Source organism: Falco rusticolus, chromosome 1, assembly GCF_015220075.1.
Source record: "Falco rusticolus isolate bFalRus1 chromosome 1, bFalRus1.pri, whole genome shotgun sequence".
In the NCBI taxonomy this organism is placed as follows: Eukaryota; Metazoa; Chordata; class Aves; order Falconiformes; family Falconidae; genus Falco; species Falco rusticolus.
Genome location: NC_051187.1, coordinates 101,577,478 through 101,720,690, shown reverse-complemented (window position 1 = coordinate 101,720,690; position 143,213 = coordinate 101,577,478). Strand labels below are relative to the sequence as shown.

General features: G+C 46.0%; 2 protein-coding genes across 7 annotated transcripts; one reads left to right on the top strand and one right to left on the bottom strand.

Annotated features, from left to right (window-relative positions):
* Positions 1-58,093: 58,093 nt before the first annotated feature.
* Positions 58,094-95,643, bottom strand: USO1 (USO1 vesicle transport factor). 5 transcript variants are annotated; one of them, XM_037391930.1, is made up of 26 exons: positions 95,511-95,643; positions 94,995-95,081; positions 94,811-94,875; positions 88,178-88,257; positions 85,977-85,988; positions 82,345-82,445; positions 80,213-80,315; positions 79,997-80,052; positions 79,245-79,365; positions 77,309-77,487; positions 76,384-76,524; positions 75,479-75,567; positions 74,622-74,776; positions 74,162-74,373; positions 72,737-72,757; positions 69,269-69,379; positions 68,475-68,593; positions 67,897-68,078; positions 66,820-66,941; positions 65,658-65,796; positions 64,184-64,347; positions 63,496-63,585; positions 62,641-62,727; positions 60,975-61,073; positions 60,283-60,498; positions 58,094-59,092 (listed from the first exon to the last, which is right to left on the bottom strand). In XM_037391930.1, the coding sequence occupies exons 1-26, from the start codon at positions 95,574-95,576 to the stop codon at positions 59,015-59,017; spliced, it is 2,895 nt and encodes a 964-aa protein (XP_037247827.1). In that variant the 5' UTR covers positions 95,577-95,643; the 3' UTR covers positions 58,094-59,014. The 5 variants fall into 5 exon arrangements, with proteins under 5 accessions (XP_037247827.1, XP_037247841.1, XP_037247831.1 ...); XM_037391944.1 differs by lacking the exon at positions 72,737-72,757; XM_037391934.1 differs by lacking the exon at positions 85,977-85,988.
* Positions 95,644-98,646: 3,003 nt separating this feature from the next.
* Positions 98,647-128,630, top strand: G3BP2 (G3BP stress granule assembly factor 2). 2 transcript variants are annotated; one of them, XM_037391911.1, is made up of 12 exons: positions 98,647-98,840; positions 106,755-106,873; positions 111,750-111,831; positions 112,892-113,065; positions 113,965-114,055; positions 114,973-115,075; positions 116,592-116,772; positions 117,746-117,844; positions 122,253-122,355; positions 124,451-124,579; positions 124,769-124,887; positions 125,655-128,630. In XM_037391911.1, the coding sequence occupies exons 2-12, from the start codon at positions 106,779-106,781 to the stop codon at positions 125,925-125,927; spliced, it is 1,449 nt and encodes a 482-aa protein (XP_037247808.1). In that variant the 5' UTR covers positions 98,647-98,840; positions 106,755-106,778; the 3' UTR covers positions 125,928-128,630. The 2 variants fall into 2 exon arrangements, with proteins under 2 accessions (XP_037247808.1, XP_037247819.1); XM_037391922.1 differs by lacking the exon at positions 117,746-117,844 and having other exon boundaries at positions 98,648-98,840.
* Positions 128,631-143,213: the final 14,583 nt, after the last annotated feature.

Genomic DNA, 143,213 nt, shown 5'->3' with positions numbered 1-143,213 from the left:
CAACACACTGAATGTAGACTTGTCTTTCAGCATCTGAGTGAAACTGCATCGAGTCCATTCATCTGACTGATGAGGCTTGTCCGCTACATCGAGCTGTTCAGGAGGAACAGGCAAGTGTATTATTAATGCATTGCAACCGTCCTTCACAAATCACCTGCATCTGAGTTGTGACGGAGATCTCTTCCCCCCATCCCATTTTCTTTTTCTGCTGTGGAAGAGAGCAGCATTAGTTTCCAACACTGCCTCAGACAAAGCCCTTGAGGGTCTTACAAGGTTTCCTTGTTTTCTGGCATGCTACTTCCTTCTCCTGTCTGGAAGACTGAGAGTTTTGCCCTGGGGCAAGCAACCTCCCTGTGCCCTCTCCTCGCTCTCTTACCACTTACTAAAGCCAGTCCCATCTCTGCAGACCCATGGGACAGTGATGGGCAGCAAGGGACAGAGAAGAGTTCATGTCACGAAGGAAAACCACATGTGTGTTTTGAGTGTTTGTTTAGTACTTCAGAAACTATAAACCACTCTGTGGGGGTGCTGGAAATACAGATAAATTACTCTATGAGTAATTTCACAGGCCATGATTGTTGGTTTTGGTGGATCTATGAGAGTCCTCTTCCGCACTAGAAGCCATGTCACCACAGTAGACAGCAGCTCTCCCCTGGGCTGGTTACTGGTCTCCTGTATCCTGGACCATTTTTGGTTCCAAAGAATGACCACATTAGTGCAGAAGCAGTGGTCAAGTGTTTATTAGTTTATGAGTCCAGGACCAAACATGTTATGGTGATGTGGTCACATGCTTTCCCAGTGATCAGCAGTACTTGAAATCAAAGTTACAGTGACGCACTAAGTTGAAAAATAAAGAAGGATCCAATGAACAAAAACTTGCAACATCCAGGAATAATTCTGGGGCTGAGCCCATCTTTTCAGGACAATATATTCCCACTGCTTGCTGACAACGCATGACTCTGCCAAACTTTCTGGTACCTTGAAATCTCCTTTCTGGAGAAAAATATCTCATCACATCCTAACACCTCATTATTGGCTCTTAACTATTGTGAAGCATAATTGCACCCTATGGCTGAAAGGCAAACAAAAGAAACCATCTCTTCAAGGCCAGAAGTAACACTGAAAACTTACATGTCACAGCAAATGGGATATACGTTGAAGAAAGGGAAAGGGGAAAGCAGGAGAAGAGTGAAGGGGTGGGGCGAAGAAAATAGAAACAATAACATAACAGTCACACCATTATGTTCACTAGACTTTGATGATCCTTCTTTAAATTATTTTAGGTAATTTTTGAAGCAGTTTATGCTTTCAGCATTCACTTCAGGCTGCGGCAGTGAGTTCCACAGGTAAATGATGCACAAGAAAATGAAAAAGAATTATGGCCCTACTGAGCCTATTCAGGCAGCAGCCTTGGAGCAAATCATTGTGTGGAAAAGCTCTTTTATAGAATCACAGCTACAGTCTAATAATTACAATTATTTTTTGCCTACGTCTTGTCTTACAGGAGGAAGTGAAAAAAACATTCCCTGATCACGTTTTCTGCTTCACTCCAGAGCTCCAGCATGTTCCCCTTCAGTCTTCTTTTCAAGTGAGAGAGGCCTAATCTGTTTATCTTCTCTGGCTGCTGCAGCCATTTTAAGTCCCTCGTCAACAGTATCACCTTAGACTTTCCTCGTTTTGAAGAAAAAAAAAAAAAAAGAGGTCATAGCAATGGGGTGACTAAGACAGCAAGTGAACTGAAGACGTTACCACACTATTGAAGTACACTGTGGCACAACTGTATTTTCTTAACGCCTAATATATCCTCTGGGGTTTTTTGGCCTCTACAGGACACTGTGTAGGAGGAGGAAGACTCATGCCGCATTCAGGCTGGACGTTTTTAGGAAGGTCTTTTTAGTTTTACTGCTGCAGTCTGATGAGAGTATAAAGAAGGAACAGGCAAAGCTTTTGGCAGCCTGGAGAACAGCGATGTCTAGGGACGGAGAGGATCCTGCTCTAGGAAGACATCTGACTGAGGTTCACAAAGGGAAGGAGCAAAAAACTAAACGAAGCCTCTTTGGTTTGGGCTAAGGTAGGGCTGAGCCCAAGAGCTCGAGTATGAATAAAAAGCTTGAGCATACCCCAGGCTCCTCCAGAGGCCTCAAGGCTGCCATCCCAAACTGTCCCATCTAGACTGCTGCTGCCAGAGCACCACTTGGGCCAGAGAGCGCTGTGGGATCTGGGACTGCCAGCAAATCTCTGGCTGTCGGGTCCACGCTCTGGCATGCCCTGGAGGGACCTGACACATACATGCTCTCACCTTTCCTGCAGCTGTAGGAACATGGGGAAGATGATCCCTTTCACACCACTCAATGCAGCTCTCTGCAGGGAGGTCAGTGCAAACATTTTTTCCAAGCATATAAAATACAAAAAGCCTGATATTTCCATTGCTAGAGGATTAGATAAGCTTAAGTAAATTGTCATGACCACCTTTTCTCCCAGGCTTGAAGTGTGTTTGAGATGCAATTTCCAGAGCAGTGGTGTCCTCTGAAATGGGCAGCCTGAGCAGAGTAGCTGCTGCTGCTCTGCTGCTTTCCATATAAGAACAGCTATTACTACAAATGCGCTGAATTCCTTTTGGCCTAAATCCTGGAGAGCTAAGAGGAGTGGCTGCCTTCCTCTTAAAAAATTCTTCTCCTTCCCCTGCCAAGTTTCTATTACACTACCCTTGTGCAAACGCCTCCTGAAAGTCAGTAATTAAAGTACGTGGTGTTGCGTGGGGATAAGTGAAGGCAGTTTCTGAGTAGTCTGCATTACAGAGTGCACAAAGGGGACGGACACAGTCAGAAGTCTCAAATTGCAAATTACATTGCATTTCTTGGCTTGGAAATTAAGTGTATTTGGTACGGAACTGCTAGGACAACAAGCGTCACACTCTTGCTTGCTGTTATATAGCACGGTGTAACTAAACCCTCAAATCCTCAGAAATCACAAGTAGATCCCTCAAAAGACTCTTAAGGTTGGTGTAAACTTGATGAGACATGGTGTTTTAGCCTACATATTTTGAACTGCATTTATTTGCTAATCATCTTTCAAGAATGCAAGGGTCAAGGATTTTAGTATCTTTCTGTAACCCTGTGGGCTGGAAAGGTAGTTCTTTTCCCTTTCTTTCTTTCTTTACAGTCAAGGGTGGGAATCTCATATAATTGCAGGAGTTGGAGCTGTAAAAGGGAAAGGTTGCTCTGGTCACTGTAGATGGTGATACTACAGATTATTTTCTGGGGAGTGCTGGACTAGGCCCTTCCTCAGCCTTGGAAACCCAAGGTGTTGATTCCTCTTCCCAGTTTTGTGTCACGAGACTTCTTTTTTGTGCTTGAAGCCTGGTTTTGCCACCCCTGAAACTGATGACAAGGTCAACCTGAGATCAGGGAAAGCAGCAACAGGCCCCAAGCTGGTAAGCAGACATTCCATTATGCAGTGTCTCAGTCTGTATTCATTAGCTTTGTCTGTCTTCTCTGTAAGCAATGACGTTTTTGGTTGTTTTTTTTTTTCCTGAGGACACAGCATCCCTTTAAGCTGCAACATTTGACATACTTTAAACAAGTATCATCACTGTCATCATGATGTGACCCTTTAGCCAAATACCCAAGACAACCATCAGTCTGGCTAGGGCTCCTTCTCTGGAATAAATGAAACTGCGGCTTCATCTCCATCCCAGGACTTCACCCTCTGGGAAGGACAGCTAAAACTTTCCTAGTCATTCAGACAGCTTTCCTGCTACTCCTTGCCCCTCCCCAGCCCCACAATATGAAGAGCCTGTTTTCAGTTCCTGGCTGCAGCAGCTGGATTTATTAAAAGCATGGGAAATTAATTTTGTCATTATAGCACCGGCTCAACACACTCTACAAAATGGGCAGACTGAGAAACTCAGAATAAAAAAAAGAGCCCGTGAGCTAGTTTCCAATTCAGACAGATGGACTGACCTGCAGTCTTGCAGAACAGAACATTTTTCCCTGTCCTGTTGATCAAACCCAAGCTTCCTCACTCAGCTTAAACCTTTTTTGTTTGTACAGCCAGAGTGACCTCTCAACCTGGGGCTTGCCTGCCCAATTTGTAAGCCCTTTAATAATGATATTCCATTATCCTACTTTACACATCAAAACGCACACAGGCTCCTCCCAAACAAGAGAACTTGGCAGATGAAACGTGGGTAAAAAGCAGAATTGTTTATACAAATGATGCTATCCAAGGGTATCATTTCTCTTTTTCCTCAGCAGAAGGAAAAGATGTCTTCCTCTCCAAATCTTACAGAAGCGCTGTTTGTAATTAATCACTGCAGTATTAGGTTTACCAGAACAGGATCCGTCTGTTGTGGATGTACCATTACCATGTGCTAAGGATGCAGCTGGCAAAGCCCCGCTGTGTCTCAGTGTCTCTCCAATACTACTTCAGGGATGGCCTGGAGAGTGAGGCTGCATCACGCTTTCCCCTGCTGTAACACTGTGTGTGGTTCTCTGCTCTGTGCTGTAGCCCTTTATAGCTGTCCTAGTCTTTGTCCAACTCTAAAGGTAACTCATGCTTTATGTGATTATGGAGCATCTGACACAAAGTCTCTAATTTGAGTTGAGGATTAGCTGTGTCTGTGGCAAATTCTTCGTGGTGGAAACAAAATAATCAGAATGTGTTCTGGCTTCTCTTAGAGATGATGGCTTCTAGTGTCATTTTGGAGCAAGTGGTAGGAAATGGCAGTGAATCTGTACACATCGCAGTCCCTCATAAGCCACAAATAACATATATTAAAGCTCCTTTGCATCGTGGGACTGAAGGAGGCGGGCGGGGGGCATGGTGATGCAGCCAAGGCATGCAGTAGACATGCCACACTACCCAGGGGTGGAAAGGATTGTCACTGCAAATACATGGGCTGTTCTGCACGGTCCTTCTTCATTATGTCTTGCCACTTCAGTTGATGCAGCTCATCATACTTGCCATAGTGAACCTATTAGCATCTTTCAGATCTATGTAAATTCCGGTGTTGATGAATTCAGCAGCTTCCTCTTGAAAACCTTTATTGGGTGACTTTCACACTGCCCCCACAGAGCCCTGTTCCTTGAAGTCAATGGGAGATCTGGGTGTGGTGAAAAGTCAAGATCAGACCTGTAAATTAGATGATAAAGAGAAGTGAATCAGTAGGAAATGCTTTTGGGGAACAACATATTCCTCTCCCATCAATTAAAAGCACAGGGGATGGCTCAGGAATAGCTTCCCTACAACATGTAAGAGACTGCATTTCAACAGCATAATAGTCTAAGAGAGATTTCTAACAGGTTGAGGATGTAAAAGCCCATGCTTGTGCTAAACGTATTTTTCAGGCCATCTAATAAAACCCTTTTCTGAAGAAGGATATGCAAATGTGTGTGGTTACTCCAAGGATGTGTTCAGATCTCTTGTATAGTATTAGCACATCCTGTGGCAGAGCTCAGTCCCCAGCAAATTGACATGCTGTGTGCTATGCCCCAAAAATGTTTGATGTGGCTATTCAGGCTTCAGGTGCTCAGCCCTAGGGAACATATTCTGCTGTGTCCAAATCTCGTAGGTGCTCTGAAAGCCTCCCTTATTCACTGACTCCTCCTGAAATATCCATAGCAGGTCACTGTGGAAAAGATGTGCCACTTCTGTCCTCTCCGTGGCTGAATTAATTTAATTAATACTATACCAGCTTTTTTCCTGACTTTCTTCTCCCTTCATTGTTTCATAAGCCAGTGGTACTTAGCCTGTTGTGGGTCAGAAGTCATCAAAAGGTTGCCTGTAACGTCATTGCAGATAAAATAAAAATGCATAAAAACATGCCCGTGCATGCAGAGAACCAAAGCGGAGAGCGGAAATAGTAAATGCATGTGCAGGTTTTCACCAACAGCAGTTGCAGCGTTCCTGGTGCTGTTTGCTCATGTGAGCTGTGCTGGCACAGGCTGATTCTTAGACTTCATCCCCAGAAGATGAGGTGGGCTTCCATTAAAAGACAGCTTGAGAAATGCTGCTGCCAGCACTGGACATCACCGTCACGATGTCTGCGCTCGTAGCATTTCCCGTGCTCCTCCCTCACCCCTGTTACCACAGCTCTGCTTCTGCCGCCACCCCCTCTTGGAGCATTCTGCATTGCTTATGGGGCAGTGTTTGTGGAGCCGAGTGCCTTTTTGTGAGCTGTTTCATCATGTTGCTTGAATCACGAACAACAGCAGGGCTAATAAAAGAACCTTTGAATGCTCTGCAGATGGAAGATGTCATACCGGGAAAATCAATCCGCAAATCTGCTCTTTGATGGAATCTAGCTGCAGGCAGATGCTTTCATGTATGGCAGCATCTTCCCAGACAGATTATTTCCTTGCTCACATTGTGTACAGTCGTGCAAATCCTGGGATAAGCAGCTTTGCACTGCAGCACTTCCATAAACACAACTAGAGTTCCTTTCTCATCCAGGCTGCTTCCCTTTGGGGCTGTTCTGGGATGGATGAGAGAGAAAACAGACTGGCAGTGACCGTCTGACTCAGTAAATCTAGTCCCAGGGTAAACATGTAATGATTCAACGGGGGATTGCAGGAGCGACCCATTCGGTGCCTGTGAGCTTCAGTCACCTCTCCCCCCAGCCCGCAGTGCAATACACGCTGAAGTAAATGCGATGATAGGTCAAATATCTAGCATGTCCAGTTGCTCAGAAGAAAAGGCTGAAAGTTGTTTTGTCAGCATTTCCATCTAGTTTCCTCAACATTTTTAAAGTTAAAAAAAAAAAGTACAGCCACCTCCATTGCTAGGAGTGAAACGATAAGGATCAGATAGGAGCTGTGTTCAGACAGCTGTGCAGAAACGGTCTGGAGTTCTCATCAGAAGACGAGACACATTGAAACATGTTGTGATACTTTCTTCTATTACTCATTATCACATTTGCACCTAGAAACAGCATGAAACTCCCAACAGGCCAAGTGTTACATGTGCCAACCTCCATAAGAGGTTTGTGTTTCTGTCCATAAGAGAGAAAAGGGCATCCTTTATACATGCATATCTTGTATCACACACTGAAACAATAATAAACCCAGCCTGTGAACTCATTACTTTTTTATGAGCCTACATTTTGGGCAGGAGCTTCTTTTTAGTGAAATTGTGTCTGGTATCTGTTTCCAACAGCTAAAACTAAAAATAGTACATTACCACCTAATCTAATCTAGCCTGACTCAGCTACTTTCTTTCAAGTTTATTTGTTTTTTATCTCGATGTTAATTGTTGAATATTAACAGCCTTCCACAAGAAGACTTCTAGGTAGCGCCAGTCCAGGGGAAACATGGGAAAATACAGTGCAATGTGAGGGTTTGTGAGCTGTGTTCATGAGGATTGAGTCTTGCCACGAAGATTGCCTCCTAGAGCACCTTCCCACCCCGTTTGCCTTTGCCACCCCCTCCCTTCCACCCATAGTTGTCCTAAACACACGTTGTGGCAACACAAAAAGGTGTTTATATGGGAAAGCAACACTGGGATAGTGCCGGTGTGCTCTGTCTCTGGTACAAAAAGCAAGCGGGTTTTGTCCTTTAAAAAAAAAAGGTTGTTTGCTTTTTTTTTAGCTTTTCTTATTTGAGTTCTCATGGTATGTTTTTCTCCCTGTGTTGCTGCCCACAGCCCTGGAAGCTGGTTTCCACCAGGAGGTGCCACCGTGCACTGCCCATCGACTGAGCCCTTGGCTCTGCTCCACGCCTGAAAGGGATTATTAAAGAAGAATGGGCAGAGTGAAATTCCACTCAAGCCGTTTTCTTTCAGCCGTCCCCAAATTCCCATGTAAGTGTTTCTAAAACTGAAACCAGATATTACTATTTGGCAGCACCAGCAGTGGGGCACAGCACTATATCTATATACAATAGTCTGTCCATCTTCATTACACAGTATTTCGGTGACTTCCTCATAACAATTTGGTCTCTTTATTGTTTTGCTGTTTGTTCTTCCAAAGTTCAGAAAGGTTATTTCATTTCAGATCTGAGAGTTAATGGCAGACAAAAGGAAGTGGGTGTGAAGCAGCTTATATGAGCACTGTGAAAACCTGGTGCCCTTTCTATTTATAGCTCTACTTGAACTTTCATTAATTTAGTTGCTATTTTGGTATGGCAAACATTCTGTCTCCCAGGGAAAGTAAGTTAGTGCAGGTGAGCAGGAGGGAGAGCACATTGCTTACGCAAACAAATATTTAATAGCCATTAAACCATTGCTGTTCCCAGAAAGCATATATGACCAAAGCGATACTGAAGTGAAGCTTGCCTTGCACAGTCATTTAGCTAATAAGCGGAACAATGTTTTGAGGTAAACCCAAACCTTTTTAATGACTTCATATCTTTTACTAAATTTTAAATCAAAGGAATTTTTAATATTTCTGTTCTCAGTGGAATAGGTTTGTCTGATAAAATTAATACCCTTGGTTACTTGTCCCGTGCTCTGCCTTCTGGTAGAGAGCTGGCTAACAAGCATTGAAAAGCTACAGGTGAGCTTTTTAGTCTTGGCTGAAGGGGTTTCCTTAGCTATTCGCTGCCTTACACTTTTCTGGTCAGCCCAGAGTCCAGATGGCTGAGGTCAGTGGGAAGGCGACCCACAGGTTGGGGTCAGCACACAGACCACTGAAGATTGCTGCTTAACTTATGACATGGAACAAGTTTAATTCCCATGGGTAGCACGAAGCAGAAAAGTATGGGTTTCCAGTGGCCCATAGCCTCTTCCTAAGAGAAGGGCCCGAACAACTTCATGCCTGGACGGTCCTACTGCATCGGGCCAGCAGCACACATGAGTGTGAGCTGGCTATCTTCAACTGACGCTGAGTGCTCAGCCCAAACTACCAGGCACCTATCTGCACCTGTTTAAGAGCAGTGTTTTTCTTGAAACAAATCTCTGAGTCATTGTTACCCAGAACTATGCTTTCGTAGCCTATGACACTTCTAAAAGTAAGGGATTGCCCCAGCACTGCTTGCTGGCGACAATGAGACTTCAGAAGAAGGGGATGGTTGGAAGTGGGTACTCCAGAGATAAGCTGTCAGCTGTAACTAGACGTCAACTGCATTGCCCTCATGTATGTTGTGGAAGGCGTGAGAAACTCTGCAAATCCCCTTTGCCAGCAGACATGAAATGATCTTAGAAGTACTGATGAAAGGGATTCAGTCTGTGTGAGACGGGCAAGGCAAGTGTCACTGACACAAGCTGTACCGTAGCCATACTGCGTATGACAGGTGCAGTCGCAATGCAGATGGGAAGGTCAGAGTTTTACAGCAGATGGGCTGGTACGGGTCTGGTCTCAGCCCAGTATCCTGTGAACTACATCATTAACTCATGGAAATCCATCTCTGTGCACCTATGATTTTCTCTGGCCAAAGCTCTAGCGTCTTTCAGAGGCTAAAATCTGTTTAAGACCAGCTCATTGAGCTAAGAGAAGGTGGATAATTTCAGGTGAAGGCTGAATCCTGCCTTTGCACTATGGCTGTGTACTGCGATTAATGATGATGCTGTCTGCAGAGTAGGTGGAGAGTTTGCTTGCTGGACCCGCTATGCCTAAGGATCTCCCTAACTGAGTGTGCTGGGACTCCCTGGCTGTACTACAGCCATACTTATAGTTAACACCTTCCTCCACATTGTCATTATTTAGTCATCGTAGTCATAATGTCTTAGATCATTACTTTACTCACTCACTAGCTTGAGCTAATTGATATTTTAAAGGAACCCAGAACTGTTTTGTTCCCAGCTCCTTTTCCCTTTTTTTATCCAGTAATAATTGCACCCACTAATACAGACCTTCTTGCATACGCAGATGCCTTCTCACTAAACATCTTTGTGGGCTTCACCTTACCTCTTGAAAAGGCAGGGCTTCCTTCACAGAAACAGTCTGGGCCGTTGGCTTCAATTGAAGCAATTCATGAAAGAAAATTCTGGATGTGTTCTGGTGTAGCCCATACTCCAAGGCCTTATGTGAAGCACATATGTGAGCAAGAAGGAAGGTCCATTGTGAATTTTGAGTGTTTGGCTTGACAGTCTCTACTGCAGAAATGCACGTGTCATCTCACTGGGGCTTGAGGCAAGCATTTCCAGACAACCATTTGCTAGTCTATACCGGGCCAGTCTGAACCCCACTGAATTTGGTGAGAAACCAAGAGACTTCGCATGTGTCACTTGCTGCGTTGACAAACTACAGATATATTTAGGGTGAGGACTTTAGACAGCCACATCCAGATACTCGAAGATCCTTTTCTTCCAGCAAGAATGAAGGGTCTTACTATCTTTGAGTGTCTAGCCCTTCTCCCACAATTTAGAGACACCCAGATGTGTTCTAATGTAACCTTATGTCTCAAGTCACAGGAGGCTCCTATATATTTTTTGTGCAACAGTTACTGTGGAGCTGTTGGAAAGGCTAAAAAAAAAAAAAAAAAGGAAAGAGGAGTAGAAGACTGCTTTCCTAATTCATCAGTTACTGTCTTTTCCTTGGAGCACAGAGAAGTCAGCAGAAAAATATGTGCCTTAGAAATTTCCTGGATGGGGAATGAAGGGTTTGATTCACTGCTAATAAAGAACACCAGGAGCTGCAAGCCAGCTTACTGATGGGGGGACTCCTTAGTGCTTTTGGAACAGGTACTCGCATCTGTCGCAAGCATCTTCCCTTGCTATGGGAGAGGCACCGCTTGCCGCGTTTTTCTCTCATCTAATCCTGCCTACTCATACTCACAGGCCTTTGTTTACCAAAGTTGCCTTTACAAGGTTAGATTAATCACTTTAATCAATGTTGTAGCCAGGCTAGGAACCCAATTGTAACACAAGGTGCACTGACTGCTGCTGAAGGTCTCCCTCTAGCTCAGGGGAAAATACGTACTTGAAATGTGAATGTGCACCCTGCAACCATTTAACTGTGGTCTTTATTTCAGCCCAGGTTTTGCAGGACGTGTGCTGTGCCTGTTGTATTAGCACCAGGCTGCTTGATTTCATACTCCTTCCAGAACTTCCCCAGGTGTCACTGGCATGAGGATTTAGTGCCCCCTTCACCCAGCACATCTCCCCAACTTCTACCCACCATCTATTTCATTGCATCTCGCTCTTGCAAAGTGGTCTCTGCACCCCAGCTGAGACAAGAAGGAATTCACATCAAGCAACTCCTGTCTCCCCTTCTACCTAACATGTAGGTTTGGGCTACAACTGCCAAAATCTGCTAGCCAGTGAATTAATCAACTGCTCTTGATGCATGTATTTCTTCTGGTTATAGATGCAAAATAAGAATTCTCGGCCCATTTCTGATAGATACTGAGGACACAGATACAAAATGGCATTCACTTCAAGCTCTTTGTTGCTTTATAAAAAAATGTTGCATATACTCAGTGATTTTATGACAGAGGAGCCTCTTTCTATTTAGTACAGGGAAGGTCACCCAGTCATTATATAGGAGATAATATAATGGATCCACTAGTCACAGCTTGAAGAAAACTGAGATCCCGTTACTTCGACCTCCCTCTAATTGCATGTGAGTTTATCTGAAGAAGTGGAAGGTCTTCCACCTCATGCAATAATAGAAGAGAGGATTTCACTAATCCTTTTCTGCAGTCGGTTTGCAGAAGCGAACAACTTCACAAGCGCGTTGTTCAACAAGCATCGCGCTTTCTCTCCATTCTGGGGTTAAGATCTGAGGGCAGAAGCAAACATGGAGAAGAGAGCTGTCCTGTGACTATAAACGAAGATGTGTGTATTGATACTGACATCTCCTATGGCTTGAGCAATCCTGGACGTGGGGCGAGGTCATTCACACTTTCATGTGCTAGCCAGCGAGTTGAATTCTCACACCCTTATCTATTATACTGGCTAAGGCGTCGCTCTGTTTTCTCTTCTATCTGCATAACCAGGTGTTGAGCAACTGGAATGTCATTCCAGAAATTCTGACTGGTTTGGGTGTGTGCTCCTTGCAGGAATTACTTCTGGGAATCGCTCAGGAGAGCCAAACAATATGGTTTCCAAAAATTATGTTACTGTACAGCATGCATTTAAGTGAATTGCATAATTTAGCCAAACATGATCCCTCCATTGCACAGTAGCAGACTTCCCCGCCTGCTATTTCAGAAGGTGACCCAGCTCCTAGGAGCTGTGTGCTATTTACATAGTTATAATGTTTATTTATATTGTTTATGTGCCAGCAAGGAATTAGGGTTTATTTAATATTTTCTGTTGTTTCAAAGTTGCAGCAGCCCTCTTCATCCTCCCACAGCCCCATGTCTTCATAATTCAGCCCCATCATTCATTTCACTTGGCTACCAGCAGGACACATTCCCAAATGGAACTGACACTGCAGGAGGCACAGATGTTGGGAGGGAGCAACCTTCAACACAGGCACACACTGCTTTCTATGGCTTTGGGCAAAACCCTGGCATCTAGAGCAGAAGACTGCATCATGGTAAGCAAGTGGGCACAGCACACAGTAACGATCAGTGAGCCAGGGAGCTGCCTTCCTGCTGAGCCCCGATCTCTCTGGGCACACAAGTCGGGGAACTCCTCGCCAAGGGCTGCCACAGGGCTGTCCTTGGCCAGAAACAGAGCACGGAATGAACTGCACATCCCTCCCAGGCACCACCGTGACATCAGGAGTCCCCCAGACTGGCCCAAGCAGGCAGAAGGTTGGGAGCAGCCTTGAGTGGCAAAGTCTGTTGTCTGTGTTGTTGCAGCATCACGGGGAGTTGCTCTGGCTTTACCTACATCACATCAGTGTCTGAAGCTTACATCTCACTCGCTCATCATCTGTACTGTTTATAAGCTGGCTGGCACTTTGGCTTTCACCTGAAGCAAATCAGCTCACTCTCCAGGTAGGAAAACTCACTCCCCAGAGTGAGAGCTGGTCACACAGAAGCTCCACCCTTACTGGTGGTGTGGCAGTGCTTGGCTGTTGGAGCAGCAAAGCCCAGAGTGAGAACAGCTGCCAGAAGGCACTGGATGTAGCTCAGAAAAGTATAATGCAGAATTCTGCCCTTTTTCTTCGCTTGATGCCTTCCCTTTGAAAGCTTTTTTTCCTGGGACTTCAGGGGAAGCCGGAGGATCTGACAAAGCAGACAGGTTAAGTGGAACTCAAAGGAAAGCAAAGCTGAAAACTCTTTGAGTGCCTGTCAGCAAATCCCAAGGGTCAGTTTGAGCACTGGCAGCTCAAGGGTCCAGACACGGAGAAGTGTCTCAAAGGGAATTTGAGACCCAACACACTTTTGCTGGCAGGGAGCAGGCAGTACAGAGCTGTTCACTGTTCAACACAACATGGAAACTAAGGGCTTAGTCTAGGCTGTACCTCCAGAGCTCCATCGGATGTTATCTGATGGCCCTAGGATACAGCTGGCATTATATTTTAAATATGATCCAAAGCTTGTTTATCTGAAGACTATCCAAGAGCATTTAAATGAGACTATGACAAAAGAAGAGAATCAGGGCCTTGAAGGGGGCATAGTCAATGTTCTTTCAGCAAGCCAATGTGATGAGACAGTGGCACTGAGTCATGAGAACTGACCAAATCTGCAGAATAGGAAAGAAATTCATTCTGTGCTTGTGTGCAGCACACCAGCCTTTAGCAATTTTTGTAAAGCTTGAGATTTCCATTTTGTTAGCATGGGTCTGCTTACGCTCGTTGCCAGGGCTCACATAAGCATGTGACTGTGCAGTTGCCCAGCCTCGATGGCTAGCTCGCTGCTTGCGTGGCTTTGGAGGGTCGCTCTGAATAGCTAGTCACATCATTGGGCCTACATCTCCCTTCACTCTCTCCCGCTTTGAATCTTGGTGCACAGGGCTCCCTAAAGGTTAAAGGACAATGTGCCGTCTTTGATGCTTGAGCTCCCTGTCAGTTAGGTTCAACAATAGGTGACCAAGGGCCTTCTGGAGATCTCCTGAGCTTTTGCACAGGGAAGGCAAGGACCACGTGAGCTCATACCTCCTTCCAGACCATGGTCAAGCATGCAGCATTGAAGTGGAGGACTATGCTAGAGTTAGTGGCATGACTTTGTGATAGCTTGAAATGTGGCCCCCTTCAGAGCATTTATAATCAAAGATAATTTGATTTTAAGCTGTAATGGTAAGGAAAGCGACTCATTTAAAAACTTTGACTAGCAAACATACTTCATATAGTTGGGATATGTTCTTAGCTTACTGTACAACCACATTTCAGCTGTGCATTATGCAACTGCTATTAGCATTAATGAGTTACAAGGCTAATGTACTGATACTGTTCCTAGAAACAGTCTGCCCGGGAATGCACTCTTTTGGACTAGTTAGGGCAGTTAGATGGAGCAGGGGCGACCTGTGTACTTTGATGCTTTATGGGATACCTGGATCCAAACCCAGACGTGAGTCTGGTCTTCAGCCATGAATTTCAAAAATGGAAAAAAAAAATATGTAAAAGCTGCTTCTGTCTAGGGTCAAATTTGGATTCTGATTAGGAACAGTCTCTCAAATGCTGATGAGTTTGATATCCAGCCTGTTGTGGATCTAGGGGACAAATTTAAAAACCACTATTTAAACCCTACTAATTGAAGAGCAAAATTACATTTACCCCTAGACCGTGAAGACAACCCGACATGGAAATCTCATTTAGTCCTTATTCTGAGTAAGATGAAAACAACTATCACTTGTTAACTTTTCTGGTACCGGTATACAGAAGTTAAACTTAGAAAAAGCCTCCAGCCTAAAAAGGAAGACCTACAAGGGCTGTGAGTGTAGCTTCACCCATCTCTAATAGATAGTGATGTCAAGAAATTGGCATTGGTTTCTAATGACTGGACTTCTTGCTTAGTTTTGAGATAGCATAGTAAACCCCAGTTTTCTGGGGCTGCCAGACATCAAACTGAGGTCTCATGTTTGTGTTGCCTCTCCAAAGGCTGCACTTGCTCTCACCAAGGACTATTTGCATGTCCAGACTAGGCAGTGGTGCAGCCAAGTACTCAGCTGCACAAACCGGTACTGATTTTGCTTGTGCAAAATGCAAACACCCTCCATTACCTGTAGAAAATCCTCACCGAGGCTTGAGATTTCTGATCTGCTTGGATGTGGCACTTCCTACCATGTGCCCTGGCAGCTGCACAGGTCTTCATTTGGAGCCTGGAGGGAGACAAGGGGGAAGATGGTAGTTTTAGTTGAAAGGCAAATGGATCAAAGGCAGGCGATTAGCATCAGAGCCTCTCATCGGGACAGGGTGTCTGAGTGCAGCCTTCCTCTGTATCGCACCCTAGAGACGGGTCACTCCTTTGTTTGCATGAAAGTGTCTCGGGTAAGGGGCAACCTGTGCTTGGGTCACACATCAAACAAGTGCAGGCAGGAGCCCAGACAGACCACGTGGCTGGGACCAGCAAGATGTGACTGGAGATTCCCAGGACGCTCTCGGCCAAACACGAGACCTGAAAGACTGGTGGGAGGCAGGTTACCAGAGAATAGAAGCTGGGGTTCTTGAGCACGTAAACAATAGAAACCACAAAACAGCCACACTTGCTCTGGAAAATGGCACCACACTTTTGGGGCCAAACAGCTGGCCAGATGCTCAGGCTTGAAAGGCAGTGACTCAAACGCAGTTCCAGCCTCCGATTCGCTGCCTCGTGCCTAAAAGCCACGACATCCTCAAAGCTGTGTCAGAGTGGTGTGGAGGAGAAAATTGCCCCATCGTATCTCTGTTGTCTGCTTTCATGTTGGAGATACTGCATGACAGGCTGCAGTGCTGAGCCTAACGCTGATCTGTGGATATAGATCAGGAAGAGCCTGGCTAAAGTAAACAATGATTCCAGAATAAACTGGGAACAAGGAAGAAGTCTGCAGACTTCATTCACACGTTCTCACGCTGTTTTGCAAGCCTGAGCAATCCTGTTCTCTGTAGCCAGACTGCAGAAGTGCATTTAGCTGTCTATACATAATTTGGTCTGTGGCACCCCAGGACCCTGTGCTACTTGGGGATGTTTGTAGGGATTTGAGGGCTGAGAGATAGCTGGGGGATTTCCTGAAGCATCAGAGCAAGCTAGGCACTCAGGGCTGAATGAAGGGCTGTCTGCTGCCTCAGTGGTATAGTAAGTGGTGCTTGGAGAAGACTCCCTGAGTATATCCACCACTTCTTGCCTATTCCCTTTGGGTCAGGGGAAACATCTTCAAAAAGCTGTGGCTTAAGCATGTCACCCCAGGCCTGCCTTTCTCTAATTATCTCCTTTAGGCTGCACAGGGATTATAACCTTTTCCAGGTAGAAATTTAGCCGTTATTATAAGCACGTAGACAGGGTGCTCTGGCGTTAGCCAAATTCTGCCACCATTGGTGTCACTGACAGCTCCACTTTAGGGGAGTCAGAGCTGGACCACTGCAAGCACGGAGGGAACCCTGCCCTTTATCAGCGTCTTTCCACCTAGCCCCTGTGCTTTCCTGGGATGCGGTGCCAGGGATCAGGCCAGCCTTTCAGCCGTTAGCTCTGCCAGTCCGTATACATTAGTGCGGTCCCCATAGTTCCGTAGTGTGTGCTTGGTACCCTAGCATTAGCCATCAGAAGAGGAGACATCAGGTCTCTTCTGACTGCTCTCAGTGGAAAGGTGGTAGGTTCACCCAGAGGGCAGTTCCTGTACCCTGTGCCAGATAACTACCCAAGAACAGTAGTCTGAACTCTGGGAAGATGAATGTCCCCAAAACAGAGATTGCTGTGTACACAGAGGAGGCTGTGGACTTCCCACAAGTAGTTTTCCTGAGTTCTGTAGCTTGTACAGTTTTACAAGGTACTCATTGTTCACAAATGTTTGGAAATATTCTTGTATTTGAATATTGCAAGGGAAAAAATAAGAGAGGGCACTAAATATAGAGGGAAGTCTTTTGTAGGACTTGGCAAGTACCTTCAGCTCCCACTTTGAATCTCCGCAGCCCTCCATGCTGGGTATGGCTGTGGGAAATATTCCCAGATCTGTATGCTTATGCATAGTCAGCATATACAGACTCACACGTGTATGCCCAGCTCCCATTGTCAGCAAAAAGAACATATGCTCAATATTGTCTTGGGATAGACGTGCTCCGAGGCACACGTCTCTGGTCTGAAGTAAGCTATCGTCACAAAAACCTGTCAAAGGAGAGTTTGACTTGTAGATCCCACAGGAAAACCTCCGTGTTCAGAAGGTTTCGTACACCCATCTAGTTACTGTTCAAAGGACTGGGAAAACCTTTGCTGTCTTCTGTTCTAAATTTTAGGGGAATATGATCTATTCATTATGGCAGTGCTAGTAAATAATGGCTTATTGGTGGCAGCCTCCAAACTTCTTAAAGCTGTGCAGAATATTTTTGTAAAATGCTAGGTGCAAAACCAGGCACCTAAAAGAAACCCAGGGCAAACCTTACTAAAAGCAACACGTTCCATACGAAAATTTAAAAAATCTTTCCTTGGACTGTGGACTAAGGACATTCTAGAAGGTGCTACCTCACATGGTCTTCACCAGCCATCCCACGTCCCTGTCTGTCTCCACCAGTTTTGATACCAAAGAGGGAAAGGCCTGTCTCAACTGTGGGTGCCTTTGCAACCCTTGTGACCAAAAAAGTCAAGAATAGTTGATACAGGGGGATTATCGTGGTTGCTTACCATGCTGCCACACATCTGTAAAATCATGGAACAGGATGCATATTCCCCACAGGATATGCTGATAAAAAGGTTGTGCACTTTGGTGATGCTCAGAGCTGACTGCAGCTGGCAGGGTTTTGCTTGTCTCAGGCGGCACTGTTCTGTGCTTTCAGGCCAGCGGGATGCCGTTTGAAGTCTAGAGGGAGGGTGGGAAAGCAGTCAATGTGTTTGTCCATAGACATCTTGTTTTCAAGCCACTTTTATGACAAGTCAGGTCTGTGGGTTTCTACGTCTGTGATCCAGCCCTGTTGTTCACACTAGTGGAGACATCAGAAAAATTTCACTGAAGATTGCCTGATGAGTAGCAGGAAAATCTTTCACAGTAAGGACACAGAAATGATGCCCAGGTCCTTTGTCATTTACATGCCTGTGTGCCTCTGGCCCAACTGAGTCAAGCACAACCTAAGATGCCAATCTCTTCACAATAAAACAACCTGATCCTACTCCTTCACAGACTGTTTTCCTGGTGTCTCCAGGAACACTTGCCAAACAAGACGTGATGCTGTATGGAAAGATCTGTGCCAAACTTAGACTGCTGCCTGCCTCTTGAAATAGCTTTCCACTGAAAATGTCCCATTTTCTGGCACCCAAGAAAGAAAAAACTCAGCAACCTACTCTCTCTGCTGTGTCAGAATTTGCAGGAATGCTGTGCAACAGCTTCCAACAAGGGGCATCCCTGCTCAGATGATCTCTCAGCCCAAGGCTACAGGGACAAGCCAATGGAGGTGATGAGGAAAGAAACAGCAAGCAGTCTGTACATCTGTGAGGGAGTTTGAGCAGAAGCAGTGTGGTTACTTACTATCCTCTTGCCCTGTTACATCGCCAGGTATCCCTCATATTCAGAGATATTTTAGTTTCCAGAAGAGTTTACTGCAGTGAGCTATTTATTAAAAAAAAGTCTAACCCTGCAAAAATACATACATGCACTGTCTATATATTCCAGCTCCTGCCTGCCAAGAAGTGCATCCTTTCCCTGTACAGACTGGAATGTGCCTTTTACAGTGGGACCAAGACCAGCCAGAAAGTGCAGGTAAGGTCATGGGAATGTCTCTTTTTAAGTCATAGAAAGCATGTATGATTCTCAAACAAGGTGCCTGCCCTTAAAACACATACACTTACACAACAAGGGGATGCTCCCCAGAGCCTAAAGCCATCCCTAAAACCATGTGTCTTCTGCTTTCTCAGGGCTGGAAGCGGGCACCCCTGACAGAGCCACAGAGCTGGTGGCTGCAGCAGACTTGATGGGAGTTGGTGTGGACAAAGCAGGGTCTGCTCTACCTTGCAGACAATGACACCACTCTGCGCACAGACGCACAGACAGCTCCCTTCCCAAGTTGTCCTCACTTGCTCCGACGGGCCCTCTTCTCGTGTGGTACAGACAGACTCAGTATGGTGTTTCCTAATCCAAGCAGCAGGAAATAAATCCACTACAATGGTCTGCGTCGTATATGCAGAGGAAAGAAGAAATCGCTGAGAGCAGAAAGAGGAAGAGGGGTTCTCCTGAAGTCCAGGTGCTGGGTGTTAACACAGTTGCTTTCTTCGTGCCCAGTTAGAGCCTGATGCTATGTACTGATTTCTATGCCAGTTTTACAGTCCTGGATGCAGTGTTAAAAACAAGTAGGGAAGGAAAATTTTTTTCCTTCTCTGAGGCACAGAGATGAAGCTTAAAAAATGCTTCCTATGACCGTTACCAAATAATCACAGAAAAGAAACACCCCCAGACTTATAGGGGAAAGAGATGGCTTTAGCAGAAAGTAAACCTCTCTCACGTTCTGTCCATCTTGGGTGCTAAGACACTGGCATACTTATCTCTCATTCCTTCTGCAGATTGGCTATGCATGCTCTACTCTCTAATTAGGCCCACTCCAGCTTTGTGGAGGAGGCGAGAGCTGCATATGCAAAACGTGCACACAACAAACGTGCGTCTGCTGTACTGCCATGTTCCAGTCCAGAAAGACAGCATTCACCTGCACACCTCTGTGTTCTTTGTGGAGCTCCTAGGATGTAAAAGCAACTCTCTGCCAAGTAAGGTGCTGCAAACAAAACGTGGTTAGCTGTGGGAGCTGGTTGCAGGGAAATTCAGGCTGCAGGTCCAAGGGATTCAGAGAAGGGGCCACACTGTGTAGCCCGCTGCATTATCTGGCTGACAATTCCTCCATCACTGCACTGGTGACAGCTGGGGGCCTTTTCTCAGACAAAATTTCTCAAAATACTAACTTTTCTTGACCTTGGCACACCAAACAAGCAACCCTTACTATGTGACCAGGTCAGCCACCCCAACCAGCATGGGACACAACCAGCATTTCCACAGTTATCAGTATGGATAACAAAAACCCCCTATGCCTGCGCAGGAAGGGTGTATAGCTACATTATCTTACATGAAGAAGGCTATGGCCAAGCTTTAAATGCAACAGCTGCTTGGCCAGCTGAGCACCCTGTTTGCATTCCATATGAAATCCTTGCACAGCTCCAGACACCGATGACCTGACCAATAATTAACAATGGAAATTTCATTCCTGCATGCCCTTGAATAACAGAGCAATTTAAAGGAGGTGTTTTTCTTAGCTTGTCAAACACCTGAGAGCATGTTGAAAAGCTGGTTAATTTGTATGGGTGCTGTGCTTGGGATGAACCTACCTACAACAAACGGAGCATCCCTCTCTCTGTTCCTCTGTCATAGGCCTCTGTGGGACATTGCATCCACCTTGCTTGGGTACAGTTTATAAAAGCTCCTACATGATTTAGGATTTCTGCACACAATTCAGCAGCCAAGCCCTATAGTGTGGATGCAGTCAGGGCTCAGAGATGCAGAGAGCCGATATACCTCACTGAGCTGACCAGCCTTGGAAAGCAATCCCAAGCATCCATGATTTTCAGAAGAAATCTTTCCAGATAAACTACTCCCTCAAAAACTGTCTGCTCAGACCCTGCTCTGTACAAGTGCTTAGCTCAGTCCCCATAGGGGAAAGTCCACTTTGCTGGCCACGTTGTGGGATTAAAGTAGCCCTTCCCATGGTGCCTGGCAATGCATTATGTCCGAACTGATGTGGACAGGAGTTGGATGCCAGGCATGCTAGTGTCACAGAGAAGCAGCAAGGGGAAAGGCAGAAATAAGACCTTTGTGTGTGAGGCCTTTATGTCCGTGTTATCCATGAGGCAGGCAAAAGGACAGCATAGCGCTTCTCCATCAGGCCTGGCGTGGAAAAAGAAAAAGTTCTCTTTTTTCCATCAGCTTCTCTTCAGAAAGCCTTGAGATACACAGATGGTGGGGCTTTTGGCCCAGGGATCTGACTGCACATAAAGGACACTCAAGGGCCTTCTGTACGAATGCTTCAACCCCGATCTGCTCGTACCACACCACGCTTGGTGCTGATGTGGACACAGCCAACCTGAATGATGCATGGCTGCACCCAGATGGACATGTTGGGGCTGTAAGGTGTGTGTTTCCTCAGGTAGTGGGTGATCAGGGAAATACCTGGGTTGTGAGAAAGTGTGCAAGGGCAGGTCTGTGGATTCTCCAGAACCAGCAATCACTGAAGAAGGAAACAAGCTAGAGGGATTAGCTCTGATGTTTGTGTTTTAACTGCACCTTCTCCTCCCAGGGCTAATAACTGACATAGAGATGAAGACAGTGTTACTGTGGCTGGAGCAGGCTGTGGAAGGTGAAAGATGACAGAGAAAGCAAGTCCCCACTTTTATCAAATCTCCCCTAGTAATCCTCATACCACAGCTGGCTCCCTTTGGAATAACTGCACTAAGAAGACCCTCCCTCTTCGTATGGGAGAATGGCAGCGGGACTCAGAGCAGCAGTTCCCAGCCTCGGGGATGTCAGCCTGAAGCAGGCAGTCTTGGTTGTTTCAGATGGGAGTCTGATAATGCGGAAGCAGGAGAGTCTGTCAGAAAGTGCAAGGGCCAGCAAATAGAGCTGGTAGGAGCTCACTGAGAAAGCTTGGGAACTCTTGTATCTGACATCACCCCTGTCATTAGTCCTCTTCTGTGGAACTGGGCAGGCCACTTAACCTCTCTGCAGACAAAATGAGTAGAGTAAAAGTCTCACCTTCTGGTCTTTTCTGGGCAGTGTGTTTTTTCTCACGGCCCACGAACTGCTCACAAAGCAAGTCACCAAAGCATTTAGTAAACACCTAATGATTTCCATACCTAACGCTCATCCTGCAGAGCCTATTCTGAGCTGCACCTTCAAATTTTGTGCTTTATGGTGGCAATACAGCGGTCCCAGGGAAGTCCTGCCAACCCCCCTACTTCAGGCAGCTTTTCACAGAAGTCTCTTCCCCAAACATTATCCATGCCTAAATTTATAGTCTGGTAGTATCAACACTTTGGGGCCCCAGCAAAAGCCCTTGCATAAACAAGCTAATCCCCTGTGACTAAGCAATCAGCTGCAATTTTACAGTGAAGGTGTTTTAAAGATTAAGACATGTTTGACTGTGGAATGAAAACAAGTGTCTCCTCGCTAGTGGACTTTAGCATTTATAGATCTGCATGCAGAAATTCTTTTGCTTTGCGTCTCTTGTTTTCGCTTTCATGGTAATAGCTGGGCATGAATTTGTGGGTTTCTTTGTTTGTTTTTAAAGGCAATGGATGGAGTTGGAAAAGGTTTTCTGTGCAGGAGCTCTGAGCCTATTGGTTTAGCTCTGAATAAGGCATCATAGAGTCAGAAACACGGGGAAACCCTGTTCTGGTAAGTCTGGTATGCATTCCTTCAAACTTCTTGGCATCTCTCCAAAGGCAATAGTGATTTATGTAAGGTATTGTGAGAGAATGACGGAAGCGTGAGTATAAATCTGCCTTTTGGTGAGAGGAGAAAATATGCTTGCTATTTCGTTCAAGCTTATTCAGGGGTAGAGAGAAGGGTAGGCAGGCATAATGCTGAGTAGTAAGGTAGGCGTTGCCAGTATCCACTAAGGAAACTGGGGTGGTTTCTCACATTAGTAATGGTTCTTCCTCTCATTTTCAGGTGAACAGTTAAAAAAAAATCAGCTTGACACTGCCTGAAACTTTTAAGAGCTTTGGGGAAAAGGTCCAGTATCATAGTTCAAAGCAAAACGACAATGCTTAGGAACACCTTGGGTTTGAAAGGATGCGAAGGCTGACGCTGGGGTTAGCCAGGCTGTTCTAGATGCAGCTGAACCTTGTAAAAAGGCTTCTGCCCTTGTCATTCAACACTTTCCCACCCAGGGGGAGGAGGTTGCCTCCCACCAAACTGATCCCTGGTGGCTCCAGGAGGAAGCAAGCTGAAAGCAGCAATTTCATTCACCAGCAGGAGCCTACCTCGCATCTTCTGTGGCCAGACCACACACACCCCTTTCTCGTTCTACCTTCCTTGAGGAACGAATATTGACTTGCATGGTGAAAGCATTCCCCTCTTCTCGTGTGCATGTGAGTTACATCCCACATAAAGCTCTGCTAGGTTCTGTTTACCCCCCAAACTGTCCCTTTCCCAAAACACAGCTCTCATAGGCTCCATTTTCTTCCCTGTAGTGAATTTCCCCCCCTCACCCCCGCCCAAGAAAAACTATACTTCTCCCTCTTCCTGCTTGCCATGTGGATGAGCAATGATTCTGCTGATCCAAACCTTCCAAAGTGCCAAACCCATTCTGATTGTCTTTTTAATTCTCATTGGTTGCACATAAAGATCCTTTGGAGTGTACTGGGGTCAGAGATGCTGGCAACACCTCCTGGGCTGTAAATCTCAGCCAACCCACAAGGTCACTTGTTGTCCAAGAGGTCCATTGTTCTGACCCTTTGTCACGAGGCTCTTCACACTCTGGGGTGAAGTTTCTCAGCTGGCTTTGTCCAGGCCCCGTGCTTTGTGCCAGGAGAGGGGCGCCTTTGCCCTCAGTGCTCAGCGATCCCCCAACACCTTCCATAGGGTGAGTACTCCTTGCAAAGCCAAGGTCAAGGCTGCCATCTACTGAGTCACCAGAGCTGCCTCTAGTGACACCTGAGAGTGCCTTTGAGGTTTCGAAGCAGGCAGGCAGGCAGGCACACCGTGGCACAGCGCTGTAGGGAAGGATCCTAGTCAGCGCAGGATTCAGCAGGACTCTTAGATCTGATTTTTTCATAAGCAGCATCAATCTCTTGCACTGTGATTATAGACACAATTTTTTTTGATAGAAGGACTTTGGTGTGAGTTTTCTTGATGCAGTCTTGCTTATTAAGGAAGAATCTTCTTCAAAACAACCCCAAGGATGTTACTCTGCGTTACCTGTTCATAATGTGGGGCTCCCACAGTAGCTATTAAAAACTGCTGCAGAGTGTTGTGCCCCAGATAAAACACTGGGGAAACCAGCTGCACGGTAAGTCAGGTAAACGCTCCTGAGCCTTAAATGCTGATGCTCTGACTAAAGTGATTTTTGACAACTTGAAAGGATCAGAAAAGAAGAGCTTTTTCCCCACTTCTCAGAATCGTGAGATTAAAAGCATTTGGTCCCCAAGAACTCTCGTGATCCCTGTCAGTATAACACACATACACAGGCATAGAGTAATTCCTGTGTCTTCAGCTCTCCCAAGTAAGTTTTTAACTCTGTGAGGAATTCATTCTACTTGAGAAGTGCCTCCTCAGAGCTGCATGCTGCCTGGTCTGGTTGTATGGATCGTTAATTGCATGGCTGCTGAAATCTGCAGATTTCCATTTCTGTCCCATGCATACTCACAGAACTTGATACGAGTCAGGTAAATGATACTGATCTCCTCACTTGGAGACTTCTTTGCCGGATGAGGCATCAGTCCCCTTGCACTTCTCACATCAAATTTTAACACTGAAGCAACCTTCTCTTTATTCTCAGACTCAGGTCTCTGTGTACATAAGGTGGGCTTTATTGTAGTCAGCTTCAACAGTCTGTAAGTTAGGCATCTCACACCTATCCTCCATTATAGCCAGTAGAAACATCTCCAGTGCATGATTCATCTGGATTGTTTTAAGTACCTCACTTTAAATTAATTTCTCTATAGAAATACCTTCTCCTTCACTGTCTGTCTCAAAACAGCTAACTGAAGTTTGGTACCTGTCCTCTCAGCGGGTAAATATGGGGTGGGTGAACACAGCATTAGTTTCTATAGGTAATTCAATACTTCAGAGCCCCCTGAAGTAGAAAAGACCGCAAGGGATAGACTGTATAGCAGTGGAGATTTAGCAACTGACGTCTTTAACAGGAGTGGTACTAGAGGCCAGATTTACTAGAATCATATTCTTAAAGCAATTAAGATCTGATTGTATAATGAATGAATTGGAGATCACCACAAAGCTGTGAGTTTCCCACCCTTGTTTCAAGTTGCAAGGACCTGGGATCATCTCATTTAAGCATCTGTTGCAAGTACAATTTATTGTGCCGTTGCTGGGAGGATTATGATAAGGGAACAAAGCTGCAGAGTTAATTAATTAATGGAAGTCAGTGGTGGGTGGGGAGCACTTCGAGGCTACGGGGTTCTCCGTACCTTTCACAGGGCTCTCGTTACCTTGGAATGTACTCACGGCTGCTGCCATGAGGTACGATCAACTTTGATCTGCAGTCACAGGCCTGCTTACAGCCAGTGGGTGTGTTAGCACTCATCTGTCGGGCTTGATGGAAGGAGCAATTAAAGCCCATTTATGTAGGAGATAGCCTCGAAACAAGAGAAGTCAACACCCCAAAAAATCACACGACATGGCCTGCGCAAAGCGAGGCTGCATGGGTGGCTGGCAGGGTCTTGCTCTTCAGCTTACGTTCACTGTGGGAAAATGTTTTGTTGCTGTTTGTATTAAGCGAACTTGTTGAGGAAAAAAATGTTTTCCTTGTTTTTTCCGATGCCTGTATTTAATCAGTAATTGAGTAAGCCCAGATAGCTTTTAGGTTTGGTTGAATGGAACTCTAGCCTGACTACCTGCTGACAGAGGCGAGGCTGAAGGGCTATGAGTGACAGCACTGAAAAGGCAATGATCAAACTTCAAACACATCACTTTATCAAAGCATGATTCAAGGCATCACTCAGCAAGCTGCTACAGACGTAAGTTATCAACTGAATACCAAGCACATTCCAATAACTGCCTCTGAAGTGAGGAGAGTACATTTCTTACTCAATATTGGTCAATATTACATCCTTCCCCTTTTGCATAGATATGAGAACTTTTTTTCTTAGCAGACATGGTAGGCCTGGGACTCTCTGCAAGTTCTGGGAATGAGCAAAAGCTTCTAACAAGAAGAGCTCCACATTTTTAAAATGTCTCTATTTGTTTAGAAAAAGAAACAATATTTGCAAAAGCTACGACAGTCCAGTGAGGAGTCTGGACTTTCAGAGACAAAGAGGAGCCATGGGAGCTGCTTCACTACATGTGCGTATGGACTGGTTTGTGCTGTCCTCTCCCTACAAGAGCAGTCTCCCCAGATTCAAACCTGAAGTGACGAGAGGGAACCATGGGCTGGAAATGCCCTTTGTTTCTCTGCGTGGATTATCATGCAGTGAGTCACCCTTGGAGGAGAAAGCAGCTGTCAAGGGCACAAGGGACGGACAGCCTGCTGGAAGCACAGCTCTGTCCTGACCTATGCTGCCCTGCACCCTGGCCGCTGCTGCCAGGGGACTTGCTCGTGAAGGCCACCCTTACACACCTTTTTCCCCTCTTCAGAGAGAAAGCTGCCTAAAGCTCATGTGCCAAAGTGCTTTGCGATACAGGAACCTTATGTTACTCAGTGAAGCCACAGAAGGCCTGCCACAGTGCTGCATCACAGTGCAGTATCTTTAGCTTATTTTCTGAAGGAAATGAGTCTTGGCTATTGTCAATGCATGTCTCTCTTAGTCCCTCTCTAACAACAAGTCAAATTCAGACACACATCAGGGATCTCAAGAGTATGATGTTCATGTCTGTGTCATGAATACAGCTCACTGGAGAAAGAACAAAATCCCTCCACCAAGTAGAAACCGCCAGTGCAAGCTCACCTCAAAAAGCTTGCAAGCTCCAGCTCTAGACACCAGTCTGGAGGAAACCTGGGACCATCAGTCCCTGGGGAGCAAGTCCTTTAAACAGGCAACACAGGGACAGACAGAAAAGTGAAGATAAGAAAACTGTAGGAAAAAGCCTTTCTAAAGCTCAAGCCCATCCTTCCTTTGTTCTTGCTCTGATCACAGTGTTTATGCAAATAATTTGATAAGCCTTAAGAAGTTGAACCGGTTGGCTGTTGACTTAAGCAGTTGTCAGCTCACTGGCTGAGGGCACCCACTGGTCCAGCAGGATGAAAGGTCAGCGTGAAGCTATAGTCTAGCTTAACACTCCTGACCCATGATCTGTGCAACACAAATGAGAGAGAAAGTCAACAGAACTTTTCCCATCACCTTTCTCTCTGACACCAAGCCACTGTTTTATTTACAAGGCTCAGGCAGCTCATTGGCCACAAAGCACGGTTGAAAGTGGTCAAAAGAGCATTCAACTACAGCTATACGTTATAGACCACATCAAGCATGTAAAAAATAAATGACTGGGCCTCATAACCTTGATACTGCGTAGAAACCGTATTATTCTCACAAAAATATGTATTACAGACACTTTCTCATTTGCCAACTGATTTCTCAGCTCGTTGGATGCACTGAAATCATGTTTTCAATTTTTTTGTCCACAGCCATGAGGGACGGAAACCTGTTTTAAGGAAAAAAACCTGAGATTCCTGCCTCATTCAGAAATCCCCATCTTCTGGGGTCTTAAGGAGCACTCAAAATATTGCCAAACTAGCCAGAACTGTCAATTCTTAGTCTAGTATGTCAGAGAAGTTTGCATGGATTGTACATACATATAGTTATGCTTATGCCAAGCATTTTGTCTCCCAGCCTGCTTGAAATTTACTGATGCCTGGAATAAAGTTGTCTGCTCATCTCAGAGAAGCAGCTGCAAACATGGCCAGCGAGTCCTGGGCATGTGAAGTGGGCTGAACGCCAGCTGAGCAGCCCATGTGGCTGGGGATCTCATTCACTCAAATCACAAGTGAAGGGCAGGGACAGTGAGCTGCAAGGGTCCTGGACAATTGTTTAGCAAATACATTTTACTTAATCCTATTAAAACATGCAGCCTTACATATCTCACCAGCGGTTGTCTCCCTCCTCCACCCAGGGTCCAGTTGCCTTTAAACAGCAGACAAGATTCAAAATAAGATGTGTAGGGAAAACATACCCTTCCTTTCACTAAATGGTATAAATGGGACTCTGTGGAGAGGTCACAAATCCAGTTGTGCATCCCTTCAAGAGCTTCTCTAGGGGAGATACATTTTCTGGATCAAGGCCCTGTCTGTTCTCCTTCTCTTCCTAATTTATGAATACCAGAAAGCAACAGCATCCTAGCTATGCATTTGGTGGGCGTAAAAGAATGACTTATTAGCTTAATGGAGAGTTATCTGGGCAATAAATGCATGAATAAGAATATGTGACAGTGAGTCACCAATTGATTGTATGCCTGGGTGGAACAGATGCAGGTACCGTTTTGCTAGGGATTGGTGTAGAGCAGGGTTCAAGACAGGTTCAGGGAGGATAGGATGCTTTTTTTATAGCTTAACTAAAGACCTGTAGCTGTAAGATACAGTTGCCAAGTTTCTCTAGATTCACTTCACTAGCAGCATCACCCAAATAGGATGAGTCTTGCTGGATGCAAAGGTCTCGGAGCTGCTTAGATAGGTTTCCCCTGCAGGAGCCATCTGCAGGATCTCACAAAGAAAGCGCAGTCTTGTCCAAAGCGTGTCCAAAAGGGGAACTAACTCTGAGTATCAGCAGGCTGATTTGGTGCAAGTTGTGCGGACGTACTGAACCACTGGACAATCCCGCACAAGCCCTGCACGTTGCTACACTCAGATCACCTCAGGCTGAGCAGCAAACCCACCTGGGGCCGATGAGGCTGTAGGTGGCAGGCTGCCATGCGGAGGGGCTGCAGCCCCCCGTGTACCACCCCACAAGCTGAGGAAGTGACCGTTGTGCCCCCACGCCATGGCAGACTCTCCAGTTTGCTCGTGGCCCCCATTGCACTTGCGCTCCTGATTGCCAGCTGGTGAATGTGCTCCGAGCTTCTCCTTGCCCGTTTGCCTGCGTCCTTAGTCCGTTCAGCCCTCCTGATGGTCTCCCGAAACAAATGTAAACAAGAGGCCTCCGAATCCTTCCCTCCCTACCCAACAGACAGCAGCAGTTCAGTCTCCCACATGTATGCCGGTCACCCACAGCACACAGGACAGCTGCATGAAGGGAGACAAGCTGATAGGAAACGCCTCAACTGGACTTATTCCTTGGAGGCAAGGAGCCCCTCTTGTCAAAGCAGATCCTGGGGCTGCATACCCAACTTGTCAGGAAGGCTGGTGCCAGCGTCCTTCCAGATGTCCCCCTGCCATGCTGGTTTTGATGAAGCACAGCATGTGGCAGGACTGCTTTGAGGAAAGTGTTTGAGGTGACACCTGGCACCTCCCTGTGAGCTGAGTGTGGAGAAAGCTGCGAGAGCAGCATAGGCTTGTACAACTCTCATCAGACCCTCTGTGTCCAACCCTGCCCAGTGTCTACAGCCCCTCTCACATGTCAGCCAGCTGGTTGCATGATCTTCAAAGCCTGACATGAGGCTGAGCTTGGTCATGTTTTGGTGTTGCTATAAGCCTGTCAGGGCTTGTGGCCTCAGCTGATGCTGGCAGGTGGCCTTGGGCGTTCCAAAGCTGTGTCCCTCATGCCTGTGCCACCGCTGTACCTAAAACCTGTACGGGGTCCCATAGCTGTGAGGATGCATGTGCTCCCTGAAACTCTGGGCAGGGATCTTCATCTGGGGGCTTACTGCTGACATTTTGCTTCAGAAGGAACTTTTGTGACTCATCTTGGGTAAGTGGTAGCTCTGCATCACAGCCTAGGGCTTTTGGTTTTGATGCCTGTTATGAGGAGGAGGTTTGGGGAGGAGGATTGTGCATGCCTGCCGAGATACCTCAATCTAAATGTTCAGCAGTCATGAGATCCTAAGTCACTAGCTGCTTTTTAAAGCTCTGGCCTGGAATTTCTGATGGATGGTAGATGCCACAGAGTGATCATGTGATCAAGTGAATCCTCCCAGTATATGAGGGAGTTACAAAACTTCATTGGCACCATTACACAACAAACAATTGCAGCTGGTTTGGGGAGAAGAGTCTCCACCCTGAAGTATGGTCCATACCACTGCTCTGCTCACGTTTTTCCAGGGACTGAACTGGATTTGCAGGTGCTGGTGAAGTTGCTTTATGTGAGGCTGTACAGTAGGCAGGGGCTGCAGCTGACCCGGCTCAGTCTGTGGGTCTTCTGATAACCATGAAACAGGGTGACCAGGCCTGGTGATGCAAAGGAGGATGTAGGACTTTGCTTCTGTATGGTCACGTGATGTTTCTTGCCTCAGGCTTAATGCTGACTTCTACGAACTCATGTGTGGCCAGTACCAGTGGAGCTGTGGTGTCATCTACAGTAGTGCTGTTAGTCCAGAATCACTGTGCTCCCCACATTAAGCCCATATCATTTATGGAGATCCATCCCATCATTCTCATCGGTGCAGTGACATCTTCTTAGAGGATGATCTTCCCCCAGCAAGCTGAGCCCAAACCCCCAGCCCACCTGAATCCCAGCAGGGAGTGAACAGGCAGCACAACGCACATGTGACTCCAAGCACTGGTGTTTGATGTGGCTCACTGCCCCAGGGCCAGCCAAATTCCCACCCGCCACGGCACTCGGGGTAACAGGACAAACAAGCAGTACCGACATGACAGCGCTGCCAGGTGTTTTGACACTAATGAGTTGGGGGAGTTCACAACGGAATAACAAACAAACAGCACCAATGGCAAAAATACTTTCCTGCTCTGTCTAACAACTCTGCAAAAGCCAACAGCCGATCAGTCCGCGGTGCCACACACGTATTAGGACTAGGTAATTGAATGAAATCATACGGCCTCGTGATGACAAGGCACAGAAGTCTATAGGGCATATTGCCCAACCCTCTTAGCGTCTTTCTATATCTGGAGTGGCTACTCCTCTAGGAGAGAACTGCCAAGGGTATCTAGCAAGGAAATAGCCAAAGTAATACGATTTCTTGGAGCAAATACCTTCAATCAGACCTCAGAATTTGGTTCGACATTTACATACATCAATGCTGTGTGTGTAAATTGTGGCATTAGTGTAAATATATGATGAGTAAACTTTACTGTCTGATATTTTTTCCCCCTGTGCCACATCTGTGCAACACCCAGTGAGGTCAGGGAGCTCTTTAGCACATTCCACATCCACCTTGCCAATTCATACAGTCTCAGAAACTCATAGGATTTGATGAAGCTGAGCTTAAAGAGTTTGGAAATCCTTTCTGAAAAAAAAACAAACAACCAGGCCACAATAGCCTGTAAAATTTGACACTTTTGCTTATCAGAGACTTAAATCTAGTTCTTTGTGCTGGTTTTGTATTCACCTTATATCTAAAAGAAAATACACATAGCAAAAATGCAAATACTTCATATCTACAAAGCCAACAGTCAGCGAAGGTGAAACAGTTAGTGGCTGTTCCAGTGCTTTCCATATGGCAGTGCTATAAACAGCATTTAGTCTCGGGATGAAAGCAGCCACCAACAAGAAACTCAGAAGTAACAATATCAATTAATTTAAAATAAGCTTCTCATTGTTCCCTGGAATTGTATGCCTCAAAGCTTTGTAAATGTGGTACTGATTTAGAGTTTTGTGTGTAAGGTAATCTTCACTTTCAGCGGTGCAGTTCTCCTCTCTAGGGTTGATTTTCTAGCTCTTTATATCTGTCTTCTATAACAGACCCTAGTCCCCTTTGTTTGGCAGATCATGAGCAAATTGACTGTAAGGTGCTTGGTCCATGAAAAACAAAAAAAGACATGGAATGCACTCTTTTTTTTAATTATTTAGAAAGTTTTCTTTCTTTTTTTTTTCTTTTTTTTTTTTTAACTTGTCTTGTTATGTACCACAACAAACATTGTGATTTGTCACTGTAGGATCTTGTTCTTTCCTCAAAGAAACAGTGATAACATCAGTAGGCTGCTAGGGAACAACATCATTTGATGTCTGCCACTGGGCTGGTTTGCGTGTAAAGGTACAGTCTAGCTCTTCTGAGGTCAAGACAGAAATTCCCGCTCATCTCCATGAGGATCAGACCAGTGTTGCTAAAATGGTTGAGGGTTTTGGGTTTTTTTTCAAAAGACCAGGATCCAGGAACATTTAATGTGAATCACGATCAGTGCATGGGCAAGTCATTTGTGCACACAAATGCAAATCAGACATGTGATGGTTGTGGTAATTATGGGTTCAAATCCAGCTGCCATGAAAGTGGGCATTTTCCACTCAGCTTAAGACTTCCCGTGTGATTTAACTTGAGTCCAACAGACAGAGTCCTGTCCACAAGCCCAGTTCATTCACCTCTCGGCCTTTTCTCGTGTGCCACAGAGAAGCCAGGAGTAAACTACTGGGGCAGTGCATGCCTACCAAACAGCTGAGTAACTTCTGTGGCACCTGTGGACACTGGCATTTACAGCCAAAAGTCATTTGGGAAAAAGGATGTGCACCTAGAAGAGCAGTTAATCCAGCTACTAGTACGGCAAGGAGAAAGGCAGAGGCCATGTGCCACCACCGTCCATTTGAAGGAGAAAAGGGAGACTGGGATGACTGAGAAGCGTACTGTCACCCTGGCTTTGAGCTGGCACATCTCTCAGAGAACTGATCTTAGCTGCCAAGGGCTCGAGCTTGCCACAGGCCACTGTCACCTGTGCCCTGAGATGGAGAGGACAGGACAGGACAGGACAGGACAGGGGAGAGGACAGGGAGAGGACAGGGGAGAGGAGAGGAGAGGAGAGGAGAGGAGAGGAGAGGAGAGGAGAGGAGAGGAGAGGAGAGGAGAGGAGAGGAGAGGAGAGGAGAGGAGAGGAGAGGAGAGGAGAGGAGAGGAGAGGAGAGGAGAGGAGAGGAGAGGAGAGGAGAGGAGAGGAGAGGAGAGGAGAGGAGAGGGGAGGAGAGGAGGGGAGAGGAGAGGGAGAGGAGAGGAGAGGGAGAGGAGAGGAGAGGAGAGGGAGGGGGAGGCCACTGCTTGTGCCAGGAGCATGTCCAGAAGACTGCAGGCAACCCCAGTAACTTGTGGCTTCCCTGGGCATCAATCAGGCTCCTCTCCGATGAGGTAGGTGGGCATGTGTCAGCCGTGCAGTAGCAGACATAATACAAAAATCAGGGCCCGAGCCTGAGGATCAAGGCTCTTTTCCAGAGGAAAAAAAAGAAAAAGCTCCTCTCCCAGTGTTACACCCTTCCTTTCCAACCTCTCCCCTAAATCCAGGTTACCTAATTCCAACATGATTTAGCTCATAGCTGCCACTTTGAAATGCTTTCCTCCTGTCACCCTTGTCTGCCCTCACTATTTCTTAACCACTCTGTCACATGCCTTGCATCATATGACTTAATCGTTTGGGACTTTGGACTCGATTTACATATATAAACAAATAAAAAGATACACACCTGCAGTTGCTTTGGCCAGCTGGCAACTGCCTGAGCAGTATCTGCATTCCTGGATCATGACATTTAGCAGGGCACTAGATGTGACTTAGGCAAGGTGCTCCTCATCGATAGCCATTGGCAGCAACCAGTGCCTTTGATCACCCTGGCCCTTCTCCCCTGAAGATGAGGCAGAGCAAGAGAAGGCTCAGAGCACCAAATCCAGCCATCTCTGCTCGTTTTTGTGCAAGCACCTTGCATCTGCTCCAGCACGTGGCCCAGGAAATTCAGCCAGTACTGCAGGAGTGGTTAGGAGTCTCCATGCAGGAACTGAGATGCAGATGTATCCCAGTCATACACACAGGTAGCAAAGACAGGGCATGTTCCTGAAACATCCTGTCTCCATCCGCTAGCTTGCAATAGGAAAGGAGAACTGGAAGGGTGTGATGAGAGAACAGACACATTGATGTCAAACTCAGACTTTTAAATATTTAACTAACCTCCTTTTGCCTTCTGCATATGGCAAAAACCTCAGCTATGTTGTCATTATAGTGTGAGCCAGGTGGCAGTTATGGCCCAGGGTGCTTCCTTTGTCCCTGCTACATGAGCTGTTTGAGTGCTCAGCTGTTAAGCTTAGATACAGCTTGGCAAGAGCACGTTAACACCAAGGGCCACCATCAAAGCATCCTGATGTTTAAGTTTGGTGTGCAAATGTCAAAGCTTGGCTCCTGGCTTGAAAACTTTTGACAAAAATGGTTCCAAATATTTCAGACCCCAACTGAACACGGCTCAGAGGCACAGAAAATCTATAGATGGCTATTGCACTGAGAAAATGCAGACATTTCTTCCTGAAAGACTTAAAGAAAAGAAAGATGTAATTAAAGTCCTGCTTCGTTTCAAGGACACATTAAGTGCTTTGCACTTTCTGGTGAGGGATTTTGGGTGGACATCTGAGAAACTGAAGTTAATAAATGATCAAACGTGTTTTTAATAATTAACATTTCTTGTCATTGAGTGAAAAGCATTGGTAGCTCCTGTGGCAGCAATGAGAGCACTCACATGTTTTAAGTCAGGTGTGTGTTTAAACACTTGAGTCAATTAAAACTCCAGGGCAGTGCAAGTTTCATTAATAACCCAGTGTTTCACCACAGGATACTCTAATTGTTTCTCATCAGGAAGATGTGATCCCAGGGACAGAAAGATTAAGCTTTGAAGAAGCTCAAATGATAACATTCAAAGCGCTACCCTAAATGATAATGAATTGCCTGTTCATCTTGTAGACTTTGATGATAGCAACCAAAACACATGCATGTTGGGCAGCTGGTTTTGGGGACAGACTTCCCCTGGATTGCAGCAAATCTCCGGATAGCAACGTATCACAGTTTAAGGAGTCCCAGTACAACATGACACTTCGCTCTTCCAGTTCAATTTTCATAAGACCCTTGGGTGCTTTGCAACCCAATAATTAAGCCTCTCTATTGAGAAATAAGCATGTAAGAGCCACACAGCATCTCAGCATAAGCAATGAAAAATCTAGATGATTGATGTGATTTGGGAAATCCTTTGTATAGATAGCATCGATCCCTAGTCTCAGGTGGCAACTCTAAACTTTACCCAACGTGCTCATCCTTGCCACATGGGAACTGTGCAGAAGGCACTGGCTATGAAGACAGCTTTGGAATTAAAACAGCAAATGAAAGCAACAGAGACCACCAAGAGAGATAAAGACCATCTCAGGGGCACCTGGGGAATGCCTTCTAAGGCAGGATGCATTCTCTCCACTTAACCCCTAGCCATGTTGGCTGCCTCTCCACACTTGTGGAGTCACTGCTTGTGACTCAAACACCTTTAGCCAGGAACCGTGCAGGAAAGATGTCTGAAGCCAGCATGCAACCGCACAAGAGGCCAGTGTGTGAGGTAACTTCTCTCTCTTCATTTCTCACATTTAGAGAATCTCTCCCTGCTTCATTCCCTCTAACCTCTGTTGGAGAACCAACCATCCACTACATGCTGCAGCATGAGGCGAGGCGGGTTAATATCCATGACCCAAGCAACAAAACAAATCAAACTAATGGTCATCACAACCCCTTCTCACCGTGGTCCTAGAAGGCTTTTACTCCTGTTCCCTGCAGGGCAGCTCAGACAAGTGACATTTGGGACCAAGCCCCAGGTGGTCAGCCTCTGAGGGGACATAGGGAAGGACAGGTAAGGTTCTCACCCAGCAGGTGACTCCTCTGGCAGGGTTTTATTCTGTGTTGTGTTTTAAGCTAACACCAACAATTCTTCTGCTCCTCACCTGCAGAGGGTTGTAGGCAAAAGTCATGTTATAAAGACAAGAAGAAAAAAATATTGCCATAGTGAAAATGAAAGGGAACTGAAAGTAAGGCTGTGAAACTGCTGTGATAGACTAGAGAGCAGGAGAGTTGTGGTGCATTCCAAGGGATTGGAAAGTTCTCCCCAGACATGTGTGGTGCTGTCCAGAGTAGGTTATGCAGTAAGGAGACATCCCCATGGAGCTCTAGCAGATTGATGGCACAAAGAGAACACCTGGTGTGGGTAGCAACTGGAGCTTAGCATCATGGGCAAAGTAATTAACTAATTAGAAAATACAGGATAAACACATGGTAGAAGCTGATAGGAGGATACGTGACAGAAAGAAGATGGAACAGATTCAGCCTACATGAAGGGTAATCATGGGATATATTCAGAGGGCTGGGCAAATGGTACCCTCTCAACATGCTGGTCAGCCACCGGCTGTCACCTGTGTCACCCTGAGTCAAGGGGCCTTCCTGTCAAACCCTCTTTGGAGTCTAGCCTTATGGCTGGGCAAGGCTGGGAGAAGTTGGATCAGAAGCTGTCTCTGGAGCACTTGAGCTATGGCCGGTGTAGGAGCAGCTGCCCTCTGGGCTGCTGATAATGGGAGGGGCAGACCCTGGAAGTAGCAACCACCAGCAGCACCTCGGCATGTCAGCACAAAGCACCTGGGCACCTGGTGCATTGACTCGCTGTGACAGCAAACGTGCCTTTCTGCATCGACAAGAACTCTGGGGAACAGACCCCAAAGACAAGCGGCTGCTGCGTGCGCCAGCAGCAGCCATACGCTGCATGAGGCGAGGAGGGGAGTGTGGAGGAAGCCAGGCAGCTCTTGGGGGTCTGTCCAGACCAGTGCTGCAGCAGTGGAAGCTGAGATGTTTTCCCAGGGCAGGTTAAAGCCGGACAGAAGTCAGCATTAAAGGCAGATCTAGAGATAAAGAAGCTCAGATTTACATAGATTTACTTTGCCACATCATTCACAAACACACTTTGATCTTGAGTCATCTGTTGCTATAATTACTAGAAGATGGTTGATGCAAACACACTTCCCACTGTGGCTGGGTCACTGCAGCGGGGACTTGCTTGCTCTAGCACTGACCCAAGCCTGTGTTCCCATTCCTGTCTCTGTTCAAAGGGCTTCGCGTGGCGTGTTATCCAACAAGTGAATGCTCTTTGGATATCAAACCTTCTTGACCGGCTGTCAGTTAGCCCATGCCATGTGTATGAAGCAATTGCCATAGAACAAGGCTCTGGTGTAAGGGAGAGCTATAGAGAGAGCTCATCATGGGCAGACAAACTACTAAGCCATGCCTGGGGGTAGCTGAGGATCAGACAGTTGGGGTGCTTATCTGCGGGTGATCGCTGCACCTTTTGATGTTCCCCTGCTGCTGTTTGGACAAGCCTATTACAGGCGCTGTTCCAGAAAAGCCACTCCACTTTACGGTTTTAGCAGAGTAAGACAGGATCTGATCCTCAATGTAAACATGCCTTCAATAAAACAGGTGCATTTTATCTTCTGCAGCTCCCTACCTCGCAGCCTGCCTCCACCAGTGAGGTCATTCCCGTGTGCCTCCCGCTGCTCCCTCTGCCTGGGGATGGCATTCCTACCGGACAGGCCACAACTTGCCATCGTTTTCTTTGATGCTGCCTGCAGGCTGCAGAAGATATGCCAGTGTGGGGAAGGAATTGCTGCTTCATTAAAAAGGGAGATGGGGAATCATGAGGAGTAAGGTTGACAACAGAAGAAGCCTCTAACCTCCTAGGGACGAGAGAGAAAGGAGGTACTTCAGAAACGCTGTCTCCCTTGAAATGGCATGCAACCATTACTCCAGGGGCTGGAGTTCAGTCTTAATGAAAAACAGTTGTGTACTACAAAGCATCTTCATAGAGCAGCCAGCATTGTTGGTTTTTGTCTTGAGAGACAGCTGATGCAAAATGGGTACTGACACAGTCCTTGGAAACAGCCAGCATTAGAAGAGATCAGTTGCGCAAGCACAGCAGCATGGACTGCCGGGGCACATCTGTGGGGAGTCTGCAGGGCTGGTGCTGAGACACAGACCCATGTGTCCCTAGGGGCTGCCTGAAATAAACATAGCATTGCTCGTTCCAGAAACAGGACCACAGTGAGATGCAAACATCTCCGGTCGCAGCAGAGAAGAGGCAAAGAAGGCCTGCAGACACACCACTCCCACAGAGGGCTTTCCTTTAGTAATCACTTGAATGTTCAAATACTTCCAGCAAAATAACCCTCTTCGTCTCGGGCTGTATAACCCCCTCCCATCTAGGTGCAAAAATCTTTCACTTTCTACTAGGCATGGTGAAGCCTCGCAGAGAGACCATGCAGAGCATGGCAGCCACTTACGGGAAAGAGGATTTGGCCCCAGCTGTTTTCTGTGGGGAGGGAGGAGGTGTTTTAATGAGGAGGTGGTCAGGGAGACCGGACACCACTGCCTTCCTACAGTTAAGTGTGCAACATCCCACCCGTTGTAAGTCAGAAATTGCCTTGGCCCTATCTGAACTCACTGTTCTTTTTGTCTTTTCATGCCAACAGCAGGAATGACATCAGAGACACTGAGTCATGAGCAGATGTGCCTTAGATTCTGCCACGTTAGCCCTAACGCTGTGCCCTCTGGTCTTTTAGAAAAAACACTTCCTAAAGCAGGTCTCTGTCACCCATGTTTGAGGCCAGTTTACCAATGTAGTCCATTGCCAATCAGGAGAAGGCTTTTTACTGGTTTTATCAGTTTGTACTTTGCCATATCAGTGGTTGCCATCCATGCAGTTTCACTTGCTCCCAGGGCAGTTGCAGTCAGATTATGTATGTTAGCAGTTGCCACATGGTGATTTGACTTAAACAAGTAACGTAACAAGTAGCGCACAGGAAATGAGAGGAGAAAGTATTTACGGGAAGTATGATTTTTGAGAAACAGGCCACTTCCCAGTGAAGTTTGTTTCAGATGCTTTGTTCGGAGGCTCTTTTGCTTATATGTCACATAATTTTTCAGGCAGAAGGGGGAAGTCCCCTGCATACGTAACCGTAAGTTTTTTTATAATAAAACCACAGAAGAGGCTCAAGTGGGAGTACAGGTTTTGAAAGGCCAGGATTTCACAAGCAGAAGATCCATGCTGAAAGTTCCAGGTTCATCCTCCCTCTTGCAGTGGCGATACGATCTTTAAGGAGAGAGTTTTCCAGGTTTCTTTTGTCTTTGATAAAACTTAACTAGCTCGCTCCAGTAAGTCGCAGTCCAGAAAGCCTTCAGCTTGTCCAAGACCTCAGTACATCTTTGACATCCTCAAACCTGAGCAGCAAAGCTTGGTGTATCAGTGATCTAGAGCTGGATGCGAGTTCCTCCCCTTCCATCCATGGCTGGAGGGTCAGGGCTGCCTAAATCATTCCAGTGTTGCAGTCCACCTGCCCCAGTGAGGAGCCCAGGACAACTAAGGGTAGTTGTCAGCAGTCATCACAAGCAAATCCACAAGGATATCAATTAAGCAACACCATTCACCATTCCAGCTGCTTGAAGCCCGAGTCCTGCTCTGCTCCTACACCACCCAAGGCAGCTCTGCTCACGAGAATTCAAAAGCTTTCCTGTAGAAAATCTCAGGAGTGAGGTCCTGAGGCAGGGACTTGACATAGCACTGGCCCTTCACCGCTTCCTGCTCCTCTCCCACTTCCTTCTGTAGATCTTCAGCTTTCTCAGGGCATCCTCAGTACCCTTCTGTGCTCCCATTGTAACACAACAAGAGGGATCTCTTCCAGGCCCTGCCTGCTCCCTCCCAAGACAGCAGTTCTCCAGCCCCACCACTCCCTTGTCTCTCACAGATCTGTTGCTACACACAGGAGTCAAGCCCTTGCTCCCGGAAAGCCAGGTCTAGCTTGTCTTCTGGATAGAAAAGGAAAAAATTATGTTTTCTGTGCCAGTCTACCTGTTGAGATGCACAAATGCTTCCTCAAGGCAAAAGGTTTTCTTGAGGCAGGAGGCTGAGACATAGGCGGCAGTCTGGGATCAAGACGCAATACGGGAACATGTTCATCTTTCACATCATGGTGCACGGTGCACCAGTGTTGACCAGGACAGGTGGATCTGCTCGCCAGCCAGCCTCTTGGCTTCCCAACCACTTTGTTGTGTGGGGTATTCTTCCTCTTTCTTCTATTCAGGTTTCCTTTTCATAGGGACTGCTCCCCTTCCCTCATCTACCTCCAAAGACTAATTTTCATTAATTTCTTTGTGTTACAGTTTGCCTTTCACAATTATGTTTAATACTGTCTCAGATCTTAAATGCAATATATCACTACTACCTTTTGACAGACAAATGTTTTCACCATTGTCAAAATGAAACACACTAATGTTATGGCAACAAAGCAATTGCGTTGTCAAAACAGAAAGATCATGTTCTTTAGGATTCCCGCTCTGTGGGAAGTTGCCAGCTCTGGAGTTTTGCTCCTCTCTGACCATGGGAAATTATGGGAAGTCACTGCTGCATGAAAAGAGGCTCCACAGACTTTAACCCTCATGTTTTTCAGACTTCTCTGGTGACTATTAACACAAATCATTGAATACGTATTGCCTAGGTCCATTCCAATTCAGCTGCAGGTGCTTTCTGGAAGGAAGAAACATCTGAGATCTCTCATACCTGAACATAATTCACTTTGCATTAGCATCACCAAACCGATGAGATATTCCAAGCCAAATCTCTGCAAGGATCAGTCACTAAATCTTGTACATGTTGTAACAGCCCAGTTAACAGCTCCCTGGTAGGAAAGCAAGTGGAAAAGTACTGCCAGGACAGACTTCCCTCACTCCCTCATCAAGGGCCAATGACACAACATCGCATGCCTGGTATCCTCCGTTTCTCAAGCATCCTGTGTGCTAGGGAGGGACCTCTTCGAAGTCTGCAATAGATGGAGCTGATAAAGTGTGCCCACAGCAACTACAAGGAGTTGGTAGGTCACATGAGGCATAGTTCAAGGTGGCAGCATCAAGAATTATGTCACATTTCATTGATCCATGTATCACCGCCTCAATTGCAGAAAGGATCAAAGCATCTATAAATAGTTAAGTAACCTGTACCCTTGTGAAGGACTGTGAGGAATACCAGTTTTTAGGTCACAAAACAAGCAATTATGTGCCAAGAGGAAACTGCCCAAATATTTGCAATGCCGTTGTGCTTTTCCTCAATTTCACCTTCATGGTACGTCAGTTCCAAAGGGTCAATTATGTTTCCAAACGATACATGTTTCTGTAATTATACTGGGTCTCCAGTTAAACTAAGATGTGCCCTGCGATCAGACACCTGACAATGGGAAATACTGTGGGTATGGGTAAGGCAGGCCAGGCAACCCGTGAGCATCCTCATGTAATGACTGCCTTTCATTTCATGTAATTGCTGGTCTGCCTTGAGAAGCACCGCAGCTTTCTCAGGCTACCACAGAGCCAAGCTTTCTGCCTCTCCTCCATGCCTCGATCATTTCCCAGAGCCCATCAGGGACCAAGGTTTCTGGTGGTAGTGACAGGAGGCAGCAGAGAAACATGGTGGTGTCCTGAACCCAGAGTGGATTTCACTGGGAGAAGGTGGCAGCATTTTAAATATCTGTAGACCCAGAAAGAAGGCAAATGGGATCTTATAACAGACCCAAGGCATCTCATCTAAAGAGGTGCAATTCCTTTATGTTTGATTCTCAGTTTTTAAGTCACTGGATTTGAAATAGTTTGGGAAAATAAAGGCATGTGATGCAAAGGAAAGCTTGGCCCAAGATCCACACCGAAGGTTTTCCTGGCTCACCCTGCCAGCATTCACAGAAAAGAGCTGTCACATAGGGAGCTGTGGGTCACATTTTCCATCTCACCTGTGGAAAGGGATGAGTGAAGTGTGGCATCTCCCTCTGATGACAGCACCTGAGCAGCGAGGAGGTGCTGAGCCACTGAGCTGGTGTCCAGACAGCAGTGGAGGGCTAGCAGTACACTTCTCTCCTGGGGACCCGAAAACCAGTGCGGTGGCAGAGCAAGAGCCCCTTCTCACTTGTTTCTGCTCTGCCTATTTAGCCCATATCCAGCCAGACATGCATCTGACACGCTGGCCTCGTCGGACATGAGTAGTTCTGCTTCTGAAATGAGTAACACTAACTGGGAGAGAGGTGATAAACAGCAGCCCACTCCATGAAGCTGTGTTTACTTATGGCAACCGCTCTTGGGAGTTGTGTAACTCTTCCAGCCTCTGCTTTGAGGCCTGCCGCTCCAGCCTCCTTTTTCAATATTTGGGGTTTTTGTCCTAGAGCTTTCTCATGGTGCATGAAGGCTACTCTGCTGGGAAACAAAGGGAGGGGAAGCCCACACGTGGGGAGAGCCCCGGCAGCAGGAAGGAGGTGATCAGCAGGTGGCAGCCAGAGCTCCCACCCACAGCCAGCCCTTCCCTACCAACAGGAGTTTCTCCTGTTCTGAAGTTTATTTGGAAAGCTCTATAAATACTTACTGATTGCCTTGCATAGACCCATTGATATATGAGGAGCACTTGTCAATGTAAATATGCTCCCTTGGTACACTGAGAATTAGATGACGAGACCAAGCTCATACCTCTTGTAGGAGCATAGCTCGTCACCACTGCAGCCCCTCTCTCCAGAAGCCTTAAGTTATTCTTTTCCCTTTATTCATGGTGAGCGGTTTCTGTGCTGAAAAAATGACATGTGAAAATGTGGTGTCTGGTCAGTTTTAGGTCCCATCTATGGCACTAGCCAGAGAACTCTGAAATTCACCCAGGCTAGTCCACCTTTGTCAGCAGACGGTTAAAATGAGTTCTCATTTCCCAATAAAAGCATACCTGGAAAATGAAAGGAGTAACGTGCCACTGCAGAGACACTGTCCTTCTGTTGCAGGGCCTAACCTGTGGCTGTCGGCGCTGATGCACGGAGCTGGGAGCCACAGCAGTTTCCGGCAGGACAGGGAGGTCATGGAATACCACAAACTGTAATGGAGCCAGATGCCTGGTGGGAGAATGTCCATAAAACAAAAAACATTGAGTGAGTGTTTGTTCCTGCAAGATAAATACCCGTAAAGTGAGCTGGAGCCAGTGTGAACTCACAAGGGTATGCTGGGGCAGGGGAGGTGTGTGGGCAGGGAAGTGGAAAACTGACCGCTAGTAGGAGTGGGGGGATTTCAGAAAAGATGTGTTACTCTAGTGAAGATTCAGGCTAGGTGAAATGGGATGCTGGAGAGAGAAGTCTGGGACTGTTGTCCCAGCCAGCTTCCTCCTTGTGGAGTACTGGCCATGTTTACAACTGTTCTGCCTTAGCCGTAAAATACACACCTCTGCCTGTTGCCCTGCAATCTTTGTCAGCTTTTGGATCTCTGTGAAGGAATAGTAAAGGCAGGAGCAAGGATATTTATTGTAAGCAGCGATCCTTGAAACATCGCATCCCAGTTCTACCAAGAAATCTAGCCTTCCTTGCAGCTCGTGGACTTAATTCCCTTTCCTCATCCCTCAGCCAGCACTGAATGCCCTGAGGCTGTGACACAGCTGTGTAGAGAGATACTGGCTGGTAGAAGTGCTCCTTTGACACCTGCATCATGATGAAGTGCCATTGACTCAAGGAGATCAGGATCGGGCCTTCAGAGAGGAGGGAGGTAGCAAGGGTTGATTTTTCACTCATTTGATAACGTACTGTAGAACTAAGAGTGAACGTCACTCACATTCAGTCATTTGCAAATAATCAACCTAAAGTAAACCATCCCCAGTAACTTCTCCTTCGGGTGGAGACAACTTCCAGGTCCTGGCTGGGTGGGGGATTTCCTGTCTGCGTTTAGTTTGTACCTCTTCCAAGGCTTGTGGTTTGCCAGGTGCTTCGTGCCTTCCGTTAACACCTGCTAGATATTTAACCCTTTCTTAATTTTGTGACTGGAGGAATGAGTTGTGACTTCTGCGGCTGGCAGAATTCATCCTGGCAGATGAATCTCTGCCACTTTTCTCCCTGCTGTGAGCCAGAGGGTTTGCTCAGTTTTATTTCACTGAAAAATGCCTTGGTAGTGTAGAAACGGAAACCAAATAGACAGAAAGAGAACAACGCAGGAACATAGCTTCCGAGTGGTCTTTGTTAATTTGCCAACGGGCTATGCAAGCCTTGCATTCTTTCTGCAGACTCTAAAACAAAGCACCCTCCACCCTCACAAACAGAAAGGAAAACTCATGAAATCTTCCCTGGCTACGCATGAAGCTGCTTCAGATGAGGCTGGATCAGTGATGCCTGGGAAACCTTTTCCTGGGCACAACAGAGGAACCAAAATCACCCACTTTCCTAAACACCTGTGAGCTGCCAGTATTTATGAGTACACGTAGTCAGTTTGTATTCTGAATTAATAGGGAACCAGCTTAACCCTCTTGTTACCCAACTCCAGATCATACCAGATCAACACAGTCAGCTACAGCAGCCTCCTCTTTGGAGCAGGCAACCACAGAAACTCACTGGCTTTCAGATGGGACTGTCAGTTTCACTGAGCAGAACGGGCACTTCGTCTCGGTCCACTTTTCAGTCGAGCAGCGTTTGCACCTTGTTGTCTGGTGGAGCTGCATCACCTTGGAAGTGCTGCTTTTATTTTTCAGTTTCTGCTTCACAGAGTAGATATATTTAAAATATATCTGCTGTGAGCAGATACATTTAAAAAGCTAGATTGAAAGAGGCATTTTCCTCTAAGGAGGAACAAAAAAAAATAATCAAAGACTGTCTTTTGCGTCAACCTGAAAGCATGTTTTCCCCAGAGTGAAAGAAAGACTCATAAAAACTTTGTTTGGTGGTCGACCAAAACATTTCCTTTTTTCAGCATCTAATTCCCAGCTATTTTTTGCCACAAACACATTCAAAAAAGGAAAAAATCCAAAAGGTTTCCTTAAAAAGAAGCAAAATGATATGAAAACAAACGAAACAAAATGAAGAGTGCCCCCCCTCCTAGTCCTTGACTCAACCAAGTGTATTTGCCAAATCCAAGCTATAATCCATGTTTCCTCGGAGTGTGTTTCTTTGAGCATAGAAATAATCCACTGGATTAAAATAATATTAATGCATCCAGGGGTAGTATTTGAATATATTCTTACCACCGTTCCCTTTCAAGTTTCACACCACAGTAAAAGATCTTTACTGTTTTGACAAATACTAAGTCACAGGCTTAACAGGAGCTTCTCACCAGCAGCTGGGCGTTGTGCCGTGGTCCCATGGGGGTGTCCTGGGGGCAGCTAACCCCAGCACCACAGTAGCTCTCTTTCCAGATAGATACTGAAGAGGAGCCCCCGTCAGTACAGTTTCTGAGGTAACGGGGAGGAGCCCCCCACCCTGGTGATGCCAGCTCTTGGCACGGAGGGATCTTTGAGGCACGTGGAGGTGTTCCATTGGACCTGTGGCCATGGCAATACATTTCGAGTCCTAGGCAGTTTAAAGGTACAGTAACGGATGTGCGTCTCCATACTCATGCAAAATCCATTTCTGAGGTGCAGTGTTTGCTTCGCATGCCATAAATCCATCTCCAGGACACATCTCAGTCTGTATCATAAATACGCAGTTGGCATGAATGCAAACAAGCTGCTTTTTAAAGCACCTCCTTTCTTGAGCCCCATTCAAACCTTCGTGTCATAATAATGATAACAAAATGCTTCTACGAGGCCCCTGTTGTAATGACTTTTGAATTGCATGGAGAGGAGCTGGAAGGTGTTAGCGGACAGCATCCTGAATACTAAGTCACAGCTACCACATCTGATTTGCTTCTGCTAAATCCAGAGCAGGCTCACTTTGGCTAACCTCTGGCTTTTCAGCAGGATGAGCAAGTGCGTGTATGTAGATATACACACATACAGATGTATTATACATACATTATAATATATATGCAATTGGTTTTGTTGGGTCAGGGAAAACTGTGAAGTCAGATTTGGGAAAATACATGCTCATTCTATAGTTTCCTCACCGATACCAGGTATAACTAAACTTCTGGCATTTCGGTGTTAAACAACAGGCCTCCCCACACAGCAGAGCACAGCTCAGATAAACCAAAACTGCTTAGCACAAAGCCAGAAATCGCCAGAGACCAGGACACCAGAGATGCAGCTGCCCTGTATGCCATCTGCCATCGTGGTCTTCAGAGTTGCCGGGTCTGCAACTCCCAGGAGTGAGTCGTTGTGTCTTGAGGAAAACAAAGACCCTGGTACAGGAGGGCAAAACTGCTTCTTGTACCCTCTGCTGTCAGCATGGGGTGTGCAGGATGTTAGTGTGAGGCCGTGTTACCTGTAAGTCTTTATTCTGCAGTGGCTGGAAGCTTCTAAAGAAATCCTCCGCCACTTAGGGCTGGGCAAAGGGAGCACAGCTGAGTCAGAGACCAGCTCCTGGCACCAAGGTCTGCGCGGCGTGTGAGGGATGGCTGCGCGTGCTCCGGTCATGGAAAGGCAGTGGGAGGGCTGGGATCTGTCCGAGCAGCCCTGGGTTCCCGAGTGCCTTTGTTCACACAAACTGAGCAGCTCCCCTCTGCGGGTGGCGATGGGACAAAACCCAGCTCCACACAAAACAAACACCCCAGCAGAAACTGTGATTTTACAGAATACCTCCCACTGCCAAAATCTCGCAGGAGATTGCTCACCGTTTACTCAGGAGACAGAGCTTGTCTTTGCCCACTTGGTCTTCTGCCAGGCCCACTCAGTTACGGGCTGCTGCCCGTTGCTCTGACATGCAGCTTTTGTCTTCTGAGGTGTTACAAGAACCTGGCTTGCATGGGGCAGCTCCTTCCTCCCTAATTTGCCTTCTGCTTTGATCCAGAAAACATTGAGTGACAGGATCTCTCCTGCTTTCGCTCGGCTGAGGTGTTGGAGGGGCTGAGCAGCAAGGGGCTGTGCACAGGTCACATGAATGACATTGTCTTTAGGCCACAACTGCAAGGTGGTCCCCATTTCTCTCCCCATTAGGGTAGCTTTTCCATCACACCAGCAACCCTCTCTCTCTTGCTCTCTCTTGTTCTTTGGACAAAGAATGGAGAGATGGAGGGTTGAAATTGTTTTGTCCCATGCTTGCCTGTGTCCGAAGGGACTGGACATAAGGGGCTGCTGTGGAAAGCATGTAGGTGGCACATGCGTGGTGTGAGACCTTTTAGGAGAGAAGCCTTTTGAAATGGGGATTTCCCTCCCTCTGTTTCTTTCCTGAGGAGTCTAAGACTCGTGTGTTTCTTTGGGGCCTAGATGGATGCAAGACATGCACACATGCCTGGAAATCTGCCTGGAAAACCACGGTCAGAGACGCAGGGAGAAAGCCCTTCGAAGTGGCTTCTTCCTTTCGAGCAGCACCACGGTCTCTGGCAGGGCCACAGGCTCCATGTGTGAGCCCGCAATAGAGGCAGGTCCCCAGGTCTTCAGCAGGCTCATGAACTCTGCTGGATGCCTGGCACAACAGGCACTTAGAAGCCCGTATTTGCCAGCATCCTCCAAGGAAAGGGGTGCTGCTTTCCCCTGCTGGCAGGGAGGGCTGGATGTAAGGAATGGCACTGGCAGAAAGCAGGGATCTTCTGTGCAGTTCCCGGTCTCACATTGACTTATAGCTTCTGTAAGTCCTGTCATCTTCTCATAGATAGAAAGATAGGCTACATCAGTTCTGTTGCCCTGACGCTTCATTTGGGACATTCTTCAGGGAAATACAGCAGCAAATCTACAAGTATTTGTAGATAGGTCATTCCTGAAACAGCAGGTACCTGGAAGCAGCTGTTTTGACTAATGTCCTGTCACATACCATGAAGCAACAGGGAGGAAAGAATAACAGTCACATTATCTGCTCAATCAGAAGTCAGCACAAACCTCTGACAAGGAGCTGGGAATGTCACCAGGAACATTCAAACAGGAGTTGAAGGCTGAAGAAAAATCCCATATGTTGTACAGTATTGTAAGGAACATGGTAAAAGTTACATTTCACAAGTAAAAGCAGAAATGCAAGGGAATTACTCACTTGGTCTTTTCTGCTGTCTGCTGAGGTCAGAGCGGGAGATTTTGAGAGCAAAGGGCAGACGTGACTCAAACATATATGAAACTTCACCAGGAAATTGTCTCAAGTAGTCACGTCAGAGCACTTCACCCACAGCACTGGGCCCAGCTCGGACACTGGCACGCTCTCGGTGCAGATGGGAGGAGTACCTGTCTTCAGATGGACAAGTCAGTGATTTGTACAGATGATGCAACCAGCCCAGGAGTGCACATCTAGAGCAAAGCTTTGGACAAAGGGCATCCTTTTGAACCTCTCAGGTGTCTGACAGAGCTGCCATAAGTCCAGCCACTTCTGTGGGCTTGCAAAGCACACTGTAAAGTAACTGAAAAAGTAAATTTGTGACACTTCTTGATGTTGGGATAGCCCTTCAAGGCCACCGACTCAGAAGAACGTAGCACTGTTGGCAGGACAGCTCAGTACCATCCATTCTTCAGGGAACAGTAATGCAGAGTCCTCAGGGCTGCACAGAGGCTTGAAGCGAGGCCACGTGCGCAGTGGCACAGCCACGTCTTGGAGCCCACTCAGTCGGCCAGTGCAGGCAGGACAACCTGTGGAAGTGGGACCTCACCGCCCCCACAGCACAGTGGTGCCACATGGCCGTAGCTGACATACGCTGGCTTCAGCGTACCCAGCACACAGGATGGGAGGGTCAGGCTGAGCGGTGGCACATGATAGTGTCAGTGATAGGTCACTCTTCAGCCTCCCGGCTTTATTTTAAAAGCAAGCCAAACCAACAGATGCCTGTGCTGTATCCAGCTACGGTGGTTGTGGTGGAAACACCACCAACACAACACACCTGGTCACCACCAGGGCAAAGCCTGATCTGCCAAGAGCTGGGAACGACAGTCCCAAGGGGCCTTGTTACCCTGTTCCCCTTTGGCTTTGGGCATGCGCTCACATGTCTGGGGAATTGGGAGCCACATGGGCTGAACATCCTAGAGAAAAGGTGCCTCTAGGTCCGCTCTTGGATTATGAATAACATTTGGAAAATATCATTGCGGATGAATGCATAATCTCCCTGCTGAAAGCTTCTAGCCTGTAGATGAAAGGTACTTACCCTTCTCGTACAACAGAGCAGACAGTGGGGGACAGAAGCAGCAGTTGCTCCGGGGCGTAGTGGTGGCAGGAGGAAGGCAGACCTGCTTGGGTGGCCCAGAAATTGCCACAACTCCCACTAAGTCAAGCCTTTCAGAGCCCAGCCCCAGCCCCATTAGTTCTGGCAGGGCAGCCGGTTGTGTGGCCCACAGCTACACGTGTTCAGAAGTACTTTTAAGAGCAAGTAGACTGGGCCCGGCCAGGAAGAGGAGTGAGTAAGTGGCTACCTGCAGCTGAGGTTGCTCAGAGTGGAAGCCTTGTGTCAGTTGCCCAACCATCACCCCCTTCCTTCCCATTGAAGTGCATTGCGTGCAAGATAAAATCAGTTCCAGACAGCTTATGACAAAAAGTTGCGTGTAGGTGTCTGAGAGATTTTAAAAAAATAATAGAGAAAGTTTGTTCTTATCCAAGCGGATTTCCTGGAGTGATGAGTGAGCCTGGCATGTTTCTACTCTACCTTTGGCATGTGCCCGTACACCTGGGCGGGCTGACACAACTCTTCCATTTGTACTGGGGCAGGAGCAGTTACGCTTACAAGTACTCTGTCCTTGCCTCTGCTGCACCAGCCCTTGTGCGTCCCTGCTGTGCACCCTCTGGAGTGACTGCGCTGGAGGGAGCAGGGCAGAACCAACCCCCGTGGAGAGCAGCTCAGCGCTGTCGCCTTGGGGTGCCGTACCTGCTGTCTTTGCTTGCTACTCTGGGCCAAAACCCAGAATCTCCTGCCATGAGCAGCTCTGGGAAATCAGGCCCTTGGCAGCCTCCCATATTCCTGTACTCACTGGTGGCTGTGACCATCAATATAATATATTTATATTGCTGTGACAGGCAGGAGGAGCCCTTTGTGCATTCACCAGGCATCCTAACAGATGCCCTCTTCTGCAGCCACCTGGGAAAATGTTTTTCCCACCACGGATGTTTGGGAAAAGAGCTCCCCCAAAAAGAAACCAAGAAACAACCCTCCCAACAAATAAACAACTTCCTACACTTAAACCTTTGAGGCAGTCCATTCCGGTTCCTGGTGTGTGTGAGCAGAGAGAAACACTGACACATTTCGCAGGAAAAATGTGGAAGAGCTAGCATTGGCTTTATTTCCAGATTTCTTTTCCTTTTTGGACTTTAAAGCAGCTTAGAAACTTTTAACAAGATACCTCGAACACCCTCGCCTGCCACTGGCGCCCTGTGTGATCTCAAGCATGCCGATATTTCTGGTCAGATAAAGCTCTTCATCAACCTGGGTGACTTTTTACTAACTCCTTGATTTACTGAGATATAAGGAAACGAGAAGCCCTCCAGTCACCTTTCAGTGAACTCAGGAGCAGCAACTTAACAAAAAGAAGTCGGGGAGAGGGGGGAGGAGAGGATGGGAGGGCAGCACAGTGCCCGAGCTTGTCCTCAGCCTGGCAGCTCGCTGCACCTGCTTTCTCACCTGCATGTCCCTGGAGCCCCCCAGCCAGGGACGTTTGCTCCATAGCCACATACAGCACAGCGTGCATCACTGAAGTTTGCAAAAACCCAAAGGAAAGAAGTCACGTGGAGGTTAAGGCAAATCAAGCCACTCATTTGTGGAGGTCGCACGGTGGATCACTGGCAAAACAGGTCTTTTGCCTTGATTCAGCACTCTCCCTCTTAAAACTGTTGCTTCTGCGTCGCAGAGTGGAAAGACAAGCCTTCAGGTTCCCACGTCTGTCACCACAGCGGTGAATGGCGTTTGGAAGGTTTCAACCCAAGTGCGCACAGCGCTGGCTTCAGCCAGGCAGCTGGAGCAGCAACAGGCTTCCTTCTGTCCCACCTAAGGAGTAGGGACAGGGCGACCAACCCCCCTGAAACTGCCAGGCACATCCGTCTTTACTGGGGAATTCAGCAGGAGAGCCCCATCCGCTGCTTACCGGATACCCAGCGGAAACCCCAGGATTTCAGAGGCCACCGGGCGGGAGCACCCTAACGGGGCACCACCGTGGGCATGCGACGAGGGTGCCCAGGAGCAGGGAGCCCACGCTGGCTGTGCCCTCCCGCAGGGGCAGGCTCAGTGTGCATGCCCGGAGCAGCACAGCTCTTCCAGAGCCCAGCCTGGCGCAGGGGGCCCAGGCACAGCACAGCCCCTGCCCCGGCCGCACTCTGCAGGTGGGTGCCCAAGCCAGGTCCCATTACCAGCTCCGGTTCCAAGCCCAGCACCGAAGCCAGGTCCCGTTACCAGCTCCGGTTCCAAAGGGACCTACTGCTCGGCTCAACTCGGACTGTGCAGCTGCTAGAACTGTGTGTGGTTGAGAATGACTAGACTTCGGTAGCGGAAGCTGTATTACAGCTGTTTGCTCTGCAACTCTGTTTAAAACTAAAAGCAGCCCCCGATGGAGCGGGGAGCCCCCCCCTCCCCCGCTCGGCGCCGGGGCTGCGCGCCCGGGGGCTCCAGCCGCGCGCGTGGCGACCGTGACCTCTGGCGGCCACGCTGCAGCTCGGCCACCAGAAGCGTTCCCCAGCATCACTGTGGCAGGCCCAGCGAGCTGCAGAGACACGCCGAAGGATAAACGAGGTCTGACTAATTACCTCCGCAGCTTCCTCCCGCCCGAGCCACACGCCGCCCGCCCGAGCCGCCCGCAGCAAAGCTGCTCCCTTGCATCGTCATTTCTGGGCCTGAAAGCGTGCGGATGAGGAGCAGGGTCCCCCAGGAGGGCAGGTGGAGACCGAGCTTGCGGCTTTGCACTGTCACCAACCAGCTTGCCTGTGTTGTGGGAGATGACACGAAGGCAACATTTGGCTGTACTTTGGGCTCAGTTTAAACTGAATCTTGTCATGAGCGGTCAGCAGCGAGAATCTGTCACCAAGGTGCGCTTCACCTTCCGGAGGTGCAGGAAGGCTCGTACCAATAGCTTAAACCTGAACATGTCTCAGGACACCACCCCCACCCCCCATTTGGGGGGAGCCCCATTCCCCCTTTGCATTTGGACCTTATCCGTATCCAGGAGCTAAGCTCTTTACCCAGTGACATGTCCAAATCCAGGACGGATTTACTGGTGTAAGTACACGCCGCAGAGGCAGCCTGCAGCGTCAGAGACGTGTGCGTGCAGCGGTGCGGGCCTTCCTCCGCTGAAGGGGCAGAGATCCTACCGCTTTGCACCTGTTCTGTGTCTTAAGCTGCAAATAGCAGCTATGCAGACCCTGCGTTCCACACCACGCTTTATTCTGAAAAAGGAAGTGTGAATAGACAGGACAGGCTAAAAGCTGGGGTAAATCAGATGCAGAATGAATAAGAAAGGTCTTTCAGGTAACACCCCTGGAAATACATTAAGATACAGGCAACAAATCTGTCTGCAGGGGGAGGAGCAGGTGACTGGGAATTCAAGAAGCAAATTTAGTCATGCAAGTGCTGGCAAAGCTTCTCCTTAGACTTGTGCGCTTCTGCAAGTTGGCTCCTGCTCTGTTGGAAATCTGTGGCCATCATGATTGAGAAGTGCACAGGCACCAGCTGTCTTTGCCCTGGCGTGGCCCACATGGAGAGCCAAGAAGCTGAAGAGCAAGCTGGTTTCCTATTGTGGATGCAGAACTTGCCTTCCTTGGGCTCACCACACGGCTCTGTGGTGTAAGACAGGGTGTTTAAAAATCCCTGCCCTGCCAAGAGACTTGGCTACACCAGACAACTCAGCAGCCATCAATCAGGGAAGCTCTGGGAACCCCTTGTTGTGAAACTTAGATATCTAAGAGCCTTCTTGCTCTCTGGATGTGGGGCGTAGTGCTCCCGTGCCGATGGGTTTAGATGAGGGCAGAGACTGTGGAGCCAGGCACATATCCATACTGCCCAGCTGATTTTCTTGGTGATGCTTCCAGGCGCAGCGAGGGACTTGCATAAAAGTCAGATTGTTCTTCCCTTGCCTAAATGGAGACGCAGCAACAGGAGAGTCAGAAACTGTTCATTCCTGTAGCATAGGCCTGATTTTGCAACGTGTGTGCTCAGTGCCAGCCCTGGGTGCTGGGAAGCACCTCTCCCACCTGGTCTGTCACGTAGCCCCAACACTCCGGGTCAGTACGGAGATACTGATCTGGCTGCCGACATGGCTGGGGGGGCGTGTCTCAGCTGTCCTGCACCTCAGGTCTCACTGATGATAGGGGCCAATTCATTTTTCTTTTTGCTAAGCTCATCTGTCGCTTGCTGTCACAGAGGTCAATCTGAGGCCCCTGTAACACTAACCCTTGAGCACACGCTTTCTCAAGAATCTTCCTGGATCCCTGAGAACGCAGCAGCCTGAACAGCAACGGCTCTTCCTGACCGGTGCTGCTATCTCCCTCAATCAAGCAGGCTGTCTGCCCCACGATTTATTACCGCTACTAGTGAAACACATGCTGCCTGCAAGCAGCCGTTGATGACCACTGCCTGTCCCCTCTTTGCCCACCAGTGAAACTTTCAGTTTCAAGGCGCAACACTATGCACCAACGGTATTTTCAGCCTTGGCCTGACCTTCACATTAACCTCAGGATCCAAGTCTGTTGCATCACAGTTTACTCCCGGTAGGATGTCCTTTATCACGAACAGTGTCATAAGGTTACGGGTTTCTTATAGAAGTGGTAGGAAGTGATCACAGGCTTGGCCAGACCCATTTCTTGTTTCTGAAATGTCATTTCAAACAAACGTCATATTCTGTGCCTGCTTCATGGAGCAAAGGAGTCCAATATGTGCAGAAAAACCTACAGCCTTCCCCACAGGGCCATATATTTAGCAGAGAGCAGTTTGGAAGCGGCACAGCTACCTACATAGTGACACAGATTTACCACTTGCCTCCAGAGAGGGCCTATGGTTTTTCAAAAACCAGTTTTGTTGGATCGGTGAGCTACAGCATCTTGGTTGCTGGGGAGTCGAGCTGTAGCTGTCCCTTCCCAACACCCTTTTCTGCAAAGGGTGACTGACGGGGCTGTGTCACACAGGCCACACATGCATTGCACACACACAACAGTGCCACACAGGTAGGTGTGATTTAGAAACATGCAAAATGGCGTAACAGAGAGAAACAAGTAGTGTAACAGAGTCCCACCTTAAATAGCAGTTGAGAGGGATAGCCAGCAAATAAAAAAATGCATTTCACATCTCTTTTCAGAAAGGAGTTGCACTACAGATGAAAAGCACACTGCTCAGCCAACCGCCGGGGCTTCGCTCTTGTTTGGTGGCATCATCCTTCTGCATCTGCCATCCTTTCACTCATGAAAAGCAAGAACAGGAGACAAGGTCCTGGTTCTCCTCTAGAGTCTCTTGGGGGCTGGGGGAGGAACCACCCTCTGGGATAATGGCAAACCTTGCACATGGGATGGATTGGTTCAGCGAGCAAAGTGACCAAGGGAGCGCAGAATGGTGAATAATTCCTTCTCACTGGAAGGGAGAATGATGCTGCTGGTGGTATGAGTGCAGCTGACCCATCCTGAGAGGCGTCAGGTTTGCCAGGATCAAGTCCCACTCACGCTGCCGAACACTGACTGCGCCGACAGCTGGCCGAAGGGCTTTAGTGAGCAGCCGTGTCTCATGGACACCCACACCTGCACGCTGCACAGGCCGGGGATTTGATTGCTTGGCAACAAATTCTCCCCCTCGACCAGTCTCCAACCTCTCAGCATTCAAATTTTCCCTTATTCCTATAGTTTAAAGAAAGGAAGACATTAATTCTAGTAAAGTATTTACAAAAAAAAAAAAAAAAGAATCTCTTCAGCCTGCACACACTGCTGAACACTCTAGTTTGATTTCATTTTCTAGGAAGAACTTCACACAAATGAAGAGGATTTAGCAATTTTTGAGCTTGCAGAAGACCAGCGGCAAGCGGAGCCCACGTAGCACAGGTAAGGCTGCTTTTACTTCCCTTAAGTCCTTACTTTGCAAACAACTGATCCAGAAATTGGTGTAGCAGCCATCTTAAAGAAATTACAAAGCCTTCCCCTGTTCAGATCAGGCAGCACTGGACCTTTCCTGAAAACCCTGGCACTGAAAGGGTATGTATGAAGTGACCCACACTGTCTGGGTCTAGACATGGTGCATAAGCACCAGCTCTGGACTCCAAGCAGGTTATGTTGTTCTACTGTTAGCATACAATAATGAGTACTTGCTTCTGCTCACCACTGCTGGTACTCGCTGCAGCTCAGTGCCCTTGGCCTGTTTATCTGTATCAATGTCAGTACGCGAAACAAGCAAGCTAGAAATCTGTGATGTATTCACCTCCTGACTATCATCAGCTGCTTGCTTTGACAAAGAGACTATGTGGAAAGGATCCAGACACTGCGCAAAATGAGGAAAAACACCCCGCATTATGTCCCAATCATGATGGAAAAGATTCCAAAGAACTAAGAAGAAATCTAATTTTCCTGACACGGCCAAGAACGAGATTCACAGAGTCAAGCGAATACCTCCTGGGCAAAGGCCACCCATCTGACAATAATACAGTTATAATCCAGACGTGTCTACTACCTGCAGGAAGATACACCACTAGAATGATGCAATAAAATAATCAACAAAACAGGTTTTCTAATTGGGAAAAGCACTTTGAACAGGCTTTAAAACCTGTTTGTAACCAGTTTGTCTGTCTCCTGAACTTCCTACCCCACCTAGTTGTCTCTTCCTTCGTTTTTTGCAATTTCAAACATTTAGAAGTTGCATCCAAAAGGACAAGCTTCCCCCCAGCCTAACACTGCAGCGAATGGCAACAAAATAGCGTTGCAGCATGCCATCTTTCGGGAGCAGCCCCGATATCCAGGTAATAGCCAGATTAGCAGCTCCTTATTAATATCTGACCAGACCATCAATCCCATGCCTTGTTCCTTCACATACTGAGTCTGTGTTTATGCTTATTTTCCAGCTGGTTCCACCTGATCAGCATAAGGAAAAGGTTCATTTATTTTCCCTTATCTTCCTTTTTCTGTTCCCTTTCCCTCTCCTTTGGAGAGGCACGCCTGCCTCCTAGGGCACGGTCACATTCTGAAGAGCAACTAAGAAATACCTGTATATTTCTGCCCACAGCATTTTGAGAGACCTTGCAGAAAGGCACCCAGAAGACGAAAGTAAAAACATCTGGGGTGATGTCAAAGGTGTATAGAACAGACAAAGAGCCTGCAAGGTCACAAATCACCTAGTGGGATGTGGGGAGGGAAAAGCAGATTTCCTGGCTGGTCCAGCTCCACGGGCCGCATCAGCTTTCCAGGCTCTCCGTAGGTGACAAAACCACGAGGCCTCCCAGCACCACTCCACTCCTCCACTGCCACCTTCCCTCTCTACCAAAGGATCCAACACTTCCAAAGAGAAGCACTGCTTCGCAGGACAGCTGGCAGTGATGGGGAAAGAAATTCAAGCAGACGTAAATAAGTAGGTCTGCCTTGTCAAAGTAGGGTAGGAGAAGCTGTCGCCGCATTTGCAGGGGTGGTGCTGCTGACAGCAACAAAAGGCAAGGCAAGCGCTCGCAGGACACCCGCGTACTGAAGCTGTCGCCTCTACCAGGGTTCCTTAAAAAAAGCATTTTTTTCAAACTGACTCCCCAAGACATGCAGAAAGGAGCTCCCATTTCTTTGGGCGATAACACAAATGGCTCCATGCAAACTTAAACTCCTTAACAAGCGAGCCTGCCCTTCCTTTCCACTGTCCTATCGAAGTGCTGTTCATACTGGCATCAGAGGCCCAACACGCCCAGCTGTGGCCCTGGTTAGATCAAAGCACCTCTCAGTGACCTCCAGCAAGCCCCAGGTTAGGCTCTGGGTTACAGTAAAAATCTCTCTGCAGTTCTTATCACCACCATTTATGTAAAGAGACATTGAAACTAGCAGGACAGGTCCATCCCCAGTCTGATCACTAGCTAATCTAATTGTATGTTTCGACCACGGTGGAATTAAGTCCAGTGGGAATAGTTAACAGGCCTTGCAGCTGGTTGGGAGACAGCACAGGGAGCAAACAAATACAGCAGTAAACGAGAGCAAAACTATCTAACGCTTACATGCACTGTAAGGAGAAAGGGCAAGGCACATGTGGCTGCCGATGCTCAAAAGTAGTTCAGTTTAAAGCTTGCAGAAGACATCATCATGGCAAAATTAGATTTAGGCAAGTCTCACCTCACACGAGCATTAGAGGACCTAACAACTAAAATGGTCTAGTCACTATAGAAAACCAATACCATAAAGTCCAGATTTAAGTTCACTTTTTCTTTAATAGATTATAGGCACCATGCTTAAAGACTCCCATTGCATAGTGCCTGAACAAGAAACCTTGTCGCAGAATTTTCAAGGGCTGAGAAATACCAGCCTATATCCATGCACACAGTGGGAGCTCGATACTTAAATTCTTCGGCTATTTGTAATAATCCCAATCTTGTGACTGTACTACCTGTGAGTAAGGATGGTAGCATACCTATTTACCTACTTTGTTCTAAATCCCAACACAGAAAGCCTGGGCATCAAGGATGGTAGTGTACCAATTTACCTACTTTGTTCTAAATCCCAACACAGAAAGCCTGGGCATCAAGTTACACTACTTTCTATTATTATTCCCCTGCTGACTTTAAAAGCCATGTATCTCTCAATCCTGTTTGTCACAAGAGCTCCAAAATACCCTTGGCAAAGCAAATACCCATCACTTCTCTTTGCACTGGAAAAAAAAAAAAAATAATTAAGACCCGTTAGCTGACAATGCTGCTATTGTACCACCTTCTGCTTAGTAAGTGGCCACAAGGTACTCTTCTTCTGTTTCATGTCAAGAAGTGAGCGTAGTCACACTAGGAAGAGAGACTTGCCTAACTCACTAAATTGGGCTGAAGTCATCTAATGTCTCTGTGATGAAGGTTTGCAAACAGCAAAGCTGTCCGTTGTTGTAGAACTTCTTTACGTCACTGAACAAGCAGCAAAGCACTCCAGGCCGCCTGTGTTGTTTTTTCTACCTGTAGTTTGCACAGCTCCTGCCTTTAAAAAAAAAAAAAAAAAAAAAGTACTGCCTCAAAACCAAAGTACACTTACCAATAAATCTATCTGCAACTCTTGCTGCATCAGAAAACATGGCAAAAGTCATCTAGAATATCGTTCAGGGGCCTGCATGCTTCTGTCCTCATTTTTGGATTTTGCACAGAAAAGAGATGGTGGAGAGGCAACACTTGTGAGCTGCTCACTCACAGTTCCTCGTTGGTGTGCAATGTTCAGCAAACAGCAAGTCACACTGAAAATAAGAACCAGGCCTTGTTGTATGGAAGTAAGCCCCCCCCAGTCACACAATATTTCGGCTCTTGTTCTACTGTTGCTTCTCATCCTTGCTCTTTTCCAGACAAATCTGCCCCAGGACAGAATGCAAGAGTGGAGCTCATTTAAACTACTCCTTCCAACAATTTTATGTTAAACACACATTTAAGTGTATGACGTGACTTCAAAAAGTCTTTCTTTCCTGGCCTTCCTCAAATTATCATGATTAAGGAATCATTTATTTTTAAAAAAAGGTGTAAAGGAGGTTAAGCAACTGCTGCAGTCTATATTGGCAAAAAATGCAAAAACTGAACCAGCACCCCTATGTACTCATGTGATGACAGCCCCAGTACATGGTGTTTTATTACTTTCATCTGCCACCCTAGACTAGTTTTAGACAATTTTACGTGCATATTAAAATATACTTTATTAAAACAGGACAAGAAAATTAAATGAATGAGGACTAAGTGGACATACCTATTTTTATTACCAAAAAATGAAATAGATGCATTTACTGTATTGTTTTTTCTTTTAAAATTTTTTCTTTTATTCACTCATCAAGAGCCAATAAGTTATATAAATCATAGTAGTTTTCATTTCCTTACTGAAGTAGTCTACAAGATTTTTACTTATTGTTATCACACTGACTCGGTAGCACATTTGAACTCTAGAAAGAGTGTATTGGTCTCTGTTTTTCCATAAAGATTCTTCTTAAAAATGCTACCTTTCTTGCGCAGGTTTCCATGAAACCTCTTCGACGTTACCAGCATAGCGTTGCGGTTCCCCCCGGGAGGTTCCGAATGCAGCCATATCAGGTGTCAAGGCACTCGACGCTGTGCAGGTCCGTTCGCACCTAGAGAGCCAGCCCACGAGGCTGGCAGTGGCCACCACACACTGCAGCCACCCCAACCCTTCTACCTCACCACGGCTCTTTAAAGGAAGCCACGAATTATACTGAAGCTCCATGCTGAAGGCAGGGGCAATGATTCCATTTGACAGATGTTAAACCAAATACTTTCGTATTTAATTATGTTAAAGAGTTCCAGAAGGTTAAAACCGTAGACAAATGCACAGAACTTCTGTCAATGACAATGAACTGAGGCAGCAACATTGTCATCCCCATGCTTTAAACTGTGTCTAAAGCAACTTCTAAACAAGTACAATTTGGGCTACTCATGTAGAACTTAAACAGTGATTTTTTGTTTGCTTTACCTAGTATGAAGGGGTTTCGAACACTTCAGTAACTTATAACTAGTCCCACGGTTGCCATTTTCCCATCTGCTCCTCATCAGCAGATATTTTGCTTTGTACACCAATAATACATTATTTTTTCTGCCAACAATGCAATCTAGTTTTCATGGTAACACTCAAAAGCATTCTAGTCTTGCTCCTCTTCATCCCCATCCTCATCTTCATCTCCTTGATCTCCAGATTCTATATCATCCTCATCTTCAATCTGAAATTAGGAAAGATCTGTTGTGAGCAGTAACATCCCTTAACTCTGATCCAGCCTTCTCAAGGAAAGACAAATGCTGACAGAGTGAAAATATGCTTAAAACTAACCAAATGTTATCACACCGTAACAATTAGTGCTTAATAAGGGCAACAGTCATCTTGTAATGTCACACAGTTTTTAACTTCTCTGCTAAGGTCGGCTGACAACTGGGGACAACCGCCTCCACTCAGCACCATCGGTTCTGCCCCATACATTCGAGGAAGCAACTTTATATACGCTTCATTTTCCCATACAGGTGCATGAATTAAACCCCACATTCTTCACCAAATAGGCTGGGGAGGAAAATGTGTCTGTCCAGTGCTTTGCAGTGCCACAAGTGAAACTGCTAACGTCTTCTAGGGTACTCTTTTTAAGTCATTTAAAAGTCAACAGACTCAAAGATTCCGTGGCTGCACCTAGAGGATCTACACTTGCCACACATGCCATTCAACAGAAGTAATGCCTCTGCCCACCGCAGACTCTTTAAAACCCAATTCCTGCAGCTGAAGCTAAACCACGTGACTGCCAAATACCAAAACGTACCCTTCCTTTCAGAAGGATGGCACAAATGACAGAATGACAGTCTCCCAATTGGAAGCCCAGGCTCTAGCCTGGTGTTGATCCACAGTATCTGCAGCACAACAACTAGTTCCATCCACCTTACAGACACATCCCCAGCTCCGAGTCACAAGGATTCTTGAAAGAAACCTCCTGGAAGACAAGGCTCCCAGAAACTGCCCCAACAGTCTGCAGTGCTGCTTAAGAAGCAAACTAAAGCTTTCTGGTTCTCACTTGTATTATCTGTGGAACGATCCCTTAGGATTGTAACACAGCCGTCATCTGCTTTCTAGTTGGCAACCAGGACAAACTGCAGCAAGGCCAGGTATTGTTCCAGACATACACATGACAAGTAGTTTTCCTCACAGGAGTTTGGTGGGTACCTCTCAACATCCCTAAGCCAAACACTTCCTTCAAGAGGCAGTTACCATCTTTTATTGATGGCTGCCAATACAAGTTGAGAAGGCAACTCCGGTAGATTCGACAGCCCTCTATCTATAGAAAGAGGCCTCAGCAGACTTACTGGATCACGTACTGCTGTACTCAGACCTGACTCGGACCAGAGAACTCACTGGACCCATTGTTCTGCTTACCGGTACACCAAGATCCTTCAATTTGACCTTCAGTGCAGATAGTTTCTGATCCTGGTCAGCCAAGAGCACCAGAAGATCATCCTGCTCTTTCTTTGATTCTGCAACTTCTTGTTGAAGTTTACTTTTCTCATCTTGCAAGATAGCAACCGTACTACTGGATGAATCCAGGTGCTGTTTTAGTGATTCTTTTTCCTCAGAAAGGGCTTTGACTTCACTCTGGCAACAGGAAAAATCCCACGCAGAGTTACACCATAAGCACAGGACCAGCTGAAGCCCCGTTTCCTACAAACACATGCCACATGCTACCTGTAAGAGCTCCAACGCCACTAAGGGCCTGGTGGCCTTGCTCCCACATACTTCCTTACCCAAACTCCCCTTATTACCCACTAGGAGCAAGGTAGGCAGGAGTCTTTAACAGTGGCTACTTTCTTCCCAGGCAAACTGGACCGCCCGTGTCAGAATAAAGCTATTGCCTAGACTGTGCTTACCAGCTCTTTGAAGGCAGACAAGGTCTACATTTCCCAAGTGAAAAATGAAGGAGGAGACTCATCTGGCTTCCCCTACGGAGCCTGAAAAACTTCAAATGCTGAGGAAATAAACCACTTCCACCCAAAGTCTTTCCTGTTGTAGAAGTCCTCCTAACTAAAGGCCGAGTATCAAGCAACTTGGTTTGATGTTCATACACTACCAACCTTCAATTCTTTTATTTCTTGCTCAAGTCTTCCCTCCAATTCAGAGTTGTTTGCTGCTGTTGCACCGCTGCCTCCTAACACAGGATCTGCAGTTGCGTTCTGTGGACAAGAAATTTATTATCAGAGCATCGCATGCCTTGCACACAAAGACAGCAAGCTAAGATGTTATACAGTCAGTCACAGAATTTAAAAGCCTATTTTCTTCTTACAGCATAGCCAAGGTGTGGTAGTTACATACATCCTGCAAGGCATCAGGAAAGATCTGTGCTTCCTGGAGTCTCCATAAACACATAGGCACGTGCGCACAAAAAGGAGCCTTATTTCATCAAAATGCACTCTATAGAAGCTGTGAGGTTTTTTCTAGGCAGACCCTGTCTATTACAGGCCACCAGCCTTCACCGAGATGCTTCTTGAGTGCCAAAGATGATAAAAAAACTATCAGGCTAAACATCCAGCTCTTGTATGGGACTAGTAAAACTAGCAATAGTTTAGTCTCAGACAGCCCTTTCCAAAGTTTTTCTTTACAAAATGCGGCAGCTGACTTTCAGCTAAAACTGCAACACGGCATGAATTCAAGACAGTTACTTCTGCGGTTATGCCACAATTAAGCCAAAGCTGTAGGAAAGGCAGGCAGTGTGGAGGATGGCAGTGAGGTGGTCTGACAACTGGTGACAGCACGGAGCACGTGAATGTGCCTCTGCATCCTGAGCACACAAGGCCAACGCATGCAACGGCATCCTGTATCAGAGCAGCTGAGACTTTCGACATTGGAAGTGTTAAAAGCTGCCTTCTCTCAGATCATCTGCACATTAAACACCTGGTATTTTGCCCACACCAGTCCTCTCAGAATACCGGAATTAGAACTTGGTGCATAAGTCAGAACCAACCAGCCAGAACCAAGAGTTTAAGCAAGTCCAGCTACCACAGACCAGCTACCCTGTTTTCATTACAAGCAGACTTGTCAAGCAGGGCAGGCAGGAGCTACCCTCGTTCTGTTTGACACGTTGTCATCATGTCAATCATGTGACCCACACTCCTGCAGCTTTATCTGTTAGCTCTGCTGTGGAAAAGTCTAACATTTTCATGCAACTCATTTGAGTTCTCTAGCTCAACATTCACTTTCGAATGATAGTTTTGAGGACACAATCACATCTATTTAGCTATTCTATAAGGCTTTATTAGGTAATTTTTCAATACATAGCTAAAAAAAAAAGAAGCTCTGAGGCATTCAGAGGTCTGTACAGGCAGATGCACCCACCATTCGCCATTGAAATAAATGTATGTCAACTTCCAAATTAGTATCATCAACTTTGTAAGAATAAGGATCCCTCCAACATACATGACACCATGCCTGTGTCACACGAGACTCTTCCTTTTGATTAGGGTATAAGCTTAAAACACTGCATAGCTGGTATTTCTTTGTTTAAAAATACCAAGGACCCATGGTCGCATGGTACACTGACTTACCTGGAATTCCCATCTTCCCTCATGAAAGATGTTGTCAAGTTAACACAGTACTTCATTTAAAACACTGTTGGAATCAATTGCTAATATACATTCTTAAAACAAGACTGGTTTAGGACAATAGCTACAGACAGCATAAGCAGGAAACAAGTCTTCAAAATTTAGTCCCCAAAGAGAAAATAAGGAACTTTCTCACTGGTACCATTACTTGTAGCTTTTGATTTTCAATCTGAAGCTTGGAGATTTCTGCAGACTGTAGTTTTATCTGACTCCTGAGCATTTCTAATTCCTTTAGGAAAAAAAGACAAAACATACTTTTAAGTTAATTCGGTAAAGCAAGGTAGTTAAGTCTTAAGTTGAATGCTACCAGACTAACAGCTTAATACTAGCACACATGAGAGAAAAGCTGTATCCTTCAAGAAGGGCACAGGAACCATTTCTCTGGAAGAGAAAACTAGCCAGCAACACACACCATTTCCCACCCTGCTCTTACGGACCCTCTTCTGTGGCATGCCCAACCAAGGCTCCTGTCCAAGCCTCACTCCTGTTTCTAAAGGTGTTTCACACCACTAGCGCTTCCATTAGCATCCTCTACGCACTACTGTTCTTGGCACAGAAACCCACTGTGACTTATTAATCCAGAGATTATTAGCTCTCCAATCAGAACCTTTGCTAGGTATTTTTTGAGCAACAGCTACCCTAAATTACTGAATCCACAGATATTTAAACACTTGATCTATACTGTACATCTAATACCTGGAAGATTTCATATCAACATTTAAAGATACACTTTACAATGGATAAATAGATTTTTCAGGTCTGAAGAGTCAGTTGAAGTGTCTTCTGCTGGTTCAAACCTGCTTAGCAAAACCAGCTGATTCATTTTTGGATGCACCATCTTGATGCGCCAAGTAGTACCATCATCACATAAAGGGACACCATTAAAAACATCAACATGCTCAGGAATCAACGCTCCTCCCTGAAGTTGGGCAAAGCTCCCTTCCCATCCCGAGCTACTACTGTTCACCGCAGCTTGGCTGAAATAACACAGGTTCACCTTCTGTAGTTCATTGTTGTGCTCCAAGCCACCAGATTTGCTGGTCTGTGAGGACTGCTCCATTGTTCCCATTTCCAGCTGTGAAGACTTCTGTAATAACAACAGGAAAATCAGCCATAGAACTAGACAGACTACATACAGTCATGTTGTTAGAACACAAAGCAAACCATGTGCTTGCATGATCACAGTTCCCAGCAGAGAAGGTGCAAATATGGGCTAAGATATGCACAGCACAAAGCTCTGATTAAATGAGAACAGCTGGATGGTCCCCTCTAAGCTGGATGCAAGTGTCTTTCACCAATTCAAATACAGAGGACGCGCACAAAATAAAAGCAGCATGCACCATCCTGCGTTGTGACAAGCAAGCCACTAAATGTGTGTCTTAGGCATTACCCTCACTAAGCTCCTAGGAGACACCAATCATTTTTTTCTCCCCAAAACATGAGGGGGAAAAAATTAAAAAAAAGACTGATTCTACAGTAAAACAGGTCAGTAGCACAAATTTCTCTTGGGAATAGTGTGAAACAGAAAAGGCTCTGCTCAAGCCATCTCCCACCATATTTCCTATTATCATCATTCTACCGGTTACTTGACTACTGTCACAATGAGGATTTACACAGCTTAAAACAAATTACATCTGAAAACAGGAATTGGAAGCTGCATCAAGTTCTGCCCAGATAGTGCTTACCAATTTTTCAATCACTGAATCCTTTTCCCTTAACTGCCCTTGCAGCAGTTCATGCTTGTTTTTCCATTCTTCCAACTCCTCTTTCAATTTGCTCACTTCTTCTGTCTGAATACCATTCATCTGAAATGTATCACTGTGGGAATTATGATGCTGATTGTCCTTTCCTGAAAGACAGAGTTCATAAACAAAGGTCATAAACACCAACATTATTTTGAAGTTAGCTTCACACACACCAATTGAAGTATTTATTGGCTGTTCTCCTCCCACCCCACAGGGCAACACAAGCCATTTAACTCAAGAATGAAAGCAGAGTATTTAAGAATTCTCTACCAAAAGCTGAATAAAGAGCTCTAATTTGCCATCCCTTCAAGCATGTACTCATGACTGCACCTGCATGCTGCTTCAGTTGTTCAGTTCATCCAGAGTAAGTTCATAGACAAGTCATTCTATAGAGGAAGGACAATTGTTTCCTTATGTATTTTTAATCATAAATAATCCTGAAGGCAGAATTACTTTTTGAAGTCATGTCATATCCAGTTTATCAGGCATCTTGACCTGGGAATATCTTGAATATACTGCCCTGATTTAAGCATTCAGTTAGCAGTCTCTCCAGTGACAGTAACAGGCCTCATCTTGCACATCTGCTGTACCACTATTCTTCCCCAATTCACGCTTTCATTCACAGACCTGAACTTCAGCACACACCATGGCCCATCCGTTCATGTTCCGAGTGTTCTGCACAGGCAACAACTGTTTTGGATTAACTTAAGAAACAAAGGTGTAGAAATCCTTTACCAGCAGCTCTCTGGAAGCCCACAGTTCCTACAGCAAGCTTCAGCTCTTACACCTCTCCCCAGGCACACCTGCAGGAAAGTAGCTAGGGTGGCAAGGAAGGGCTTGGCTTGCCATTGTAAGCAACCAAAGTGATACCTAGATCAGGTCAGAAGCTATTGCTAATCCCAGTATTTCCACACATCCATCTAAGTGAACTGTCTGGTTTACAGTGGTCTTCTTCAGGTGCTTGTTTGCCCCAAGACCAGGCCTATGTGGTAGACAGATCCTAGCTCAAGCGCTCAAACAGATCTTGCAGAAAACAGTACCATTATTTCAAGAGACCCAAAACTTAAGCAAAAAGCAAGAACAAATTGTATCTCATTCACATTTTCAAGTTGTCTTCTCAGTACTCGCTGTGCTTCATTCTGTAAGTTTAAAGGCACTTAAACTAAAACCTAGTACTTCTAGATAATGAAGCAAATCTGATGCTTAAACAAAATCATTTGCAATGCTGAACATCAACTTGGAAAAAAAAAAATAAGAGTATTTTATCTCTACGAATAGTTTTCATATGCTGCAGAACATATAAGAGCATGCCTGAAGTGACAGAAGGTTGTCTGCTGGGGCTGTAGCTTGCCATAAATCACACAAGATCTTTGCACTAACAAGATTATTTTTTATTATTCTTTCTACAGCCTACCTAGCTGTACTTTAAGGAGATTGTACTGGTCCTTATGCTGTTGGATCTGCGACACTTGCTGTGTAACTGTTGCTTGGAGCTGTTCATTTTGAGATGTTAAGGTGTTAACGCGTTGTTTTAATTCTTCAAGCTCCTGGTCCTGTGAAAGGAATAAAAAAGGCACTTAAGAGTAACAACACTTTTGAGTACAATGCTGTTGGGAAGGCAAATAAAGACAGAAAAACTTTTAACTCCACCATTACACACTGTTGCCTAGTGACACTGTTAGTGATACATGTGACAGATGAGCAGAAAAGCCTCATGCAAACCTGGATAGCTATTCCTAGGAAAAAAGCCTGGAAAAGACAGAAGCAGCCTGTCACACCAGACCAATGCCTTCCAAGTATTTTGGAAGAGACCTCCAGCATCCCCACACCAGAGACAGCAGGGCGGGGGAAGGAAATTATGAAATCTGACAATTGTACTTTTTCTCCACCGCACTGAAGCCTGCACACGCTTGATCCACATCAAGAGTCTTTAAAGAAGTTGTGGTAATTGCAGTCACCCCATGTTCAATAAAGCCTCACTGGTGGCTCAAAAGTGCCCCTTAATTCCACATGTACCACTATACTCTGCATCCATTCCAGATCCCTGAACTCTATTATAAACACCTGCTCCAGTTCCCTGTTAGCTATTTAAGTTAATTAACTTTGCTCCTCTACTTCTCAATCTAAGCTGTGGCAACAAAACAAATGAACTACTGTTGGACAAAAATTTTGAGAGTCCAACCACAGGCAGGTATACTCAGCCTTCACTGAAAAACTTAATTTCTTCATTCAGCCACACTTCATCTGTCATCTTCGCAAAGGTGAGAGCACAGAAGTAAGAACTGTATCTCTTTCTGAAGGGCTATAAGACCTCCACTTACTCATTTGGAAAGGAACACTTAAACACAGGAAAGAGCAGATATGCTCCCAGGCAAAGAATTAAACTTAACCAGTATTCTAAACACTGGTATTTCAGTTGAACCAGAACTTGGATTAAGTGTTTTTAGAAGTGCTTCTGCATTGCTATTTTCTTGTTACTTGTTTTGGAACATCAGGTATCAAACCGCACTGCAGCACCTCTGAAAGCCAGAACAAACAACTTCTAGAGGCACACATACAGTGTAACTCCCTCTTACCTGCTCTCTAATGACTTTTTTGTAGTGAGTCACGATGTTGTCATGCTGTTCCAATGTCTTCTTGACCTCCTCCTCCTTTTTATCTTCCTCACTTGACTTGTAAATAGCTTTACTTATGACACCTGTCAAAAACAGTTTCTGTTAACCAAAGCCCAGTTCACGTATCCTCAAAACAGTCTCACAGCCTCACTCAGTTTAACTGCGTTCATGGTCTTAGAAACTCAACCTGCACTTTAAAAAATAATAAATACAAGTGTCACAAACAGGTTTAAGAAAATAGGAAACAGTGGGGTTTTAATAGCAAGGTTTGCACAGTTACTGCTTTACTGTTTCAGAAAAGCAAATGGGTGTTTTGAGTCCTTCCTATCAGAGAGGGTGCATTTGGCTTGCATTATGGCTCCACTCCACTACAGCTGTTACCCAAGTGGCTGTGCAAGTAAGCGAAGGACTTACGACTACAAGGGCAACATGCAGAGGAAACATGATTGGGCAAAACTGTCTTTAGCGTTGCTGCTTCAAGGTGTTTTCCAACTCTAGACTGATTTAAGCCAGGCAATATTAAGAAACAGGACATTAGATGTTACAGGTGACAATCTGTCTCTCTTGTGAGGGACAAAAACCACAAAAGAATGTGCCTATCGTTTTCTAACAAGCCAGGAAATTCAGCATTCATAGTTTTTCTTAATGACTCAAAGAGCAAATATCTGGTTTGCATACTTCCACGAATCAAGCTCCTGTGACCATCACAACGTGCTCAATACTTCAGTCTCTTTGTAAGCACAGGTAAATACACATCTCGGCAACTCAGAGCATGTACTAACAATCACTTCACCCAAGAACAGTTACCCAGTTTAGTACAAGCCCTGATTTTGGGCTTGTACTGGGAGTATTTTTCCTAAATACCTGAACAGCGAGCTTCGGTATATTATTACTTACAGCTATTACTGTAACATTGTTTTTCAGAATACTCCATTTTAGTATCATCACACTGCTTTCAAGAGGGTTACATTCACCACGTTTAGTAGTTCAGTCATCAGTTCATCACGAAAACTACAGAAGCGAGCCCAACATTCTCACCTTCCAATTCCTTTACAAGCTTGGTAAATTCATGATCAAACATCATGTGGTCTGGACTAGAGAAACTAGGCTGGGGTTTCTGAGCAGCTCTAGAATAAAGTTCGTGTTTGCTAATGAAGCCAAGCTTCTCAATGAAGTTCTCCCTGCCAATCCTCTTCTCAATCAGCTGTTTCAGCTTCTCTCTAAAAGGAAGAAACAAATTAATCGCAGTGCCATGCTCGGAAAGAAATAAACCCATCCCTCCCCTCAAGGTGGTTTTTGCAGTTATAACTTTGATTATCTGTCTCAAGTCTTAACCGCACTAGATGCTTTGCATTCAAGATGGGATTTTTCGGTGGCCGCTGACATCTGTTCTCAGCCCAGGAATACACAGGTCAGGAGGACCTATGCAAAGTAACTGCCTGCTTTGCCTAGCTAGAGGTGGGTCAGTCATTTTGCATCCCATAAGGAACATGCATAGGAAACATTCAACCAAATTTCTCAACTGCACCACCTCAGTTAAAAGCCTCTTAAACCACCATCTGCCATTCACAAAGCCTTTCCCTACAGTCCTCTTATTACTTCTATATCATACTTACTTCCTATAATTTTCAAGGGAATTGTCATTGTAGTAGATGGAAATGCCAAGCAAAAGTGCACACAGGCCTTGGACAAGCTGCTCCTCTTCTCCAAGGTTTTCGGCTATCTGCCCTGTGAGCTAGAGCTCTTGTTAAGGATATTTTGAGATACTTCATAAGCACAATACATGTAACATACTTCTCCCTGTATAAATACCCAGTTAAAATTATTTTCACATGTAAAACCAAGCTTGATTAGGAAGCAGGCAGAACGGCTGATGAAATCCTTGCAAAAGCTGGCTTCTATTCTGAAGGACTCTGGTAATCTGTGGTTTCCATGAAATTTCTTTTCCCGGTAACTGCTTAACCTAAGAGATTTAGTTGTTGCAAAACAGACTTCCAGTTTGGATCAGGAGACAGTTTAGCTTTATGTACTTCAATCAGATTTTTTCCTGGAAAGCTAGCATAGAAGTAAGCTCCAACAGTAGAAGGAAGCATTCTTTCTACCTCTGGGGTATAAGAGTAAGTCACACTAAAAACATCAACAGGCTTGTCGTAATAAAAACCCCACACTTTGCTAGCAGAATGCTGGCAGCTTTCCACTGTACTTAAATTTACATCTGCATCTTATAGACAGGTCAGCGTATGCAGAGCACTGTCAACAACAGGCTGGTTACAGCTCTTGCCCCAGCGCATTTTCTTTTATGTCATATGGTATCACTGCAAACTCATCTAGATAAACATTTAAGTGGAATGTGAATAATCCAAATAACTTCTATGCAAGTGGTTCTACTCTGCAAGCAGGTCAAGGATACGAAAGGTATATTGGCTGGGTTGTGAAGGAAGTGCGTGACAGCAATTGAGCAGTTGCTTAGCCAAGTGCAAAGCAACATCAGTAGTCCAACCCTGGTCTGTACTTTGCTTCCCTTTGAAAAGAATAAAACCACCCATTGTTATCTTTCCACAGTGGAGGACTAAAACACCAAAAAAATCAGTACTGATTCAGAACTCCCCCGCTTCCACCACAACATTTTAAAAAACACAAGTCATGTCTTTCAAAAAACCCATTCGTTAGTGATACTGAACACAGCTTTAGTGCTTTGATGAAACAACTATTAAATCAGTCACATTTGACTGTTCTCAGAGCAAAACAACAAGCAACACAGATGTGAAATAGGACTCAATGCAAATTAACATCAATATAAAATCATAACAAATTAGTTCTGCATTTATAATTAATACTAGGGTAACATGAAGGAACATACACACAACCCCTGTAAAGAATGAACACGGTGTAAATTAAGCGAGCTAAGGATTCCCGGTAATAAGACTTCCCCTGCTGACTAAAAATAGCCATGTGTCCTAATAGTATTTTCTAAGTAAAGATAGAGAATACCAGAGTGGCTTTTGGTTTGGACAATACACACGTTAAGCCAGCAAGAAGAATGCCAACTGCAGTATTTGTTTTCGCTAGCTATGGAAAATTACGTTTTCATCTGAAAATTGACTGCCTCTTTAATTCTGTCTACCTTATCTCTGCTGCACTTATCATGGGCACAGCAGCATTAAGACAGCCATACCTCTCTTCCAATAGTCAATATTCAGAAAGCAACCAAGAAAAATGTTCCCTGCATGGAAAACTAAGCTTCACACAGCACCAAGTACATCGTGTGAAGCAACTGGAAGCTCAAGGCAAATCTTGAAGGCAAGATAAGGCATATAGAACTACTGGGATATCTTCAAAAGAGGGCAAGAAAATACACTGCAACAAGTGGTCACCGGGATCAAGACAGTGGCAAGAGAGAGAAGTATTCATCAATGACAGAGTCTGTGCTTGAGACATTGGACTTCCACCCTTGCTTCTGATAGCCCCTATGCTTCAGGGCTGAAGGCAGTGTAGTTTTTAACTTTAGCTAAGCATCTTAAAACAAACAAACAAAAAAACCACCAAGGTCTTTGTGTAAGCCAGTTTGCCCATCAAGATGGCCAGTGAGTAGCAGCCTGGTTAGAAGATCTTCTGTAGTAGGCTCCCAGCTACCCAACAGCCCCTATAGACCACAAGACAGATAGGAATTGAATCTAGCAACTCTGGAAAAAAATACCAAGCTCTGAAGAGACTGCCTTCAAGGACTTCCTTCTGAGGTCCTGTGATTTGCTGCAGTATACCACCATCACTAAGATGAAACCATCTCCTTAAAGGAGAACTCAGACTACAGATGGAGACTGCAGCGGCCATCCCTAATGCTGCACACTTAGGTAAGGGAACATCTGGCCCTTTTTTATCACCACCACTACTTCCAGAAACCCAAGCGCACAAAGTCAGAACAGCAGAGAACACAGGTGCCCTCACCAACCACACAGCACCTGCCTGTTGTGTTTCACGAGGAGTACTACATGCCCTACTAGCAATCATTGTTTAGTCTTTGCTATAGGTTTGTCTGCAGCTTTGTTGTGACCCTGTCACGCTGCATACACATTATCTTCCTGGCTGCTACACTTCTAGTTGAATGCCACAACTGGTGTCCACTGACCTAGACCTCACTGCGAGTTACCTAGTCCCCACCAAACTATTTTCCTCTTGCCCTCTCTCTTCCTCTGGACTCGCTCATCTAGCTTTCCCCATCACTACTGTGCATTTCCCCTACCCACCCTGTAGCTGGTAATTAGTTAACGACTTGCATGCAATGTGACACTTTCAGATCTCTGCTCATGAGGTGATATTTATTTCCAAGACAGTCTAACGACAAGACACGTTTAAGAGCTACTTGCATGCAGCAGGTTTACCCACAAAGGCAAGACAGGATGCCCAAAGAGCTGTCTCGCCACTTTTTACCCGCTAGGTAAGGCTAAGGACTGTGTTCACACCCCAGTCTTCAGGTGAAGCATGAACAAAGACACAAAGTGGCATATCATAGGTTTTACAAGCTTATATAGAAAATCGTCTGCCACGTCACATTGGTGTAGTGACCTACAACAGTATTGTCTTGTCAAGCACCTCAGCTGAAGAACCTGCTGACAACCACACAGGCCCTTCCAGCTGCACCAAATGGCTACATCACCATTATCTGCGCAAAGACATCAGCCACGTGAACATTTGTCAAAAAATCAAGTCAATTCTCCCCTAGCTGAACAAAAACAAATGCCTGCTTCAAACAGAACAAACAAGGAGCACTACAAACCCTTTTCCCCTCACTTACGTTTACAAATGCAGGCTGTTACTGTCCCAGTACTATTATGCAGTTCATACTCACTGGGAATTACTATAACTGGCAGTCTTGCCCTGCAGCACATGGGCACACCTTGTGCTTCAAAGAACACTGGTACAAGTGTCCCTTGTCAGAAATGCAAAGGTACTTCTGCGAGCGAGACCTGGCATTTACAGCACATTATCTGCTGGAAGCAGTTGCAAAACACATTTTTTCTCCAGTGCTGCATGATATTCCAAGGTCAAATTAACATGTTCTGCCTAAGTGTTTCCACACAGTCCAAAACACTTGCCTCAAAAAAACCTCCACGCAGCTATTTTCTAGGCATACCATGATAACACCTAGTGTGATAGATGACACCTCCCCATGGCTGCTGTTCTACAGTTCAGGGCTGGTAACAATACAGCCCCAGCCCTTAGAACAACTGTGGTAAATAAAGCAGACGATTCCACAGCAGCGGTATTTCAGAACTGTTTTTTTTCTGCCGCTGATAACCAGCTCAGCAGTGCTGTATGTAGCACGGCCTGAATGTCAAACTCACTTCAGGGGTCTCAGGGGTCATCTGCTACTAATGAGATCCCCACTATTCACAACTAGTAGCTCCAAGTTTAAAACTTCTACTGGTAAGTAGAATGTACGAAGTGGCCAGAAGGCAGGTAAAACACCATTTTTCTTTTAGCAGTCAGGAAATCAGCAGCATGTGCCCACTTCAGATCATACCAGCTGTTTGCTACAGGCCAGTTTGAGAAAACAGTATTTCTAACAGTTACAGTTTTTCTTACAAGAAAGCACATCTGTTAGGCGAACAGATGGTGAATGAGTCCACCCCACCAGAAAGAAAGCACCCGTGCTACCCAAGATCTTTATCCCATAGTTTTGTGGAGCACCCCCCGAGAATCCCCTGGAGACACAGAAAGAGCTTGTTATGCTAGGAAAACCCCAAACCCAACTGCAACACAAAGCTGTAAGTGGAAATATGTCAAAAAGCAGTTAAAACCTCCCCAGCAAAACCCAAGACAAGAGGAAAAGGCCTGCTTTTGGCAAGAAAATGCCAAAGCTGTGCCAAAATATACATACCCGTCTGTCGATCTTATCACCCTGCAAGTTACATACATATTACTTGAGAACCTTGAAGCGGAACACATTTCAGAAACATCCCCCCAGAGCCTGAGTCCCTTACATCATTTAAAGCTAAAGAGCCACAGGCAGTTTTACTGACTCAAATTTACCTCAGACAAAAATGCCAGGAAAAGGATAAAAAGGAACACTGTCTGTTTTCAGGTAAAGCAGATTTTAAAAAGTCGCATGAACAAATTCAGGATTCCACATTCTGCCATTATTCTTAATCACAGAAAAGTCTAATTGCTGACAGAATTAACTAGCTTATTATTACAACCATTTGGGGGAAAAGTGTGCCTAACAAGCCAATGTCGCAAGAAAGTGCGGGCTAGGAGGTGAAATTCAGGCACTTGCCATTTGCAATGCCAGGTGTTAAGCAAGTTCAAAAAATGCTTTTAGCTTTGAATAGCAAAACCCACAACAATCAATACATGGGAGCCTGGTATTTTCAAGATGTTTCAAGTTAGCAGTTACAGGTTAAATACTAATCAAGCAGTTCTTCAGCAACAAAACGTGACTGGGGATCCTGCCAGTTTGTCTTGTCTTTTAAACCACGTTTAAGGTCTAGATGCTTTAGGACCCTGCCCTGGTTTCAGCTGGGATTGAGTTAACTTTCTTCTCAGTGGCTACTGCAGTGCGGTGTTTTGGATTTGGTGTGGGAACAGTGCGGTTAAGGACTTTTTGGTTTCTCAGGCCTTGCCAGCAGGAGGGCTGAAGGAAAACAGGGAACTGTGAGGGGACACAGCCAGGTCAGCTACCCTGAACTAGCCAAAGAAGTATTCCATACCACGGGACATCATGCTCAGTATATAAACTGGGGGGTTGGCTGGGGCAGCAGATCATTGCTCGGGGACTAGCTGGGCTTCGGTCAGCACGTGGTGAGCAGTTGCACTGCACATCACTATCTTTCTTTTCTCCCTTCCCTTTGGTTTTCATTGCTCTCCCCTTCTCCCTCCTTCTCATTATAATGGTTATTGTTATAACTATTGTTCCTTTGGTTTTAGTTTATCTCAATTGTTAAACAGTTCTTATCTCAGCCCTCAAGTTTAGCATTCCTTTCTGATTCTCCTCCCTGCCCCCCTGGGTGAGGGGAGAGTGAACAAGCAGCTGCATGGCACATAAATACCAGCTGGGGTTAAACCACCACAAACCCTCTGCCTACTGAGAGTAGACAACATTAAGCAGCAACTGCTGATGAAAAAGCACAATTTGCTGCTTTTCTCCTCCCCCTGAAGCATAGAGCACTTTAAGCAAAACATAAAAACAGTTCGCAAAACAGAGTGAACAGTCATTCATGTCTTGCTGCCACACGCCTGCACAGAAGCAGCGTTCTTCCTAGATACCGGAGTTTTAACCCAAAGCGGGGGGAAGTCAGTGCTGTACCTGCGAGAGGATGTTGGTGCACTGCTGCAGCAGCGACACTGGTGGGTTGCCGATGCTCGTTGCTAGCTGAACCCTCAGGAGCTGTTCTTTCAAAGTGGCGTTTTCCTGTAACGCGTGGGCCAGGGCCACAGCGGCGCACCAGTTTGAAAGAGAGTCCGTAGAAAAGAGGCCCCCACAGAGCAGCTGACCAGCTGAGACAGAGTTACCTGTCGCTACCAGAACAGGCAAGAGGTATAAGCACGATTAAAACAAGCCACAAAACCAGCAAAATATTTACAACATCAACAGTTAAAACACAGAAAAATTAAACCAGTGAAGTTTTAGAGAAATCATAAGCCAGATCCTCTTGCTTGGATCAGACACTTCATGGCAGGTAAATAATTTTGCAGAACGCATCGGTTGATGCATTACACCTCAGAGCTAGTACACAGCTCACTGCAGAGACGTTAGCTTTGCGTACCGTCAATAGTAGATGGCAGAAGCGTTGAAACGATTTCTCCTTGTCCTTTTTGGTTTTTGTATAAAAAGCACTGGAAACAATAAAGAACGGCACAGCGTAGCACAAAAGGCTGCCTTTCGTTTACCATGGACATGAGAAGGACTACAATTGCAGGCCTGTTTGGAAAGGGAAGAAGAAAACTGTTAGGACAAAGTTGTGAATGAAGACAACAGCAGACACAGAATTTGGAGTGTAGACTTCTGTCTACTCTGTAAAACCATTGATTTTACTACCAAAGTTTTTCAGTTACTTAAACCACAAAACAGCATATTCATTATACATGACTGCACTGAGCTACTGCTCCTCCACAGTATTTTCATTTCCCATCAAGTCCCCCGCTGCTCCCTACTAGGTTCAAAAACACTGTAGAAGATGTCTCATAAGGCCACAAGCAACTCTTAATACAGAATGCTCTTTTTCTACCCGCACTCATATTCAAATGCTGAGATGAAGATCTCCTTAAGCTAACACTTGCTGCTCCCCAGTCTGAGTAAATATCAATTAGCTGCCTATTTTCTGACCCTCTAAATCCTTTTGTAGACTGGCTAACAGCGGCAGCTTGTCCTGATGTAGGAATTTCAACTATTGCTCTTTCTACTTTTCAGGTACCACAGAACAAATAAAATCAGTTCTAGGCCTCATCTCTGTGGAAACACACCTGACACCTTCATGCTATATCTAATACACCCAGTGTGAACTTGAAGCTGTCACTCTGTATCATAATTCCAAACTCTGAATTCAGTCCTCTGGATTAGACTACCATTCTCCCATACCAATACATCATTACCTAACACAGTTAAACACTTTTCTTCCTCTACCTTGGTGGATTAGAAGGTGCATTTACAGAGGCAAAGTAGTCTTGATTCATCTGGCATCCTCGAATGACTTCTGATACTGTATTAATGGTCTAAGAAAAGGCAGAGAAAAATATTAAATGGATAGTTAATTGTGAGCCATAGTTTACTACCTAGATCACTCAAAATAATTCAAGACTACCCTGACAGCTCAGTATCAAAAAACACACACCAAGTCTCAGCATAGAGATTTGTTCAATAAAACCATTTCAAATGAAATCCCAACAGCTAACAGCTGTGAAGCATGCTGAGCAAAGCTTAAGGGGCAGAAAGCTCAGATGGGTTTATTATACCCTGTTACCTCCAGCTTTACTTTCTATGTCAGATCAGTTTGGCTATGACAGCCAGTTAAACTGGATATTTTAAAGAAGTCAAAAGGTGAAACCTTTTAAGAAGTAAAGAACTGGAACAGAGGCTGCTCCAAAGGAACCGGTCTATGCTCAATCTAAGCACATTGTTGTATCAAGAGGCAAAAACACCTCATCCTAACGGCTGACAGGGCTTTCTAGAAGCTAGAAATCCCTCATCACTGGAAACCAGCTGAGGCAGAATGGTTCTAGACTCTCTAAAAAGAAAAACAACAACAAAAAAACCTCACCCCCAAAACAGGAATCAATTCAGCCACTCTGGGATATGCTGAAATCCAACAGAAGGAATAAGCAAACCCGAATACATCCTGGTCACAGAATATCATGCAGAAGACTATCTTACGTGTACATTGCCCACACAGGAAGCCGACATCTCTGGCATCTGAAATACTTTCTTAGCAAATACTGTAATTTCAGTTTGCAGCAACCAGCTATCCCTGTAGACCCCTGCTTTCACCCGTTTAGTTGTCCCCACCCCTACATCCTTTTGCTCCCTCTTACTTCTGTCAGGATATCAGCAGGAACTCCAGTTGCCATCAGGATTGTGCAGAGCTGCTCTAACAACCCACAGTGAAACATTGCCTTCTGACAACTGCTGGTAGCTCCAGGAGGATTTGTGGGAGACACGAGTACCCGCACAAGCTAGAAAAAAAAACCCAAAACATTTCTATGCGAAGAGAGCCTGAGGCCTTCTGAAATGCAGACCAAAGCAGATTTACCCGTTTAAAGTTTAGCCATGAAATACGTTTGTGCCTAAAAATGGAGGTAGAAGACAATTAAAGAGCACATTCATCTCATTACCACACGTGGCTGTTTGACTTCAAATTCATTGAAAGCCTCTAAAATCTCCCAATATTGGACTCTGTCGCAAGTAAGCGATGAGAAATCAAGCTGTAATTATTCTGTTGTCCTGGCAAATGGTGAGCCAAATTACATTTCATGAAGTGAGAAAATGCCTTCATCACAAATGTTCAGCTTCCACACAAAGTGCCACAGAACAGAAACAGCTTATTTCATTTATTTTTTTTTTGAGGGGTGAGCAGAAGGGAGGATGCCCAACACACAATAATTACGAACCCATAGTGAAGACAGCTACTGAAATTCAGTTAATGCACCACAGCCATACATGAATTCATACAGAAGGATTCTTTATGTAGAACAACCCTAATTACGTATTTAGCTTAAATCACTGTTACATCTTGTTACGTGAAATGAAGTTACGTGATATGCCAACTGTTACAAATTGACAATTTGGCAGTAGTATTTGTGCCAAAAGCAGTACACCTCATGCATGTTGGCAGCTAATTCTGAGCTAAAGACAACACGTGGATTTTGTAGTCACCTGTTACCTTACACTTATTCTTCATTGCAAGAGAGCTGAATAAGCGTTGACATCGGCACACAGGAGTTAGATGAGGTGTTTTACCTGCAGCATTAGATGAAGATTAGTTACTTTCTGTGCAGACCACCCGCAGTTGTCATCTCCAACTTCAAACCAAGGCTTCATACGCTGAATGTATGAGCCTTCTTTGAAGAAATTCTGATTGGAATTATTATTCTTCAACAAGCTTTGTAATAGGAGGAGACAGTCTTCCACTACTATTCCTGGTGAGACAAAAAAACCCAAAAGATTAAGCAAGAGGTAACATGTAGAAAACTAAATAGCTTCTCCACGCACTAAGTATGTTCTAGATAGAACAGAGCACACACTTCTAAACTCTTCATTCTTAACAAACATTAGATTTGGATCAAGAACTGTGAACCTTATGCAAGAAAAAAATAATTAAAAGGTCACTCTAAATTAAATACATCGATGTTGATCCAGCATATTTCCAAGGAAGCTGTATTTGTGTTTCTTCCACAAGTCTGAAGCAAAAATGTTATTTCCAAAGAATATATAGTTTGTATGAGTTAGTTGGGTAGGAACGATAAGAACTTCAAAGCCTCACAATCGCTTTGTGTCTTGAAGTATACCTACTTCAGAGTCAGGCTACATAACTGTCTCTCAATATTGTAAGCACTAAAATGACATTCCTCTTGAACTGCATCATGATACAAATGGCAGTTCTTACTGGCTTACAGATTCACTCTCTTTAATCACTAGCTACATCTTCAACTCATGTCAAAGCTACTTTTCAGGTTATTTTGGTGGAGAAGAAATTCTTAGAAGCAGCCCTTAGAAAGAACCAATTCAAACTCAACACCTTGGATTTGCAACAACTTTCTTTTTTTTTTTTTTTTTTTACCCTCAGGTTTTATCTGTACTTAAAAAGCACTACAGCTGCTAATCAACTATCTACTCTGTAAAGAGAAAAATATTCAGACAACGCTGCCCAGACAACAACATGAATAAAGGCAGCCTGCTTCTGGTATTGCTGGGATGCCTCCAAATCTGGACTCAACAGAAAGGATAAAGACTTCCTCCTTGCATTTCTGAGAACACACAGGCAGTGCCAGACCCAGGAATGGGAGAACAAAGACCAGCTGTCACACTCCCCCTTCCCACTCCTGCTGCAGAGCCACAGCTGATAACCCAGCCCTCGGCAGGGCTGTGGACAGGAGGAACAGACACAGAGCAGGGAGGAGGGGGAAGCAGGGAATTCTTAGTACTCAGGAATTTACATACCAAGTCTCCTAAAATTATTAGCTGCCTAAAAATAGCAGCTTTGAATCAAAGGCTTGCTTAATCCTTCCATGCCAACATACTTGGAATAATTCAGCTGGGAGAGAAGCATTAACTGCTCCTGCAACCCACAGAAAGGTCACGGATCAGCAAAACTGTCTCATTACTGAAATAGATACTGTACCAAACTACAGTTGGTGGTAAACTCATCATGTGTTGCTAACCAAAAAAAATAAACAAATCACACCTGAAGTGCTACATCATTTTTGCTCGGTTTTTTTAGCCTTTTTTCCTATGCCCTAACATGTAAATGATTTGGCAAGGAGCTGACCAGAAAGGTGAAGTTATTAGTGAGGCTGAAGAAACTAAGCAAGCTTTTACTTCCAGTCACTCCAAGCATCCAAGGATCTTGCAGGAGGAATACACATGCTTAACTCTGTAAGTGACAAATGCAACACACACATATCTGACACTGTCATTCAAAACATACACATTCACAGACTTACTCATGCTCAGAGAAATTAACTGATGTTTTAACTAAGTACCTCAAGACCAGTTTTCAAAAGATGCTGAAACCCTGCCTACTTGCTCAATCAGGTTTTGCTTGTTTTGTTACAGCTAGGCTGTCTGTTTTGATCCTTCTACCCACTGACCTAGCTCCAATTACGTACTAATGTCAGCCTGTGAACACTGTCACCTAATAGAAGCACAAGAGTGTAAGTCTTAGATTTTTCTGTACCTCCATCACTGTTTCCTTCTTCTGTTATGATATCCAAAAGTCTCTCAAAGGCATTTTCAAAGGCAACAATCTTCTGTATGGCTGCATTGCTTTTTGTCAATTGCTGTAACAACAGGACTCCCTTGACAGGTTGCGGAGAGAAGAAATCAAACTTAAGTCTTATTAGAACTACATTGCTTTTCACAAGTCACAGCTCTTACAAGGACGCTAAATCAGCAGCATAATTCTTGGCCAGAATCACAGGACAGAACTGCATCTAACAGCTCAGCGCATCTAACAAAACCCACCGTGGACACCACAGAAGAGTTCCCTTGTGCCTCACTGCACTTCGACATAGAAGCACAGTACTGTTAAAAAGGACACTAAGTGGCCATAGAGAAGAAAGAGGAAACCTGTAAAGAAACTCATCTTTTCTGTAGTAATTAAAGCATTTTGGCATCCAATGAGTAAAAAAGAAGAACTGAAGTTAACCTGGCAGAAGGCCAAGAGAAAGATCAGTTAACACACCAGAAAAACCCTACCCAAGGGTCAATGTTTGCATTTAATACACAGTAACAGTTTGCCTTTCTTAATGTGAATTGTGGTAAGACATCTGAAAACCACACAACTGACATCTTAAATGTTTTCAATTAGCAACCACAATGGATTATTCACATTTGTTTAACTTAATCCAAATTCTGCACAAGTGCTAAGCAATTCAACTGGCAGTTACTACTTATTAAGAGAATAAACTGCCTTTGTTCTGTACTTACATCATTTCGTATAACCTCCCTGGAGTCTGCTAGTAAATCCATGAGTCTGGAAACACCTGTAAGAAGTGCATAAAAAAAAAAAGTATAAAAAAAGGTGCCGGGTTTTTTATCCTGTAGGTCTTTAAAACACCTTGCTTGAGACTCCTCTAGCCTTCTGCCATAATGTGTGCTGAGCTTCCAGCTTCAAATTTAGCAGCAGTAAACTCAACTGCTTACCCATAGGGCTGACAAGAATTATCTGCTGCACTTGAGGTCCTTGCTGCTTTAAAAGAGATGTAAGTAGTTTCACTCCAGGCCAACGAACATGGAAATCAAATTCCTGCAAAGATGAAAAGGAGTACATTAAGTAATAAATTCCTCAGTATTCGGCTTTCTCTTCTACACACCAGTTATGAACAGACACCAAACAGGTAAGGGATTTAATCTCTTCTCAATTGCTTTTTCCATCCATCCTATTACAGCACATGGCCAGCAACTCAAAACACTGTTGTATTCTGTGGTTCTTTCTATTTTATTATCAGCAACATGAACTCCCAGCAGTTTCCTTTCCTCCATCTCCTCTCAGGTAGCGTTCCTAGCTATTTCTTCCTTCAAAAAAACAGTAAGTCACATACTCCAGGGGTCAGCCCATACTCCCCAGAAATCCAAAAGGGAAAGGAAAGCAAGCCCTTTCGTATCTTCTTCCTATTCCAAAACAGTAACAGCAGCTTCTTTTAAAATTGGGTCTCATCAGCAAGAGAAAGCTCAAGAACTAAATGAGTCCATTGAGCTCAGACTTGACCAACCACAACCATTTGGGCTCCCCAAGTCAGTTCAAACTCATTCAACAGCAGTGACTGGACCTACATCTCAACTGAATCACCTCACAGAGCTTTCTGTACTTCTAATCCTGCTCGTTTTAAAGCATCACCTTCAAGTAAGCCAGCAGATCACTAATTTTGACAGGCAGTCTTATTTTAACTCTGTTCCAAGTTACAAGTGAAAGATGAGTGCATGTCATCCTTTCCTCAGCACCCTACCTACCTCAGTCACTGGCTGAGAAAAACACCTCCACCTGCTGCAAAAGAGAGGTGGCAGCTAATCAGTCTTCTCACAGTCTCACCAGACTAGATGATTTATAAAGCTTTTTCTAAAACTGACTCTTGTACACGACAAACCCTGAATTGCATGTATTTCTAGCAACGAGGATGCTGAACTAAGGCATCTGTAGAGAAAAAGAATGGATAACCTACAAAACACATTGCAGGCTTCCAGCTCTGCAGAATGCTATACACCTTTTTATCAAATGACACTTCTGTGTGCGCTTGTACACCAAGCTCATTTCAACAGTCACGCAGCTACACCTATAGGTTTCACCCATCTTTAGGACAAATGCTTGCTGTTTTGAACTTGCAGACCTCAAATTTGGATCAATAACATCACCAGCACCCTGCTGCAGAATAAGACCCTAGTCTACCTTGTAACAGATACATCAAACAAGTACATCCTGGATTTTCCTAAAATACATATTGCAATTACGCATCTCAGGAGTGTATTTATAAACCAACCTTTCACACTCACGAAGTAGTTTTACAGGACTGTCAGCCACAAACAAAAGTTTCAGAGATAACTTTACTAACTCACTAACCATAGTCTACAAAACTGCTCCTGATTTGCATTTCTATCTATTGAGGCCATAATCTGGCATTAGGGGATATAAGCCTCAGATATACTGACAAATGTTTAAAACCGCTGAAAACATGACTTAAATTCCATACGGAAAGAGTAGAACATCATCTTTTTACTAAAGATGGACTCCAAGGAGGAGAAAGAAAAAGAAGAAGAAAAAAAAAAAAGGAGGAAAATAGATTCACATTGCTCTTTCTTTCAAGCAGGATCATATTCTTAGTTTTAAAACAAAATTTTTAACAGCTGAGAACAGAGACAGTCCTTGAGGATAAAACCACTGGAAAAAGAGTTAAACATCATGCTGATAGAAAGCAGTCACTCTTTCTACTTCAACTGCATTTCAACAGATGATATTATCTCATTATCATTTAATGATCACCTGAAAATTATACTTGCACATGTGACAACAGTTGCAGTTTGTGGAGCAATATTTTTCACTGTTTCCAATCAAATATCTAAAACCCTTTCAGTGTTACCCTGCTTGAAAAGCTGCACTAATGGCATACATCCAGGTCATAGTCTTCACTCACCTCCAACCCCATGTTCACTATGTCTAAGAATAGCTCACAAATGACACAGGCTTCACTAGAAAGACAAAAACATAGCTTTATCCATCAAAATAACCTCCCTGGACAGTGCTACACATCCCTCAGTATTGCCAGTATGATACTGTTACTCACCTCCACAAGAGTCAACAAGAGTGTGACATTTTCTTGTTGTTTAATGAAAATCTCTGTGAACTGACTTCCCAAATCATCAACTTGTTTTGGTAAGTTTTCTTCTGTAATAGTAAAAAAGTGTGTTACAGCACATAATTAGAAGGACTTCAGGTAGCTGTGATTTGTATTGTTACAAAAACAGGACCATGGGTGACAGTTTTATAGAGTCACTGCTATAAGGTTAACTGACTTATTTTCAAAACAAACACTGCTGGCAAGCTTTGCAAAAAAGAGAAAACCTACATTATTCTAAACATAACTTCTATTGAGAGATACTTTGTTTTAAATGCAGGAGGAAACCAAGAATCTACTAAACAAACTCATTTCATCATTAAAAGAAAAAAACCACACTATTTCCATTGATCATATCCAATCAGATTCACAGTTCTCACCCCCATAGCTGCCTGTTAGAGATATAATCAAGCACATGCCTAAGTGAGGAGAGAATTCCGGGAGAAAGAGAACCCTCCCAGCAGAGGAGGCACAGAAAGTCTCAAAGCAGCTACGTTCACATGCAGCTGAACTGATCTGGTAGAGAAGTTCCTCATAGGGACCATTCACTAACGTGCAAAAGCAAAGTACATTTCATGCCAAAAGGCTTGAAGCGAGCGGTGGGGAATATAAACCATCTAAAGCTAAATGGCTCAAACATCTCATTTACTTATTTTGGTTTAGCAATAGAAAAGACTCAAAATCAGGAAAGGAGAGTAAGTTTGAAACAGATGAGCATCAAAACCTCTCAAGTCTTGAAATCTGAATTAATTTCACATGGGTGAGGAAGTGCCATTCTGTTATTTACTCTTCAGTTGTGCAGAATTGGGGTAGCACACAAATTCTGTCTTACACCATTGCTTCATGTGTCATTGTTGCACAAACAAAAAACAAATGCAAAACTGTCCCACAAAACAATAGGAAACATGCCAACAGCATCTCTGCACTGCTGCTGTTTTTCTAGGCTGAGTGACAATTTACAAAGCTATTTCACAAAACAATGGCATGTAGGTACTACTCATTAGTGTAGTTAAGGAATTTCCATAGAATTGCTCTTCCTCAATTTTTCAAATTAAAAGGGAGGTTTTTCACTATACTTTCATTTTGGACAGGAAGAGAAGACATTTCACTCAAATCCAGCAGAGTTTCTGAGACTTCAGCATTTTAACTACTCAAGAGGAGTTCAAATCCAGCCCCACTCAACAGGGATGGGAATTCAGTTGTACATGACACCACTGGCTACCCCGTGTGAAAGGAGTCTCTCACTTTCTTAAAAAAATAGGTTGGTTCTTTGCTTGGTCGTCTTTACACAAGGCCTCTTGCAACAGTACAGAAGAGTGGTGAGCACAGAGTAACTGCTGGGAGGGCAATACAGAAGGACACGTGCACTTATGTCTGACTCCAGCCAAGCACCCTTCTCCCTACAAAGCTTCCTCGCCCTGCGCATCCCCTAAACCACTTCCTGCTTTGCTGCCATCTCTCTCCAAACCTCTAAGCCCCTCCTGTCCCACAGAGCATACTGCCACCCACCCAGGCTCTGCTCTGTGTTTTAGGCAGCTCAGAGAGCTCAATGCTTCATTGAAGAGCCACAGCAAAGGCAATACTGTGCATCTTCTGAATCAGGTTGCCCTGCAAATCACGCAGATGCGCGTTCAGTGCTGCGCCATCCCATGCTAGCTGATCAAACCACAGGCACAGGAACAGCTTGAAGCATATAGCACAGAAAAAACATGGAAAGCCACTGAATTTCTGACCAAACCCAAAGGTCTGATTTGATTAAGTGAAGGCAAAACAGGGATTTTCCCTCCTCCTTACACTGCAGGATTTACAGCCTTATCAAGGAATCACCAACAAATTGTTAACAACTAAGCAGCTATAAAAAGGGTCAAAAACCACCTGTAATTTTCAAACTCTGTACTTTGTTAGGGGTATGGCAAAACAGAGAAATCAAAAGACTCTACCATAAAAATCTGGCACCAAGAAAACAATTCTAATTCCACCAACGCAATTCAAACTGTTGGCAATGACAATTCACTGCAAAGTATCGGGTTTTAAGATATAATTTTTAAGGATTTCCAATACAGGAAAGACATCAGAGTAGCCAATAATTTCTTTGATGTAGTACAACTAATATTTCTCCCTTAAAGCAGGCTTACCGGTAGGTAGCTTACAAGAGGGAGAGAAAAGTAGCATTAGTCTGCTGTAAATTTTTAGCTGCAGAAACAATAAAATACTAACAAAAGATGACAAAAGGGAGAACAGACTGGGAAAATAACTCTGGCCCAGGCACATAGCATCTAGCAGAATACAAGTCCAATACTGAGCTCTCTGAAGCTGAGGGGCTTATCCAGCCTGGGTTGCTACTAGTTTACATGAACAAGCAAAACAAACAAACCAACCAAACCAAAACCACAAAACCAGGTAAGCCAACTCCACAGAAGTTCAGTTGCTGCACCTGCTATTGTAGAATAAGAGGCAGCTCAGCTGAGAATCACACACACTACAGCTTGCTGCAAACCAAGGAAAGCCCACAGACTTAAACTTTTTTTGTTTTAAGTAGATGCTTAAGTTAATATTTTACTTCGAATTTTCTGCGAGCTGTGACTGAACACCTTTTCATTTACCCAGACGCAGCTACAAATAGCAAGTATTTGAACTATGTATTCCTCCTAATGCCAGCTCTTAACCTTGCACAAGCTGCAGGTGCTAAGGCAAAACCTGAGTAATATACACAGCCTCTTACAAGTTTGATGTAGTTTCTATTTATTCCAAAAGCTTGACTCTAGTTCAGGATGTTTAGGGTTCTTCTGTAAAAGGGTCAAATTAAAGTTGTGGTAGATTTTTTTTTCCTTCTCTCGACACTTGCTTTTTCCTATCAGTATTTCTTCTATTAAACTTAAAAATTAAGAAACAGAGGAAAGAGAAACTGCATCTTCTGCTTCTGCGGATATACCACAGGTCTCACAATTCCACCCATAATTGCTTCTTAAATCCACACATTCACAGTGCTCAAATAAAGAGAATTACTTCAGTTTGCTAAGATTAGCTCTTAGGGATTCACTAACAAGCAGCAACACAAAATAGAATTTAAGCTTAAAATAAACAGATGAAGTGCATTTTGATAAAACCAGTTTAAACAAGGAGAACACGTTAGTGGTAACTTAGGGGAGAAGTGAACACTGTATTTTAACATGCATTGCTTAAAACAGACACTGTGAAGAATGCTTACATGCAGTGCATGCACTTGTGTCGAACTTCAGGGCTTCTTGAAAACAGAAACTCTGTTTACAAACTTTTGCCCATTCAAATCCTACCAGTTCTGAAGCTGCACGCTTTCATGACATCCCAAATGAGAATTTATCATTATTACAATTGCTGGTGATCTGCTGGCATTCAACATGCCCAAGTCACGTAAGAAACAGATTTGGGAAGACACTTCAGCTCCAAAGAAAATGCATAGAGCAGAAAGCAAAAAAGCTTTCAGTAAGCTGCAATGCAATTCTTTACAGTGTCCTTTTCAAATGGCAGCGAGTGTTATGGGTGTGAGTAGCAACCAGACCTAAAACAAAGAGCCACATTTATGTAAGTAAAGGTTCTTTTACCTTCAGAATCATCTGTCAGTGCAGATAAAAGAAAAAGAAACAAGAGAATGGTTTACAAGTTGAATAGCTTTCCAAACAGCACAACCAACAGCAGCATAAGCTCAGATTTTCAAAGCAGCCATCCTAGCTTTCTACAGCAGCAATTACTCCTTCAGGTAGTTCTTATCAAAGTGGCTGAACTAAACAACTCTGCACTCTTTCAACACCGGGGTTGTCACATACGTAAGTCTGTCAATTGTTCGCTCTTCCTGAGTGCGCTAATAACATTCTTGTTGAGTCCATAATCAAGGCCGCTACCATGAACATATGGATTCACTAGCACTGTAAAACTCTCATCATCTCGTTCAAAACCTCTTTCATCAAGATAAGGCCACTGGATGAACAAGGAAAAGAAGGGCAAGTAAGCAAAGCAACAATTTGAGAGATGGTTAAGAATAACGTATCACAGAAGTATTTCAGCTTGTAGCTACCTAAGACTAGACAGTTCACTGTAGAAGGCACTATGGAAGGACATACCGCACAACATAATGCCAACATATTAGCAGAAATTTATTCTTATTGGAGAACCCTGACCTACCTTCCATAAGGTTATTTATCACTTAAGGAGCCTTTGAAGAAACACTTTGGGGTAAGTACTGCAGACAAGAGACTTCAACTCAAGCAACAGTATCACCTCATATTTTGCCCATTCACAGGAGCATTTACACTCCACCACAAGTATCTCATTTTTTGGTTACCGTTACAAGTGCCATCAAGGCTAGAAATACTCTTGAGATCCACAGCAAGCGCAGGATGTTAGGAACCCACAGATATTTCATCACCTTGAGCGTAGCCTTCTCACACTGTATTCACACTTGCCTAAAATCTGATATTTTTTTTTTGGACAAGCTGGTACAATGGATTTTCATATTCATTCACTCAAAAGCAGAATGGATATCCTACAAGTCTTTTTATTTGTTTTTTATATTTTCCTCTTAAAACCTTGGCAAAAAGTCTACAACTGTTTGGCTTACGTCCCTGGTTTAAACAGTGATCAAGCAAAGACTTGATTTGCAAATACTAACAGAAGTGGTGTTCCAACTAACACCCACAGCAAGGCAGAAGCTATACATCAGAAAGGTCAGGTGAATCCCGCAGTTGGCTCTACTACACAACCTGCTTCAGATTAGCAAATAAGTCACCTGCTGCATGACCTTAACTAGTACCTGGTCTCCATTCTCCCCAATGATAGCAATGAGAGCAAGCCATACAGGCTCAGCATCTGACAGACATTGCTCTTGGATTGAGGCTTCCTCCCAAGGTAGCACTTGCATGGCCCTCAGCCAGATCCCATCCCCACTCTCCATACATGTCCTTGATGCGAAAAACAGGGAAACTTGGACTGTCCAGCTCTCTGCACCATTCACCCTTCAAGAGCCTGAAATAGTTATTATCAACAGATGTTTTACTTGCCAGAAGCATCTGGCTCTTCTTCAGCCTGGGCACTTGTGGCTCCTACTCACATATTTAGTTTTAAGAACATTCTTCTTGTCCCAGCCCAATTTGGGTTACTGCTGTCATTTTCCTCAGCCTGGTGGTCCTGTGAATAGGCTTATTTTTGAGAGCAGCAACCATTTTACTGGCCTTTGAGACCAGTTTTGATGGCCTATTAAGAAAGGCCTTTATAAAGAAAAAGGCAGAAGAGGCAGGGAGTTGGACAGCCCAGCTTTCTACCTCTGCATCTATCTTGGGAAGGTCAGGTCAAGTCTCTTTGTAAAATGGCACAGCAGGGCTGGAAAAGAAGGTTTTCACACTTACATATAGCCACCTTATACAATAGGTACCTGAGATTTTTATCTCTCAATATCCTTGTTCAATCACCAGATAGCAGTGTCCCATTTGACAGTAACAGCCAGAACTGTCCTTTCCCAATAGCAAAGAAAGTCACTATTCTTTATGTACAAACTAGAAAAAACAATTAATTACCCCACTCCAACCTGGCTGCTGTTCACAGAACACAGATTTTTTAACTAGTAAGAGATCCAGTACTACTGTAATGCAAGCTCTGTACAATGAGATTTTTAGCACTGTCGTAACAGCTACACAATAACAAAGCAAGTCTCAGCATTAGTAAATCACAGGTATTACAGTTTATAATTTGAACAAAACCACCAAGGAAAGCACCCCCACAGTTAATACAACTATGATTACCAAGTGCTTACCTTGCTCCTCCTCTTCTAGGTCATTCGATATTACATTGTAGAGAGTGTCCAAGGCATAGCCAATTATTTCAGAATCTGAACTGCAAATGAAAGAACCGTTTTTCTTTAATAACTTATTTCCAACTACTCTTACAACATTGTTTTTCTGCACAGGCAGTTCCCTTTAGATCAAGTGAGAAGGACTGATGCTGACACACACGTTGTTATGCCATGTAACCATGAGCTGTCTGGTCCCTGAATGGAGTCAAGCTCCTTTTCCCAGTTCCATTTCCTCAGGTGGCCACATCCAGAAAGTCTGGTGACTCCAGAGGACCACAGGAAGCTTTGCTATAAGCGTGCCTTCCATTTTCAGAGTCACTCTTTCCAACCTGCTCCTCAGGTATACCAGGAGAAGTCTCTGGGATGGCTTCAGAACCCTTCCCAGAAAGTCACCCAAGGAAGCTGCAAACAAGCTTCAGCACCATCCCAGGAAAGACCCTCTCCACTACGTTGTCAGTGAGAACTAGGGGCCAAAAGCTTGCACTCCCCGTGAATGAAATGACAACAGCGGTGGATTCTGGCCAAACAGGCCAGCCTCTGTGTCACCAACTCTGACTACACCCAGTTATTAAGGGTTTTTGAACTCCAAAGCTTCCCTGGGAAGCTGCTGGGCAGCCAATCCAACCTCAAAACATTAGTTCACCTGCTTATGTGAAGACTCTTCTCTTATTAAGCCCTGTTTTAAGTGAGACCCATTTCTGCATTACAAAGACCCAACAACCTGTAAGCCCTGCAACAAAGACACAATGCAAGAGATTGGCAGGGGGATGTAACCACTGCTGCTGCTTGCTTTGCTGCTCAAAAACTAGCAAAGTATGATAGCACAGCTGGTCAAGAACCAAAGGAAAATAAAACCTAACATCACAAAGGAAGGCACCTCATTGAGCAGAAGGACACACCTCACAGCTATTTTCATGTCTTGCCCAAGCATCAGAAGAGCACACTGCCAAAACAAGACCTTTCATTCAAGCTTTTATTTGCTTCCACTGATCTCCAAGGCATACAAATAAGGCCTCCACACCAAAGATAAATTTGCATTTTAAGAAGCTATTAGACCAGTTCAGAGCAGAGGCCTAAAAAACAACCTAACCAGCAATCTTAAAAGTCAAGCCTTAACTGAAGCCAGCTATCTCTGCTAGACCACTACAGGACAGACCTATAGTAGTAAGAACACTAGAGATGCCTCAAGGTGATCCACCATCTTTGAGAAGAGAGAACGGGTCAATTTGTACCTGCATTTCTTGTACCACTAATGCAAGGGCTTTAGTGAGCTGTCAAAGTGACACCTCACCTCCCTTTCTACCACTTTCACACTAAATCAAAAGGTAGAAATCATCAAGTGCCAGTGTAGTTTGTTCTTTCACATTGGTTTTTGAATTTAATCCTTGTGCTGCTGATGCCCTCCCAGGACACATCGGTTTCTCCTCAGCATGTCACTCAACTCATACCACCTGCTTTTAAGCTGGGCTGTAATGGAAGCAAAAGGGGAAAAAATTATCTCCTCCTCTGCCAAACTGTTAGTCAAGGCAAGCAAAGGAAGCTTTCAGTCCGTGTAAACCAGGGGTCCTCAAACTTTTTAAGCAGGGGGCTGGCGCGCGGATGAAGCGGCAGGCAGCCATCTGCGGCTGCTTGGTTTCCCCCCCCAACCCCCGGCGGGGGGGGGGGGGGGGGGGGGGGTGGGGGGGGGGGGGAGGAGGTGGTCAGGGGGGTTCTGTAAATACCGGGGGCCAGATTGAGGACCCTGGGGGGCCCGTAGTTTGAGGACCCCTGGTGTAAACAGTCTCATTCAGCAGGTATGCTCGCGTTTCCAGCCTGCTTATGCTTTCCATTCATTGCAATTGCAGTTCTTCAACACTATACTACAAAGCCAATCCTTTCCTTTTTGTGCAAGTGAAACAATTCCACATCTGAAAACCACTTAGAAAATACTATTCCTGGAGAACTAAAAACCAAAACAAAACAAAAGCAAGCTGTAGCCTTGCTTATCCTTTCCTTTGTTAAGGAAATCACAGAAGCTACAAAAGACCAATTTTATGTAGATGTGGTAAAAGCAGGCCTTGTTTCTTATGTTGAAAGAGGAACACATCACAAAATTAGGACAGCAGCATCCTGTCTTTGCTGTTCATTGCCCTGCTACCATCGATGTGCTGTTCACCACATAAAACATTTACAACATTTTATTGATTATTCTGTTCAGACTGAAGCTGTGCAGCTTTTGCTCTGTAGTGGAACATCAGTCGAGAGAGAGACTTCCTGTCTCTCATGCATCCATAAAAGATGCGAACTTTAGACAATGCAAGAATCCAGCATAAGCCACCCTGGGCATCTTGCCTCTGCTTGTTGTGCTTTTGTGTGGCACTCAACCCAGATGTCAGTGCAGCACTCCATGAGTTCACAAACAATAGCAGGGACTAATCATATGGAAATTAAGGCACCCACGTATTGTCCTGCCCAGGTAGGGCGCCTCAAAAATCCTTTTACCTATTCTTCTAAAATTCCGGCATTTCACCGTCAGAACAGAGACAAGCATCATCTATATTGTCAAGAAAAGCATGGAAAAGCACAGTGTTTCTATCATGTCATCAATCACAGCATGCCTAGAAAGGAGGGCATTTTGTTACCCCTAAAAACTCAAGTCATGGAAAAGTTATCAAAGGGGTAATGACATTTATATTTCCTCTTAAGAAAGTTTTAATGAGAAGTGTATTACAATTCAAAAATTTGGAACTAACAGCACATAAATAATTGAGGTTTGTGCCTTAAGGAAAAAAAAATTCTTAGGTTCGTATTAGGCTTCAAATTATTAGAATCATCATGTTGAAATTAAAAACCTTGTTAGATAAGTAGAACCAAAGCAGTAAAGATCAAGCTGACTTCTGGCTCTGGTGCTTTCTGCCACACCAACAGTTAAGTGGTACTGGCCCATCCTACAGCTGATGCCAAATTTTTTTCAAAATAATCCCCAGTGGGATGTGGCAATATCTAGACAGCAAGTCAGGAAAAGTCCTCTAGTAGATCACAGTTCCTACTTCATATTCCAAAATAAATACATGGCCTAAGAACACTGGTGTGTACAGAAGTCTGTAAGATTAAAGGCTGACTCAGGAGCGTCATCAGGTTCTGGGATGGCTGATGCACACAGAGGTAAAAAAATAGTGAAAAGTCAGTTTTCTATAGAACAAGTTTTAAGCACTTAGGCAGGAGCTAGAGCTTAAAGCAATCTTTAAGTAAACCATTTAACAAGTGAAATGATGTCTTCGTGTAAGAGACAGAAGTGGTGTGTTTCTGTTCCAGTATAAAGCCTGTAAATAATTCCAAGCAACAGCATAAGATCTGAGGACAGAACTGAGAACAGAGCACAAGAAGCACTAACCATTTCAGCACAGCCACACAAAACAGGCCTCTTCCCTACTAAAATCAGGAGATGAAGCTATAAATGCTTCTCACCCTGTACTAACAACTTCAGAATTAAGAAAATATTAGTATGCCTTATAAAGCAAAGAGCTGAAGAAAAGATTCACTACAAGGGAAGTAAACATGCTGCAAATGGAAGGAAGGAAGGAAAGAATGAATTACTACTGCAGAGCTGACACTGTACTTGTGCTCATCACTTCAAATTTCAAGGGAAGGAACAATTGATTCACCAAATCCAGGAGATAACTGGCAGTGAATGACAGCTACTTTTTACTCAAGGACTACACTAATAATAGTTAACAATTCTCAGAAAAGAGCTGTGCTATGATACTTGGCTGAGAAGGTCTTAAAACTAAATTACTTTTTGATTAGATACTGATTTCACAATGGCCTTATTTGCATTAGGAAATAATCAACTCCTACCAGCAAAGTTGCTTCAGTTTTTCATATTGCTATTACATATTCCAGCAAGACAAATGCTGAAGATCGAACAGTTGTGCATCTTGAACTATTCCATTAATTTCTGGTAAATACATAATAGGAAAGCACATTTGCACGTCACTGTTCTCATGTTACAGTACTGTGTACATCAGCTATCCATTCCAATCACACACTCAAGTTCTGCAAATTTAGAGACCCATTCCTGCTGCTGGCTCATCTCCCATAAGTCATGCCACCCAAACATCCCATCCCTACAGAAAAGGCTGGAGAGCCAATCAAGCCTCACCTGACATGGCCCAAACAAGCCCTGCTTCTACTCAGCTGGGAACTAAGAGGAAAATCCCATGGATTATGTTCCCACAAAACACAGCAACTACAGGCATATATCCCAGATGACACACAGATAGGAGCGTACCATCTCCAGTCCATAAGCTAACAACCATCAGCATCTTCATGGCCAAAATGCTTCACCTCAAGATCTCAGTCACCCATCTGCAGACCAACCTAGGATCAGTGAAGAAGCAGACCTCCCTAAAGCTAAGCTACAGAGAAAAACAAAAGCCACCATTTTGATTTTAGTATACTGGTTTCCTCGTCCTTTCATATTTCTAATCAAGTTAGACCACCTGTAATCTTAAACTCCACAGCAACACAGTCAACGTACAGCACCAGCACATGTGAATCACTCACATGAATACAGTGACATGTGAGAAGACAACTTGAGTCAATCACCGACTCCTGTTTTCTCTGAAGTTGCATTGCTGCTACTTATTAAAAATAATCTTAAGCAGCTACAATGCAAAAAAATAAAGGAGGAAATCAGCATTTTCCACTTCTGCAGAAAGCTTCAGGGCACCTCAGGTGGACACTGGAAAAGTCCAAAGGTCATACCTACATACACACGCTGCAACAGCAGCGACAGCACAACAGCAGTGACCTCCATCACACCACCATCCTCTCAGTCCAATAGGCTGGTCAGCCTGAGCACTGGGGACAGCTGAGCCTGTGACTCAGTTATCAACCAGTTACTTAGATGAACTGGCTTTGATTTCTATTCCTACAACTGCAAGTCCCCAAAGCCTCACCTCTACAGCCACTGGCACCAAACAGTGCACTCACACCACCTGTAACACGTACCTGAACTTACACAAGACACAGTGGCTACAGCTAAACATCTCTCAAATGAACCACAGCATCTAACGCTGAGGACAGCTGATGTGCTGGTCCACTGACAAACATGCAACAGGAAATCAGCCTGTCAATATTTGTGGAAGACAGCTTTTTTTTCAGCTGGAAAACCCCAAAGCCAGAAAAATGTATTTACTGTTTCTTGAACTGCAGACCAAGTCACACAAGACATCTGCACAGAGCCCCAGCACACACAAATTCCAAAGGGACAACTGGAGCCCTAAAAGCACAGCTCTCAAGTTCCTGCCCGGAAGGGTCTGGGTTAGTCTCAAAGGAAAGGAGATCAGCAGAGCCCCGCCTCCCTTCTCAAAGTTCAAATCTGCCCTCAAGAGCAGATAAGTGGATGAAAGCAGCCTCCTTGACCTAATTTTTCTGAAGGGTTTCCCCTTCATGTCAGTGACAGTTACTCCTATAACCTTCCCTCTAACTGTTCGCACCACACAAGCTGCATGCAGGCCAGACATCCATTTTTAACTACCCAGCCAACAGAATGGAATACACTGGACTCGCCTAGACACCAGCCCCAAACCTTCCCTTCCAGCCGGTGTAACTGGCCAGGCAAGGGAGGCCCCCAGCAGCCTCCAGATGAGCACCAAAGGGTTTCTTGTCCTACATACGTAAGCAAAGCACAATGCCTCCTTCTAGACACTGAACTGCTGCTTTTCTAGTTCCTCCCTGTCTTGACATTAGAAGACACATTCCTGCTTCCCATGTACACACATGTAATTATTCCAAGTATGCCTTTATTACTGTTTTTTAATATATATTAAATTTACCAGCTTTACATTCAAATCCAGACCAAAAGACCATACCTAAGCACCAAGAATGCGCAGTACTTGAAGCTTAAATCAGAGCACTGTAAACAGGATCGAAGTCACGACATGTGGGTACTATCAAGTACAGCAATGCAATTAATTGCAGAAGGAGATGGATAGTAAAGACACTTGAATTGCTAGTTACGTAAATTCTAGTCCATGTAAAGTATTTAGACTAATGTCATCGGTCTTAACAGCAACCATGGAGTCCAGCTCTCCTATTTACATGAACCCTTCAATATAAATGCATTACTCCCCATGACGGAATCGTTCTACCAATCCATCTGATGACACACATCTGAGAAAACACACATTTGCTCACTTCATTCGTTTCCTCTTAATTCTGTCTAGTTCACCTTTTGCCCGGTAACATGTTGATTTGGGTTACTCCAAACCCTGCATTGAATTAATATTGTGATTTTGGATTTACCTTTCCAGAGCAGTGGAAACCAACCACTAGAAAGCATTAAGACATGCTGTGCTACCACCTTCACTCTAGAACTGGTCTTTCCATCCCTCATGCAAGTTTCTGGAATTCTGCTCTTTTTACCTCTGATTACAGTCTGATTAGGTTTACAATCATAAAAAGCCACTGTGACAAAAAAGCTGTTAGAAACCCTACTCCCCTCCTTGCTTTATTAGCACAGAGAACAAAGTCTGTGTTTGTTGGTTTCAGCAGCAAAGAAGGGTTGGGTTATCAGCTGCAGGCAGCTGCCAAAGTCAGCAACGTGCTTACCGGTCTGTCTGAAGAACATGGATGAGATGTTCCATAGCCTGTATGCCTACCTCCAATCGGTATTTCTGTTTGGAGAGAAAGGGAACAGTTAATGCTCTAGGCCAAAATCCAAACACAGTTTTTTAAGCAACACATCAAAAGAAGACGAAGAGCCGTGCAGCTCTGCAGGAAGCGCAGTGTTTACCTTGGATAACGATTTGAGAGCACGCACAGCATCCCTTCGGTCATCCAGTAATGTGGAAGAAGCTACTCGGTCACACAGCTTCTGAATCTGGAAGCGTACAAGACACGGGTGATGAACGATAACATGCCACGACTCCAAAACGCCCCCAAAAATCACAGCTCGGCGGCGGTAACCGCACGGGAGAGCGCTGGTTCCCCACGGCCAGCCGGCGACTCCGTCCCTCGGAGCAGCAACGGGCCCCGTATGCCCGCAATACCTGAGCGGCCCAAAGGCTCCTGGCGCGGCCCAGGCACAGGCGGGGAGGCGGCGAGAGCCTCCCGCGGCTGCCCCCGGCCCCCGAGCCGGGCGGGCAGGGCGCTCCCGGCCCCGCAGGGCACCGGCCGGCCCGCCGGGGCCCCTCGCAGCCGTCACCCGAGAGGCACCGAGGACAAGCCGCCGGCCCGGCCCTGCCCTGCCCCGCCGAGGGACCCGGGGCCACCGCTAGGCCCCGCCGAGCTGCGGCCCTGTCCCGCTCACCGTCTCGGCGCCGGAGGGCTGCGGCCCGGCGCTGGGGCCGCCCATAACGCCCCGCAAGAAGTTCATGGCGGCTCGGCGCGGCCAGCGCCGCTCGCCCCGCGCCCCCGGCCCCCGCCGCTCCCGGCCCCCGCCAGCCGCCCCCGCGACGGAAGCGGGCGCCGCGCCTGCGTCGCGACGTGGCGCCGACGTGGCCTCCGCCGGCGGGGGGGCGGGGCTGGGCGGGGCTGCCGGGGCCGCGGCCGAGCCTGAACGCTGCCGCCCGGCTCGGTCGGGTCGGCCCGGCCCGGCATGGCTCGGTGCCCTGCTGCCCGTGCCGGCAGCCGCCTTACGCTTCTCAAATACAGTGGAACGCAGGAAGGAGCTCAGCCTTCGCTCCCAGCTGACAACGCTTTGCGCCAGTAGGGCTCGCTGCCCACCTTCGGCCTGCATTTTTCACTAGGGGGAAAAAAAAAAAGCAAGTGCAAACCAGAAGGGTTTGCTCAGGGTAATCCACAGGGGCTGCAGGCATGAACCTGCCTCAGCGCCAAAGCCAGCCATCCCCTGTAAGCCAGTTACACACACACCCCCAACATCTCTGGGGTCTGCGTGCCCACAACAAATCAATGAGGCCTGGAATTCAGAAACTGTTGGCTTATAATGGAAAAGGACAGTGGTAGCTGGGTACAGTACCACATTTTCAGAACCAGAATCAGCTCAGTGAGAAACAGCAGCTTAGCCAGACACCAACGATACTTCAGCCCACAAGCAGAGCACGAAGTAGTTCAATTTCTTTCAGATGCTTGATTTCCTCTTGCTGGATGCTACTGCAGCACTTTCTGTATTCCTGCTGAGGAACAACAGCCAAGGACCAGCCCTCCAAACACTTCCCACACCGCATCTGCACGTGAGCTCCCAGCCTGGTGCGGCCCTCCTGGTAGTCACCCACAGGATTTATGGGTTCCCAAAATATGGCAGTATTTTGGGGGGTTCTGCCTATCAAATTACAGCAACTTTTCTAGCAACAATGGCAAATATTGATTTGCAAATATTGAAAGAAACTGATCATCTTACTCGGGACCAAACTAGTTTGTTTCACTCCAGGAGAAAACGCCTCTCACGTCACAATTTAAGAGCTTTGGGGATTTTATTTTCTCCATCAACTGAGAAATTAAATCAACATTTTAAATTACAGAATTGAAAGCAAACATTTACTCTTTCCATATTCTAAAACTAATAGCTTCCTCTCCCATCTAAAGACAGACACTAAAAATCAATTCATTTGTCTAAAAAAGATGAGCTATCACAGCAGTCATTACAAAATGGGCTTTCATCAAGCAGTTTTGTTCATCCCTTGTAACATTAGAAGCGAAGCCCTGAGCACCTCCAGTCCTTGAGCTACATAGGGTTTTGGATGCAGCAAACCCCCCAACCTAGTAAAAAGAAGCTGCAGGGCAACCTAGTCTCATTTCTGTGATTTCACACACACACACCTGCAATTCATCTCTCACCTGCCCTACATTCCTCTCTGAATTCCACCTGGCATCATTTTCCATAACGGGCAAGAAAACCCAAACTTACTCTGCAACTCACAGAGCTCTCTGAGGTGCCACCAGGAACACACCGAAGCCTCAGGGCTGGCCACGGTTTCCTTTGCCATTACCCCTTGTTTCCCTGCACAGACATCCCTCAGCACATGTCCCAGAGCACTTCTACCTTCCTGGGCAACAAGGAAACCTTCACTGAGGCTTACTCACACAACAACCAGGTGCTTTTCTGCCAGCACAGCCGCATCAGCAGTTTCATGAGCCACAGCAGGGCAAAGCCAGGCTGCAGTCACAGCATACGCCTAATGCTGGCTTCACTGTCCTCCCCGATGCTGCGACCTAGCACAGCACGCTGACCTGGAGGGGCTTTGCATTGCTGACGCTGCTTGCCCACTTCCCAGCAGCAAGCTGGCTCGGCAAAATTCAGCTGGAGCCAGCTGACACACAACTGTCCTAGTCTGTAAATTCCTGGGATGCTATCTTGCACTTCATTGCCTGATAGCAGAAAAACAGGTTTTCGCGGGGGGGGGGGGGGGGGGGGGGGAAGGAAAAAAATCCTTCTTTTAAGTAAAAGTGCTTTGGATACCATCAAGGTCAGGAAAGGCTCCCCTCCTTCCCAACCAGGACAGGTCAAGGTACTTACCTTTCAGTGGCAGCCACACAGCAAAACTAATCAGTAAGGTTAGGCATGAGGAGATTCTGGCCCACATCAAGAAGAAAAAAACAACATAAGCCAGGTTCTCACACAAAGCAGAGTTCTTTATTATAGTATTTCAGTGCTTGCATCCTCACATACACAGCCTCAAAGAAAGAAAGGGATTTGCCCCCACCGAGAGAGCTATTTGATGGGCCCCAACTGCTAGCAAAGCCCTCCCAAACACAGGGTTTGGTGACTTAATACACCCCAAGGTCAAGCTTTTGTCACACTGGCTAAGAGTTATTTGATGTTTAACCTACAATCATTATTTTAGACCTCAACATAACTCACAAGTTTTCTCTGTTTCAGTGCAGAGCTCTGAAGTTTTAACTGAGCTACAGAAAAGGAAAGAGCTCTAGGCTGACTGCACCCCGTATTATGTAGGCTGCCGGAGATGTCCGCCAAAAGCAAAACGGTGCTCCCGTTGAGACGCCGCCGAGCCAGAGAAATGAGAGATGTCAGGACAGCGGCTACCGGGCCCACCCCGGTGCACTTGCTTCCAGCCAGCCTCCGCACCAGTACCCGGCCGCGCCACCGCGACGGGCACCTGGGCTCTAACTACGGCAGGGCTGACAGCACAGTAAGAACCGGCCACACAGACACACCTTCCGCGGTACGTGAGAACGCCACAAGATTAACAAGGAGCACAGGGCCCCTCACGCCCACCCAGAGGCCCCGCAGAACTGGGCCGAGCCCCCCGCCTCCCCTCACACACGCTAACGACCACCCGCCCCGCCAGCGCTCGGCGGGAAACGGGCGCTGCGGGGTACGTCACGGCGGAGGGCGGCGGCGATTGGCGGAGGCGCGGCCCCGCCCTGCGCGGGCAGAGCGCAGACAATACGGGCGGCGCAGGCGCGCCCCCCTTCGCCCCTCCCCTGGCGGCCCTGCCTGCTCTCTCCCTCCGCGCAGGCGCGCCCGCACGCACGCACAGGCACGCGCGCCCGGGAGCCGCGGCCGCCCCTCCCCCGCTCGGCCGTGACATCGCTGCCGCCGCGCCCCGTCCTGCCCCCGCTGCGGGACACGCCGAGGGACACGTTCGCCGCGCCCGACATCAAGCCAGGCCCAGGGGGGGACGTGCCCCGGCCCCGCGCACCGAGACTTTTTCCCTAGGTGAGTGGGGGGGAACGGGGCTAGGCCCTGGGGCGGCGGGGGTGGCGGCCGCTTAACGGCCGGCAGGGCTGAGGGGAGCGGCGCGCACGCCGGGCGACAGCGCCCCGGGGCCCGGCTTTGCCCTTCGCCGCCCGCCCCGCCTCGGCGCAGCCGGGCCCGGCTGCTGGCTCCCGGCCCGGCTCCTCGCCCGGTGCGGCGCGGGGGCGGCGGGGCCGGGGCGCAGGGGGGGTGGGGGCTTTTGTTCGCCGTCACCTTGGCGGCGTGTCGCCCGCCGGCGATGGCTTCTCCGCCGCGCCCCGGGCGGCGGGGGGAGGCCAGGGAAAAGGCGCCCCCTCGCTCGGCTGCCGCTGCCGGGCGGAGCGCCCCGAGCCCCGTCATCCCCGGGGCTGGCTGCGGCGTGCGGCCCTGCGCTCGCCCTCCCCCGGCCGCCTGCATCGCCTCCCGGCGGCCTCGGGGGTGCTGGGCCGCTGGCGAGTGCGGGGCCGCCGCCTCGGCCTCGCTGGTGCTGCAGGAGCCGCCTCGGCTTCCCACCCTGGGCGCGGGGAGCCCCCCTCTTCCCTGACGGTGGTACCGCGGCGGCATCTCCAGCTGGGAGATGTGCTGGCTCCGCAGGCCTCGCCTTCCTCCGCTTCTCTTTCCCCGGCGGCAACCTGGACTGCTCTGTTCTCACACCTAATATGGCTGAAGTGGGTGCGAGCACCTTTTATTCTGCGGATTTCGATGCCAGGAGTAGATCTTCTCTGAGCTGCTCTCGTTTATAATGAGCTGAGCTCGGTGTGTTCTCAGGCTTTTGCTCCCCTTAACCTCGGAGGGCTGAAGTAGAGGTCATTGCAGATCCAGTGTGGGTGTGCAGGGGCAACCCCACGACAAAGCTTTTACATCCCTTGCTTAGTGGGGTGACCCTGGATCTTGAGGTTGGTGCCAAGTGCTGCTGCGTGAAAGAGCCAACACAGCAGATAATGAGAGTAGACGAGATTGTTGTTTGATTTCAACCTTAGTCAGTCACGCAGGTTTTGTTACTGTGGCCTTCCATGTTGGTTTGGCAGTTCTGTAGTCCTCTGTATGTTCTAGGCGTTTCAAGCTCAGTGTGCAAGTGTTCTGCTTTGCTACGGGAAGAAATGTAAAGATACCCAAGGCATTTTTGAGCTGTTGAAAAATAGGGTAAGTTATTTTGTTCCTTGCTTAGTTTGTGTGCGGGTAGACTACTTATGCACAACGTGTATGTGTAAAGCCAAGCACCAGTATTCTTTGGTCTGTAATGGGATGGAGGAGTATGAAAGATGTCCTCTCTGAGTAAGCTTTTTTTTTTGGGGGGGGGGGGGTGTATAAAGCACTTTCTGCTGTCTCAGATATCTCAGGGTGGGGTTTTTTGGTTTTTTCTCATTTCTCATATGGCCACTTTTAATGAAGGGGTAGTAGCAGAATGAAGATCGGTGACAAACTTAAGCAAGAAATGGAGGAAATGGTTACTCTGCAGTGTAGGCCGTGCCATCCTGCTCAGTGCAGTGTGGCAGCCTTCCTGTGAAGGAATATGGAGCAAGTGCTGCTATGTATACCCAGGTTCCTGAAGGTAGCATAGCTGTATTACCATAGCACTGTGAGTGGGTATTGAGTTTGTCAACTTGCATTCTGAGCCAAGATGATGTTACTGACAAGCCAGTATTGCTTTAGCTTTTGGAGTTAATTTATCATTAATGAGTCATTCTGTGTTTATTGTGATTATAAGTATGCCTACATACCATCCCTAGGAAAGCCTTTTCATTCTTAAGGATTCCTTGTTGTTGTGGATTCTAGTAGCTTGGGTGTAAGAGATGTCATCTTGGTTCATGATTTGAAATGTTCTTCTAATGTTCTAATTGGCAGGCAGAGGTGGGCTCATCATGTGCAATGACCTGCATCAGATGATTTTTTCATTGACAAAATCTTTTCTGTGATTGCTACCTTAAACTGCAGAGAAAACAGCATGAGCTGACCATCCAGTCTACTTACCTGCCCGTGCCCCTATGAGTGAAATGTTTTCCTTTGTGGAACTGAGGTTTCAAATTATACATCCATTCTTACACTTAAAGAAGATATTATGGTGCTGAAAATGTGCTGAGGAAACATGGGATCTTAATGCAGTGTTGAACTGGAGTCTTCCTTCTTACTGTAGCAGTTGTGACACTGGATTTCATTCTTTTTGAGAGTATTTGATAATTGAAGAACTGCATTGCATCTCAAAGAACGTGTGAAAAGGTTAATACATCAGACTAATAGATCTGATGAGGTACCAGGAGAAAGGCGCTGAGCCTGGCATTGGATGATGACAGAGAAAGATGCAGCGACTTCCCCAGAGCGTGTGGTGCCTTTGATTACAGTAGCTATTGTTACTGCTGTTCGGGTGGGTGTTAGCTCTTTTGCATGGTGCAGCTTAACTGCCCAGAATATGGTCCCTTATAGAAGTCACGAGCCTAAAATAGAGGGCGCTATTAAGTGCCTCTCAAGAAAAAAGAAAAAAAAAAAAAACCAAAACAAAACCACAGACAACCAAAAAAAACCCAACCCTGCAGGACAGCTTGATTTGAAATCATTTCATGCTGTGCCTTGAGGCTCAGCCAGTTCAGATTGCAGCAGATTAGGTAAAGGAGATCATGAGGTAAAGGGATTCCGGTAGATTATACAGGTTTGATGGCCCTTACTGCAGATGGAGGATGATCTGAGTGCTTACCTTGCAGAGCGTGAAAGCGAGAAGGTGGTTTCAGTACTGAACCTGGTGGTTTGGAACTTCCAATTGCTCTTTCAATACTTTTCCATTTCAGTTGATGCTTCTTTTGCTTTACGGTGGAGTACCTGCCAGTCTTTGCAGAGCTGTGTTACAGATGCCCTGGCTCATGTCAGCTGGACTGTCAGTTGCTGCTCGGCTTTTTTAGCTTTACTCGAGGTGGCTGCTCACATGATGTGTTGTCATAGTGGCATCTGAGTCGTGTGTATGGTTCACAGTAGCAGGTACACTCTTTAAGGCATTGTTTGCGTGCCTGCAGTAGGAATTGCAGTTTAGAAGTGATAATCTGGATTTAGGAGAAACCTGCCCAAGATTGTGAAAGCTCCTCTTCCCTTTTCTTCTCTTTTCCTCAGCCCTTATGGTGTGGGAAGCAGCACAGTGTCCCTTGTGGCTTTACTTTCTATGCCCACTGTGTGGGGGGCATCTTTCTGATTTGCAAGAGCATTTTGGCCAGTTTTATTTTCAGTTTAAGTGGTATATTCAAATCTGGTCAGTCACTTGGACACAAGTTGCAGAATTGTGGATTTGAGCAAACCACGCTATTGCAGATTTATGTAAAACTATAATAGCTGGATGTCTATGTGCCTTTAGTCATGGACAGATTGTTCTATGGAAGATTGAGGAGATTAAATTTGCTTGTCAATAAGACAAAATATTTTACTTGCGTGATGAGGCCTGCCTGCAGGTCCCTCCCAAAGTTTAAAAGTGTCTTGATGGAGGTTGCCTTCAAGTTCAGGTGACACTTCTCTGAGATCCTGTCAGAACTCTTTGGCTTTTTATTTTAGTAGAATTGGTGAAGCATCCAGGCAGTGCCTCTGTTGTTGGTCTGTCTTGAAACAGGATGGAGGTGGCTTTGTAATACCTCTTGGCACAACCAAAAACTTTGTGCCAAAGTTTATTCTCTGGATACCTAGATTTGAGCATGTATGCCACCGTTTGCCTCAGGTAAACTTAATGCATTGCCACAGCTGACTAGTCATGCTTCTGTTTTTTCTACAGAATGAGGGAAATGATAATGAGAAAGCTTACATGTATTTTAGGGAAAAAAAATATTTCTGTAATGGTAGAGCTACTTATTGAGCAAGATGCCTGCCAGTGAACATTTTGACTACTCGGCACATGGTGGCCTGCAGTACTTCAGAAACACATTGCTGCTGCCCTCCTTTGCAAACTGATGAGTGATACTCCGGGGTTTGGTTGGGTTTTTTTACTCAGTTGAAGAAGTGACAAACACAGTTTAATAAATAAAGATTTATGAATAAAGATAATTACAGACTGAATGAATTTGCACGCTGTTAATTCAGTGTGGACTTGAGAAATTACTGTAGCAGTTGGTTCCCAAGTACTTCAGCACAATTGTCCTAATGTGAGCTGTATCTCATCCTTCTAGCCCTTAACAGTTTCAACTTGTTGCAAAGGCTAACTTATTGCTTTATTTGTCATGGCTGGTGTGTGTAATCCCAGACCATCAAAAGATGCTTTTCACAGAGCTGAGGTAAGTCTGTAATAATCTGGTACCTCAATCTAACAGGTTGTAGCTGGGATGTTGTCACAAAGTTAAATGAATGGTACTATTTAGTTCAGCAGTACCCTGCAGTTGCACTTGGTGTTGCTCTTCGGAGCGAAATATCCTTTCAGCTTTTGTCCATTTGCTTATCTTTGCATGCAAATAACAAATAATTCCTTTCTGTGCTAACTTTGCCATTGTTTTTATTTTCTTGAAAGAAGTGACCATGGACGAACCTTAGGATAGGAACTTGGTTGTTTGAGGTAATGGTGACAAGCTTGTCCAGTCCCGCCTGGAAGCTTAAGTTGTTATGGACTGGAGTCATGCCAAATGAAGTTGCAAGAAGCAGTGCACTGGTGTGTGTGGATGTTCCTTCAGTTTTAGAATCCGGTCCCTTGATGGGTGCCTCTGGGTCCCTCACCTCTGAGCCTTGTCTGGAGAAGAAAGAGATTCCACGTTTCAGTTAGTCCTCCAGTACTGAATAGGGTGGAAGTTAAATCTTGTTGATTAATCGTTATGTCAGCACAAAAAAAATAGGCAGGATTACCTGTGGACAAGCAGCAATTGCATGGGTGTTCATGTTACCCTGTCTGTGTGGCTAACAGCTTTTATCAGTGTGCATGGTGAAAACGGGGGGCTCTTAACAGTACAGCTGCACCGTAAAGAAACCAGCAGATAAATTTATTTGATTTCTGGTGTTTGACATCTCAGTTCCAGTATTTTGTTGCTGGCTGGTATGTATGTGAGTGCCTCAAGCAATAAGTTCTCATTAAGACACTTTCCTAGTGGCTGCTCAGGCTGATCTAAGAATGTGACTCATTTTGAGTGAGAAGAGTGCTCAGATTCTTCTTTCTTAGCTGTTATTCCTTGACTCTTCAGTATGTAGCAGTGAAAAATGGAAAAATAGCTTTTATAGAGTATGTGTATCTATGGGGCTTCCATTAGTGCCTGGTAAAACATGGTGCATGGTAAAACTCATAAAACGTGCATAGTGCATGGTAAAACTCACATTCTCTGTGAATTTGGACTATTTAAATTTTTGATGCCAATGCCTTGGGTTTTCACTGTAGTCTTTACCTCCAAACCCCTTGGGCCTGCTAAGACTCAGGCCCTTGACTTTAAGGAGGTGCTGTACAAATTGGGGCACATGGAGATTTTTAATCTTTTTTTAAACCTGGTTTCATGGCACCCATTTTGATAGCAAGGAGTACTTGCATTTTTGTTTTACTGCCTTTTAATGACTTGGAGACCTGAACAGTTTATTAAACCTCTGCTACCCCTTTTGAGATCTCTGAAGTGATAATGAAAGGAAATAATACTGAGACAGGTGAAGAATTGTACTGAGATACCCTGTAAAATACTGTGGTTCTATGATGTAAATCAATAGTGCTGTCACTTGAAATATGGACAGAGGTGGACAGTACTCATCTCTTTGGCAATGTAAACAGACTTCTGTTTCAAGTTGTTAGGGAAGAACTGGCTGTGTGTGATCATTGCCTACTTGCCTTTGTCAGATTTTCTGAAAGCTTTCGGTGGCCTTTCCTGAAATAGGGCAGCTTCCAATGAATAAAAGTTCTAGTGTGATACAGATCTGATGTAGTATAATAACTTACCACAGGTTATTATGTTTTGTACCCAGAGGCATTTTCAGTGTTCTTGTGGTATGCCAGAAATTTGTTAATGCACATACTTTGATTATTGCTAGATTCATAAATTTGTGTGTTGGCTATCATCTGCTTATTCATAGGTTCTTTAAAAGTAAATACTTTGTGATGAAGCTCCATCCTTGTGTATTCTCACAAGTGCTTGTGGTGAAGATTGTGTCACCAATTTTTTGTTCATCAACTGCTTGTGGGGCATGGGTGCAGAAAAAAACCAACAGTCTCATCTGTAGAAACCGAGGTCCGTATTCTTTTAAGGTTGGTTGTGAAGTTTCTGGAGGGAATCTCATGACTGCAGATGCTCACCATTCATGAATTCAGCCTTCCTGTCATGAGCTGGAAGAAGTGACATTTCAGTTGCTGGCAAGCAATCAAAAAGACTTCCAGGTGCTGAAGATCATTTTATGACATGGATGATCTGTGAGATGGTATGGATGGGTAGGAGCATAGCAAGTAAAACTAAGAACAGTTCGAGTCAGGGAGAAGTGGGGGATTTATAGGTTGGCTGGCTTCTGGATCCCTGTGAAGGCTTGTAAAGCAAATCCATGATCCATAAAGGCAAGGTGTTTGTAACGGCCAGTGCAGATTTACCCAGGACACATCATAACTGACCAAGTAGCTGGCCTTTTGTAGTGACAGGAATGGCTCGCTGGGTGAGGCATGTGCAGTAGATGTGGTTTACCTTGATTTTTCTGGAGGGTTAGGGTGGAGAAATGACCATCAGGAACATCACAAAGTTCGGTAAAGGCAAGTTCCCAAGTTCTGCAGATGCATGGAAGGACTGTGTGCAAAAGTAAAGGCCGGGAGATGACTGAGTATGAAGCAGCATTGTACAAATGGACCTCGATGTGCTGGCAGAAGAGTTGAACTTGAGTCAGTGATGTCCCTTTGCAGTGGTGAGGGGCGGTTACTTTCTGGGCTGTCTAAGCAGGAGTATAGCAAGCAGAAGTGATTCTTTCTTTCCATTTGGACTCTTGTGACACCCCGACCCTGAGTATTGCTCCCAGTTTTAACTCCTCCACACAGCAGAGAAACCCTGTGGGATCACCAGGATTGTTAAAGGATTGGAGCACCTGGAGGGAGGAGACTTTGAGAGGGCTGGGCTTGTTCAGCCTGAAGAACAGAGGACTGCAGCCAGGGGATGAGATGTTACTGCTACCTACATCTATCTGGTGGGAGTGGGTGGATCCATACTTGTCCAAGGTGCACAGTGTTAAAATGACAGCTGACAGGCAGAAACTGCAGATGGAAGTTCTGCTTTACATGTTAGCAAATAACCTTATTCAGAACTTGTTTTAACGAGCAACATGTTAGAAACTGGTCATGCTTTGCTCCTGCGATTGAACCTGGTGACCCTCACAAGTCCTTTAAAACTTAAATTATTCTGTGGCAAATGTGAAGTGCAGTTAGGTTGGACAAGTAGTACCTATGGCTTTGGTCATCTCTGGAGCATAAAGGTTTCTCTTCCCAGACTTCAGGGAATGCGAATCCAGCCCTCATAATCACTTCAGAATATTGGAGCTACCATCTTCATGTTACAGATGTGACAGCAACATTTTGAAGCAGGTGTGCTTCAAGGTAAAGGAATGTTACTGGCTGATTTAAGAAAGTGTATCCCTGTTTGTTTTGCAGTGCTGTTGAACTTGGATTTTTAATTGTTCATCAGTGTATTGCCAAAGGGTTAAATAAATGGTGCTAGAGGTTTTTGACAGGGTTTTTATTTGTTTGTTTGTTTGGTTTTTTTTTTTAAAGCACCTGTTATGTAAGGGACTTTGTCAATATAACACAGGAATTGGCTAAAATCTTTTTGTTTACTTAAAGGATGTGTGGGGGAGGGTGTCTGGAATTGGTGGAGTAGTTCTGTGTGAATTAAGTTACTGTTTGCATAAATGTTTCAATTCTAAAATCATTATACTCATCCTTTTATGGGGAAGTTGTAATACAGAGAGCTGTCTTCAAACTAACCTGAATATTTCCAATTACAGCATTTGACACTGTGTACCAAAGAAATGGTGATGGAGAAGCCAAGTCCCCTGCTTGTAGGGCGGGAGTTCGTGAGACAGTACTACACTCTGCTAAATAAAGCTCCTGACTTCTTGCACAGGTAACACTTTCACACACACCAAGTGACTAAGGTTTCTGAACAAAAGTCTGTACTGTTCATTATAAATCAGATAAACATTAATTTCTGAGTGTAGGAGGAAATGGACCTGGCTAACTTTTGGACTCTTGTAAAACTGTTTCATCTTACTGACTAGTCCTTAGGCTATAGAACAAAGTCTGGTCATATGGATGTATGGCATGGTATCAAGGTATTTCCTGTGTGGGGAAAGTGAGCTGCTTCTCAGCTGATAAAATGGCAATGTGGACATATTCCAGAAATACTTTTTAGAAAAGACAGGAAAGGAGATAAAATGGCAGAGGAAACACTTGCATTTGGTAACAAAGGTAAGCATGGTAATTATTTCAGGTTAGTATATTGTGCATTGCCTCTGAGAAGTTTTTATTCAGATCATGATTGGAGATGTAAGTATGAATGCCATGGCCTGGACAAAGTAGGTGGATAATACAATGGGGTTTTTTATCCCCTGTGTCCACTATTTAAGTGGTGCTCTGAATGTGTTTCTTCCTTCTTCTGTGGTTTGTGTGGTGGTTTTTTTTTTGTGTGGTTTTTTTTTTTCTTCCTCCTTTTTCTGGTTTTGATTAGCTATTTACATCTTGTCACTTAAGATTTTGCATTTCCACATTTGGATTTAGATCAGCGTGGACTTGTAATAAATAAAGATAAAAGTAGCTTTGCCAGTATACAAAAAGAGAAAATCCCAGTCAGTGGTTGGGTTGTCTCAGAACTTGACATAAAGTTGATGGGGAAAAAATTGGACTGTTTGAGCACAAGTTAAGAGCTCTCAGATGGCTTGCTTTAGAATTCAGTTTTTTGAATAATGCCTGTTTTCATCTATAGCTTTCAGACAGGGAAAATTAATGGTATCATTTTTACCTAAATCACTGAACTGCTGTGGAACCAAGTTGTTTTCTGTGTTGAAATCTGTTTTTAAGGTGTCTGAGCAGTGTAATCCAGACTTTGCTAATCTATGTTTAGTAATCTAACAGAAATTAAAGGCAGGATTTTCAGTGATTGCAGATTTTCCTCAGCCCCAAAACTTCAACAAATGAGTCAGATCAGATCAACAGCCGGAGAAGCATGTCCGTGTAACACATCAATACCTGCAGCACAAACTGACAGGTCTCTCTTGAGCCCAGAACTGTGTTCCTTCGGAATGTGTTGTGCTGGGGTGTTTTCTCAGGGTGGCCTGGGAGGGGACATCTTGCCTTGGAGTTAGCTTCGGAGGCACCTTTTAGGCAGGTCTGTCAGCAGTTAACATTTTGTAATAGCCAAGCAATTTAAATTATTTTAAGAGTCTTAGAAAGGGTGTGACTGTACCAGTTTTTCAATGCAAAAATTACGTTGTGAGCAAACAATGCAATGGAGATCCTGATATTGGAGCAGCAGGGTAATTTTTGAATGATAGAAAAGCCCAAGTTAAGAAGACAAGTTTCATGTGAAGTGTATCATCGTTTTGCTTTGACACCCAGAAATTGTTTGCATAAACAAAGAGATGGAGAAGAGTTTGTAAGGGATGATGAGGCTGTGTTTCACAGCTTAACACCAAAAGCAAGGGGAGAATTGTATCAGTTCTGCAGCGAGATTGCCTTTTCCTTTTGTAACGGTTATTTTCAATGGCGTTTAAACTGTATATTGGTATAAATCACTCATGCCTCAAACAGTGTTGAAAGTAGTCTTTGATTTTGCTCATAAGAGCATTTACTTGTAATGTAACCTGTAACCTTGGCAGGATTTGGAGGGGGGTATGTGTGTTCTGATTTAAGGAGTACAATACTCTGTTACGTTTTTTCCTCCCTAACTGCTTCAGTCAAAGAGCAGCCAGCTGTTCCAGGTTTGCCTTGCCTCCTGCTTTCCCTTGCTATGGCAACGTTACTTCGGTTGCATCAATATTAACTCATGCTAGGGGAGCATTATAGAGCTGGTGTTCCTGGTGCATTTGGGATGTAGACTGATGTTTCCAGATGGGGGTGATAGGAAATCGGCAGAAGTGTATATGTGAGGAAAAACGATGTCTGCAAAAAGCCTGTTGGAAGATGACTTCGGTGTTTTATAGGAGGTACTCCCACCCCTCTGAATCTCAGGCTTTACTGGAAACACTGAAATGGAGCTTTCCAAATTATGCTGTATGCATGGTATGTTGAGTGGGAATGCAGAGTTGTCCACAAAATTTGCTGTCTTGCAGGAATTGTGTTTTCATCAAGGGCTCTAGTCCAAGAATGTTACAGAATTTTTTCTTTTCCAAAGTGGAGGGGCTGTTGATGACCGGTTGGTTACCTGTTTCCTGGAATGGCCCTGCTGAGGTCAGGTGAGCTAGATAGGCACTCATGAGGTAGGCTTCCCTGGTGCGGGTGGTACTCTGTGCTCACAAATATTCTCTGTCTGCTTGAAAGGTGGCACAAGTGTCACTAACGATAGCATCAGTGAAATTTCTCTTAAATACCTCTGCATAGAAGCATCCTAGAGGTTTTGATCTGGTTTGGTTGAGTCACAGCTGATTCTTGAGCTGCTGTCTACTAGCCAGTTTTAGTCTCTGCTACTGCTGTCCCTTTTTTGGGGGAGTGGAGGTGGCTGATTTTTTCCTAGTCAGGCTCAGATGTGGAGATGTGGATGCCTTTCTGTTCTTTGGTCCCACCTTGTTTATGAGTGACGTTCTTCTGAGAGGGCGTCTTCTCTTCCCTCTTTCTCTTGCTGTTAGACTGAACAACAGTTTGCTCACTGCCACAGAAGGATTTTGGTTTTCATGGCTTCCTGCTGCTTGATGTGCTCCTTCTACTAAAAGCTTGAGAAGAGCACCAAGTATCCTGTGGCTAGTCATCCAAAGCTTATCCAGCGGTTACGGATAAGCAGAGATCAGTTTGCCCTCTAAATGGGTGTTGCTTGGTGTAGTTTGCATGCCTGTTGCACTTTAGGTGAATTTATATGGCTTTACTTGCCCCTTAACTGAAAATCTCTAATTCCATGTAACTGGGGACTTAACTTATACTGCTTTCCTGATCTGCGGTTCCCCCGTGTTAGGTTTTCTGCCTACCAAAGAGTTTGAGCAGTTCCTTAAAAGCAAGTTACAACTCTTGGTCCCCCTGTGAAAGCACTTAGTAAGATATGCTGACTGTCAGAGGGCTTACTTTAGAATGTAGAGAGTGAAAATAAGTTTTCCTATCTGCTTGTGCACTGCTGCAGCTGAACCTCTGTTTATCCTTGCTGTTAGGAGGTGCTGGACCATGCTCAAAAACTTGGTTATGCAGTTGGTACCAAAGAAAACAATCTAGTATTTCCCAGAGTTTCTCTGGATGTAGTCATGGGAGTTACAATCTTGGATTGGTGTTTTCAGGAAAACAGACCTGGAAAGATTTTCTAGGTTTAGTAGGATAAACCAAGAAATGGCAAATGCGGAAGTTCTAGTACTTAATTCTGTATCTGAACACTGACTCTCTGCATTGGCTTCTTTGAGAGAAATGCTCTGTATCCTTGCTAATCTGTGAGACAGTGAGTTTCCAGAAGTACTTAATGAAAATTTTATTTCATATATACAGTACAAGGGTGGTTTATAATAGTATCTTGTATAACTAGGGCAAGTCTTAGCATTCAGACCTCATGGGAATCACTCCCAAGGCAAAGCATGCTTCTAAATAGAAAAAAAGGTGTGATATGATGATTTTGTCTGATCTATTAATGTAAATGTACAGAAAATACTAAGCATTTGTCACATGCTTTATAAGCTGGGAGTAAAAATCCAAAACAAAACTTAAGACTATTCTAGGCTCAAAATTTGGAAGTGGAATAAAAGCATGAAAAGAACTCTGAAATGTAAGAAAAATATTGAAAGCATATGTATGTATATTACATATAAAAAATATGAGATTTTAAAATCCAATCCAGAAGCTGGGTCAAGAAAGGATCTTGGGGTTTGTTTTCTTGGAGTGGTCCAGAGATCTATGCTATTTGAGACGAAAACCACAACTACTACATGTTGAGTAGTATAAATAGGGAATATTAGTTTTTAGTCAAAAGTCACACAGTGGAGGCTGCGCTCTAAGTGGTGATTTAGTTATTGTACACAATAACGTGATTAATGCAAATGAAATACTGTTCACTGCCTAAATGTAAGAAGCACAGAGAGAATGTTGCCTTTGGACTACACCTAGTACTGGATTTATCCCTTGGTGTGGCAGCTGTAAGATGCAGTTTTGTTTGGCCTTCTTTTGTTCGCTGTTTTTTTTTTCACTTGATTTCAGACAACATTTCTTCTGGGGGTTTTGTGTTCAGCTGTGGTGCCTAGGAGGAATAAGGTCTTTTCTAATACTTCAGAGGTTTGTAATGAGTCTTTGCCTGTTGCTTCTGAGAAGCCAAGTGTGAAATAACAGCTATGGATAGCAGAGATACAGGATAGATGGGGAGGTGGGTTGGCTGGTTGGACAAGTTGTCAGTACAGCCTAAATCTAAGGCAGAATCCCTCACTGTTGCCCAAAGCTTTGAAGAGAATGGGGGTTTGGAGGAGAGGCAGGTGGGTTGTTCCTCCCTAGGCTAACACCTTGGCTGGGTAGCGCAGCTTTAATGCAGGCAGATGGTTTTGACGATGGGGAACCTTCAAGCCAAAATGGCCACCTTGCTTAAAGGAAGCAAGTGAAAGGCTGAGGTTGTTTTAGGAGCTTGCTACGTATCTTGAGCAAATGGGAATACTGAACATTAAGCTTGTTTGTTCCTGTATTCTTGGAGCCTTGAAGCTGAAAATATAGCTTGAATTGCTGTTTGTGCTGAAATTCCCAATGCATTGAGCTCTGCAACTTTTGGCTAAAATACTTGCTGAATTTGGTCCTATTTTGTCACTACTATGACCTTTATGTCTCTTTACTTGCAGGTTTTATGGCAGGAATTCTTCTTATGTCCATGGAGGGCTGGATGCCAGTGGGAAACCACAAGAAGCAGTGTATGGTCAAGCTGTGCGTATCAGAAACAGTCCTGTAGTCCTCATTAACATTTTCAAAACTTACTAGTATACATCAGTATTTTCTTTACCAATTATTTTACCCATTACTTTGACTTTCTAATCTGGTAAATAACATGTGACACTGCCTCCTGTTTGGAGGCAGATAGGAATTTGTTGGCCTGAATTTTTTTGTTTGATTGTTGCTGGTTTTACTGTGGGATGTGTTTGATTCATCAGCTTTGCATCTGGACTGCAGAAAATATATTTAGGCTGGGAGACAGAAGCAAGAGGACCTCTTAGACTGCTGCTGTTGATGTATCTTATTTCAGTTAGAAGTGGTTTCTTGGGAAGGGTGCTTTGATCTTTGTGAGTTACATGGAGTTCTTGGTGTTACCAAGTTCTTCTGTGAATGGAGTTTTCTTAAAGTGGAAGATAATTCACTCTTCACGACTTAAGTCCAGGAAACACAAGTTTTCACTTTAGTTGTAGCGCTTTATTAGAATAGTGTTTGTCACCTAGGGGCATCAGTTCATGTGGTAGCCCCATCTTTGAGCAATGTGGCTTTTAGCCCAGGGCAGGGTTGGTTTCTTCTCCTTTCACTGGCAGAACCTGACTTGGCAGCCCAACAATCATGGCAGTGCAGATGTTACCCCCTCCTGTGACATTTGGATACTTTGTGAATGCATAGAGGGTTGCATTTTTCCTGTGGGAGGTGGTGTTTTGGCTTCTTTTAAAACACAAGGTAAATCCTGGCCCTCTTGCAGGCCCTTTGAAAAATGAAAGCCTTAAATTAGGTCGTGTGTTATAATACAGCTGGAAAAATTGGATAGCAAGTTGTGTGCTATTTGACCACTCTGAGCAGGACATGAGTTGCAGTGGAAAACTTCAGAATAAAAGTTAGATGTGCTCAGATAGACTGTTCCTGGCGAAAGACACTTCTTGGTTCCTGTATTTCATTTACCTTTTGAGCTTCAGTGGGGTGATTTTTTGTGTTGGCTTAGATTTCGGTATTCATAAGGTGTAAAGCTCTGTACAAAACTCAGTGTAGCTAAAATGCAACTCTTTATTTCTAGGAGATACACAAGAAAGTGATGTCATTACAGTTCAGCGAATGCCACACCAAGATTCGTCATGTGGATGCTCACGCTACTCTGAGTGATGGAGTGGTTGTGCAAGTAATGGGAGAACTGTCAAACAACGGGCAGCCGATGAGGAAGTTCATGCAGACTTTTGTGCTTGCTCCAGAAGTAAGTATATGTAAGATTGTGTTTAACTTGAAAATAATGATAGTGGAAATCTCACTGGTTGCTACAGTTTGTCATATTGGGGCAAAAAACATGATTTGGCTTTTACAGCTTGGCCTGAAGGCTATCATTAAATACATAAGGAAGTGTGGAGAAACAAGTGTATCGGACCCATCCTGAGCTGTTTTATTTTCTTAGACTCGAAGTATTGGAGCAGTAATACAAAGCAAATTGGAACTAGCATTTGGGAGCTGACGTTGGCCAAATAAATTAAAAAAACCATGTTCAGCTCTGCAGATCGAGTCTCTGGCGTAGTTCTGTACTTTGTTCCGGTCTGCTGGCAAATGTGAGTATGGGTTGATGCTGCTCAAGTTATTGCTCAAATTTAGCTCTTAGCAAAGGCAGAACTCTGTAAGGGTAAAAGGTGTTTTGTGTTCTTTCTGCTTCTTTCCCCCCAATACATCATAAACTATTGTGTAGTTGGTGATTAATGTGTTAGAGTCTTATTGAATTTGTTCGTTGTTTCCCTGTGCAATGCTATAATTATACAGTCACCTTGTTAAAGTTCATTCTGGTTTTTTTTTATTGCAAGGTTTTTGTAATAGTGTAAAATTCCAATTCCTTGATGAAACTGAGGGACTTGATGTTTATTTAGAACCTATGATTGCTGTGACTGAGAAAAATTGGTTTTTTTCTACTTGAAACTTCCTTTTTCAGTTGGGTAGAAGTTACCATTCAGTTGTTTGCTTAGAGAAGAGGTGGTGCTTGGAAAATGGCTTTAGTGAAATAGTCCTGTTCCAAAATGTTGGTGTGTAGCCCAAAGCCCGTATCTCTCATCTATCCTTGATGTTGACTGCTAGTATACCATATATGCAAAAAAACCGCACATTGCTGTTTTACAGGGTTCTGTTCCAAACAAGTTCTATGTCCATAATGATATCTTCAGATATGAAGATGAAGTATTTGGGGATTCAGAAGGAGAACTTGATGAAGGTGAGGAAAACTATACATGTAGAGTTTGTTTTGTTCTTGTTCTTCTAGCATGTATGCAGAGCTTTCAGAAATATCCAGAGATGGAAAGACGTGAACTGTATTGCATTCTCATGGATCATAGCGGTTTAGGAGGTGGCTGAGGTGGGGAGTGTAGGTTATGTTGCTGGAACTATCTGCTGGACCAAAACTTTCTGTAAAATGAAGGTCATATGCTAGTACCTTATTCCTTGAAGGGCTAAACTGGCTCAGGGTGGGTGAGGCTTGGCAGAGAATGGAAATAATGAGCAATGGTACTTTTGCTGCCACTGGTTTAATCGGGTAAACTTAATTTCTCTGATCAGTCAAATTTTTGGGTGAAGTGATTTGAAGATAAACAATCTTGCATTCAGTAATTCATTTCTGTTCAGGGGCTGAACTTGACCTGGGTGGGTTTTTTTGCCCCCCTGTGTTCACTGAGGCAAAGCAAATTAGAGTGCAGCCAGAATGAATGTACATGTGTTCACTGGATAGTTTCTGGAACGTTTTCATCTCTGTTCTGTGGAACAGAGCATCTTAGGCAATCATCCCTGTATTTGAGGTTAATCTTTTTAGTTTGAGGTACTGAGATTTATGAGGTAATAGTACAGGCTTTCTCTTTTACTGCCACCCAGTGAAAAACATGTGCTGCTTTAAGAGACCCTCAAACCCTCCTCCCAGAACTTCCTAGCACCAATATGTCTCTAGTTTCTCCTTTTTGTGAAAATAGTAAGAAACAGAGCCTCCTGAATGAGCAGAAGGGTCTTCTGTCTTTTGCAGCTAATTTTGCCTTTTTTTGTTGATGAAGCTTTATTTTGATTACTACTAGTTTAATATGCTTTTAAGTGTGGCTTGTGTACCTCTCACAGAGATGTATAAGAAGGTTTTTCTTTTTGTGTCAGAGTCTGAGGAAGAGGTGGAAGAGGAGCAGGAGGAAAGACAACCATCACCTGAACCTGTGCAAGAGAATGCAAGCAGTACTTACTATGAAAACCATCCTGTAACGTAAGAAGTCCGTTTTATTGTATGAAGCTGCTTTTTTTAATATAAATGACAGCATTGCTTTGGCGCTTGATTCTGGATATGATCTAACAGGCAGTTTAGGAAACTACACTGAAGTTGATACAGATCTGTGTTATGTTAACATTGTATTATTTTGAAAGGTTGGCTCTTGGATGAGAGAAGATGTAGCGCATGTTCTTACCTTTGTTAGTTATTTTCATTTCTGGTTACAAATGTGAGCTGAAGACTTAGCAAGCGTGTTTATGTACACAGTTAATGGAGTCTTTGTTACATAAACTTGTAACAGTGAGTTGATACAATGTAATTTATGTGAACAGATGGGTTAACAAGCGGGTGATTAATCCTAGTTACTCCTCAAATTTGGGTAGCACTGGGAACTCAAAGAAAGGTCCACTTTTTGAGACGTTGCTCTACAGCTGTATTGGAAGAATAAATCTCTGTCCTGAGTATCTTAAAATTTACAAAAAAAAAAAAGGTAGAAAAATGTTTCTTTATGTTTTTATTAGAAAAATACATTTTATTAAAAAACAAACAAAACTACCCTAAAAAACCCAATCCACAAACACAAAGAAACGAACTGCCAAAACCCTGTGTTTTTATTTAAACACAGGAATGCTTTTTAAAGGGCCAGAACTGACTTCCTGGTTTCCTTGTTAAAAAAACCCCAACAAACAACACTTACAACATCACTAGATGATGTCTGTGAAGTGTACCAGTGATAAATGGTAAATACTGGTCATCTAAGGCTTTTCATGATAAAACATAGGGAAGAGGAAGGGAGCCTGCTGGAATTCTGACAGTGACTTACTTTAATGCAGGAGGTTTTGGGTGCCTAAAAGCTTTGTCAGGTCTTGGTTTTGGGTTACTGTGCCAAGAAGTTGTAAAGGCGACATGCATCAGGTAGTCACCTGGGCATATGCTAGCCTGTGGCAGGAGCTGCATAGATAGAAGTAACCAGAATTCGGTAAGCTTTGAGGATGGCTTCAGAGAGAAGTGAAAAACTTCATATCCCCTTACATTTTGAACACACAGAATAGAGAAGGAGTTGTGTGTGATTTTCAGTAAACAAGACTCATGAAGCTTTTGGTAAGGAACTTATACAACATTTTCTAAATAAGCTGTGGGTTTCATTCCAAAATTGGCTTCATTTATGTGTATAGCTTAGTCTTCCACTGGTCTCTCACTGTGCTTCTGTTCTTTTAGGAGTGGCAGTTCTTGAGTTTAGCATATATTCCTTAAAGGGTTTATATGTCTGTGATTTTCACATTCTCTGCAGAAAACTGTAAAACATGTCTTCACTTCAGCAGGAGTAAAACGTGGCTTTGTACACAACTACAGGGGTACAGCTTAACTTCTAACAGTATTGTATGTACCATATGGTAGCAACTGGAAATAGAATGATCTTTCAAATACCAGCTGTTACCATAGCATAGCTTATAAAAAGTCATAAAATACAAAGCTATTGGTAAGCTGCATAAAATGCATTTGATTATCTTAGCAATGGGATAGAGGAGGCGCTAGAAGAATCGTCTCATGAACCTGAGCCGGAATTGGAATCTGAAACGAAAACGGAGGAGCTGAAAGCTGAAGTAGAAGAAAAGACCCTTGAGGAGCTAGAAGAGAAGTCTCCATCTCCACCTCCTGTAGAACCTGTTTCGCTACCACAAGAACCACCAAAGGTTAGTTAAAAGTAATTATCTGTGCTTTTAGGTGCAGATGGTAAACCAGATTTGGTTTTGAACTTAGCCTTTTGGAGTGGCCAGACTGGTACCTCTTTTCAGTGTTGGTACTGTATGTAAACAGCTAGACTTGAACCTTGAACTTGTAAAAATGCAAAGTCTCACTAAAAAAGGAAAGAATGTTATTTTTAAGTGCTGCTCAAGTCACCTATCGTAAATTGAATGCTCAGCTTGTAACGTGCGTGTGTGTGGGTTTATGCATGTGTAAACCTTTTTACATGTGGAGTTAACATACCTTAAGAGAACACCTCAAGCTACCACCACCAAATATCTCATACAGTGGGAACCACTGCTCTTCCTTGAAAAGAACCACATAATGCATTGACACTTGCAAAATTGCTGGCAGTATAGGTTTAAAATCCATATGGGGGCATTGGCTGTCTCCCTTAGAGGCAGGATGCCTAATCTTAAAACCCACCGAGCACACTGTGTGTCATCTGGTATGGTTACACTTAGGTAGTTTGAAAGAGGTGGGAGGAACCAGTGGAAGCTGGAGAGACGTCTAGCTCCAGCGTGTCTCCCATATATGTTTTTTCCAATCCCTTTTCTCTTTTCCATTTTTACTTCTAACTTCTGGCACCCACTTCCTTTCTTTGTGTGGAAGACACTTCACACTACAGGGTTTTCAGTCCTAGGTTTGGTTACATCGTGGAAAGCAGTGATCTGGGGATGCTGAGGGAACTGGGCTCACTCAAGTAGCAATAGTGGACACTGTGCACAGTTGCTTCACGCTGTTGAAGTCCACAGATGGCTAGAACTGCAAATCCCTCTGTATCTTCGTTGTAATGCTTGCACAACCGTGATTTAATAGTCAGATGTGAACCGAAAGTGTATTTTCAGCAGACGAGTTTCCCTGTAGGAATGTCAGTGGTTTGCCATGATTAGTAGCCTAGGTTTGTTGCATTTCCTGCAGGCTTTCTCTTGGGCTTCAGTGACCAGTAAAAACCTGCCTCCTAGTGGTACTGTTTCTTCCTCTGGAATTCCACCCCATGTTAAAGCACCAGTCTCACAGGTAACCCATCTGTGAACACCTTGGATTGTCTCATTACTTCTGCAAACTGCTTCCGTTTTTTAAAATTAACAGATCACTTTGTTTGACTTAAATTGCACAAATTAATTGTGTCTTAAATGTTAATGCACTCACCTTCTTGTCACAAGCGAAGGCACGTACTACACGTAACAGGTGTAACTGGGTGATGGTGACGTTAAAATCTGTTCATATGGAAACAGGAAATCGCTACTGAAATTTTTTTGACCTGTCTTAATGGGATATGGTTTGGTTTACAAGGGAAAACAACAAAAACCCAGCTCCCCTCAAAATGGTATTTTTGTATGGTGTGTTGGAAAGGGATATTTCATTGGCGGGAGCGCCCCAGCAGTAAAAAGGAATGGCACCGTTTCTGAGAACATGCAAAACTGCTTTGTAAGGCTAACATCTACACAGAAACATGCTGGATTTCATTATCCATTTTACATTAACTTGTCACAGAACCCTGTACCAACTTATGACTGTGTGAGGAATGGAAGGATTCACATTTCCTTGACAGGACAATGCTATCTTTCCATTCCTAGGTTGACTGGGTGAGGAGGGGAAAGAGGAAGGGAAGTTTGACCGGGTGGTTGCTCATGTCCTGCACATGCCAAGCTGGTGTAAGACAGTCTGAGACTCTCAATTCAGCTTCCTCCATCTGTATAAAAATCCTCAAAATAGAAAATGCGTGCTTTAATTTTTCTACTGCCGCTGTGTACCAAAGCCCTGTATGTTGTGGTAGCTCATGTCCAGCCTTTTTTAAAAGACTGCAATTTTCAGTAGGCCAGCTGGGTTATTGCAGCTGTTGTTTTTGCACTTGTTTCCTCTCTGTTTTTTACTGACAGTGAGGAACCTGTCTAGGATTGCCTTTCAGCCAAATGCATGTTAAAAAAGAAAACAAAAAAGAAAAAAAACCCCAACCAACAGAAAAACAACACCTTGTATGGTGTTGCTTCTGATCTGACACGGCTGTCATGGAGATAAGATACTGGCTATGTAATGAGTTGGGAAGCCTGTCTGTCTTCATCAGCTTCACCAGGGCTTTGAGCATTTGGGTGGTATTTGAGCTGTAAAAACTGTTGGTTTTTTCTAGTACAGAATAGATTTTCCTTGTGCAAAACCAAAATTGGTTCTGATTTATTTGTCCTAGAGAGGGTGGATTTTTGTAATATGCCTGCAAAAGTAATTTAAAATTATCTGTAAAAGGGAGCAGAATATAGATGTCCCCTTAAACTCCTGCGTTGCCTCTGCAGTTTGTCATGCTTTCTGCCTTCTAGATTACTTTTGCTGTGACTTGGTGTTTAAGTAATTCTCTGTGGAAGTTTCTGAACAATACTGAAATGGCAAGAATTTCAACTCTCAGCCCTTCTGGGGGCAGAATTAGTCAGTTCTTAGCTCCTTTTCTTGCACACTTTTCAGGCATGGTATACAGAAAGCTGGTAGAAAAAGCACCAGAACAATTTGTACAAGGGGTTACGGGATCAGCAGCAGCTTTTTCCTGTTCTCTTAAATCCATTTGCTGTGCATGTAAATGGGGACAGTAGATTGCACTATTGAGTGGGTGGCTCCTTTGGGATGCTGCTGTTCTAGCCAGCTTCAGTGCTGTTACAAAGTAGCTGTTAACTGTCCTTCTCATTCATTTCTCTGCATCACTCCAGTTTTCCCCCCATCTTTTATGAAGTTAAAAATATAGCCTCTGTAGTATTAACTCTGAACCCCTCAAAGGCCTGCACATGTACTGACAGTTCAGTTCCTGTTTATTTCCAGCTGTGGACTTACAACAGGTCAGCGTTTCTTGCTCTTTTTCTTGTGGACGGTTAGAAATGGTCCTACACTGATAAACTGGGCCTTCTCTTTATAGTGTTTTCAGGTATTCTGACCTTCTGTTTGCATTAACACATCCACTGTCTTAGGGGTGCTGGAGGTGGGCAGGGTGCTCGCTGACTCTTGTCTTCTGGCTTGGAAGTGGTGAGTTCAGGGAAAGATTTGTTTATAGACACTGCATTCTCTCATTGCCTTAAATCTGTTTGGACTGTGGGTAGATTCTTCTGTAATCTATAGTGCCTTTATGGAGGTGATTGACAGGTGGCTTTAGTAACTTGTGCAGTTCACATTTACCTCAGAGAGTAGCTATCTGAGGTACACATCTAACCTAGCTACTGGAATTCTGGTGAGATGATGTAGGTTTTTTCTTTTTGTTTCATGTCAAGTGTGGTTTCTTGTTTGCTTGGCTAGTTGGTTCTTTGCATGTGCACATTTTGATTGTGGCAGGCATCTCACCCTAGAGAAACTTTTAAGCCTTGTAAGATTTAAAAAATAGAATTGCACCAGCCTTTGGAGCCACCTGTTCTCTTGCTTGTTCTGTCTCCCTCTGTTTCAGGGGGGTACTGAGTTCCAAAGTTGGTGAGTAAAGGCTGACTTGCAGCTGGTTTTGCTGTCATTGCTAGTAGCGTTGCTGTAGGAGAAAGAGGTCCCTTTCCCTCCTCATGTGAACTTGTGAAGAGATAAGATGATGCCACCTTTTCCTTAATTGTTCTCAGAGCTCCGTTAGGCTGAGGTTTTTGGCACCCTTGGCTCCTGGGCCGAGGGCTCCTTTAGCCACTGTCTATGGAAATCCTTATTCTGTGCCTTTCATCCACTTGGTGCAGTCTCTGTGAAATGAGAGTTGCAGTTAGCTGCTGCTGGGGCTGTAAATGGCAGCCCTTAACAGGCATCTTGTGTTGCTGCTAATAATTACAGAATTTTGGGGGAGCACGGTTTTGCACAAGCGCTTTCCTCTTCAGGCAGTGCCAGAAACTGAGGCAGTCTTCCTCTGTAAAAAGGGGTGGTAGTGATTAGAAAGCAACTAATGAGATTAGCTTTCTGTTGATTGGGTAGACAGAGTATTTGTGTGATAGAGAAGTTCAGTGAAATGCAAAGCAAGCGGGTAGAAGTTAACTGTTGTTCGGGATTTAACAGGAGATCAGTGACCTAGGAGGTCTTTGCTGTGGTTGACAGAAGGACTGTATTTAAGCCTGATAGCTGTAAGTAGCTAAGAAACGTGGGTCTGAATGTATTGAGTTTGGCTTTTGAGGTATACTTTATAATGCAGTAAAGACGTGTGACTAAAAGACGGCAGGGGAGCTCCAGTGACCCATAAGGAGGTATAATGAGAAGAGATTCTACAGTAAGGCTGATTTTTCTACCTTATTCTTGGAATTGAAAAAATGATCCTAGAAATGCTGGAAGAACAAGGTAATGCCTAGCTTGGTAGAGCACAAGTGAATAGGAGGGTTGAAACATTTATTTGTTGCATCATACCTGCATGTTTCATGTAAAATACAGGGGGTTTTACCCCTGTGAGGTACTGTCTGGCTGGAACCGTCAGTTGTCTTGTCCTTAAAGAAAAGTAAAGGAGATGTTTAACATAAACTACTGCTCTGCAGCAGTCTGGGTCTACAGCCGTTGTCCTTGTGTTTATCTTCCTTGGAGGCTAGTGTTCTTTACAGTCCTAAGGATAATTTTGGTTTTCTAAGATAAGAGCCCAGCACAGCAGCAGCTGCTGGACTTTTGTACAGAAAATGGTATTTTAAATGTTGGAAATTGCTTTGGTAACCAACAGGCTGCACAGAAATATTTTTCATTGTTACATGTCTCTCCCCCCCCCCCAAGTATCTTTATAAATGTATTTTTTGCTTGCAAAAAAGGGAATAGCTGTTCTAGTTCCTGAGAATATGAAGGGTGTGCTGGTCTCGACATCAGGAAAGTTAAAGAATATCCTCAGCAGGTAGTTGGTAGAAATTGCCATTTCAGGTGGCTTTGTTGTATCAGAAATACTTACTGCAGCACTTTTGAGGGGTTTTGTTTTGTTCTCCTTTGTCTTTTTGGTAGTTTCCTTATAGTTGGTCTGCACTCAAGGAAAAGAATCCCTCAGGGACTCAGACAGAATGTGAGATTTGCCCATCTTTTCATGTTCATCTTGGACCACCTCCTATTCATTGAAGTTTGAGCTTGGCATAAGGAAGCTTTTCTTTCGTCTATGTGGGATTTTTAGTCAGGTTGAAGGATTCTTGAATAATGGAGTGCTGGGATCTCAATGCCTGGTCAAACATGGAAAATTCACCTTAGCCATGTTTTAGGGAGATGCTCTTGAGAGATGCTTGCTTTGCACCTTTTAGCACAGATAACTGAACACTGCAGTCCTGGATTGGTACAGAGGAATTTATAGAGGTGAAAAAAACCACGTATTCCCAAACACATTGACATGGATATATATCTTCTGGAATTAATTTTGTGCATGCCACTTACCTGTCTTGTGTTGTGGGGTTTTGTTTGTCTTGGTGAGTTGTAGGGTTTTGAGGTTTTTTAGCTGGGCTGGTGTTTAATAACGCATGTTCTCCTCCTGTTTTAGCCAAGAGTTGAAACTAAACCTGAAGCTCAGTCTCAACCTCCTCGTGTACGTGAGCAGCGTCCCAGGGAAAGACCGGGTTTTCCACCCCGAGGACCTCGACCAGGTAATGCAGATCAGCTTGTGTGTCTGCTTGGGACTAGTTAAGGAGAAGTTACTCTCCTTGACAGGTCTTGTCTGTAGCTGTATTGTATTTGCCTGATAATGAACTCTCTTATTCCTACTGCTGTCAACTAGAAATAGGGGGATATGATTTGGAGTCCAAGCTGGTGATGAGCTGTTGCAAAGATCGGGCGTTATTTCTGATCTTATGTTTTGTTGAAGTGTTTTTTAATAGTCAGGCCACTCGCATATATGCTTGAGTACTTTTTATGTGGCTTGATGCCTTTCTGAAAAGCTGGTATGGAAATCTGATGCTTTTTTCCGTGTCCTCTAATTTTGCTGAACCTTGGAAGCAAGAGCTCTTGAATGCCTGGTATTGCTCTTTGTTTTGGAAGAAAACCTTCCCGCTGTGTCACCCTCAGTCAGTTAATAATTTTGTATGTATTTTTCCATCTTGTGTAATTGTCTACAATACCATTCTCAGTTTGGCTGCCTTGTGTTTTGTCTTAGTTTGTGAGCAGCCAGCTCTGTGCATTTTCTTACCAATACAGAATATCCAAATACATAGGATGGGTCTATCTAGGAAACATGCTCGTTACTGACAGCTGTCAGAAGTGGTGTTGAGAGGTGAAAGCCTGAGTTGCATTCATCACTCCAGCCTGGTTGCTTGGCAAATCTCTGTGCAGCGCTGGGCAAAAGCTATCTAGTCAAAGGCCCAGAACTACAGGTTGCTGAATAGTTCCTCATCTTCCCTAAGTGTGAAAGTAAGTCACGAGTCCTAAGGGGAGGGGTGGTACTTGTGATTATCGTGTAGAGCTGGCAGAGCACTGCCTGCCAAAGTGTTAAGTCTCAGTGACTGTAAGTGTCTTCACCAACTCTAGCTAAAATTGGTTCTAAAGAAGGTTTTCAGTAAGTGCATACCAAACTGTGGTACAGATTGGGCTTAAAAGCGCTTTTGGCTTTGATCAGTGCAAGTATATCTTTGCTCAGGGACAGCACTGAAACTTGAAAGGGTTTGAGGCACAGAGACGGAATCACGACATCTGTTAAAGGTTAACATTTCTTGTTATTTTTTTAACATGTCATCTGGAGCAGGGAGAAAAAGCCAGAACTTGTGGCTAAATCAAGTTGCAGACCTGCAATTCTACTACTCTTTGAGTGTATACAAATCATACAGAAAACATGTAACAGAGTCAGAGTCTTTTCATTTTGATCCCAAAACTGCTGGGGCTGGGGGTGGAAGAGTCAGGGGAGAAAAAGCTGAAATCTCAGTTGACCAAATGGTAGAGGTTTCAGCTCTATGGTCTTCATTTTCAAAGGAAGTCAGCAAGCTGTTTTACCTGCTTAAGGAAACCTTTCAAATGAGCTAGCAAGCTTGCTGCAAGTGGGCTTGTAGGGGAAGCTGTTGAAAGGAAGGGGTACATACCTACGCTGTAATACTTTGGGTATAAAAAGGGTAACAGCGTGCTTCTGTCACACTGCAAGCCAGGTAATGATTTAGTAGGGAGATATACTCAGAAAGATTTTACCTTGCATGCTGCTAAGCCTACTAATACTTCAGTTGAGCTGGAGAGAGCATGAGGAGCTCTCACTTGTGTTTGGGACAAAATGGTGGAAGATGAAAGCCAGAAGAGGTGACTGGCAAACTTTGTTGATAATATGAGTGCCAAAGTAAAGATACTGTTATTATGCTAAGGAGTTGATAGAGAGGTGACTTAAATCCATATCTTTAAAAAAAATGCATTTAAATAGGTACCAGGTTGCTCTTCAGTGTATGATTTAAGATACAACAAGAACCTCTTAAACAAATTTGCCCAGTATGCCAGCTGTTTTAGTTAGCGTGGATTTTATTTAGCCTAACCACGGAAACCAGACCAAAAAACCCCAAATACTTTGTTGTTTTACTACAAAATTGTCAGGACTATGTAAAGAGGAAGTTAGTGTCCTTCCTGTTGTCACCCATGGTAAACATATGCTCAAGAGCTGAAGGTACAGCACTGGTTGAGCAAACGTGCCTGGTGCTGTCTGTATGTGTTCGTCTGAATCTGCACACATCTTCTAACTCAGTGGCTCTACCTTCTTCTTTCTATTGATGATAGGGAGAGGGGACATTGAACAGAATGAGTCGGATAATCGTCGAATAATTCGCTATCCAGACAGCCACCAGCTCTTTGTTGGAAACTTGCCACATGATATTGATGAGAGTGAACTGAAAGAGTTCTTCATGAGTAAGTAGCAATTTCAGCTGCAGAGACTAAGAAGAAAAAGCATGTTGAAAAGTCACATAGTGTTCACTTAGGGTCACACAGGGGAACTTCATGATCTAATGCCACAGGTGTTGTCTCGAACAAGCAGAGGAGTGATGAAGCTGGTACTGTGGTTGTTGGTAATGGGGCTTCTCCCTTGTGTTTTCCCAGGCTTCGGAAATGTGGTAGAACTTCGCATAAATACTAAAGGAGTTGGAGGAAAACTGCCTAATTTTGGTTTTGTGGTATTTGACGATTCTGAGCCGGTCCAGCGAATTCTGGTTGCAAAAGTAAGTGTTGGCATTGAGTAGCCTTCAAAGGATGGACTGAATTCCCTGAACCCCAAGTATTGTGGGTCATCCCAGTTTGCATTGCTGCTGTTTCTGGCATTCAGACAACAGTTGTAAGAAAAACATAGTTTTGGCATACTCGTTCTGTCAGGAGTGTTCTGTAGCTTACAGAAGTGGTGCCAGCATTCCTCAAACCACATCTTACCAAATTCAGGTTTTGTACCTCTGCACATAGACACCGCACAGAGGTCAACACTTACTTTTAGAGATTGTTTAAGCTGAAAGTTGAATACGTAACCTTTTGAAGAGCATCGCACGGATCTCTGAATTCTGTATCCTGGGGCTGACAAAAAGGAGCAGGGTTATTTGCAGTTGTGACTTGAGGAATTGGAGAGGAGAAAGCAGCAGTTTTCATGTCTAGTATGTGGGAGTGAGACCTAGTAGAGCAATTTTTCAGGAGCTTTAGCCCTGAAGTGGAAAAGCTAAAGCCGGCAGTGGAGAGGCTAAAAACAACACTGCCCTTATTTGAGAAAGACATTTAATTCCTTGCATGCCAAATGAATTTTAAAATGCTGTTCCATTTACCATAAAACTCTAGGGCGGGGGTTGTGTGCTGCTGGGAGCTGTTAACAGTTAATTTTTTGTCTTTCGCATGGAAGTGAAGGTAGGCTGAGGTATGCAGCAAATGCAGTGTTTTCATATGGGTTGTATAAATGGACTTTGTGAAATTGTGACTAATGTGTGCCTTGAACGCTTTTCCCTATAAGCCTATTATGTTCCGGGGTGAGGTGCGCTTGAACGTAGAAGAGAAAAAAACAAGAGCCGCTCGTGAAAGAGAGACCAGAGGTGGAGGCGATGATCGTAGGGATATTCGTCGCAATGATAGAGGCCCTGGGGGTCCCCGTGGAATAGTGGGTGGTGGCATGATGCGAGACCGTGATGGAAGAGGACCCCCTCCAAGAGGTGGCATGGCACAGAAACTTGGCTCTGGACGAGGAACCGGGCAAATGGAAGGCCGTTTCACTGGACAGCGTCGCTGAAATCACCACTGTGGGCAGACAGTCTTGGCAGTGGTACATAATCCATCGTGTTTGCATTCTTGTTAATTTTTTTTGGCTTTGGAATGTGACACAGCCCTTCTGATCATTTCTTTGATGTGAAAGCATCCTTTTGGTTTCCAGTTTAAATTGAGGTGGACGTTCTTTCCCCAGTTTCACAACAGGAGTCACACTGTTAATTTATAAATGTAGACTTGGAGAATTGAGGACTGAAAAAAAAAAAAAAAAAAAAAAAAAAAGAAAAGGAAAAAAAAAGACCGGTTAACTATCTGCAACAAAAGTGAACTAAAGGACATGCCCAATAGAATTCAGGTCCTTTCAGTCAAAAACCCTCTGCTGCACATTTTGTGTAAGTGTTACTGTTTCTGCCTATTACTGTTGGAAACACAGATAGTGCAATTTGTGCAATTGGAGAAGCTTGCCTTTTTTTTTTTTTTTTTCCTTCTTAGAACACTCGGCTCCAAACAAACTCGTGTTTACGCACTCATCAAAATGCACTAATGGGTACTCTGAACTCATTTATATTGACATCTGCAGGAGGCATCGGAGGAAAAAACCTTCATCCTCTTATTCAGACAGAATAGCTTGTGAAACGATGCGGGCATCTGATCTGCTTGCTGTGACCAACATATGTACACACACAAACCTTAATAAGACTACAAGTTTATTCCAGAAGGAATCCATTTAGCTGTAAACTAAACAGAACCTAGAGTTTCAAAGTCGTGGCCCTGAGTACGCAACAAGTTTGATAGCTCACGTCAGATTTTTCTATCTGCCCCTCTTCAGTACAGGGATGGCTGCTCAACACACTCCTCCTTCCCCTTTCCCCTTCGATAAGCATTGTACAGTGAATTTGTCTTGACTGTATTTGAGTTCTCTGGTAATGTAATAAGCATGATGGTGCCTTCTATGAATACATCATTCCAGTCTTGCTGGTGATTTTGTACAGTATAGTGTATGAATTTCTGTGCTGCAAAGCCAATTGGCTGCAACGCATTTAAAGGAAGTAATTGAAAAATTGTATTAAAAAAATTGCAGTATCTTTCAATCAGTAAACGTTGCTAAAATTATCATTCACCTTGCTCTTCAATTAACAAGTTTGCCTGTTTTTTTGCAGAGGGGGGGAAGGGAGGAAGAAGGCATCCAAGTAGTCTCCAGGTTGTCTCTTCTTTTTAATCAAAGTTAAAGAAAATGGAGTTGAAATCTCTCTTGGACATGAGTTTCAGAAGTCAGTCAAGAATGGTGAATGCTTTTGGCCAGCTTATAATTAGTAGAACTGAGCATCCTTTGTGAGGGTGAGCTTATCAAACGAGGATACTGCAATTTTCAGAACAAAACAGCAGCTCTTAAGTATTTGCATTTTCCAGTTGCACTTTTTAAAAAACTCTTACTCATTTTGCACATAACTCTCAGCTGAAGTTGACACTTACGTGGCTCTGGACTGAAGGATAGAAAGGAGACATCCTCTTCTTCATTTGACTGGTGCGTTTTTCCAGTGGAGAGGTCTGTTTCTGGATGACGTTCTGGAGCGCTTTTCCGTAAGCTGCAGCTGCAGCAGACAGTACAGTTCGGCTCGATGCCAGGGCGTGCAGCAAGCGCCTGGCTCTGAGGCGGCAGGAGTAAAAGAGGGGGGTGTGTTTGTGTGTGCGTCTGTGCGAAAGTGTCACCACTTAAAGCTGCTTCTAAGCACGGAAGACCTCAAATAGAGTAATTGCAATTTCAAGCAAAAGCAGATAGGGCATCATAGCAATCTGTCTCTGGATTATGCAATCATTTGCTGTTTTTTAGTAAGTTGGAGGATTTTGCACATACTTTTCTGATACGTTAGGCAAAGTGAGGCGGCATCTTTCCATTTTCTCCCAGACTCGAGGTCTTCTGTGTTCAATGGTAAGTCTTGCACTATTTTCATACTCTTTATTTTTTTTTTTTTCCGGGGCACATTTCTACCAGTTTTCATTTTCATATTTCAGTTTTTTGTTGAAGGTCTTGCATTTTCATCTGTTACCTGGAAAACTGTAGTACTTGAACTGCTCGCCACACAACACCACTACTTATGTTTTAAGCCTTCAGACAAATTGCTGTCGTCCGTTTGCCACCAGTGTGGTTTGCGTGGCTTTTTTTTTTTTTGTAATTTTTTTTTCCTTTTGTAGTGCTGCAGTGTTTTGCTGCCACCTAATTAATTTGTATGGCAAATGGCACTGGGAATAATTTCAACACCACAAAGCGGAGTATTAAAAAGAGCTACTGAGCCATTCTGCTTTCTGGCTTGCTTCTTGTTTAAGTGACATGAACAACCATTGGAACGTCATCCAGAGAAGTTTACATGGTGATAGCTCACCTGCTGTACTGTGGACTCTTATGTGTTCTTGACCCTCTCGATAGTAAATGTACCTCTTAGAGCAAAGGAAGGGATTCACTGACCATTACTGTTAGTTGCTGATTTGTGGATGGTGGGAGTATTTTGTCATTACGGTTCTATTTCAACAAACTTGGCTGACCATCTTGGCTTTAGTAGGTATACAAGACAGTGGATTACCATCTTTATTGCTGTAACGTGTCAAGCATTATATGCTAGTAGATTCTAGTTTAATTGTTGCAGGTGGAAAGTATTTTTACTTTTAAGTTTCCATTCTGAATGTGTTTTGACTAAACATACCAATAAACTACTGATGTCTGCAGCATTTATCCATGTCCCTAATTCTCTTAAATGCAGGTCACTGTAGAGCACTGTTCCATCCCTTCCTATACAGAAAATGCTTGTTTTAAGAATGTTGTTGCTGGCTTGTCAGGTGGCAGTGAGAAGCCATAGTAGCACAGCATCACATATTTTGGTTGAAGAGTCTTGACTTGAGCAAAGTTGATAAGCTCTGGCTCGTCGTGGCTGTATAAACTCCCTTGCTGGGACACTGGCTTAAGAAGACACAAAGGTCGGAAACCCTGCCTGTGCCACTGAGAAACCATGCCTGGTCCCCTCCCAGCTTGGGTTGCTCTGGCTCCAGAGCTGAAAGGCAAGGAAAGTGGGCAGAGTTTGTTCATTCAGTGGTGGCTGGTAAGGCATGGCCCCCCACACAGGTTGGTCCCCTCAATCTGGTGGCTCCTCTCACCTCGGGGTGCAAGGAGGATGCAAGCTCCTCTCGGACATGTCCCAGCTGAGTTGTGGGGGCTGCAGCATCCAGCCTGGAGATACGGCTCACGTGGAGGCTGTGGTGGTACTGGGAGGAATGTGAGCCCACTTGTCTTAAAAAAAAAAAACAAACCAACCAACAAATCTGGAGTTGTTCGCTCTCAAACTTTAGTGCTGCTTACTCTTGATACTGTGGAACTGATAGTTGTGCTGCAAGATAATTCCTGTTTTTTCCCTTCTTGTGTTTGGTGGCATTGCCGATGCCAGCATTTACCCAAAAAGGTTGGTACAAGGGTTATTCTTGCAGTGCTTGTAGATAAATAGTGTTGAGTCATGGAATCTGTGCAGAGCTGTATTGCTCTGGGTCTGGTTCCTGGTAGCTGCTGCCTGTTGAAGTCCTCTGCTGAGTGCCTGCCTTGGCTGTAACGTTTTCTGCTAAACCGCACTTCGGAAACATCTCAAAAGTTCTGTGGTTGTGTGAGTTGAAATACTGAACTGAAAAAAGGAGATCCTATAGAGGGCTCCTTAGCCCAAGTCGGCAAAAAATCATCTGAGGAACAGCCTCAACAGCGAAGAGATCTGTGGGCACCAAAGATCCCTGAAGAAGCAGGATCCCCTGGGTGCTGTCTCCCAATGGCCTGCAGCATTCAGAGCCATATTGCTTTACAAGGTAGGCTGTGGAGGCCCCACAAACTCGTGTTTACCTGGGGCTGGGGAGGAGATGGCAGAGAGAGCGGTCTCAGAAACCAAACAAGGTCCGCCGTGGCGGACCTTGTGCCACATAGTCTTTGGTCTTCAAAATCGTTCAAGAGCACGTTTTATCAGCACCTGAGCTGATGTTTAGGCTTTGTGAATGACTGTGCGTACTGATCGGCCTGCTTGATGGTTTTGGTGGTTTGTTTTTTTTCTTTTTATGTGGTTGAAATGGAGCAGGGTAAAAGTCAACCCACATGCTTACTGTAGTGATAGCTGGGGGGCTTTTAGTGGGGATTAAAAAGTGAGGAAATGCCTTGGGGGCAGCTGGAGGGTGTCAGAAAGCAGTGACACGTTGAGTGCTGCTCCCTTGGTGGAAACTTTATGCGGACACAGCCTGCACTACAGTGCCGTTAGGAAATTTTGTGGACATGATTTTAGAAGGGCCTTTGCAGTCACCATGGTTGCTGGGGCTTTGCCTTTCATATGGAGAAATACAGTTTGGGAAAGTGGATTTATTGGACACGATGGAGAAAGACAGCAGGCTGCCTGACAGTCCTTGGGAGGGCTCCTCTTGGTGCCTGTGGTTAAAGTTTGGGTTCTTGCAAGGGGAAGAAAAACGGCTTGGGACACTGACATATCTTTTGCTCGCGTTCTGACTGGCATCTCCAGGGCTGGAGCTGAAATGAGACATATGGGTGCTACTGATGGCCGTCGCCACGCTGTTCCTGTGACAAGCAGGTGCGGCGGGAGGTACATCCCGCGCAGGGGTGGTTGCCGGTGGGTGAGTGAAAGTCGAGGACAGCTTCTGCAGGTGCTGAGCGGGGCTCTGCCAGCCCGCCCGTGTCAGCGCGGGTTTCACTGCAGGTCTTGGCGTCCCTGAGCGCCCTGGGCGGCAATTGGACCCGCGGTCGGTAGAACAAGGCAGCAGGTGGGCGTTGTGCCCTGAGAGCTCTGCGGCGAGCGAGGTCCCCCTGCACCTGTTCTGGGACACGTGTCGCACCGTGGGACCAGGGATGGGACCCCCAGGACCTGCCGCGCCAGCCCCGGCCGCCTGGGGGCGGGGAGCCCTTTGGGGTGTGCTGTAGGCGGTCAGGGGGGCGGTGGGGGACCAAGTCCCCCGCTCTGGCTTGGCTCCCCTCCCCAGCGCCTTTGCGCAGGGCAGAATGCGGCCCCGGCAGCGGGGGACTGCGGGCCGCCTCCCCCGCCCCTGCCCCAGCGTAGTGCGTAGCCGGGTCCCCGCGGGCGGCCCTTCCGCCAGCGGCGGGGCCAGCAGGGGGCGCCGGAGCGGCGCAGGCGGGGCCACACGAACCCGCGGCGCCGCAGTGGCGCGCAGCGGCCGCCGGGCGGCGGTACCGCGGCGGCGGGGCCCGGCCGTGAGCTGTGAGGGGCCGGCAGCGAGGCCGGGGCCGCCCGCAGCGAGGGGGGCCGGGAACCGCCGGGCCCGGGGCGGGCAGGCGCTTGTTTCTCTCTGCCCGAGCGTGCCGAGAGGCCGCGGGGCACGCCCGAGGCTCTTGGTCAGCCGGGCCGCTCCTCAGGGGGAAACGTGCCGCCTGACCGTCCCCGGGCCGTGCCGGCAACCCGGGGGACCCCTCAAGGCTGCTGCTTCTCTGGGGGACGAGAACGCGTCAGGAGACAGAGAAGGGGCCCGGGCGGGGGCCCGGAGCCGTGTCCGTGCCTGCGCGGGTGCTTACCGCCCTCCCCCCGCGCTCGTATAAGGCTGGTGAGGGGCCGCGGAGCCGCCGCAGGGCTGCCGTGAGGCCGGGGCTCGCGCAGAAGAAGCGGGACGACCTGGGGAAAGGCCGCCGGTCAGCGCCTGCCAAATGAGCATGGGAGGGACTGAGCCTCCTGAACGGGCCCAGCACGGCCCTGCCCCGGCCCTGCCCCTGGGCCACCAGCTGCGGGGCGGGGGGCGGGGCTGGTGGGGGCTGAGGGAGCGGGGGGCGCTGAGGGGAGCGGGGGGAGGCGCTGAGGGGAGTGGCGAAGTGAGGGGAGCTGGGGGCGCTGAGGGGAGCAGGGGGCTGAGGGGAGCGGGGGCCGGTGGGGTCTGAGGGGAGCGGGCAGGGTTGGGGGGGGGCGCTGAGGGGAGTAGGGGACTGAGGGGAGCGGGGGGGGGCGCTGAGGGGAGTAGGGGACTGAGGGGAGCAGGGGACTGAGGGGAGCAGGGGGGCGCGCTGAGGGGAGCAGGGGGCCGGTGGGGTCTGAGGGGAGCGGGCAGGGTTGGGGGGGGGGGCGCTGAGGGTAGTAGGGGACTGAGGGGAGCAAGGGGGCGCGCTGAGAGGAGCAGGGGGCCGGTGGGGTCTGAGGGGAGCGGGCAGGGTTGGGGGGGGGGCGCTGAGGGGAGCAGGGGCGGAGGGGAGCGGGCAGGGTCCGGGTGGGGCGCTGAGGGGAACTGGGGACTGAGGGGAGCTGCGTGGGGAGCTGAGGGGAGCTGGTGGCGTCTGAGAGGAGCGGGTAGGGTTTGCGGGGGGGGCTGGGGGTGTGGTGGGGGCTGAGAGGAGCGGGGGGAGCCCTGCAGCCAGGGAGGAGGGGGAGGCAAAGCCTCCACTCTGGCGCCGGGCCCAGCAAGGCCAGGAGGAGCTACCCGAGAGAGTCTCGTGGCTGCTGCGGGGTCAGGGTTGTGGCTGCCCGTCACGTCTCTATTGTGCCTGGCTGTTGCTTGGGTAGAATATCTCTTTGCTTGCAGCTGCTGGTTGTGTTATGTGTCCTGCTGCAGGGCAGTTTGGGGCTGTGCTGGCAATGCTCCTGGACAAGGAGCCCTGACTGCGGTGGGCCAGGTCAGGGATTGGGCTGTGCCCCACGGTTCTGGGACCGGTCACTGTGGGGCAGAGCCACCCCAGGACGGCTTCTCCCCACACCATCAGCAACCACCCAGCCTGCACCCAACAAGTTCTGGCGTGGCTCTCCTCACAGCCACACTGGGGACAGCCCTGTCCTGCTCCCCCTGGAGTTCCTGGCTGTTCTGGGCCCCTCCTGAAACCCACGTGGCTTGGTTCAGCTTTATTTGATGTTTAGCACTGGACGTGGCTACGACATCTAGCAGGATGTGAAGCGCAGCCTGCAGCTCCCCCAGTCCCACTCCCGGGCAGGGTGAGGGTGACAGGTGAAGAGGGGGCAAGTGTTGTACTAGGCCGTGTTCTGGATGGGAACAGTCTATCCTTGGCCCCAGTATTGTGCAGTGTCATAAGTGCCCCTTGCTGAGCAGGGGGGTTTCAGCAATGTGCACATTCTCACCTGCTCTTGGGGGAGGAACATGTTTTTTCTGGCTGAGCCCTGAGCTCTCTGTTGTCATTTCTCCCTCTCCTCCCTTGTGTTGCCCATGTGTGGTGCTGGGCAGCCTCTGCCAAAAGCAAGGGACAGCAGGGAGGGGAAGGGCTGCCCTTGCCCAGGACAGGGGCAGCCATCTCATGTGAGTTATGTGGGGTTGTGCTGTGCTTCCCAGGAGCCTGGCTCAACAGTTTTGCTCTTCTTTCACAGGTACAGAGGAGATGCTGGCACTGCCTTGCCTGCCCCAGGAGATCTGGGGCACCCCCAGTTCACTTCTGCCCTAGGGAATATAACTGGGGGAGGCCCTCTGTGCAGAGAGGCATCTGGTGTGGATTTAAGCCCCAGTGGAAGAGGCTGGGCTCCCTGCTTCTCAGAGCTCCTTGCTGGGGACAGCCCTGCATGTGCCTGCCTCGCAGTACAGATCCAGCTGATGGACACCTGGGCTTGTTACAGCTCCAGGTAATTTGAGCTCCAGCCAATTTGAGCTCCAGCCATGAGATATTCCTGCTAATAGTCACTCCTTCCTGTTACAGTTGCAGGTAAGCTCGGCTCTCTCTAATAGAGGTGATGGAGAGCAGATGCTCTCCTGTTCAGCCGTGCTGGGAGTGTAGCCCTGGCTGACGGACATCACAGCTTGCCACAGCTCCAGCAACTTGATGCTCTGGATTAGAGATGTTCCTACTTCTTTCAGCTCCTGCTGACAGACTCTCCAGCATGCTGCTGCTCAGGGTATTTGAAACTCCAGCTAATTTCAGTTCTTGATGCTTGTTCCAGTCTCAGGTAATTTCAGTTCTAGCTGCTGGGTGTTCCAGCTTGTTAACAGTTTGAGGTAATTTCAGGTCCAGCTTCTTGAAGCTGCAGCTCTGGCTATGAGATCCTCCTGCTGATGGAAGTTCCAGTTTGTTTCAGCTTTGGCTGATGAATGCTCCAAGGGGGTAAGTGATGTTTCTTGTCACCAGCTCTGGCTTAATAAATGCTCCTTCTGTTAAAGCTCCAGGTCATTGCAGCAACCTGGGCTTTTGGCAAGGTTGCAAATCAATCAACCAATCACTGTTAATAACTTGTATATAAATATGAACTGTCATAATTACACATTGTCTAAATATGTACTCTTGGGTTAATAACTGTTCCGGTGGTTGTACACACCTTGAATAAGGAGTTGGATACACAGTGAGTGTGAAAAGCACCTTTGACTCCAGAGCGCAGACGTTTAATTCGGTCTGATGCATGCCAGCATCCCAAGCTTTGGGGACCAACATGACTGGACACCCACCTCTGGCAGGGGTCCACATACCCCCTCCCCCCCCATCTCCCACCTGCCTGCAGTCCCCCCAGCGTCATCCCAGACTCTGTTTGGGGGGCTGAAAACAGCCAACTGAGCCTGTTTCCAACTCTCAAAACCACAGCACTTAGGTTTGGTGGTTATGTTTTTTTTTTCCTGGAGCCCAGAAACACAGGACTTAGCCTGCATTTTCAAGAACCGAAAATGCATGACTTCCGTCTTTTCCTAAGCCTCAGAAAAGCGGCAGCCACCCTCTGCTTTTGAGCCCCCAAAAATAAAGGACTTAGAAATTTGGGTTTTTTCTGAGCTGTGAAAATGTGGGACTTAACCCACATTTTCAACTGCTGAAAATACAGTACTTGATCTTTTTTTCTGAGCTTCCGAAACAGAGAGCTCTGCCTCTAGTTCTGAGGCCCAAACCCAGTTGCTAGAGCTTGTGTTCAAGGACCCAAAATGCAGCACTTCTTAATCTCTGTTTTCAAAAGATGAAAACTCAAGACTTGATTTCTGGTTTTAGTGCCTGAAATACTAAAGGACTTGATATCTGTTTCCAACTGCTGAAAATCCATGACTTGACCCCTTCTGGAGCTCCAAAGCCAACCCACTCACTATGTTTCCAAGCCCCCAAAACAGAACACTCACTCTTCATTTTAGGGGGGTTGAAACCCAGCACTGAAATTCTGTTTCCTGACTCCATGTGTGATGTGATGTGATTGTGGGGGGCAGGGGAGGAGTGGAGCCCACAGCAATTTGGGGGAGTGCTTGGGAACTGGGGTGGAGGCACCCTCCCTGCTGGGGGGGTGTGTCTAGTCCTGTGTCTGTGGGGCAGCACCAACAGATGTAGAGAATCACTTTATTCTGCTTTATTTCACTAGCACCAGCGGCCCCACACCCCAGACATCACCTGCCAGAGCACAGCAGCTGCAGCCCCCCACAGGGAGCCTTGCCCGGGCACCCTGGTAGCACAGCCTGGCCAGGCAAGGAAGGCTGCAACCCCCTTCCAGGGAAGCCCTCCCCAAACCTCCTCCAGGAGGAAACACACCCCAGTGGTGAGCAGCCTGGGGTGGGATGGGGCTGCCCTTGCTCCCCCACCCAGCCCTGGATCTCCCTGGATGCCCTGAGAGCCCCGTAGGCTATCCACAAGGCTGTGTGTCTCCTGGCCATGTAGGAGGGGGTCTCCGTGCCCTGTGGGTGGCTGTGCCCCCAGGAAAGGGCTGGTGGGACCCTTCCCTTTGGGCGGGGGGCTGTGTCTCCTGAGCTGCCGAATGGGCATCTGCCCTAGTGCAGGGGGGTGCTGGGGCCCTGGGCTGCCTGCTTCCCTCAGGAGGGTCCAGGCTCCTGTGCCTTCAACAGCCATAGCCTACCAATGCATGGCATCCACTGTCTCCGTGGGAACTCTGGTGGGGAAAAAGCAAACCTCAAGAAGTCATTAAGTAATTATCTAGAGGAAGGTGTGTCTTGGGTAGAGCTGAGCAAGCTCAGCTGCTTGGGAGTGTCCACTCATTCGTGCTTAATCTCACCTGGGGAGCAGCTGGGTCCTGCTGAAATGACACATCCTAGCCCTCAAGCCTGCAGAGCTACAAGCAAACTGCCTTTCCCACCCAGTCTCGAGCCCCACGCACACTGGCTGCACCAGCGAAGCCAGCGCCAGAGGCTCTAGGGCTGCTGAGGTACAGTCCCTTCCTGACACTGTTGTGAGACCGGTGAGAGGCATTGTCATCCACGCTCCCCCCGGGGAATGGAGCATCAGCAGGGCACAAACCTTGGAGAAAGTGCAGGAGGAGGTGTCCCCCTGAGCTAGACATAGGCTGCCGGGGCAGGAACCCACCACCGCGGCAGGTGTCCTGCCCCTGGCCCACGCCTGGGCAAGACTGGCACTCGCACCTTGTGAGGCCAAGAATTACCAGCGCAAATTCTCTCCATCTCAGCCTCGGGGGTGAGGGAGCTTGATGACAGCACATCTGGGGACACAGGGATGGTCCTCAGCCCCCAAAGTCCTGAAAACTGGGATCCCTTAGAGACCTGCACTGCAGAAACAGCAACAGAAACCAAAGCAATCATCAAACTAACACTAACAAAACAAGAAATACAACCAACCAGACAAACCCAAACCAAAATAAACAAAGGCTAGAGGAAAAAACAAATCTCCCCAGGCAGGCACAGACCAAATAAACAAGGCAGTTTTTGGCCCCATGGAAATGCTCCTTTCCCAGCTGTACCAGTTAGCCCGGACTGCCAGGCAGCACACAGCTGCCTCCAGTTTGAGGGCAGAATGGCAGGGCCACCTGCAGCAGGCACCAGGAGAGAGGGGAAGGCAGAGCACCTGGCAGTGAGGAGACGTGGGTGGTGAGGCCCCAGCAGGCAACCATCATGAACAGGCCAACATCTTCCTCCCAGAGGGTCAAAGTTTATCCATGAAGAAAAATGGAAGTAAAAACAACTGGAGCAATCTGCCCAACCAGGCGACGAAGAGGCTGAAGTGCTGCCTCAGCACCACGAGCAAACATGACCTTGTCCTGGGCAGTGAAGCCCAGCCCAGGTGCCCGTCCTGTTTGCTCCACCTGCAGGGGCACCCATCACTCGAGTGTGCCTCAAGGAGCAGCCTCCCCTGGGGCTGAGCTGGGAAGAAGGCGTCTGCCTTCCCTGGGTGGCACTGCTAGGCTGCAGGAGGATGGGAACCACTCCAAGAGTGACAGCCTCCATGCTCTGCCACAAAGACACCACCTCTGAGGTGGCATGGGTGATCTGCAGAGACACTCAATAGACACTGCCAGTGAAACCAAGGCCTTTTCCCACCAGCCTGCACCTCCCCTTCTGCAATGGCCCTGCAGACTGGGAGCTGCAAACTGCCTCGGCTTCCCCACTGCCAGCACTGCGCAGCACCCCGGGGGCTTTGTGGGCATTCACACCGTGCCCCAGGCTCCCTTGGGATGAAGGGTAAGTCAGAAAGGCGAAGGAGCTGCACAAAGGTATATGCCAGAAACACACCGAGCAGCTCCAGCGTGGCCTCAGGTCAGCAGAGCTGGTCCCAGGTCTGTCCTTGCCCGAGTTCTTTAAGTGTTCCATTAAAACCTTTAGGATGAAGCGTTTCCTCCCCAGGGATCCTCCACGGCTCCATCACATCACTCCAAGGGAGCAGAAGTTACCCGTCAGCCTGTGGGCTCTAGTACCTGCATTGCTGTCGACACAGCCAAGTGCCGAAGGGGCTGTCGGGGACCAGGCTCTGGCACTGGATCTGCCTGCGCTCAGGCTTTCCCTCCCCAGAGGGGCAGGACCAGCATCTTTGCCAGCTCCTCCTCAGCCACCAGACCGCCAGTCCCCACCTGCCTGCAGGGGCTGGGGCAGGACTCGTACCTGTCCCGGGGCAGCTGCGTCTGCAGCGGGCTGTTGACAATGGCCACAGGGTGAGTGAGGATGCGCACAGACACCGTCTTGATGAGAAACTGTTAGAGAGCATTGTGTGGCGTCATCAGCACCTGGATGTACAGAATACTGAGGATTTCTGGCACCTGGTTGAACAAGACAAGAAGAGCTCTTCTGTTCATCCTTACCCCATCCTCCTACAGTGTACAGACATGACCATGCGGATGATGAGCAATGTCAGTTCCCCTGACAATTTCTCAAGATGCAGCCCTAAATGGCACCCCAGCAGCTTGCAGTGAATCCTTTGTGCACACAGAGAACACACACCGACTCAGCTGCATTGGTCTGATCCCCTGCACAAGATACTCGCCAGCCCTTCTGTACAAACCCAGCTCTCTGAGGACTTTTTTCTTCCCTCCAGCCTCCTCCTTTCCCCCATGCCCACCCCTTTCCCCACAGGAAAAGACCTTCCCCCGGGTCTTTGAAGCTCGAAACTGCAGCTGGGATCAGGACAGCCAAACAATGGGATCACCGTCCCATGGAAGTATTCGGCTCCTTCTGATGGGGCTGGCCCCCAGACAAGTGACATGGGCACCAGTCGGTCTCTCTCTTCGCTGTGGGTGATGGCCGTGCAGCCCAGGGGACACAGGATCGCTGGGAACAGCCAGGCTGAGGGAAGACAAGAAGAACCAAAAGCTGGTATACAGTATCATAACATGCACCAAACACGGGGAAGATCGTGGAGCTGGGGACTGACAAAGCAACAGCAAATAAAAAATGTGTTAGAAAAATGTGTAAAAAACCCCTCAGCGGTGCCAGGGGTGAGGAGGAAGAAACCCCCAGTGTCAACATCATATTCTTCCTTGGGAAGGACTCGGGGGTGCCAACAACTCGCTGCAGCCCCCCCACCTTCCTCTTGCAGACAGTGGTGCTGTCGCCCTTAGGGCCCAGGGCAAGGAGGGCTGAGCACCCAGCCAGGAAATGGGGAGCAACTGGGAAGTCTGGGTGTCTCAGCTGTAACTGTCTGAGTTATGGGAACAAGCTGGGTTTAGCCTGGGAGCGTTGGCCCCACCAGACCGAGAAGAAGTCCAGAAGGTGGCTGCCTGCATTCGGGTCAGACAAAGCCCTCGGCTGGCAACACCACATGTGGCTCTGTAGCCCACAGCAACTGCCCGTGGTGTGCTGCAATAGCTGATGTGGGAAGCTCAGAGCCAAGGGGGAAAAAGTGTCTATTTGACCTCTGATGGTAACTGCCCCCCTTGCATTTCTCCTGAAGGTCACCAGCCACTTGCTGGCTGCCTGAACACAGGTGGCTCTGACGGGCAGCATCCCATCCAGCACAGCAGAAGTGAAGTCTGCGTGGCCTGTGCTAGGGGGATGTATTTTACGTCTCCACAGTCCAGAGAGAGATCAGAAACAGGAGAGATCGTATCGCAATTCTGGCTCTTCAAAAAAGGGAGGAAACTCAGGGGCGTGATTAGTGGGGCAGCCAGTTAGTCCTTGAGGGCACAACTGCTTTAACGTCCAGCTGTGCTTGCGGGGCTTTTGGTATTCTGTGTAGCTAAGAGATCTGGATGTGCATCCCTGGCTCAGCTCCAGACCCCAGCTGGGAGCAGGGCCACAGTAGCAAGGACCTGCCACATCCGTGCCACGGGCCCTGTTAGGGTAATGAGGGCTGTGCCTTGGCACGGGCTGACACATCAGCCTCCTCGCCCCTCACCACTGGGCAATACAAAGTTGCAACCTACCCTCTCGCTGGCAGCTGCCGCTGTGGAGAAGCTTGGGCTGATGGATGTGCTGCTTAGGGATACTAGGAGCTCATCAACAAGAAGCTGCTGTTGATGTGAAAAACTTGGATATGAAATTGGACACAATGACGTGAAACCAGGGTGCTTTTATTGTCTTGCCAAGGTGGTGTGTCGCACCCAGTCATGGGAAATCTCTGTTTCTCTGACCATCCTCTGCAACAGGAGGTCCCTAACATCTCTGACCCTGCTACTGCCAAGCTTGAAGCTTTTCCTGCCACCCATTACCGCAGGCCACCACCTCACTGATCTGCAATGCTGCGTGACAGCCCAAAGCAGAGGAACCCCTCTAAATCATTCATTCAATTCTCCCCCTCTCTTGGGGGTCTCAGTAGATGAGCTCCCGCTGTGGGAAATTCACTAAACAAGGGCCTGTAGGAAACCACTGGGAAAAGAAGGAAACAATGCTAGCAGAAAGCGAGGGCAACCTCAGAGGCTGAGGAAAGCTCCCTGAGCACCAGAAAGGCTGTGCGCCGTGTCTGACACCCGTTTCTCGCAGCCCCGTGGTGCGGCACAGCAGGGACAGGCACCGGCAGCGTTTCAGTGCAGAGGCAAATGCTGGGGACCAGGGACATCTGGGGTACATGGCAGCTCTGGGGATCTGTGACACTGACTCATGGCCATTCTGGGACTGCCCGCTGTCCAAAGGAGCTTTTCTGCAAGCCACATAACAAACAGGTCTCAGGTACAGTAAGAAGCCAGAACTGCTGGAGGATGTAGGATAATTCAGGTTGGAAGAGGCAGTGGGAGGTTGCTAGTCCAGCCTCCTGCTCAGACCAGTCAGCCATGGGTTCAGACCAGGTGGCTCAGGAACTTATCCAGTCGGGTTTAAAACACCTTGAAGGATGAGGATGCCGCAGCCTCCCCAGGCAACCCATCCCGGTGACTGACTGTCCGCCTGATAAAACACTTTCCCTTACATGCAGTCGGATGCAGGAGCTTGTCTGGTGGGAGCAGGAACTTGTTGTTGTGCAATTCATGAGCAGCCCAGGGGCACCCTGCGGTGGGGGTCAGTACGGATGCCTGCTGCAGAGCTCAGTTATCAGTCTCCTGGCTTTTATGAGCTGCCCCTTTACCCCCTCACTGCCAACTACCTCTGTAAATAGTGCAGCAGATCAGCTGTGAGCGTCCCTGGGGTACCCATGGCCACGCTGGCCAGCTGGCAAGCAGCTGAAGAAAGGGAGGATCAAGCACCACAAGCTGGGCTGCCTTTCCTGTGCAGCTTTTTCCCCACAGCCTCGCCGAGTGTCTCTGGCTCCACCATGAGGTTGGGAACATGCTGGGACCCGTGTGTGAGCATGGAAACATCATCTGCTGCGCAGCAAAAGCTGTAAGCCAGCACTCGCCGAGACAGCCAAACCTGCTTGCTCTTTTCTCCCTGCCTCCTCGCTTGTTCCTACCCAGCACAAGCAACAGAAGCATTGGTGTGTCCCCGCAGCGAACTGCATCAGGGAGCTGACTTGTCTTACGAAGGACTCAGCTCGTCCCCCGTGCTGATCTCGCTCTGTGCAGACTCCGTTTCCCCAGGGGCGTCACCGCATGGCTGCGCTGATGCTGGTGCTGGGGCACGACAAGGAGCAACAGGCTGGGGAGGGGTGTCTGGCTAGCTGAAGGAACTCCAACGCTGCACATTTAGTATTAATGGACCCAGGCTAACTGGGTTTGTGCTAGATGTGCTTTGATCTCCTTGAGACTTCTTGCCATTCAGGTATTTATGAAAACTTGCTATCTCAGCTTCACAGCCCTGGGAAATATTTGGAGCCAAAGCAAGAATGGTCTCAGGTCCTTCCACATCACACATTTCATTGCCCTGCAGAGCAGAGGGGACAAAAAGCAACCGCAATGCTGATCTCATTTAGCACACAGACCAAGGTCTCCCTGGGGCCAAAGTTACCCTTGCCTGAAGGCCAAGTTCAAGTTCTTGCCATTTGCTCTGCTTTCTACCTGCCCCTGTTGCACTTCTGTGGGACCAGCAAAGGGTGTTTGAATCAAGTGGTTGTGTATCCAAGTGAGAAACTGGTGGGTGCTCTGCCATGGCTGTACAGTGCCCGCAGGACAGCGGTGGGGGGAAAACACCTGAGAATGTGCTTTCCAGGAGTGTCTTTCATTGCTTCTTTCAGTTCACCCAGATCAAATCCATGCAGAGGAGTTGGAGTGGACGGGAGCACAGAAATGGGAGGAAGCTGGATTGTTAAACTGAGCAACCAAGCATTCCTGACAGACTGAGCTCATGCCCTGCCTGGGGTTTGCTTCCCCACCCCTGGGCATCTCTCTCTGGTTTTCTGTGTCAACGGTTTGAATGCTAGCAAGAGAAAGTGAGATTTGATTATGCGTATGGATCACTCTCTCTTTTCCCCCCAGGTATGGCTTTCACTAAGTGCCTGCTTTTCCTTCTGATTGTTGGTTAACATTGCTTTACAGCAAAGCTCCGGTGCAAAGTACTGCAGTCCTTTCTGAGGGTACAGGACAGAGAGGTGGGTGAGAGGAGGAGGAAGGAAGCCCCTTCTTCCCTGCAGGCCAGTGAGTAATTGCGAATGAATGAGAAGTAGCTGTTAGCAACTCTGCCTCCTACTTGTCACAAATTCATCTGAGAGACCTGTCAGGTAAATATCTGCCATTTTCATGAGCATCAAAATTCTGTTCAGTATCCTCCTTCTACCCCATTAACCCATTAACCCCTGTATGTGTCTTCCCCCTCTTCCAGCATGCTGAAGAGCTGAAAAGTGCGTCGGCTTCTCAAGGCTTTGACAATATGGTGCCTGTAACTGAGAGCTACTTGACTGACATGTTCCAGGTCTTAATTTTAGTACATGTAGTACAGCAGGACCAAGCTGCTGGCTGGCAGGTGACCCAGTCATGCGGAGCACTGCATACGCTGCAGCTGGGGAGTCCCTCTTCTAAGCATCCCCCCCTCCCCAGCCAAACTGGTGAGTACATGGACAAAAGAGAGGTCCCATTTCCACAGCTTTGCTGCTGGAGGACATGGGCCCATTGCCTTGCCAGAACTTTTCTCGCTCCCTTCCTTCTGCCTACACATGCTGGGTTACATCTCAGGTGTGTTGTGTGAATATCTGAGCCGTGCAGGGAAGGGGGTGCTGCAGGAGCTGGGGAAACACAGCCCAGGGCAGGAGGGAGAGAGGGACTGTGGGTTTGCTCAGGCTGCAGCCCCCAGAGGGACAGACAGACTCAGTATCCCCTCCAGCATCTGCCTGCCCAAACCGTCGGCCACTGCCGAACCACGAGAGCTAGCTTGCGCCTTCCTCGCATCCCAAGGGAATCTTGCAAGCAAGCGCTGCGCCTGAGAAGCTGCCCCTCTTCTTGTTACAGGCTTGGCCTCAGGTGAGGTAGCAGACCAGGAACACCAGCCCTTTGTGCCACAGGTAATAGTTTCTGAGTGCTCTTACCTCCTTTCCCCCAAACTGTGTGAATTCACCCTTTCTTGGTTGGGTTTTCCAGTTATTAAAACAAGTTTTCTTGTCGCTTCATCTTTGTGATGTTTTGTTGATTTAAGGTCAGCTTGTTAGATAGCAACAACCTCCCCCACTCCAAGTTCCTGGCAGTGCCCGTCAGGAACACTGAGTTGCTCAATTGAACAACCCAGAAAATATGCTTTCTCCCATGTTTGTGCTCCTGTCCACTCCTGTCCTCTGCAATGTCTGCAGAGAGAGACCTCAAATGATGCAAGCGTGGAGATTAAATTGTGTGCCTTTACACAAAGAAACGGGCTCTGCATC

Bases quoted from the DNA above. Each gene is read 5' to 3' on its own strand.
- USO1 (XM_037391930.1), bottom strand. From the start codon at position 95,576: ATGAACTTCTTGCGGGGCGTTATGGGCGGCCCCAGCGCCGGGCCGCAG. The intron at 68,079-68,474 runs GTAAGTATGATA...TCTTCCTTTTAG, and splicing joins TCCCTTGAAAATTATAGGAA to AGAGAAGCTGAAACAGCTGA. The intron at 64,348-65,657 runs GTAGGCTGTAGA...TCTGTCTTTCAG, and splicing joins TCTCCTTAAAGTACAGCTAG to GAAAGGACAATCAGCATCAT.
- G3BP2 (XM_037391911.1), top strand. From the start codon at position 106,779: ATGGTGATGGAGAAGCCAAGTCCCCTGCTTGTAGGGCGGGAGTTCGTG. The intron at 115,076-116,591 runs GTAAGAAGTCCG...TGATTATCTTAG, and splicing joins TATGAAAACCATCCTGTAAC to CAATGGGATAGAGGAGGCGC. The intron at 124,888-125,654 runs GTAAGTGTTGGC...TTTCCCTATAAG, and splicing joins AGCGAATTCTGGTTGCAAAA to CCTATTATGTTCCGGGGTGA.